Here is a 144179-nt window from a genome sequence, read left to right as displayed (position 1 = left end):
GCATATGCAATCACCTAAAGACTATCAGAAAGGGCAGAAAGCAACAACCAGCTTTCAGAAAAGTCCTAGGTTCAAAATTTGTTTTGCCATGGGAATGTCATATCTCTAGTGAGTCATATTTGTCATATATGTCATGTATGCAGCGAGTTAACTGCCATATTTCCAGGGACTGTGTTCTCTTACAGAAGACATGGGTCTTGTCCTGACTCCCCAGAAGCATGAGCAAACCCTTTCCAAGACTTCAGCCTTTAGATGAACTCAATGTTGAACCAGGTACGAGTGTGATTCTTTTCACTTGTGTAAATTTTAACTCATTGAGATGCAAAAGACAGTGGAGAAGACAAACAAATTCCTCCTTCTAGATGGAGGATTTTCTCTGTCTGACACAGATACACAAAGAATACCAATCCAAAATCTGTAAACTGCACAAAGACCTGTTTCCCTAATAGTGACACATATTCAACTTGGGGAAATTAAAAATTTGCTAATGAAAAATTATCCATAATACAGATATTCAGAAAAACAGAAAAAGTAAGAAGAAGTGGTAACTAAACAGAACTATCAGGAATGGTGAAAGACAAATTAGCTATGAAATTGAGAATAAAAATGTCTATAGAATCTGAAACTGAATATACAGTAGAGCAACACCTGAAGTAAAAAGAGTCTCAGACCCTTCCAGAAGGATTTTGTTACAGACATAATTCAGGAAAGAAGGAATTCATTTAAGGCACTTCTTTAATCATCAGATTCTGTCTTACAGGGAAAACGAGTCCTACAAAAATAATTAGGGGCATGGAGTGAATTCATTTACAAGGGGAAAGATAACTAGTTATCTTCTGTAGGTGATGATTAAGAGTGGGAAAGGGATGCATAATAAGAATTTACAAATATTAGAGGCATAAATAGCAAAACAAAAAGCAGATTATGAATATGCAGTGAAGTATTTTTAAATCCAAGGACCAATGTTTGGGCTGTAGGTGACTTATTTACCAAGGCAAAAAGTACATGATATAAAGCCTTTTTCTAGGTAGGTTACCTATTCAAATCTGTCCCTGGCATGACACGACTTTATAATCTAAAGACTACTTAAGATTCTAAATAAATTTACTCCTGTTTCAGCTGAAAGTGTCTTCATTACAAAGGCTGAAGCCTGGGCAGGCACTGCTGCTTGTTGCCTCCACAGAGAGAACAACAAACGGCGCGTGCATCCCCTTCCCTGAGCTGTGAAAGTGGGGTTTATCGGGTTAGGAGGTGGAGGGGACCTTGTGCCATCCCTATGTACTTGCACCTTTACTTTGTCCCATGGGAGTGTTGAGATCTTATTTGTGATACACCGGGCAGGTAATTCATGAAACTGGGATTTTATGGACCCTTTTCTGCAAAAAAATTGTACATTTATTAAAGCCAATGGGAAAGGGTTTGCAGGAACAGATTTTTATTTATTTCACTGACATACAGAGTTATGGATATGAAATTTCAGATGAAAAAATGTATTATGTTCTCTCTAATACAATTCTAAAGTCTAAGCATAACAGATATTCTGTGATCCCCACTGACACCCACACCAGCGCTAGGCTTTATCAAAAGTATCTCTGCTGAGCAAGTCTGATCCCTCTGCTGCAATGGCCAAAGCCAGCATGACAGAGAAGCACCGCAAGCCAGTACTGTCTCACTTGCCTTGATAGCCATGAGACAAAATCCTTCCAAGTCTCCAAAGCTCTAACCTGTTTTGTTGTGTAATCCCAACTGAATTGCATATATAGACACATACATACATACTGCATGACCTATGTGGACAACCAAAAGAAAGGCTAAGAAAATAATAAAACAGTAACAAACAGTGGTAGCAGGTAGACCGGATGCTTCTGGCAACATGTGTAAGTAAATTAGCGTGCTCTTTAAAGCAGGTTGGTAAACACTCCCTGTAGCAGAAGAAAACCCCCTGCTTTTTAAGCTACCTCAGATTTGACAAAGACAATCTGCTCTGTAGACCTATACTAATTCAGCTGACAGAAAATACCTTCTTAGAAATGCTTATTTAGAAGAGGAAAACAGATAAGTAATTTTTTATATCTCAGAGAGGTTTGTAACATTTCTTTCCATTGCACCAGAACACACATTGAATTAAGGCTCTTTCAAGTATGTATTGTTTCACTGTGAAAGGTTACTGAAACTTAGAGTTTCAGAGAAAATGGATTTAATAATAATTAAATACATTCCAAGTAGGAATAAGTTTATCTCCTCTAAGAAATATAGTAGCATATTTAATTTCCCAGTTCTCAGGTTCTTTTCCAGACCAGAACATGAGTACTCCTTTTAAGCAGAAGTCTCCACTGGTTTGGGTTTTACTATCAAGCAAATCCACCTCCTGTATCAATTAAGATTTGAAGAATTAGCACTTAGTGTCATAAAAGTATGTATTTTAATTTCATTTACAGTACATAAATTGAAGACATAAAGCAATCTGCTTCCCTCATCTTCTGCCCCTCTCCTTCTCCCTCCACCCTCCCATCTGAGTAATATGGCTCAGAGGAGGAAAGGTTAGGATTTCAATACCTGTGTGAATGAAGACTTTTTTAGTGTGATACAAGGTCTCCTTTTTTCATTATTTGAAAAATCAGAATAGATTTTTTTCAGGCCTCATCCTTTATTATAGTTTTACTTCTCAGTGTAAAATGCAATGTATCCATGTTTGAATTATCTTCATTATTGATAACAAAAGGTTTTTAAAGGGAACAGGGAAGAATACAGGGTTACTTGACTGCTGCTGGTGCTCTAAGCACAGATTCTATAGAGTTTCCCCTAAAATGTCAGAGGTGTTTTGTTTTCTTTTGTTTTAATATATTCACAAACAACAGAGTTCAGGGAATGGGGAGACATTATCCTCTGTCTTATCTGTAAGTGACTGCATCTGCTGGCCAAGTGTTTTGAAATGAAACTGCTCCATACTTGTTTTTCTGATAAGTCATTACAGTTTAGACACTCTCTTTGCTGCCACACGCACTCCTAATATCTATCTTACTAGCTGGTTTTTGTCTGCAAAGGTGGCAGTGAACATGCTTAGGTGATATAAAATGGCATACCCATCCTGACTTGAAAAGAAGTTGCTTTACACCAGCTGAAGATTTACTGAAGAACAGATTCTTTGCTGGTCTGGGGGAGGCTGGATGGCTGATAACAACCGGAAAAAGAAATGTCATTACTCATTTTGATCTCCATTTTATCAGCATAATAATGCTTGTACTGTTCAAGGCTTCTCTTCCAGTCCTTTGCCGTCAATACATTTCAAACCCAGCATCTAGCAGTACAAGCCAATTAAATCCCAAATTCACTTGTCAGAACATTCCCTCTATGTGACTGCCATGTTCTGGAGCCAAGTTCTTCGGTTTCTTGGGTTTAGTCCAAGAGGAAACATTAACAATAAATAACTATGAAGATCTGTATGCTGGGAATTAAAACAATACCTATTAAAGGCACTCCATGAAAACGATCTTGAAATGCATGATGTGAAAATTAAATAAAACCTGAGAGAATATTAAAGTTCCAAAAAAATAAATGGAATGACTGCTGAGAAAAACTGAAAATGAGGTGCCCAGTGTTTTAAAACTGTTCAGATTTTTGGCAACTTGCACAGTAAGTAAATGCTTTAAATCAGAAAAATTCCAAGCAACTTTCAATTGCCTTTAAGCATATTTTGGACTCAGTTCTCAGTGTGGACAAATGTCATGGAGGAGAAGAAATCTGGCTCAAAGCTATGGAGTATGAGTATTGAAAAAAAGCTTAAATATGCACAATATGTGACTTTCTATTATATTTTTAACAACATTTCAAGGTTGGATACATAATTCATGGCATTTTGGATATCTTGAGAGAAAGTACAGTGTTGTACAATGTCTGGATCGGCATCTCTTGGCTTGGGAATGGACTCATACCTCTGAAACTTTTTCAGTTCCCTTAAAACTGTTCTGAATGTAAAATATAAAATGCTATGATCGAAATCCCACGAAGAAAAATGTTAATTTTCCTTATTCCAAAATGTGCTCTGAATCTGCCTGCATTGTGCAAGGGAAGGGATTCATTCCTCATGCGGAATGGGCTATTTAGACATATAAGGCAACAAAGCAGCATGCATTTCAGTATTTTCTTCTTTCACAAAGAAGCGATCTTCAGACCACACTCTTTTGGAGGGTTTATTTGTTGTTGTTGTTGAGCTTTTCATCACAGCAGCAGTCCTAATGAAAGATGGGGTGGCAGACACCAGGATCAATGGGCAGCTTTGGTTTGGCATCACACTGAGCCCTGCTTTTAAGGTGAGGTTTAGACAACCATGTCCTAATGCCATGGGTGGCTCTCATGCTGCCTTTGCATGTTTCTCATGTGGAGTTCACAGTGCTTGTACTTCTATCTGAGACTCCCTCTTGAAGCATCTAAAAAGAAACAAACCTCAGTTCCAGTAAACTCCTGTTTTATTTTGTTTTGATTTGTTTTTTTCTCCCTTGGGTAGTTTGAACCTGTTCGTTTCTTGCTGTTGGGAATGAAAAGAGATTTGTACAATTGTATACAGCTCCCAGGTGCCGCAGTGCTGGTGTCAACCTGAGCTAAAACACGAGTCACTTCTCCAGGCTCACGCAGCCAACAATCACTCCAAAGCCAACCGAAAACAGAGCGCCATGAGAACACTTGAGCTGCAATCCCTTTCATCTGTGCTGAAAGGCTTTTGGCACAGTGTCAGCCAGTGTCTGCTGGTCCCACCAGTGCCAGGTGGGTCTGCCACCTTGCCAGGGACGGCTGCCTTGCAGGGGCTCTTCACTCTTCTCCCCCCCAGCCTCCGAAAGCATGGTGTCCCTGCAGCTGGGGCACCCACTGCCCGCCTCCCCACAGGGGCCATTGGGGTTGCTCTTCATCACGATCTGCTTGACAGTTGTCTCTCTACTGTAGATACTCAGGGAGGCCCTTCAGTGCAAGACCCGGCCGTGGAATGAAAGCCACACAGTAAATAATAGCTGTTATTCTCAATCCTCTATACACAGAGTTTAAGGCATAAAAAAGAAAAGAAGAAAGGGAGAGTGAATGCTGTACTGCATGCTTAAGACTTAAAAAAAATGCTGCTAGAAATGAAAATAAGGAGCAGGTTATGTCCTCACCCTTAGGAATGAAATATTCCTTTAATAACTGCTTTCCTCAGCTACTCTTACAGTAGTTTCAGACTCTGGTGGTCTTGCTGGTTATCATATATTGCTAGTGGACTAAGATGAAAATGGGACCAGTTGAGTCCAGACAAAGCCTATTCCTTTCTTCATGTAACTCCAAAATCACATCAGAATCTTGGAGACCTGGGCCATTAGGTCCCTCCCTTTGTGCTCCCTGTTCTCCCCAACAGACTGATATACAGCTGTGCAGCATTATAAACACCTGCCTCAGAGGTTCTTTCATCCAGATCTTGGGGGCAACTGAATCCTGGGTCTACAGTTCCTCACCTTATTTCTTTCTTGTATCATACAATAAGTAACTTCAACATTCACCAGGATTCAGTCCTGCAAGTTGTTCCCTTGCAAAGGAGGTCACCAAGAGACAAGCTTGTCCAGGGCACGAACAAGATCACCCGTACTGAGATGTCTTGCTTGACTGTCTTCTAAATAACCTTCTCCCATAAGTACTATTAGCACTAGGGAATGCCAAATTAAGAGCAATGTGAAATCTTTGCAAATGGCGACTAAATGATGGAGACAATAACAATGTAAATAACTTGGTAATTTAAATAGCTGGTTTATAAATAAACCAGAGTCAATATATATTCCTGCTAGTCTCTAAAGAAATTAGACCAGTAAATTCCTGTGAATCACAATAAGGAACATATTTTGTGCATTTAAAATAAATCTCAAAGCTGCATGATTAAGTACTTTTAATTATTGTAGAGTGGTACAGGCAGGAGCTTTATATATTATATCTCTCCAATCAATAACAGAAGTGCTTTGCAGGAACTGATGCCGTACTTTTGCAAGAAAATAAGTTGTACTTCAAAAGAAAAATTCGAATGCTAACCTTAATTTGTCCTTGCTAGTCATTTTATTTGACATGCATCTTAAAATTCAGTTGGTTACCTCATGAAGGATCACAGTGCTTAGAAGAATGTAGTGGACTTTAAAATGTGTAAAAGTTTGGTGGGTTTTGCATTTTAGCTGTAGCTGATAAGGGAAAAAAAAGCAGAAATACTTGTCTTTGACTTTACAGCAACGTGCATGAAAGCAGAGATAATTTCTCTAAACATTCTTTTTATTTAAAAAAAATATGAAAGGGTCTCTGCAAGGTGGGCACTTGAGAACGGTATTTTATTTTAAAAGGAATGAAAAAATGCTCACAGTAGGCAAAATCCCCAAATGGAGCCTGCAGCCCGTTGCATTCAGCGGGTAGCCTGGATTGTTAGCATAATAGTAAAACTCCAACAGTGACACTCGAAGCAAAACTTTATGCATTTTTAAAGACAGCTAAAAAAAGCCCTGAATTTGATTTTTGGGTTCTTGTTTTCAGACATGCCACTGGAAAAATAAGCCAATATATAGTCTTAGTAACTAATGTTAGCAGCTTGGACTTACCTCAGAGCTACTCTGGGCAGGATGAGCACTTGAGCTACACTGATCCTGTCTAAGGTCACTGCAGATCCATCTTTCAGATAACCCACTTTGCTTATGGGTGGCTTCATGTTTAAATAACTACATCTGCCCTTCTGTGGCCCCTTACAATCATTCTCCTGCTTTGCAGTCATTCCTAAAACAAGTTTCATACTCCGCCTTGCCTGAGCAAGTAGTGATTATGCTATTAGAAAGGAATAGCATCCTCTGAAAACAATTTAGTGGCCAAATTACAGGAGCACCTAGTTAATGCTACTGCTGACTATGCTCAGGGAACTGGTTGTACACCTGGGGCTGCTAGCAGGGCTTGATTCAGGCATGTGAGAGGGAGACCTGGAGCTATAGTGCTAAACCACATTAGCTTTCCTTTTCAGTGTTACAGGGCTTTTTCTCACGGAAGCCTACAGTTGCTTGTGGCCAGTAGCAAAGCCCAAAGGCAGGAGTGCTTGCTTAGCTCCTGATGTTATTGTGGGTTTTGTTCTGGAAATGGCCACTATTGTTCATCATGTCATTTCATACCTCAGGTGTCTCTCAAGCTCCAGCTGAACTGAGGGTTGCTCCAAACCCACTGGAAATGGGCTTCATCTCAAGATGGCTTCAAAGACATTTGTGCACCCACTTTCTCATTTTTGTCATGTTTAGCACATCTGGCACAGTCGACCTTTTAGCGGCTGATATTTCAATGGCATCTCTGCACCAAGGTACTCAGCAAACTCTGCAGACAGTGTCCAGCTGCCCCAGGGCAGCAGTTATCAGTCGTTCCTCAACAGCATGAGGCAGCATCCAGTCTGCACTGCAGGAAGGCTGGGGATGGGCAGAATGAAATATGCAATTTTAGATTGACCCCAGGGCTGACATTATCCTGAGAGGAAGTCCTTGATAATTGCAATGATGGTAACAATTCAGGAAAAAAACCTCTCTATTAGATCTCATTCCAGTATAGCATCTTCTCAATACTGTATTGAATAGCAAATGGGTGTGAGGAGGTGTCACCTGCCCAGCTCCTCTGTCCCAGCTCTGCCCCTGCTGCCCCTTTACTCCGACAGGGTACTGCGTGCACTGGCACAGTCCTCCCTGGGATGAGAAAGGGATTGTCCATGGAAAAAGGGTGTCCCAAATATTCATGCTTGCTCTGAATTTCAGTCTGTTGCCTGCATCTATATTACAATGCCCTGTCCTGGTAGCACAGGAGCAAGAGGGGGTGTGATTTCTTGTTGGATGGTCAGCAGCAAGGCAACACTTTCTCCAAGAACAGCTTGGGGTTTAGCTGTGAGAAGGAAGGACATTGCTTTCAGAAGACATATAGGGCATCCACAGGAGCACCTTCCCAGCCCAGTGCATCAATCCTCACTGTCTGATAGAGACAGATGCACTTCTTCCTAGCGAAAGGGAATTATTTCCTGAACAACAGCACTTACTGCAGCTCTCTTTCTTTGCCTACACAGTCTGTCAGCCAAGCTCCTCACAGAATGACTCTGTTTGGTTGACAAGGGCCACTGTGATCACAGTCCAAGCCAACACGTTTGCTGTTCACAGGAAGCCTTGGGTTAAAGCACAGTTGACCTTCAAAACCCACTAGCACAGGCAGTGCTTCACTGAAGTGAAATGCAAAGCTAATTTATGAATGGGGCCACTCATCATCCGCATTTTAATGAATAAACGATGTGCCCATTCATTATTTTTCCATTTTCAAGTGTTAATAAACAGCCTGGTGATAATTAACTAAAATTCTACCTTTATAGAAAAGTGGCACTTCATAAATATCAAATTGTGCTATTATCGTACATATCTGCTGGGTTCCCATGAATATATAAATTCAGCAATTACCTCTGGAACTATTTGCTAAGACATAAAAGCAGGTTAGTGAAGAAGAGGAAAGTCATACAGCAATTAATATTTGAGAAACAAACAGAACGTCCTCCTGATTCAAAAATTCAATGACAGTAAACAGGACAATGCAATCAGAAAGGAAAGCCCTGCCCTAATCAGCAAAGGTGCTTTTTCACATAGCTCGAGATGTGGCTGAGCGAGTGGTGGTGAAACCTGCCTGCAATCAGCAGAGTGATGCTTTAAGGCACTGAGCACTGGAAATTCCTCCCCAAGGAAGCAGAGTCTGGAGTCTCACAGCTGTATCAGAAGGTCAGTTCTCTCTTAGAGAACAAACAGAAGCCCTAATTTTTTTGTCTTCCTTGAAAATTAACCTGTAAAAAAGAAATGAACTGACCTTTACCAGGGCTGGGGCTTGCACATCGCTGGGAGAGGTGTGAGCTGCTTCTCTCATCTCAATGAGATGCTAATTCCTTTTGTCTCTTTCTGCAGGGAGACACTAGGTCCTACTGGAGCTGGAGGCTGTGGAAGCAGGGTGCAAGTGGGAAACAGGACCCTCCTTGGCATGTGGGGCATTCCTGAGTGACCTGGAAAAAGGAGGGGGCAATTTTTCCTCTGAATTTTGATGAGTTGTAGGGCAGAAGGGAAAGAGCTCAGGTCCCATCAGGTTGTGGTTGCCATCCTGGTCTGTAGTGTCTTGAAAGCTAAGCAAGAGTAGATGTTTGGAGCAAGATTTCAGAAGGAAATGGAGAACACGGAAAGTGGTGCTGGCACAAAGACAAGTACATCCACCTGTGCTGCTCAGCCTGTGTTGAACCTAATCTGTGTTTGGGCTGGAGCATGTTGGGAAGTCTGGAGCTCCCCTGCAGTAGACTCAGCTGCATTGGTGGAGACTGTAGCAGCACTGACATGGCTCAGCTGAACCCATCATAGCATGGTGCCAGGCTAACCAGTGGGGTGTGACACTGAGATGCTATGCCCAGGTCATTGGTTCAGCGTCTCCATCACTGAGTGGTGCGGGGGGACATCTGCAAAACTCGTGACTAGTGGCTAGTTACACCAGGGCAGAGGGGTGGCACAGACATCTTAACTAGAGGGTTAGCACTAATATTTAATGTGCTGCTCGTTCACGTTGCAAAGAGGTGCTGTGCCCTCCGTGGTGACAATGTTTGGTAAAGGAGCAAGGAAGGAGGAATAGAGGGAAACAAGGAATGAGAAGTAGCAGAGACAGGAAAAGGGGGAAGAGGGGTTTCTGGTTTTTCAGACATGCTGCATGGCTTACATTACTATTTCAGTTTCAAACCCAAATCCTGACTCTGGGTCACGGGGCAGTGAGCACAGGGACTCCCTCCTGCTTCTTATTTAGATGCACAAACTAGATGCTATGGTCAGACATCTACTACTGAGTAGTCACCCGTGTGCAGCAGTTTTCCACCAGCCTGGGTGATGAGGAGATTATCTCACCCACAGCAGGTGACAGTGTTGATTCATGGCTCAGCCAGCTCTGGTTGCTTAGCTATGCAGCTGCTATCCCCTAGCTTCCCACATCTCCATACAGTTCCTGAAGCCAAGACTACTCCAGCAAGGGAATGCACTGGGCCTAGAAAGGCAACTTCCTTTGATGAGGACCTTTCAAACCTCTTTGACCTGACCTCCCTGACAAAAGAGCCCTTCAAAGAAGATGAACTGTTTCATGTGGCAGCAATTTCTCATGTCAATCAAAAAGATTTTTTTCTTACAGCAACAACTCCCTATCCTTTCCCCACAAAATTATTCATTTTAATACAGCTATACTCCTCTCTACAGTGAACACCCTTGGGTAGCATCTTCCAGCCTCTCACAGACACCCTCTTCAATTCGAATTTTCATATTTTATTTTCTTTAAAAAGGGAAGAAGAGGAAATGAATTGAGCTTTCTTTGATTAAGAGTCTTCTTTTGCATTTTTAAAACACATATCTTCTGAAGAGCCAGTTTCTGCATGAGATCTGGTGGTCTTCTGAATATCTTTTAAGAAGGAGATGCTCAACTTCCTTTTTCTCTTTTTTAAATGATAGAATGTTTGACCTGTTGGCCTCCAATTTTTAACTCAGTTTCTGCCTTAAAATATTGCTGCTGCAGTATTTGAACTCCTATGACTTTGGGAGATACAAGTCAAACAAATATTTCTGATGTTGAAGTAACCATTAAACTTCAATGTGGATCCATAACCTTGAAGCATGTTTTAGCCAGGAAGGAAATAATATGGATGCACAACTAAGAAGAAGCCATAAAAGCGGCTTTAAATGGCCTACAATAGATTTTCAGCACATAAAATTGTCCTGTGTTGAAAGTTCATTCTCTCATATTCTTCCCAGGCTCAGAGGGAGCCTCAAGCTCCTCTGTGACTCTGGTAACGTCTACATCTTTGTGAAGGAGAGCTTTCCTTCCCAATGATATAAAGCATCTGTCCTGATCCTTGAGCAGGAAATACAGAAGAAATGCTCTAGTAGATTAGTTCAGAAAAAAAGCCTTTATCTGTTTAGAGGTTTGGAACATCTCAAGAGCTTCAGCAGAGATGGATGGATGGTCAGGGAGTCAATGAGGTGGTCAAATACATCCGCATGATTTAGTCATGTTGTCATTCCTTGCAGTTCCAAGCTCAACCATATGGCCATCATTACCCGAAACGTGCTATATGGTGAACATGTTCATAAACAGAACTATATGTAATGCCTGCAGTTAGGACTAACAGCCATTTACATCTTTTTACCTGCTTCTGATTTTGTTATTCTTCACATTCTCTTTTGTAACTGTCAGTGTGTTCTCAATTCTGTAATTATTTATTTATCCATTTATTTGTAAAATTAGTTGGTTTAGATATTTTTTTTTAATTTAAAAAAACCCATCACTTTTTAAAATAAGGCCAAACTTCTCCAGGCAAACAGAAACTGGTCATTTTTGAGAAAGAGGATGTGTAGGGGAGCAAAATGTGCTTCCTAACAGCTGGTGGAAATTAGCTGTGATTTGAAAAAATTATACTTTATTTCTCTAAATACCCTTTTTTTTGCATGCTCCCTGCATTTAATAATGTGCTGTGATCACAGCCTAGCAGTTCTGTGGGATTGCCTAGTGTAGGAGTATATAAATCACACCCTGCTTTTTTGCAGTGGTTATTGGAGCTGTATGGAAAGCTTTCCACTGAGCTGCCAGAGAGATGCTTGTCAGTGCCCGTGTCCAAGTTTTGTCCATACAACTCTGGATGTTTTTCCATATAACCCAGGGAAATTTACATTAAACGCACAAAATTTGATCTCAGGATCTACCGACTGAAGAGTCCCAGGTGCCCTGGTGTTAACAGATCTAGGTATGTGTCAGAATAGGTCTACTCTTGTAATTTTTAAGAAATAAAAAAAAAAAAATCCATAGGAATTCCCTTAGAAGATTATTAACATAGCAAAATGGAAGGTTCAAATGCAGGGAAAAAAAAGGTAAAAGTGGCAGCTGAACTTTAATCGTGGTCTCTGAATTAGGCTTTTAATTATGCCATCCAGCAGTCCTGTGTCCCAGGTCACTGCGAATGCTGAAACCTACTGATTATTTTTTGCACTTTATCTGCTAGACACCGTGGGATGAAAGAGTGGGATCCTTATGACCCCACAAGTCACAGTTAAATGAGGAGTACAACTACAAACCAAGGCTTGGCTTCAGCTGCACACACAGCTGCATTTTTCATAGAGGTGAGTGCTACTTTTACCAATGTGTGAGGGAAACTGAGGCTGAGTTTCATCTGTTGGTCTTTGTTTATGCGGTCTTTACATTATGACAGAACGTAGCTATATTTTTAGTATATTTTTAAAGGGAAGATGAGCTTTTCAAAGAGTCTGTAGCTGAGACGTTTGGTCTGAGCTCTTTTCTGCAACTCTTCTTTGGAAAAGTAGATACAGGAATTCTGATCTACTTGTCCAGTGTTGCAAGGGAAAAAGAAAAGACTTAAACCTGTACTGCCTGAGGTTTCACCTATCCCATCCCTCATCATTTCTTTAATCCACTGATGACTGAGGTAAACAAATTTTACTGACTGCAGCTCTTGGATACATGAGTTTATTAGAAACTGTGAAAAGCAGCATCTGCAAAGCGAACAGGGATGCAAGGAAATGCTGTGCTGAAGATTTCCTCAGGGAGGAGCTCAGTGGCAGGAGCCTGACCCAGCAGTTGTCTGCAGAGAGATTTGGTTGCCAGCTGGCCAAGCAGGAGATGCTCACTGGCCAGCCGGTCACACCCTCATCCCTTGGGACTGCCCAGGGCACACACTGACATTTGGGTGGCACAGGGAATGGCAGAGAAATGACAGTGCTGGGAGAGGTGGAGGATGAGAAGACAAGAGGAAGATGCTGTGGGAGGGTATCGAGGCCATAGGGAACACAGTGGGGCTTTGGGATGGTTGGTGGGAAGGAGGAGGGGAACAGGAATATAGGACACAGTTTCATAGTAAACTAGGCTTCGTTAATGATGCAGCTCTCAGAACTGCTTGTTTTCTAACTTGCAAAGCACTGTCAAATGCTGCCTTTTTTTCTCTCTTAGACTTTTCTCCTCATTACTGTGTTCTTTTCTTTACTGCCATCCCATGCTGTGACTTTGATACTCTGTTGTGAGTCACAACACATCCACTGACGCTTTATATTTTGAAATGCCTTTACATCAGCATTAATATAAGAATGCATTTTGGCACAATAATTGTATCCAGCTATTGACCATGTAATCAATAGTGCAAAGTTGGTAGAACCTTTGCTGCTATTTAAATCAAATCATTAACCAAAGCAATAAACCTGTAAATGTATAGATTTAACTGTCTTAACAGCTGCTTTTTATTAAAGGGAAGAAAGGGACTCAAGTTTGGGGTTTCTTTTCCTCTCAGTTATATAAAAAGCTGCCAAATAAGATGATTTAATCCTTTTGTTCATCTTTCAAGCAATCCCAGGATTAGGCACAGATTACCGCAGGTGTCAGGCTGGGCTCCTGGGAAGCTCTGGGCAGCAGTGGAGGGGACTGCAGATCATGTCACGCCTGGGTTGCATGCGTTACAGATCGCTGACATTTCCATGAGCTTTGCACTGGCTCTTGCAGCAAAAATCAAGTTGTCTTGATTTTTGTCTTGACACACAAAGGCTGTGCCTGTGCTGCTAAATAAAGCAGGGCTGGGGAGCAAGCTGGCTGTTCAGGCTACTTAGCTATTAGCTGTTAGCTCACACCTTGACGTGGCCTTGATACATGCTGGCTTCTCTGCCTCAGGGAGCTGCGGGATGCGGCTGGCCCTTGTGCTCAGCTGGCACTATCAGGAATGGCACACTAGGTTTGGCTCCCTCTGCCCTGAGGGAGCCCAGGATGCTCTCTCCAACACCTTTGCCCATGCAGTAGCAGCACAAAACCTGAGTTCCTGCTAGGAAATCATCACCACTGTGCGCTGCAGACCCTCATGATTCAGTGACAAACACACCAATGACAAAGTTGGAATGCCATGTTTATGTCTTAGGTTTGTAGGAGCACCCCCAAGGCCTGAGAGAGTGTCAGAGCTCAGTGTCACACAGCTGATAAGCCTGTGCTTTTCTGAGCCACAGAGCCAGAGAGCAGCTCCTGGACCTGTTTGATTTAGCAATACAGGTATGGCTGCTCTGGCTAGGGGTGTAAACGTTTCAGACGGAGAATACTTCTAGGGCACATGAACTGGTCCAAGGTGATGCACAGAGCCTTCTTATCATATTTGAAAAGGTTTATGAGCTTTGATTTTTTTTAACCTAGATTAGCCTTTCAGAGATCTGAAATGAACTTAATTTTCAAACACTGTTAATGATCAGCATTATGGAAACTAAGACCTTTTATAGAGTCTTACAGCAGGCATCTAGAAACTGAGGAGCCTCAACTCATAAGTTACTTTTGAAACTTCTGGCCTGAATTTCTGGCTCACTTGTTCTCTTCCCTTCCTATATGATACATCATTATGCCATGTAAGAATTTCTCACTGTTGCACTTTCTCCAAGACCCTGAATTCTTGCTCAGTTTAGAGGCGAATTACTCCCACTACTGGTATAGGGGGTTAATCAATGTAAATTTTCAGTACCAGTGCACATGAAATGAGAAGCAGAAAACCAGTTTCAGGGCTTTAGAAAAAAATCACACTGGCACTGGCACTCGCTTGTACTTGCTGTCAAACTGACAAACTGACAGTAAGACAGTGCAATATTGTTTTGCACTCTTTTTGGGGGGGTGTGTATCTGCTATGATGGACGTGAGCACATCCTTAGAACAGCGCTATGCTTCTGAGACTATCTGTTTCTGTGGAGTGCTTTAGGAAGGCTGTGCTTTTAAAAGGCTTTTTAGAGGTATTTGAGACAAGAGAAGACAACCCATTGCTTTGGTCCCTTTAAGTCCTTTATTTATATAACAGAAAAAAAAAAATGTTTCTATTTACCAGAATTGTTTCTATTTACCACAGACATCCCCGCACTGTGAGCATTGCTCCCACAGTTCAGGCTTTGTGGTCTTATCCCCTCAACTGAGACTTGTGCTGATTACAGGCTCTCCTGCCACCTCCCCTCCTTTTCTTACCTCTAGGGTCAGCTGAGCAAAAATCTTATCACAGCCCAGGAGAGAGGAAAAGAGAAGTCCTCAGAAGCCAGCTTCATCAAGGCAGTTCGTAGCTGCTTCCCAGGCATGGCAGCTCTCAAATCCCCCTCTCAGGTGTCTTCCCCCCCAGGGCTGCATGAGTTTTTACAATTCAGCTGGAGCTTTTATAGTCAAAAGATCAAATCTATAACCCAGATGTTAATTTAATGTACAATGTAAATGTAACCTGCAAGTATAATAGAGATGCTCGAAGTCTGGACTCTGATCTGAAACATTTTATATGAGTGCTTTTAGAGTCATAAGCAGACCATAAGCAGTCCTTCCCTACCACTTCACAGATCTTTTTAGAATCTGACTGCAGCATCTGCTGGCATCGTTGTCTACATATATGTAAGCTTTGTTTCTCATGCATATTCATGCAGTAGGTCATTTATACACAGCATAAACAATAACAGACCAAGGGCTAGATGGACCCCAACAGGACTAGGCTGAAAAAAAGATTTAGTGCTTTTACTAACAATATTTTGTTGGCATTTTGACAGCTTTGACCTAAGCCAAGTGACAACGTTAGGTGATACACAGTATGCTGACAACTTATTACATAAAGTATCATGGTTGGCTGTCAAAAGCTTTCTTGGAATCCAGAAATACAGCTCTGGCCAATTTTTATGGCAGTGAAAATGTGTTCAGTAATTTCTACCAAGGCAGTTGTTGAGTGGGGAGGCTGAAAGACAGGACTGATGGAGAGTTATTTGATAACAACAACAACAAGTTGTCCACCTGCAATCGGGCAGATTTATCCACATGGCTTTATAACCCTCTTGGCAGTGTCTCAGACATTATAGTACAGTCCAGATAGTTCCCTTTTCTTTCTGGGAGAAAACATAATCCTAGCAAAATTAACACCCTACCTATTCCCCTTTTAATATAAAAATGAATTGGGGAGGAGTAGCAGTGCACGGGAATAATGAAGCAATGTCAGTTGGACTGTGTGCCTCAGAAATGCAAGGCACCTCATTTCATACCTTGAAACTGTGAGGACTGAGGGCCAGTGGGTATTGCTCACCCTTGCATAGCCTTGGGAAGCTGAAGGGCATTAGCAGAGCCAATTATTGGGTCTGCATTCTTAGTAGTCATTTGGAAATACAAAATCACAGTTCTTCATATTATTTTTCTGAAGCTTTGCTTGCCATAATAAAGAGAAGAATCTTTGACTGTCATGCGGTTTTGTCATGCAGAGAAGAAGGATATATATGACAGCAACAGTCACTTTTGGGCAGCAAAAGACCTATGTGGCTTTCCTGAGCATCTCTCCCTCTGCTCCTGTTAAGTGAAGGGACCAGCATATGCTCCAGTAGCTGGAAGGACATGCAGTGCTTTGAAACAGGCAGATAGCTGCACTGTAGAGTGTAAGTCTGCAGGCACATGACTCACATACTCATCAGCTCAGATTTTCTTCCAGTTCTGTTCAGATCTGGGCTCCTTCTTGGTGTGGCTTTTGCTACAGCAGTTGCATTCTCTGAGGTACAGAAGTTCACATATACTTTTGAAAATAACATAACAGACACATGCTCATATATATAAATCTTAATCTTGTTTTGGTGCACACACAGCAATTGCTTTTGTAGAAAAAGAACATTACCCTAGGGAGTTAATTTAAATTAGTGAGATTTAGGCTAGGGAAAAAAATAGGAGGATCCACCATCCACAGATGCATCAACAGGCAGCTGGCACCAGGTTTTGGTCCCTTGGGTTTGATAACTCTGCTTCCACCTGGCTTGCAGGATGCAGTGGGGAAGCAAAGTGACACAAGCCTGAGCTGAATAGAAGGCACTGTGGTTATTGGCAACGGCCTTTCTTTTATGTTATGCGAACCCATCTCGGTACAGCCTTATAAAATGAACTGGTATAATGAGTGAAGCAATCACAGACAAACGTTTTTAACTGCCTGCACATGATCAGACACGCAGACCCCTTCTTCTGGCATGTCTAGCACAGTCTTAATTAAGAAAGTCAGGAGCTGGAGTTGACAATACAGTATCACATTTCCCATAATGTGCGAATTGATGGTTTCCTACAGTCAGCACTGACAAAAATCTTCCCTTCCTCCAAGTTCAAAGTAACTGTTGAATATACAGATGGGTTGTATCTACACCTTTCCCCTCACAGAAAGAAAAGTGCTTTTGGCGATTAAGAATTTAAACTGTATTGTGAGCGAGAACCTTGGCCGTTTTAAGGAATAAGGGTTTCCTTAGAAACTGGGAAAAGTAGTTTAGGAGCAGGCGTTTATGAGGGCGAATATGTACACCATCAATTAACACCTTGTTTCTTTCACAAGTTCAGTTATATTTACAACACTGCTAGGAAGCAGTGAAAGCAGACAGTTTTGTATGTGCATCAGGGCTGTGAAAGATAGACTCTGTGCTACCAGACAAACAGGGATTCACACCATATGGCTGGTTCAGGAGTTTTGACCGATTTAGAGCAAACGCATAGTAATTTCACACCAGGACCAGGTTACAATGAATATTAATACCGATCAGAAATGACAAACAGAGAAGTGGACAGAGATTGTGCCCAGATCACACACACCCCCACAGCCTTACAATAGGTTTTAAAGCTCTTTTCTCGGCAAAGTTCATGGTTTGCACCTGATTTCCATAGTTCTTTACTTACATTGGGTCTCCATAAAATCCCACCAAATGTTTCCAGCTCCAAGCGGCAGATCATTGGCTGCAATTTGATATCCAGAAGAGTTCATAGGTTGAACATGATTAAAAAGCAGCCAAACAAGCTGAGAGCTCAACAGCTCACTATGCTGAGGAGGCTGCAGACACTGAGCTTGGCACTGACAAACACTGCTGTCATTCCTACCTTTAGTGCTTGTTTTATCCAGAGATGGTTTTATATCAAATGTGGTGCTGGAATACCAGCACATTGCACATACATATCCTGAGAGGCTGCAATACTAATACATTACAAATAACATAGCAGTTCAGCTGACAGGCAGAAGAGTAAACTATTGTGGACCCAGCTGGCATAAAATTAACCCTGGTTTTATCTTGCTTCCACTGAAGGAGATTTATTCCCCTTCTTTGCAGGAAGATAATTTAGAAGATAGCTTATAATTGACTATGAGAGTCTCCCCAATTCAATTTCTGATCAGCTTGTGCAGTGGAATCATGAATAATTAGATTTGAGCCAAAACCTGAGTTCTATATTTGCTGCTAAAAATGTATTTTGAGTTGTAGTCCTCCACCTCTCTTGTTTCAGAGATGCAGCACTGCATTCAGCTCCATAGAAGGAGCCATTGAAAGCACTGTTCCTCAGCTGCTGGAAGAAAGCCTTTTTGGAGATGACAGCTGAATGGGGTTGTATCCCAACATCTGGGTGGATCTGATCTGAGTACTCACCGCCTGCAGAAACATAACAGTGTAAGTCCCTGCTGTGCTTAGGGGTACATTGGTCCTCTCTATGGAGAGATTCTGTTTCAGCTGAAAAGCTGTAACAATATGAGTGAAAATTTTTCATTCAATGGTTTATTTCAGGATCACTGAGCTGAAAGAATTAAATTAAAAATGACTCAGCTGATTCTGAGGGCAGGTTAGTAGAATTACTGTTTTCCTACGTTAAAAAACATAGTCCTATGTCCTATGGCAGTAGTAAGATAGTAGTGATAGGACAAGGGGGAATGGCTTGAAACTGAAAGAGGATAGATTTTGGTTATATGTAAGGAAGGTCTTCACTGTGAGGGTGGTGGGGCACTGACACAGGTTGCCGAGTGTAGTTGCAGCTGCCCCATCCCTGGCGGTGTTCAAGACCAGGTTGGACAGGGCTTTGAGCAACCTGGTCTAGTGAAAGGTGTCCCTGTCCATGGCAGAAGGTTTGGAACCAGGTGATCTGTAAGGTCCTTTTAAATCCAAAACATTCTATAATTTTATGAAAAAAAAAAAAAACAACAAAAATTTGAGACACTGTCTCATGCAAATGCTCTGGATTAGTACCTTCAAATTTGGCAGGATGAAAGACTTTTCTATACCAGATTTGTTTTTTGCAGTTATTCTAAATATTTTCATGCATAGGTCTTTTAAAAGCAATAATGAATATATACCATCTAATATAAGAATCTGTTGGATTTTTTTAAACTGAATTATTAAGCATGTTGACATGGGGATTTTCTTGTGACTTCTTATTATTCTTTTTGATTCAGTCTGTATTAGGATTTTGAGTACCACTGAACTAGAGTATCCATGTGGTATGTGGTATTTCACTTTCAAAGAGAATATATCAAGCAGCGTTAAGTTATGAATTCAAAACTTCGGCAATACCTCAAGCTTAACTTTCCCATGCCCACACAAATACATAACAAACTGGGGGAAGACAACCAACTGTCTCAGCAACTATATGCCGTTTAACTTCCTCTCCCTTGTTTGGCATGCTTTATTTCCTACATGTTGTTGTATTTCCTAAATGTTGTTCACATTCTGGTCCAAAGGCAGTTTTTCTGATCTTCTCATGGCTTGCAAGATGCTCCCCATATATATATGCTCTTCATATTCCAAACACAAACTTGATTTTTGCAACTCGATTGGCAGCAAAAAGGAATGAAAAGACTACCACAGCCTGGAAACTATCTCTTCATCTTGAGATCCACTGCTTCATCACTACCCACCACTTCCACAGCAGAAGTCAGCCAGAGACTTGCCTCTTTTTAAAATACAAGCTTATTTCAAAATCTATTGGTGTGATGGCAAAAAGCCTCAACGCAGCCATTTACTGCATTTGCTGCAGATAACCAGGAGGAGTTCAAGTTCAGGAGTTTGCAAGAAACCTCAGTTGTTGCATAACCTCTTTGTTAGATTTTGATTTTCCCATCTTTGAAATAGTCTCATTAAATGGCTGCGCAACAAATAGACTGCTTATCCATTAACAAAAGAAGAAAACATAACAGACTTAAAATATATGTCCTCAGAACAAATGTCTCCACCAACTATAGATGCCAAAATGACAGACTTACATTTACAATTACATACGGGAGAAAATAAAACAACACGACCAGGTTATGGTTTCTGTCGAGCTACTGCAAAATTATTCCTTGAGAATAAATGCATGTAAAGGGCCTCATCCTGAATGGGATGTCTGCAACTGCATTTTCTGACCCTGTGCAAACATGAGACCTCAGCTTGAGAAAAGTACAATAGGCTTAAAAATTGGAACAGCCTATCACAGCCCGGCTGAGACAGACTCTGTGAACCGCAGGACTTGCTTTTCATCAGTGAGGCCGTTGTTCACCTCCTGAACGTTTCAATCAGCCCGCTGGCAGATGTGCTCCCGTACAAGCCTGCGTGCTCAGCCCCCCCGTGGCTTCCAGCGTTGTTTGGCAGCACCACAGCAGAAGTGACATAAAGATAAATGGAAGAGCGAAAGCTATATTTATACAGCATTTCAACATACTGTATACTGGAGATTGAAGGGCTTGCTGATAGGTGACACTGCAGGTTTCAATAGGGAGCACATCTAGCAGAGTCCTTATGCCTCATTCAGGTCATAAGGCTCCCATGACTTTACTTCAGGGTGCTTGTTTTGCCTGAAAAACAGGGCTTTATTGTGAGTAAAATCCAGACAATAGTGAAGTTTGATCCCTGATCAAACAGCAAAGCAGGAACTCTGCTCTCCCAGAAATGTTCTTCAGCTATTCAAAGATCATCCAAATCTAAGCATAAAATAAATATGAAAAAGAGCATGCATAGGAAGCACAGCTCCAGCAAAAAAAGTTACTCTAAAGATATGTTGATTTTGCTTCATAAGCCAAAACCACGAAGCAAGAATAGAAGTATTACATTAATTTTTCATCATTTGCTATTCAAATAACATCTCCATTTGGCATACCTTTAGACTTTAGTCTTACACTTCATGGAGTGCTAATATTAAAGCTGGAAGAACATGAAACTGCAAGAAGTATCTGTAACAAAACAGATTTTCACAGTGATAGGCCTTTTTTCAAATTCACATTAGACTGACAAAACTGGAGTAAACTTACGATATTTTGAAGACTGTCAATTCATTTTTATCATAGGATGACTTCTGAATTTTATGTTGAAGACTGGCATAAAGGAGGTATCAAGAGATATTACATCTTTAATGAACAGTATTTTACTACATAGATATAAAGAAATCACCACACTTTACCACATCTCCTTTCAAGAAATCCTTTGATTCTGTTGAGTCACTGACAGTGAACACAGAGCATGAATGGCAATAAACACAGTGGTATAAAATAACAAATATTTTTTCATGGTAAAAGTTTATTTTAACCAGGTCTTCTTGGCTGGTGAAAAGAATATTTATGGCACCAAGGCAGTCAAAATCTTGATGTTGCTGCTCTATAAGGACAAGGAATAAAGAACTGTTAATGTTGCCAGCATCTCAGACACTAAACACAGAAAAGGATGTGGGTCATGCATGCTGTTTGCACAAATAACGCCTGAGCACTCTGAAGTGGTGCATGAGCTGTTCCATCACAGCAGCTGAGGTGGAATTCAGCTGCCTGACTGTTCCCTCCAGGCAGGTCTGTAGAGGTCTGGGGAACTCTGGCCATACTTGTGGGGTGTTATTATTTCTCGAAGCCAGTTCTGATCCTCAGAGGATGCAGTCCTGATGAGCTGCTCTGCTCAGCAGAGCAGCTATGCCTCTCCATAGTCATCCCCCCATCATCATATACTGGGGGTTACAGCACCTTCAGCTCCTGCTAATTCCTCCCTGCCTCTGAAACTGTGCCCGCCTTATTGTAATGCAAAGTAATTCAGCAGAAATTAAAGTAAAATACTTGTACCAGATGAAATTTAAATAGTATAAAATTGTGATTTGTGAAGCAAAACTGCTGAATGAGTAAAAGAAAAAAGAAGCATGAAAGATTTCATATCAGCTTTCCCATTTCAAAAGGCTTGCCTGTAGAATGACCCATCCAACATTCTTCAGGCTTTAATTAATTAAAAGCAAGGAGAAAGTTAGGATTTTGGCACAGGATAAATATTCCAGACTTGAACAGAAGATGTTGCTTTAATGACCTGGACACTATCCAGAAAGTACGTAAAGGCTAGCAGGCACTTCTGACAGCTAATATATCTGATAAAAAAGAGCATTCTGGCCAATTAAAGAACTGGGGTAGAAATAATGGTTTGTCACCAAGTGTGTAACTGAGGCCAATTGGTCCAGATTAACCAATGGGTTACCCTTTGTAAGTGAATTTAAAGGTCACAATGAGCTGTCTTGGTGGGTAAAAGATAAAAATGTTAAATTAATATGGTGGCAAAAGATTTTCAAATGTGAGACATGGAGATAAAAATTAGATTTGCAAATCATGCAAAATCACCTGGAGTGGACTAAGTAAATTGCTCCTATGGCAGAAGGTCATTAAGAAAAATGTGTGAATAAAAGTATGAATTTCTATCCACTGTAGAAAGAAGAAGCTTTATTTAAGTATTCATAAGCAAATGTAATCCTGAAGGACTTTATTATAAACTAACAGCTGTCTGCATATACCTCTGTATTCTTGAGGGAAGTGAGGTGGGGCTGTTTTAGGGCAATCTAGTTTCCACCTTCTGCAGTAAAACAACTGGTTATATTGTGATACTTGAACATAAAGAGATCATCTCTATTCTAATCCTGACCATGAAAGAGATCATCTCTAATCTAGCTGTAAATGTTATAATTTCCATGTTGCAGACTATTCTGGGGACAAATCCCACTGAAGAGATTTTTTTCCATCATGATTTTGACTACAGTCTTCCATTGCACAGATAGGCAAAGTCTGACACAAACTTTGGACAAGGAGATGGTCACAGACTTCAGGATTCCCACAAGACCTATAGGAAGCTCTAGGATGTCCATAATGATGAAGCTTTGGTGTCCCTGGTTTCGCTATGGCAGCCTGTGACAGAGCAGGGTCCCTAAGGTTACATTGCCTGAGTATCCCAAAATGCAGCCAGGTACCTCAGGAGAGGGAACTGAACCCAAAGGTTTGCACTCAGTGCTGGGATGTGGTATCTGCTCCTCCCAGCCTGGCTCTTGTTCTCCTTGCTCAGTCCTTCTCTCTCCCCACAGACTGATGTAAGTGGAGATGCGAGTGGCCACTATGGAATGAAAGGATGTATTACACTGTTAAGGACTGATTTGCCAAACGCAAGAGAGCCTATGCAGACATAGTGTGTCTCTCTCCAAACTTGAATCTCCCCATAGGAGCAAGGTAAGATGTCCTGCCCTCCTGCCTACCCCATGCATGAAGGATATGGAGGCAGCTTCTCAGCTCTGGCATTCACCTACTAGCACTTGGGGGACCCCATCAAAGCACCAGCGAGGTTGCTGTTGCTCACTGCAGGCGAGCCAGACACTCCTTGTGAGCAGCTCTGCCCCATCCCTCTCCAGAAAGTCCTGTTGTGCTATTAACATTAGAGAGAGCCTGTCCACCAAACACTTCTGATTTCATGTGCATCACAGACAGCAACTGTATTTAAATGGCTCTGTTTGCTGCTACTTGAGAGATAAGATTCCCAGAATAAGGCAATAAATATCCACAGTAGCTGTTGCTTATTTTTATAAGCACCTACAATATGGAGGCCCCACATCATGACTGCAGTGCATAAAAATGTAGATGTTTGTAACAGTCAAGTGTTGCCAGACCCATAGAGAGGCCTTTTGGTACTCACAGCCTCCCAGCTGTCCTTGCTGCTTCCTTACCACCTAGAGGGGATAATCCCCAGCCCTGCAATAAGGAGGGATGCCCCTTGCTGCCTCTTTGTTCTCTCTTTTAAGCAGATGAATAGCTTTGGAAGGAGCCTGCCTGCCACCCACTCTGCCAGTATCTGAGGTGCTGGGGATGGTGCTTTCCTTATCTTTCAGGGCTGCTGGTGAGGGGAAGAGGAGCAGTGACAGCCTGAGTGCAGAAGCAAAGAGCAGGATCATGGAGGCTGCTGCTGGCTGCCTCTTTCTTCCTGGCACAGTGCAAATATTTGGGTTTTAGCCCCCTACTTTCAGCACCAGGTCCGACTGTGTGTGCAAACATGGCAGGATTTGGGTGGCTTTGAAGACACAGGAAACAGCCCCAAGAGAGCCCAAGAGCTGTTAAAAACATAGAGCTCCATTCCTGCACACAGCATTGAGATGCTGGTGCCAGGCTGTGAGATTCTGGGACTTCAGAAATGGGTTATTACGAATATATAACCAGTGATCATAAATGGTATTTATTTTTCTTTATGTGAGAACCTAAAATACCCAAAGCACACATAAAGCTGCTATTTATTTCTCTGAGGAGCATTTTAAATGCTTGTTCTTCCATGGATTAGCCATGTGAGTGAATGAACTTAAACGAATAAACAGCTGATTCTGAGCCAAATTTTCAATCGATATTAAAAAAGACGTACACATACCTAGGAAAGTGTGCATTGCCACATGAGGTAAATGCATGCAAATGAAGATATCCAAGTACAATGGCCATAAAACGTTGATGAAAGGTATTTTATTGACACTGAAGTAACCTTGTTGAATTGCAAATTTTGGCTTCATTTCCTTTTCTCTAACCAGTGCAAAAGCAAAGAAAAGATGTGATTTCCTGGAAGCAGATTTGTCTTATCTGTTAATATATAGTCCCACCGTTTACACTAGATGAATATATTTGTGTGTCCTTGGGTTGCATAATTTGGGACAAAAAGGAGAAGATATCTTGATTTTTAAGAGAAAAGCAGCTATTTTGAGAATGAATTCTAGGGAAGTATCCTGACATCTCTCTCAAGAGAATGTAGCAGCTAATCATGTCTAGTCAGAGCACTAGTAAATTTACCTTCTAGTACAAGGAATTACACAGTACTGAAACTTTTAGTACATGGTTTCTTAGAGGTAGACTACCTTATGGGGTTTCATAGGAAGCAAGACAGCCAAGTAGAAGGTAGTGTGTACATGACATTCCTTAGGATGAGAACTTCAGAAATACTAAGCAGTGTATGAGATTAATTCCCATTTTTGAAAGTGACTGAGCTTAGAACCACAAGAGCATGTGGCAGCATGTGCTAGCGACAGTTGTGGAATCCTGATAGCTGCTCCAGCTCAGGCTGCAATGGCATCCATCCGGGTCTGCCTCTGTCAGGTGATGTCTGTACTGCTGTGCTCTTTTGATACCTGCTGGCCAGGCTGGTTTCAAGGTTGTGGTCTTGTGGCGCCATTTCACGGTTTGCTACACCATAGTTAGCTGCACTAAGGCCCCAGTGATTCTCAGTTCATTGCATGCTTCCCAATCCATTACTCACTTTTGTAGAATCATTTAGGAAGCTTCTGAAACTTTCACCTTAAGTCTTTGCTGATACCATAAGAAAGTGATGCAGTGGATGCAAGGACCCATGTAAAATAAAAATGCATGTATTTAATATTTGAAAATATGTTCTGTTTAAAGACAGCACTGTCCATTCAAGGGCTAGGATGAGAAGCATCTCATCTTAAACCCACAGACCTTGCAAAATCTCTTTCTGAAATCACAGTATTTCTGTCAGGAGGTACAAAATGTGGGCAAATAAAGCCTGGTTGAACTTCTCCTCTGCTCTTGGTAAGTAGCACATAAAGTAGAAAAAAAATCCCTACACAACCAACGAGCAAAGACTTCTTGACTCAGCTGACTTCACTAGCTGGTGCCTTGTTTTCTCCTTTTTCGTTAGCTGTCATCGCATCCTGCCCCTGTACGCAGCTCAGTCTCATTAAAAGCAATGTGCTGAAACTAGCCACATCATTATACTCACTTAGACAGAGTCTCATAGCCAGCACTTACAGTTCATAATAACTGCCACTTAGGATTTGTGAAGCCCCTATTGGCACCTTCCTAGTGGTTTGCTGGGTGTTTTTGTTGTTGTTGCTTTTAATTTTTTTTGTGTGTGTGTGTCTTACTTTGAAATCTACATGTCTTCAGAACAACTAAAATTCACAAGAACAAACTAATTAATGGATTCCAGTTTTGACAGTTACAAGAAGACAGATGAGAAAGTAACATGCTTCTGGCAGCGTGTTATCAATTGGGAGGCACCAGTGCATCGCCTGTATGTGGTACAGTGAGCTGGAACCGACACTGACAGATGACACAGCCCTTGACAGTGAAGCCTGTACAAGCTGACAGCTCCACTTGCACTCAGGCAGGTCCATGCTCAGTGCTGGAACTGAATCAGCTTGATGTGCAGAATATGCTTGCTTTTATCTTCCCCCGGCTGTACGGTGGGCAGGCTGAACAGCACCGTCAGGTGGATCCCAGGACCTACCTCAAAAGGTACAACTGGAACAAGTACTAAAATTTTACCAGTAAAAATAAACTAAACCAATTAACAAGTATCATTATCTTCCAGCCGGTGCTATGCTCTCTGTTTTGGAAGCAGGGTGGCTCCCTGGCAGGTGGGATTAAGGAAGCCTGGTTTCCTATGGACCAATGGGGGCTTCTGGTTGCATTCTCAAGTGTTTACTAAATGGATTGCTCCAAGTGAGCCTCTGCAATGGCTGGGCACCCCGGGCCTCCCTCTGCCACATAAATTACCTATTATTGAAGAAGAGGTGAACCCCCACACCCGCCTTTCTTTCTTCAGGTGGACCTCTCTTCTCTGAGCACCTATATGTTTTCACAGAACATGATATGCCTGGGGGCCTATTACCCCTCTGTCAGATTTGGTCAAACCTGACCAAAGGTTTAAGTTCAGATGATGCTGGGATGTGGAGTGTATGGATACACAAGCAAATTCAGAGACCTACTAGACAAACACATAGACTTAATTTCCTTTGAAAATGAGGCTAACGCAGCAAGGGTAAAATTTCTTTACACTTTACATTTGAGACATATATCTATAGACTTTAGATTAAGTCTGAGCGTAGAGGCCCTGGCAGCCTTATATAATTCTTCCCTAAGGGAACAGGGATGCTAGAGGTGCCTGTGTAACTGTTCCATGTTGTGGTGAATTACAACCCCACAACAAGTATCTCTTCACAGATTACTATGATAGATCTTTGTTCCAGCTGAAACCAGGACACTTCCTCTCCTAGTGCACATAGACGAGCTCAGGAAGAGACTATATGCTTTTAAAAGGAACAGAATACAGAAATCAATATTATCATGTGGATTTGAGTGAATATTATATTAATGAAGAAACACTGTTTAAATTAGTTTGAATCACACTATATCTTCAAGAAGCTTCCTTTCCTTCATCTCTAATGTAGTAATTTTTTTCAGGTCACATTACAGATGAACTGAGAGCCCTATTAAAGGGAAAATCCAAGTTTTATGGTTCCAGTGAGGGGATTTATTGCAGCCAACACATCTCTCTCCCTTGCTCCTTACAGCTCCATGTGGCCCTTCTGCCTGTTTCCCTCCTGTTCATTACAGTCTCCTTTGGCCCTCGAGAGCAGCTGCCAGTGCTCCCTTGGCCTGATGCCGGGGTGACACAAGCAATAATACCAGCAGAAGCCAGAATGGCATTGGGCATACTTGTCCGCATTCAGCAGCTGTCAACAGGAGCTATTTGAAAGATAGATGGGAGGTTATATGGCTTTGTTTGTGCACATATGCCTCAGAATACATCCCTTAACTAGAAGGAACATAATTCCACCAGCTTCACTGGGACTATTTGTATCCTTAATATTATGCTTATGTTTTAGTGACTTTGCTGAATTGGGATCTAAATTTGTGAAATTTGTGTTATGAGCACTGGATTTCTCTGTGCTGCAGCTACCCATGCATGCTGTCATTTCAGCTACTCAAGAGCTTGGTGGTACTACGTAGCAGGAGGTACATTTCACAGAGACTGTTTTCGACTGTGTTAAAGTGTAAAAAGAGAAAAGAGTTCATTAAAAATTGGTCAATAAAAAGACAACTGAGCAATTTTTTTGAAGTGTTTTTCTCTTTAAAGCTCTGTGAGGACAAAATTAAGTTTTTTTCCAGATATTGATACTTTTGCTTGCAGTTACACTTCTATGTGATGCATAAATAACAGATCTGTTGGAAGCCTTCAGAAAAATTTGTTTAATGAGTATCAAGATTGACAGAAGTCCACAAGAAGGTATTTATATTTCTTTTTCCAGGTAGCTTTTGTACATCACATTTCCTTTCCCTAGAAACCAAAAAAATCCACAGCCCAAGTGGCTGCAAGTGGCTCAAGCAGGTCATATTATTGAGAAAGAGAAAATATATGTAAGCAAGATCAGTATTTATCTTATGCTACTGCTTATATATTCTTATTCCAACTTCACAGTCAAGTAACAGTGAGGCAAAGTGAAGCAATTGCTTAAAGCAACATTATGATCCCATTTTGAGCCTTGAAGCCCCTATTTCCTCTGAAGCAAAGGATAGCCACGTTCTCATGTCCACTTGGTCCCTCTTTTTCCTGTTGAGGCAAACCACCTAGATAACAGTGACACAGCTCACAAGCACTACCTCAGTCATGGCAGTCTGTTGGAAGACAGCATTGCAGGCACTGCCTGTCCAAGTCAGGCTGGTCATTTAGGATGGAGAGGCTTTGTTTTAACATTGCAGCAGCATGCTATAACTATGTATGAGCAATTAACACTAAGTTCTTGCTTTCAAGATCTTATGCTGACCTGAAGAGTTACCTTTCAGAAAGAAATGTAAATATCTCTTCTTAGCCTAGACCAGTTCAGAATTAACAGACTACATAAAACCAGTGGTTTTCACCATAAAATTCTTTCCATAGGCAAACCCATTGCATTTCCTTATGCTTGAACATATATGTTACACAATATAATTTTTTAAAGAAAAAGCTTGTCAAAAAGATGAGATAAGGATATGTGGCCAGAGTTCTTTCTCTCTTATTTCATACCAGTGAAATTTTATATAAGCAAATACAAAAATGTCACTGGTGTGCTTAATTTTTAGGTATTAAAAAAATCCTCTCTGGGGATAAAAATACCTTATGGATACTGCTCCTGGTTTAAAAAAAGTCTTCCCAAGCACAGAACAAACATGCAGTGGGAGGTGCTCAATGGTTTTATAACTGAGTGGCCTGGATAGTCTTCTGCAAAGGTCAATAGAAATAGCTATTTAGAAACCCAACCCTCACTCCAATCCCTCTAAAATGAAATTGAGCCATGAATTGACTACCCTTCATAATGCACCTTGCAGCAGGAATCTAGGGTGTTTGACTATTCAGAATCAAAAGTATTGTCCTTCAGGTGTATTTTTTCTTTGATTTTTTTTGCTTTAATATTGTCTGCGAGAGTAGCATCTTTACACACTTACAAAACAAAGCAGGATCACTGAACAGCCAATTTGTGAACTCTGCCTATCTAGGTTAGGAGCAGAATCCAAATTCAAACTAGATTCAGATGAAATATTTATGAGTATGCATAGATAGATATTTACAGAGAGAGACATGGATATAGACAAATTCAGATTATCTGTTTTTCTCCCACATGATCAGACTGTTCCTGGATTGCTTGCTTAGATATATTTTAAATGGCTTGCATTTATATTCATGGTGTTGCATATATCTGAGTTCTTGCTGTTTTAGATAGATTTTGAAATACCATACTGAAATTTTATGGAGCCTGATAAAGCTGGATAGCAACTTTCTTAAACGGGATGAAATTGTACTATCTAACATCATACAAGGCTATCCAAGATATTCCTTCACTTCTTTGAATACAACATAGAGCATGCAGTTCTTTTTCTTTGACATTTTTTGAGCAAGTTCTTTTCAAAAACCTCCATCATTTACATCTGCAACCCAAAAATGCATACAATATTTCTTTACATAACTGTTTATCAAGAGAATCTCAAGCATAGGAAACTATGGTAAGCCAAATTTTCTGGCGATGGAAGTGGAGAAACTCACCAACCTCATGAAGGCTCTAGCAAATTATACTACTAGAGTATGACTTCTTTGGTGTATCAACATTACGGAGATTAGCAAAACATATTTAAAACTTCAGCTGAGTATATACTATGATTCTGTCAGCATGAAAAAAGTCTATTCTACACAAGCTAAAACAAGCTTAATTTGTTTCTTGACATCTTCATTCTATTGACTCCATCCTGCCTTTCAGACTGGTGAATTTCGTTTCTGTTTTGGAACTGTCCATAGAAAAGAAATCCACCAGGGACTGCTAAAAACAAAACACTCTCTCTGGCTCAGAAAGCCCCTGAGATGCAAATCTGTGGTTGCTAGGAGAGTATTTTGGGGGAATATCACTATGTGTTTTCTCTGTTCTCATACTTCTCTGTGGCCATCTGCCCTCAACACTGCTGAAAACACAGCCTTGGGCTAGATGGACGTTATTAGAGTCAAAGAGGCTAGGAGTAGGCATAGACCCACACCAGTTGTCCTATAAGTAGAAAGGTTTGCTGGTTCTCAGAGTGCATTAGATTTTGATAGCTACATTTTGCTCTTTTCTAGACAGCCCTGAGTCTTTTCCTCAGAAGTATGTGTTTGTTTCTTTCTCAGAATTTACAGTGAGTAATCAGACAAACCCTATTCAAAATATCCTACTCAGAATGTCCTCACAATGCCCCTTATATCTAGGAAGGACTAGTGCTTTGTTTTTTTGCCACAGAATCATGCCTAGCATATGAGAAATAGGGTTCCATCATTCTGTGAGTGGATTTTCTGCTGTAACTCTGAAAACAGAAACGGGGAGCTGAAAGAGGTGAAGGCAGCAGCAGAGTTTTACTCCTTTGAGAACATTAAACACTAACTAAGAAACTAGAACACTAGAACTGATTTTTTTTTCTTCACTTTTTTTAATGGTGTTTTTTCCCAATAGGTGAAGTTAAAGAAGAGATCATGCAGTAGCTGAGTGGCAGGGCTGATTCAGGGCATGCAGCTTCAGTTTCTGTCCTATCCCAACAACTTTCTTGCACAGCTATAGTACCCTATTCATACTACTAAATGAGTGAGGACCAAAAACGTTTTCTGGCTTTGGTTTGAATCACTGCAGACAACACATTCATAGGCAAGGTGCTAGTACCCTCCCTGCTGAATTCACTCCTGGGTCTGTTCCTGAAAGGCAACATAGAGGACTTGCATTAGGTCTGGCTCCTCTTGCCTGGCACAGTTCTCCAGAACTATCTCAACCACTTTGCACCATCACATCACCCTCCAGGACCTGTTACACTGCACCAGTGGGTTGCAGGGCAGGTTACATGTTATTCCAGCAGTTCAAATTGAAGAAATACGTGGAGGGAGTCATGATTATATCTCAAATCTGCAGAGGCACCACTTGCCTCAGAATAGAATCAGGTGTCATGTGGATGATCCAGAGAGAGCTGAAAGGAGTATCTCCTTCCTTTCTGCTTTCCTTCCTGTGAAACCTCAGTCAGCAGCTGTCTTTCTTTAACAATATTCCTTAAGTAGCTAGATTAACAGCTGGAAACTCTAAGCACTACTTTAAGCTTACTACATAATAAAAGCGAATCTAGCTTTTTGATAAAGCAGTTCTGGTAGGAAAGAACAAGATTTTCCATTACCCTTCCTCAGTGTGATGCCTTTAAAGGATGGCTCATCAGAAATGTATATAGCAATCCTGTTTCAAGACATTCTCAAGAATTTCCTTAATTAGCCATCCATGTTTTCTGTACTTGTCCCTTATAATATGTGCAGTGTTATATTTGCTATCTGTAATCTCTTTGTTGATATTGATTCGTCTGAAATGCATTTTTCCCTCCATTGAAAAATACCAAAAGGGCTTTCATTCAAGAAAATATGCTTGGCATCTGAAAGTTTGAGATATCTGGGAATCACATCCTTTTTGTACAGTTTCACTTGGTACAATGGGAGTTTAACTCCTTACTGTCTTCTGCAAAATGAAGTCAAACTTATACAGCTTGCAGTGCAGGTACTCACAGAGAGAGGAAGGTTTCAAGGGAAAGTTCAGCAGCTGCTGCTCATATTGACAGGGGCACATAGGAGGGCAGGAAGAGGAGCTCTACCTGTGCTCACAGCACTGTGTCCCAATAAGGCAGAGCATCAATCTCACCACTGCAAAATAGCTAGTGCAGTATTGGGTGCTGGACTGGACTGGAAAGAAACAATACTCTGATTTTGTCACCTTCTTAATCCTGGTCGATCTGTGGGCCACAGGGGCTCCTCCACTCCCTGCCTTCTGTAGCTGTTCTGCTTTGACAGCCTTGAGCAGTGGCTATGGTCTGCACCACCATGCACAATTTGCACATTAAATACATTTTCTCCCACCAATGAGCCACCATCTCCCTCTCTTGGCTACATTGTTCATCTGATCCTATATGGCACAGGCATAAGAGCAGTACAAATGCAGGAAATGTTGAGACTGCAGCACCAGAGAGTGCTTCCCAGCTCCTAAACTTGCCTAGAACCCAACCAGAGTCTGGACAACACAGAAGCAAGGGAGCTAGGATGTCCTCCAGCAAGACCTCTGAGGGCACATGCCCTGTGGTAAAGGCACAGCCATGGGGATGATTTACTCTTTTTGCACCTGGGGAATTGCCAGAGATCTTGACAGACTTTTTACTCTGCAGAAGGAGTATAAAAGGCAGGAACCAGTATCTGGCTCACTGACAAAAAATATTTCAGGCCAAATGACTCACCTCAGGAGGAGTCAGACAAAGCTTTTCAGAGGACATGACTTACAAGAGAATTCATTAGCTGGGATTTATTTATTTTTCAGGGTTTGTTGAGCTTTTTTTAGCTATTACACAGTAAATCTGCATACACAAAGAACAGACTTCAGATTCATGAGATTTAAGCACAGACTGCATAAATGGTCGCTTGTTGTGATTTCACCACAGAGGAAGAGAAAGCAGTTTTTTAGAATCTTATTGTGGCTCAGATCATAAGACCCTGACGCTTGTTTATGTGAAGATGGCAAGCTGAGCACTTGCTTCTCGTTATAAACACATCATTTGTGAAAGCATCAATCCCGAAAGAAGAGTTTTTTTCTTATGAGAACTGTCTTCTTTTTCCCTTGGTTCTGCAGTTGAAGCTTTGCCAATGAGGTCAAGTAGACAGCAGTCTCACAAAACTGAGAGTCACCTAATGTACTTGGTGTATTCATAACTCTTGACGGTTTCTAAATATACTGCTAGAGAAGGACCAGAGTGTTCAGGAAAAGACCATAGTGATAAAAATGTAAGATGTAATAAAATGGGCTACTTGGAGCGTAACTCCAAAAGTTGCATTACCTTGAAATTCTTCACATTCTCTACAGTACTTCATACCTTAAGTCCTTCAAACATTTACTGCAGCACAAACTATGTATGTCAGAATAAACTCATAACTTTCTCTGGATACCACTGAAAATTAACTGGTGTGTTTGCCCAGAATTTGGGATGTTATAATATGTGGCAATTCCAATGAAATGTCTCCTTTTGCCATAATAACTAGATGTGATTATATTATACAGTATTCAGGAAGAACCTCCCCAGTGAATTAAAAGGATAGGAAACTGCTTAACATGTATTGATATTTTTTCCCTTTAAGAAGTCATATAACAGATTTGTTGGGTAGTTTGTTCTGTAACATTTTGTATTTTCAAAACTACCTCTTTTACACTGGACAGAGAATGGTTTGATACCTGTTTGTAATAAAATTGCAGGCTTCATATCATTGCTGCTTCACTAAAATATGATTTGACATAGTTAGAATGAAACTCTAAAAACAACAGTTCCAGATTGACAACTTTTGGATACTTTGTAAGTCCATTCTAATTAACTGATTTTCCTATAGATAATATAACTGCAAACAAAACACATTTACAGAAAGCATTTGCATTTAGAATTTTAAATTTACCAGTAAAAACCTCACCAGAGCATCAGATTTAAAACAAGCAAAAAAAAAGTGGAATTCTTCTGTTCTTGAGTGTTAATTGGGATTTGCTTGTCATAATGAAGGGTAATACAGAAGGTGATCTAAATAAACTTCTTATAACCACTTGCAAATGGCACTTTCACTACTACTGCTAGCCTGATGTACACATTTCACTAGGTTTACATAGTATTTCTATGTTTATCTGTAGCAGAAGTGAAGAAAAGCCATAAATAATGTAGTAAGTCTCCTAGATATAAAGAAAAACGTACAGTAGAAAATAATAAATATATATATATTTACCAGTGGCCTACAGCTGCATTTTACAATTACAAGAAATTGTAATGGCTTGATGAGATAAATCATCTAGTTTGTCTAAGCACACCAAGGTGAGCTGGAAAAATACAATAGAACTTTTTTCTGTAAATAGTTCTTGTCCCGGGACCAGATCTTGTAGTCTCCTACAAGGTAAAAATGGCAGCAGCAGAGGAGGATCAGAGGGGAGATGTGAGGAAGCTGTTAGGTGCCCAAGACGCAGAGGTATACTGTGCACTATTTTCCTGCCAACAGCAATGTGTGGCTGTAGGATTTGAATGGTCTCAGCTGGGTGAAGAAGAAATGCCCATGGATGAAGCAGTAAAGTTCAAAAATGGTGTGCATTTATCTAAGTAACTTACTTGGATTCAGCTTACAAAGCTTGGTGCTTAAATAGGATATATAGTCCCAAATTTGGGTGTTGTAATGGGCAATTTTTCCTGGTTGGATAAAAATGAGGCAGAATTTGTGCCTCCTACTGCATATACCTAAGTATGAAAAGTTGGGTTCTAAATATTAACCTTGCTGGCTCAGAACAATTATCAGACATTATAGCTTGCAAATAACAACCACATGTTTTAATGTATTTAATTTTACTGGCCTGGCTTTCATATATTTTAAGAGCTTTCTACCTCTCTTTGGCAGCACAAGAAATTTATCTTGCCAGAGGGATATAAAGGGTCTGTAAATGAAAATCAGGGCTCTGTTATTCTATTTCTGAACATCAAGGTCTCAGGTATTAGGCTGTTTGAGATTATTGTTACCTATGCCACCTTAATGTGAAAGTGAAATCATGCAATGAAGAATGTGCTAGGATGAGTGAAATATTTCCCCTTTCTCTTGTTGTGTTTTGTTACCTCACAGTTAAGAGAAGCATAAAATGTGCAATTGAATCCTGTTTGGTTGATATTAAGATAATAATTTCATGCACGTACTCATTCAAACAATGCTGCAATGAAAACTGAATACATTCCTGTAGCCTATGAAAACCTGTAGTAAATAGACCTACTCTAAATTAACTCATAAAACCTTTCCAATTACGCATGGTACAAAGGGTAAAGGAGAGTGATAGCAGGAAATTCCTTTTGCCTCATGCTACGGGTTTGGAAATGTAGTGACATCATTCCTACTGCCAAACACTAGAGGAGATCATAATGGGGTATAATTGTTGCTTGCTCATTTGATTGAACTCCAAAACTGTATCAAATAACACTTAATTATATACATAGAATACCATTACAGAAGAGAACTCAGAACTGAGAGCTCAGTGTAAGCAGAAGCATTTAATAATTATACAGCTCCTGTAGATGCAAACAGATAACTTGCTGCTAATTAGTCTGGAATTTCACGCTCACAATATCCTAAGTAAATCTAGTAAAAATTAGTTGGGAGCCTGAACATACAGTTTTACTATAGCTCCATCTGGTACGTGCCCTCCAATTACCCAGCACGTTGGCTAGCTGTTTGAGAGACACATTTGATATCTAGCCAAGTTTAAAGGTCTGCTGGAGGTAAAACAATGCCCACCCTTTTACAAGGGGATCATTGTTGCTCAACAATAAGGCTCTCTGGCTTATTTGAATGTCAACAATTCAGAAAAGTTGATGTTTGGAGCCATCAAATAAAATGTTTTTGTGAAACAGTTTATTATTTCAGTGGTAATTATTTGAATCATTCATGGTAAAGGATGTTTGCTAATGAGAGCTTGGCTGCTGTAAATTCCAGGGAGACTGAATGCTCTTTGTGCTGACAAAAAGGCCCAAATCACTGGAGAGCAACTGACTGGACAAATCATTCATCTATGCAAATGCCAGCTGAAATGGTCAGATGCATTTATTACCCTCCTCATTATAGTAAACAAGGCAGAAATCGTGACTGGCAGTTATCAACTTGCCCTGAAGTGTGATTTGTTCTTCTACCACTATTTAAATGAGAGGAAGAAAGGCATGCCACGAGGGACTTTGTCGGTTTATAAAAGAGTAAATGTCACATAGCCCAGTGCTTAAAGACTTTTGATTGACAAATGTTTTATTTGACATATCAAACAATAATGGTTTTCATATCAAACAGTCCATATTTGTTAGCAAAAAATTTAACCCTTGGAAGAGTGAGAACTCATTTTTCAGGATGCTCTGAATGCAGATGGGAAGTTACAAGTAAAAAGAAACTAACTGGTTGGACTGGAAAAGACTCACAGTTCTGCAGAAAGATGTCTTTAACAGAGGCTTCAAATGAACTGCTGTCTTTGTTGCTTCAAGAGAGCATCTCACATTGGGATGGCTAGTAGCATGTAACAGAAGGAAATAAAAGACTGATTTATTACGATTTATTATTTTTTTCCTAAAGGAAATGCAATGGAAGTTTGGGAGATTAAACAGGACCTGCCTTATCCTAACTTGTGTTCCTAGAACACTGACATTTGTATTAGGAGAGGATATAGCCCAGTTTGTTAGGGGAATGTATGAATTTAATAACCAGAAATAGTACTGAGGGAAAAAAAAACCCCAAAACCAACAAACAAACCAAAACCGAACAACCAAAAAACCCCAAACAAAAAAGAAGAAAACAAGAACACAAATCAGAATCCTTATTTGTATTAGGAGTACATACTTACTGCTACTTTCCATTTTAGCAAGCACATGCTTTTGTGTTGGTGGTCTGTCATTACTGAATATGAACCAATTATGATATAAATGGCTCTAAGAATCTGCATAAATATTTAAAAAATCATGCACCCTCTGGTATTAAACAAGATAGAGGTTACATGTGATTACATGATGCTTCACATCATTAGCTGAGGAAGTCTTTTCACTTCCATTAGTTCATGCAAGGACCAGATGGAAAAAGCATGTATGCTCTATCCAAATGTGAATGTACATTTTGGTTGTTTGAGAATTATCTCCTTCAGCTTTATAAAAGCAGAAGGACAAACTCTGAGTCACATCCTTTCAACCTTTTCCTTCCAGAACAGTAAACTAGGTCTCAAGAATGAGATCATGAAGCTGAGGAAAAATCAGAGATCATTAGGTACTGCAAGAGAAAAACAAAGCTCTTCGATGATGACTTTTGAGGGGTGGGTACTTAAATGCTGGTGTATTTCAATGCTCCCATCAGTCCATGATCCTATCTGGCTACCTTCTAACCTACGCATAGTGTTTAAAAGAAATTCTACAATTCAGGTAGCATGTCAAAGAAGTACTAAGTATGAAAGAAGCAAGAAAAAGCATATCAGAAAGATGTTGTGGGTTATCTGGGATATATAATGTGATTTTAATAATTGTATGAATATGAATAATATTGCTGATTAGCTAGCAAGATAGAGGGAGGAATTAAAAACAAACAATGTCTGTATAATGCTTTATGGCTCTTGTGAATCAAACATTAACTGATTCATTTTCTAATTAGCTCTGTGAAGTAGCATCATTAATCCTCCTTCATGATGGGAGAACATCTGCATAAATAGATAAGTGATAGATATGTAAGGTCACTCAGCTGGCTGGAGCAGACATAGGTGTTACTACCTAGAGCATCTGATTTGCACTTGTGTGCATAGCTATTATTGCATGCTAGGAGTATGCACAGAGACATTTCCTATGTGCTCAAAATGGAACACCACAGCATTAACTTGTACTGCATACCTCTGCTATCAACATTTAAAGGCCCCTGCCTTTTAAAATCATGAAAAAGCACTTGTCACTGTGGCTATCACTACTGCATCAGAAAAACAGGATTTTCCATTCCAACCTAACATAATTATGCTTAATTCCAGTATCCAGTGTGTGAAGGCACTTCTACTGCTTCAGAGGAAAATCCTTGGCCCGTCAGGCTGTGCTGCCCTGCATGTGAAAGGAAAAATTCTCCACAAGGATTTCTGGTGAGATCTATCTTCAAGACACAACACTACATTCTTGCTGATCACAGAATAATCCAACAGTAGTATTTGATTTTGTCACATCATATAAAGATGATTATTGAAAGATAATTATTGCAAATACAGGGAAGAAAACATTTCCATCTTCTACTATTAGATCAATGTGCCTGCTTCCATTCTGTTCCTCCTGTAATCAGAATACACATATTAAAAACTAAAAAGTCATTTGTTACCAGCATCCACTTTATAGGCATTTTGATATTGCCTTCTGTATTAGGACCTGGCCTGGTCTTATTTAGGGGGGTCCCTGTTTATGCGGGTTCCTTCTATGCTCCCATATTCCCCTTTATCATCCTCATGCTCCTGATTTCTTCCTCAGTTTTTTAGATGCTGGTGTGTTTAAATGCTCCCATAGGTTCACCATTCTAGCTATCATCAATCTCCTACAGACGTACCACATCACTGCAGAACCGTTGCTTCTGCAGGTCTGGAGGGTGCTGTCACAAAAGGCTGATTTAACACAGTGGAAGAGGCAGACAAATAGTTAGCTGCAGAGACAAGACAGGCCAATGGAGCTCTGTAAAAGCTATAGACAGCATTCCTGATTTCAAGGATTTTGCAACTGAAAGAAGGCAAGGTGCTAATGAGGCAGGGAGGAGCACCTGCTCTTTGATGACACTGCTGGCCTCCACCTTCTTCACTGAAGAAAAAGTTAAAGGAGTTGATTAATATAGTTCAGGAAGGTTTCAGGATTAATTTTCAGGAATGTGAAGTAATCAACATTTTCTCAAGCAGTTAGTATATCCAGTCAATAACAATGCCACCTTCAGAACTAACTATGTGCTCAGAATACACGATCATCAGGAAGCCAGGGACAGGACAACACTCAGTTTAAAGGGTTAGAATAATACAAGAGGGGAAAATCTCACTAACAGTACAGAATATCTTTAATGCATACTGGAAGCTAACAGCGGGCAGCAAAACAAAAACCAACCCTGTTTCATTTTACTGGTTATTCCAAGTGAGTTGGTGTCCCATGAGTGAAGGTGAGTGGGCTGCATGCCCATAAGCAGTGTCCTGTGCATTCTAAGCCTCTTTAACCAAGGCAAGAGCTGCAGGTATTGCTGCAGCTTCAGGCTTGGACTGATGGTCTCTAGCCATGTCCTCCAAACAGCAAGGAAAGCTTTCAGTGTCAGGAAGCAGAGAAATCAATAGATTAAAAAAACAAAACAAAACAAAACAACAACCCCCCCACCAAAAAAAAAAAAAAAAAAAACAAACCCAAAACCAGTTAAAATCAAACAGTGCTCTTCTGGTGAAAATGCTACATCTGAAAGCTAAGAATGAAATTGCTCTGCCATGAAACACATTCCAGTGTTCTTAACAACTGCACACTGCTACCTTGCTTTTGGATGAACTAATTAAATACAGTAGCAGTAACTCACTGGCAAATCACCAGCATGATATGTTTGAGGAAAAAGCTCCAGGAAGAACTGACCTACCTACGCTTTTCCTTAAGTGACTTTAAAATGGTGTAAATCCAATCACTTCAAAGGAGTTACCTTCATTCAAAGTGTACAAATCAGCACAGAAGTAGGCCAAATATTTCAAATATATTCGTAGTCAAAAACTACTTAGCAGTCATAATTATGTGAAATCATTGGCAGATGTGCCAAACAGCCAGAAACTGGAGGGAGAATGGAACAAATAAAACAAACTGTGAGGACATTTCTACATTTAAAAAATTGTTCCTTACGCAGTTGGATGTGTATCCAGTATAAAGATATTAATACTAATCTTTTTATTATTCAGAATTCTTTTAGGAACAGCATCCAAATTAATATAACCATCTATTTACATGTAAGCAGGAATTCATGCTAATTGTATATTAATTCCCAGGACGAATAATTGAGGTATCAGATGCTCAAGAAACTAAATCTTGCTTAGTGCTAAAGTAACAAGTTAACACGCCTTACGTTCATCAAGAAAACTATACATAGGTCTGCATTAACATACCAGGAATCAATCCACAGCTGATAAAATCACAGACCATGCATGTTTAACAGTATGCCACTCTATCATACTTAACTCAGTCCGAACACATCAGTGTCTTTAAAGTTTAACAGTGCTGGTAATTTTATGCCAACATGACATCCATGAATACTTCTAAACTGACTTAGTTCACTTGTTTCTATTACTGTAGCAAATTCATTCCTGAACAGAGAATGCTTGGGTCAGATATCTGGCTATGTTATTTTCTATTTGCACTGTATCCATACTTAAGGGACTTTCACAAATTAAAGAGATTAAAAATGCTTCCTGCAGTGGGGTAGAGGGGATGTATGTTTGTGTGTATACAAATATGCATATTATAAGCATGCATACTCAGTGTAATTTTGAGCTGCTTGTATAGCAGGAAAAGGAAAGTGGCTACAAGCTTCTAGTTAGAAGCTGAAGCTCATTAAGTCTGTCCTGAAGCTGGTTGCTAAAAGCTTACATATTTAGGGAAGTGGCAGTCTGTTTTCTTACACATTATCTGCTGGAAACAAAAAGTTAATAAAACACAGCAAGCACTAAAGTGTCTTAATTTTTTTTATGGAACATTTTCTTACATTGTCTTTTAATATATCACTTTTTTTCCCCATACTTATATGATATCTTTAGCAGTGGAAAATGGTAATAAATCAACATATGGTTTTACTGATGGTATATTTACATGGCTGAAAGCACCTTTTCTTCATGCAGTGGATGCTTATGTTATTTCTACAAGAAAACTTCTGCACATTTGATCCATTGTGTTGGAAGCCTAAGACGCCAGTTGCAAAGCACCACCACCACCTTCTCCATTCATTGACACTGATAACAATGCTCACATTGATCTGATTGTAACAGCAATATGAACTTCATAATATTTTTCATAGTTTTCCAGGTTTCTAACCCTTGGGTGGAATCATCTTACTGTTTAGCATCTGTAACTTTGTCCCTGCTGAGCTCTGATTTGATGGTTCATGCCATTGTGAAATAGGGCAGCAGTGGATGAGCCACAGACAGTTTTGTACTCACAGAATACACCTGACCTATAAAAAATATCTCTGGTCATATGAACATATTCTAAAGGGTTTAAAATAGTTATGCAATGCTTGATGAGAGGCTAACAATGTCTTTCTGTGAGATTAAATGACATACAACTATGGAAATCGATATGGCTCAGATCTGCAAACACTAAAGTACTGCACTGCAGCTGTATCCATTCCCTTGAGTTTTGAGATAAAAAAGCACACAGTGTGGATGCTGCACATGTCTATCTCAAAGCTACCAGTCATCTGCTCCTTGCTGCCAGTCAGTTCATACAGCCATTTACACAAGAAAATGTGAAATGTCTGATATATTTCTAAAGAAAAATCCACTGGCATGATAGAGGAGACTAGGGCTGATTAACAATTACTACCAATCAATATCATAAGCCTGATAAAACACAGTCCTGCTAACTCTCAGAATTTCCCTTTCATCATGAAATTACAATAAAACCTTGCTCAAATGCACCTTGCAGCTCTCTAGTTGTTACGAAGAAGGAATCAATGGTCCCTGTTCCTTGAGCATACATGCCTGTGATAGTCTCCTGCACTCCTAGCAGGCTGCAAGGAAAACCTAGGGACTAGAAGCAGCCAACAGTGCACCAGGAGCACTTAGCTTTAGAAATCTGACATTCAGAAGGTTAAAGCAATGGGTCCAGTTTGAAGAAAGTAGGTAGTTTTCCTAAATTGCCTCTGGGAAAGTTTTTACAGCATAGACACCTAGAGCATTTACTTGTCTGCCAGAATAGAAAAATGGTGGTAGCCCAGGGGCTAAGGGAATTTCCTACTTACTCTTCCCATTGCTATTCAGGTTCCAATGTTACTGTATATCTTGCTAAAATGTTGCACAGGTTTTAGATTCCCATCCTTAAAATTTAATTGAATTCAGGAACAAGCTGTGCAGTGTCAACACAAAAGCTTAATAAGATTGTATCTATCTCTGTCTCTTTAGATCCCTATATGAAGCCTACTGCTGGTTAAAATCAGCATATTATCCTGACTGGATCCTAGTGCTGCTGACAAAGGATTTGGATTTAAAACTTGTCTGAGGATTCTTGCACAGCAGCCTTCTTGTATATGGTCAATTTTACTATCTCAGATTCCCTAACCCTCATTAAAAACCTTACGAAGACTTCGGTCAGCATATCCTTTCCAGGCTTTAGAATTATTGCTCATATTTCTGCAGAAACACAAAAAAGAAAAAGGAAAGATTTTTAACTATGATATGCACAGGTAATGCTGTATTTTGATAAATTAGGATTTCCTCATTCATTATGCTTTTTTCTCTTAAAGCTTAATTACATATTATGTGGAGTGCTTCCACAGTTAAGGGCGGATCTAAGCCACTGAAATCCTGGAATTGTTATTGTTACATGATTTGATACCTAGTACACTATGTACTTCACAGGAGACATAGCAAGATGTTGCCCTTGTCCCAGTGAGTCTACAGTCTCAATTTTGCGTCACCTACTAAGAACCGATGCCAAGCAGCAGAGACACAAATGAAGTACTGCAGTAGTTTAACTGTGCATGAAATTTAAGCAAATACTTGTACTGTGGCACGTTTTTCCTCTTTATCTTTTAATAAAAGTACAGAAAAATTAAGATAAAATGCCGCAAATATGATTAACTATGAAATACGGCGTTTTCATTGACCATGTCAGAGAGAGGATGCCATGGCAAAATATTGTTATGGAAAAAAAAATCATAGGGAATAAACATTTCATTCAGAAAACCCAGAGATCAATCTGACACAGAAACCAATGACTTGTTAGGCCTGGCTCATGGAAACACCTAAAACATGTTTAAATTTACTTGGTGAAGAGTCTCATTGACTTAGTATACTTTCTTTTCCACTTCAAAGAATATATGTAATTTCACATATCAAAAAGCAATAATGCTAGTCCAAGAGGCAGTGAGATGTTTCCTATGCTGGGTTAATATCCTGGATGCAGGGGAAGCCAGAGAGAAAAATTCACACAAATAGCAACTGCGTTATGCGTACCCACTCAGTGCTGCTGTGCAGTTAACACTTGGATACGTTTGTTGTATTAAGGATAACTCACTGATTGATTTTGTTATTTTTAGGGTTCAATTTAACACTTTAAATATAAAGCTTTGCAAAGTGATAAAAAGTTAGATTACTGGGAACAGGAACTGGAGACTTACAAGCCAGGCAGTTTTTTTTGCATGATTTCTTTATTTACAAAGGGTTTTCTCACCCCATACATGAGAAATAGTGACACAGGCCTTTCTGGTTTTCTGCAAACATAGCTGAAGTGTTATCCTGGTTTCATGAGGAGCTGTCTCCTAATTAATGCTGTCTCCTATCCCAAGGCTCAGATAAGATTGTTCTTCATTCTCAGTAAAAACCCCTTTGCAACAAGTGCTTTTTTAAGGACCACCTTGCTGGAAAAGTGGATCTGTATGTCTTCTGGGAGCACAAAATGCAAAAGAGCCTTGGAGCAACAACCACTAGACACAATAGCTGACATAGTGGGATCTTTACTTCCTCCTACAAAAAAATTCCTTCTGGACATTTTTATCAGTCATCACAATGCTGCCTTGTGGTGACAAGCAAGCTAAAATACCTGACTGTGGATCCAAGACCCACCTGTATGTTCTGGGAATCAAAAGTAATTGAAATGTCACTAGCCATATCATACCTGTACATGCCTTTGGTATACACACAGACATAACTTAAATCAACTTAAGCACGTCAGTGATATGGCTATTCAATTCTTTATGCATAATTTTGAAATAACAATACTCTACTGACTTCAGTAAGCTTTCCCCTAAAAAGTAAGCCATAGTACTGCTTACCAATAAGGAAGGGAAGCTGAAGGAGAAGCAGAATGCTGCTAACACACGAATTTGGTGATTACAAGGTTTGATTAATACATAAAACAGGGAAGCCTCACTGTTCATTTACAAGGTTTCCTGCATTGTTCTGGCAGTGTATTTCCTTTCAACACAGAGGACCATTTCTGGAACATATTTTGTGCCTAGTTTTACTGCTGATGTGTACATAGAAGTATGCATAAAGTGTTTATGTGTCATAGCTCACTGGAAATTATCTGTCAGCTCCAGATATGGGTAACTGTTGAACAAAAGCAGATCATCAATTGATTTTTACAAAGGCTGCGGAATGACAATTTGACAGTAATTTGGAGCACATATCGAATGCACATAGCTTGAACTTGAGACACCAGCCTAGACAAAAAGGACACTGTTACCCAATGTCCTCTGTTCCCTTCAACAAAAACTAGTCCCTCTGCTGTTTTCAAATGCTCTCTGCTGCTGGACAACCTCTGTGAATAACAGCAGAGTTAGCTCTGTAATTTGTCTCAATTAGTAGCAATGTGTTCACACACAGCACATCCTATTTGCTGTCTGAGCCTGGGTATGGTCTATGCCAAGCAGAAAGAGATGTACCTCCAAACAGTGGTATCTTGGGCACCTGTCATAGGAGTGAATGCAATAGGCTGGATCACCTGGAGGTATTCATGTCTCCCCATGAATTATAGAATGATCCTAGCAGACTAGATCAAACACATAACCTTTACAAAGCTAAACTTAAGATGAATCTGTGATGGCAATGAGCAGACTAAGAGAAAAACTTTTCATATCTGTCTATATTCTACACTGAAGCAGAACTCAGTGTCAATAGAGTCTTAAACACAGGGTAGGAATGATTCAGCCAAATATAGACCTCTGTACTGATATATCCACTAGTTGCCTGTTTTGTCTTTATAGGCAATAGGCAGAGATAGAAACTTCTCCATCTCTGTTCTTAGGTGACATATTTAATGCTAAAGCGGAAGTCTTCGATAGGTTAGGCAAATTGCCCCTTCCGAGTGTTCCATTTCCCTTCATTATATTTGGAAAGGGAGGATAGCAGGATATGTCCAAAACTTAAAACGAAAACAATAATGTAAAAAAAATAAACCTCAAAAAAAAAAACTTTCATGCCTAGCTTATTTTCTGACAAACTTATTCATAGTCTTATTCTGACATCTTTTTTTTTGTAGTAGGAATATAAATTTTGAGGTGGTCACTGCCTGGGAAGGTGATTATTAAAATCACCTTTATAAGCACCTTGGAGCTAGCACCTTACTGCAGGATAGAAGTGAGGTTAAAAGAGGCAGAAAGGCATAACCACCACTGGCACTTAAAAATGAAGAGCTTATCTTCCACAGAAATAGTGCCTTAAACTGCTGTTTAAAAACGGTACAGTGGCACCCTATGGACATAAAGATTGCCTGTATGTACATGTATTTCTGTATGTGCACACATGTACAGGCAGTTATATGAATCACCTGTACGAACTGGTAACCCTGGCATGTCTGCTTGAGGAGAGCAGTGGCCTGTCTGCCACTACACTTAGCAACAGAGGGCACTCTATCCGAAATATATGGATTTCTATATTTTGAATGCATTGAAAATATTTAGAATTTGTATTAAATCATTATACAAAAAGTATTCTAGATGTCAAGTATGTTTAATCTTTTCTGGATTGTTTAGAATTAAATTTTTACCAGTTAGCCAGTCAGCATCATCACTCTTTTCTACCATAACCAGACGGTCGCAGGCACCATCTAACATGGAGCATTTCTGGACACATGATGAGGCTAGGCAGATGGATAGCAATATCAGCAATTGTCACAAGAGCTGGGATCAGAAATGGGGGTTGAGAGAGGAAGCACAAATGCTCGGGTATGTGTGCCAAATTAAAGGACATGGAAGAAAATACATTTGCAATATGCCTGTTAGGGACCTAAGAGCCACTAAAGTTCGCTAGCTGGAGCAAGCACTCATTAAGATCAATTAAAATCAGAGCTGGCCTTTTGACACGTCGGGGACTCAAAGCACGACATTAAAAGCATGAGCTGGTTGGGCTGCTTCTAGGGCAGGACTTATGAACCACTTGATGAAAGCTCTGGGAGAACCCAGGCTGGGGCTTGCCATGGGCAGGTGGGCAGCACCCGCCTCACCCCGACACAAGGCACAGAGGGCTGGATCACAAACAATAACAATACAATAGGCCTGCACCGCCGCTCGCTTCATTTTGCAACTAAAACAAAGGGACGCCGGGCTTGGCCGAGCTCTCCGGCCGCCTCCCTCAGCGAAGAGCACACCACCCACCGCGGCCGTTAACAGTCGCTGCTCCCGCCCCCGCCGAGGCGCGTGCCCGCCGCCGCTCGCGCCCGAAGCCCCGCCCCTTCCCCCGGCGCCCCGCCCCCGCCGCCGTTGCGGGGCTTCCGGCGGCGCGTGTCGCGGCGGTGGCATGCGGCCCGAGGTGCTCCGCCCTCCGGACGGGGTAGGGTGGCGGCTCCGCTCCCGCGCGCTCGGGGGGGGGGTGGGAGGGGAAGGGGGCCGCGCTGCCCACCGGGGCCCCTCCCGTAGGGACGCGGCCCGGTGAGAGCGATGACGGGCCTTGGGCAGCCCCGTACGGTGCCGGTCCTGGTCCTGCGCGGCGGGTGCGTGCCCGCCTAGCGGCCGGGCCACGGGGACGGTTCCCCCGCTGTGGTTTGGTGGTTGTCGGTGTCGGGGAGGGAGCTCTCTGAGCGGCGGGAAGGGGACCGGGCGGCGGTGGCGGCGCCAGGCAGCCCCGCCCGCTCCGCGGTGGGGGAGCCCCACCGGTGCCCGTGGGTCTCGGCGAGACCTGACCCGGCGAAGGTCCGTGTCGGCAGGGAGCGCGGGTGCCCCGGGAGTGAGACATTAGGGGAGGAGATGGAGCACGCCGGAGGAGCCATTGTAGGAGCCGGCAGCGCCGGGGTTTCACCTCCTGTGCGGGTCCCCGTAGAGCCGGGCTCTCCACAAGGGTTCAGTGCTGCGCGGTACCTGTTGTGTCACACGAGCTACACCTCCCTGCCCCAGCTGGCCCGTCACAACACGACTGAAGGGCAGGGCGGGAGCTCAGCTGGCAGGACTTAAGTATTTCTTATTTTAGGTACTTGCTTCGGGGCGCTTCACTTGGTGTGACTTGTTATTTATCGTAGCGCAGGCTGGTGATTGAACTGTGGGAGAAAGCTCCGTGGCCTGATCCACTCTGGTCAGGGCCGTGAGGGGGCAGCTGGCATATAGAATATACCTGCATTGAGAGGTGGTACAACATGGTGAAGAGAAAATGAGAACACAGATGCACTTCAGTTGATTATTGAGAGTAGCATTGAATGGAGATATTTTTACTTTTTTTCTGCATGAGGAGGAGAGTTTCACCATAGGTGGAAGGGCAGCTGGCCTGATGCTGGTAACTTCAGGCTCTGTGTAGAATGACCCGTTTTTAGAAAGGGACTACCTGATGATTTACCCATAGTGAGAAACAATTCCGTATATGTGAACTGTGTGTGTCAGCAACAGTCACCCTTGCCGTGTTGCAGATGCCTGAGGAACTTTTGTCTGTTTTGTGCTGCGATGCTAACACTGCAGTGAGCTCTGCTCCTAACAGGAAGGAAGGGGCAGTCAGTGAAATAATCTGAAATTACTGGGTTTTGTATGTTTTAATGCTCATGATGGCACCACAAGCAAGATTTTAAATAGATATAATTGTCAAGATGTTCCATTATTTTTCAAACTGTAAATTTATAAGTCCTAAATGGCTGCTCATAGTGCCATAACACAAGAAACACAGTGAGTGGGGCTTGAGCTTAAAGTGCGCTCAAAGAGCTTATTAATTTTTAATTAATATTAGCTTCTGGTTTCAACAAGTTGAGAGTAGATGTTAGTATAATCTAGGTAATTAACAGTGAGAGATACTAACCCGTGGTAAAAATACTCTGGTTTAGCCTGTAATGTACAGATCCAGTATTCCCTCTGTTCATTAATGTACAAAGATAATTAAGAGATTTCCCATTTACCATCTTTTATCTAAGACGCATATATTAAATTGCAGTAATCTTTCTTCAGAGATAATACAATCTATTGCTTTTGTCATTTATATATTCTTTGTAATTTGTCAGTGTTGTTGTGTCTTTTATAGTCAAATGAAAGAAAACTGCACAGTAGTCCCAAGTGTGAGATTAGCAAAGCTGGTGTAAAAAGGAATTATTTCCTCTGTGCCTTTAAAAACCAAACCTGATGTGTATACATGACTTGTAGGTACATGTGCTTTTCAAATAGTACAAATTCTTGTCTAACACATGCTGTGCCAGGGATGGGTAAGGGCATTATTTCAGGAGGAAATATAAAATAGATTTGTGTACATACAATCCCTGTAAAAAAGGGCAAAATAGAAGACGACTGAAAAGATCTAGGGCTTTTGAATGCTTTAGTTTAATTAGTGCCTGTTCCCATGAAATCCATAAGACATCCCAGAATCCATAAGACATTTTCCTTTATATAGGTTTGTTGTGTTTGAAAGAAGTGAATTACAGTCTCAGAAGACTTTATGTATAACATGAAGGGAGGAAGAGTTAATCATAATAGAAAAAGGGTATTTCCTCATGTAATTGAAATAAGCTGTCAGTTAAATAGCGATCTGAATAGGAGAGACTGTAAGTAAAGTGATGGGCTGTAACGTATTTTGAAAGAAGGTGGCATGTCTCTCTCTTAGGAAAGTTTTATTCCATGCATAGTCTGCTCTGGTTCTCTGAAGTTCTGTCTGTTTTGTAAACTCAAAGGTAACATTTCCATGGCCCTTTGAGCTGGTCTGCCTTGAGGGTCTTGCAGTCTTACTGCCTCTTAGAGCCAGCAGTTGTTTTTGTTAACTAGTAGTGAGTTGTTTCAGGGAGATAGACTGAACACATACACTTGCTTGCAGGAGTGGTTGGTGTCTGGCTGGGTGAGCCCCAGTGTTCCTCAGAAGTGCCGGCTGGAGAGGTGGCTGAGGGGCAGATAGGGATTGAGTCTGGGGCATGAGATGGGAGGGCAGAGCTCAGGCAACCCAAGTGCAAAATGAGCATGGAGGCCTGGGACAGCAACTCACAGTGTTGCTGTGCATTCATAGTGCATTGCTTTCTGTTTCTGACTGAACAGTTAACACTCCCAGTGCTAGTCTGTGGTGGCCACTGCAGTTCCTGAGATTTAATAGTGCCATTTCAGTCTGTTTAGTGAATATGTTGATGGAAAAAAATGATTATATGAAAGAAGCCAAATAAAAGGAAAGAAGTAGAAGGCTGCTTCTTGGGAGGAGGATAATAAGACACAGTTAAAAGAAACCTTCATTAAGCCTCACTTTGGCATAATTATGCCTGTAGAAGTGGAAATCAGTAATATGCAATGGGCCAAAGATGCTGTCAGCGATTGGAAGGTATAGTTGCATAGGCCTAAATGGATGTCTTAGAAGTAATCAAGCAGTCTGGGGAAGGGCGAATTTTTCTACATAAACTTTGCATGTACATGAATTGTTCCACTCCAGCGCTGTTTATCTTAACGCTTTGTGTAGGCCTGAGTCTGCATTTTAATCTTTTCCTGCAAAGTTAAGTCCCTTCAGTTGGAAACCAACTTGACCTGTAGTAGTTCCTGAAGAAATCTCTCTATATCATCTGGCCCGACTGATCTGTATTTAATGTAATTCTTGCACTGGCTTGTTATCCTTTAACCTTCTGAGCAATTTTTCATTGGTCTTTCAACTGTACCCAATTCTTGACACATCTTTTAAAATGCCAAAGTAGAGTTCTTATTTGTATTGTAGACCTAATCCTCATTTTCCTTCTTTTTTAATAATTTTCTCTTTCTTCTTAGTGGAAACTAATCTACTAAATTCTATACTGCTTTTAACTCTTTGGAAGTAATTTACCTCCACTTGTATTGTTTAAACAATACATTTTTTATAAAAGCTCTATGCACCTCTCTGTCTCTTCCTACTTATTTACTTTTGAGCCTGTTGACCAATGTCAGCAAAAATTGACAAAGTGGTGTGTCAAATATACCAATTTTTTTCCAGGTTTTATGAAAATGATTTTCATTTCTGCTAATGGAAAATCTGCAGCATGATTTCAAGTTACCTACCCTGTTAGACCAGGCTTAAGCTGGCCAGCTAATTGCTGCCTAGGTCTGAACCAGTTGGCAGTTGAGCTGCTCTTTGACAAGCTGATAGGGAGCACAGCTGGGTTTTACAACAGTGCTGTAAGAGCTCCGGGCTGTGGCCAGAGGAAGCCTGGAGTTTGCAATGCAAACGTGAAGTGTAGTGTGTATGTGAGAAGTGTAGGATGTGTATGTGAGATAAGTGATTCGTACCTGATCTTGAAATATCTCATATTCTTAAAATTGAGCTCTGTAAAGCTATAATTTCCATGGAGCAGCCTTCAAAACATGTTAATTAGTGAAATTTTGAGTTAGAAGCTGGTGTATATTCTGGTTTACATGTGATTCCAGGGTTTGACAGCAGTAAGTTTGTTGAAGTTTAATGTCTGTTGGCATATTCTGTAAATGGATTTTTCTCTTTAAGAGGGAAAAATCCAGGGAGAGGACGTATTTGTAATCTTCATGTACATCTTACAGCAGCTCCATGCTGAAAAGATAAAATAAGTTTTCAGTTTGGAGTTCTTTTGTTTCTTGGGGTGGATTTCTTTTTGTGTTTTGCTTTTTGGTTTGTTGTTGGTTTTGGTTTTGTTTTGTTGTTTGTTTTTTTTTTTTGTGAGGAGGAGAGATAGGGCATTGTGGTGCTTTTATTCCTGGTGCCTTTTCTAAAAGGTGGTTCAACAGGATGTTTGGGAGAAATTTGACATTATTGGGCTTTGGCATTCCAGGAGAGCTTGAAGTGGATCCAGCGTACTGTCTTACACATTCCCTTCTGCACTGAATGTCAGGAGTAATTCATGTTGTTGACAGCTATGTCAACATGTGGAACTGAGTGAAGGACAGGAGCTAAACAAAAAGCTAATAATAGAAGAGTCATGAAAGTGAACACTTTGTTAGTAAACTTTCTCACTGTCACAAGTAAGAGGGTCAAATAGTGCAGCCTGTCCTTATCTGTTACCACAAGCTCCTTCTTGTTGGCAACGTTCAAGCCAAAGAGAGCTGTTACGTGCATTTTGTCAGTATGGGAAGCAAGCAATTTACCCAAGAAAAAAACCACTGGGTTTATATAGGGGTGTACAGAAGTAACTTTGATTCATCTCAGTTTGTTCAGTTATTTACCCTGCTTCTGCTTTCAAAAGCTCTATGAAGAATGATACCCATTGCAAATATCAGTTTGTCTGCCAGGCAGTAAGAGGCAACATGGTAGTCATTGTTTGGTGCGTCTTCTGCTGTAGAAGAGTCAGCTCTGTTGGTTCAGTGATTACCACACTATGTATTCTGTGGTAAACTAACCGGCCACTCCAGTACAGGCTGTTGAAACGTTTATTCTATTTTGAGACATGCTTAGTCATCCCTGTTTTGGCCTCTTAACAGGTTACAGGCATTACTTGTTTTTCTTTCCTAGTAAAGCTGATGAACAAGTAAATCAGAAGGCCAGTTTGTGAGAAAGTTTGTGGTGCTGGAGGATGTGAATTCTGGAGTGCAGTGTTATTGCCCAGGTGTGTTGTGTTCTCCTAGCAGTAATCAGAGAAAATGTTCTGCATTTATTGTGTGTTAGTAAATCTAAAAGTTTACATCATGCAGGTATGGAGTGGCTGCTAAATATGGGACAAGCATATGTAAGAGGATCTTTGTTAGTAGGGAATATGATACAGCCCAAGGACAACATTCAGCTATAAATATTTCTTCACACCTGTTCTAAATAGAAAACTTTACTAAAGAGACTTGCTTTCAATTTGGCTTTCTCTAATTGCTAAACCCGCTTGTATGTTTGTCTTGTGATTTGGTGTAGGCTGTGTAAACTACATCTGTACCTTAATTATTAGTATGTTTTGTGGGGATTTTTTAAGTGGCCTAGCAGCATGCAGGTCTAGTACATTTTGTGTTTAACTGAGTTGTTACATAAATTAAAATATTTTCTCTTATCAGAAGTAAAATGCTTTCTATGGGGACTTCAGCTTCTGATACCAGGACACATTTGAAGACTTACTTTGTTGCTTGGCTTAAAGGAAGATGATGTTGTTAATGAATTCTGAGCATCCTTCAGGAGGTGAATGCTGTCATGGACAACTTTCAAAGGGTAAAGGCAGTGGTTTTTTGAGTGTTTCAGGCTAGTGCTCTAATACAGGAAGCAGTGGGTTAAATTTTTTGTTTATATTAACTACCTAAAGCTTGCTTTTGTCATTCTTAAAAATGTTCACAAATCATGGGAACAAATTAGGGATAACAGTTTGCTGGAGCGGCTGTCCAGCTTTCTACATGAGCTATCTTTGAAGAGTGTATTTTTTCCTCAGATTCTAGCATAATATAGATACACTTGAGCTAGCTTTAAATGAACTAATTTGGGTCTGGCAAGTCTTACTGCAAAATGTTAAGCAGTGAAGTAACTTAGGTTTTGTTGAGCTGTGTACTGCTACAGCCTTACTTGAGTACTTTGTTTAGAAGTCAGTTTTATTTTAAGTATTTCAAAGCTGTACTATGGATAATTTTAGCTGTACCTTCAGATACTCTTCTACAGTTGTTTACTGCAAAGGCCAGATTTCATTTCATACTTGATTTCATTTCCATAAGTTGATGCAAGATTTTTTTTTCCTCTTAAGAAATCTCTGAAAATAATGCTTTATTTAATCATTAGTCTTTTTGTTGCTTGAGGACTAGTTTTGGCTAATGTTTCTTCAAAGTCTTTTTTTAAACACTGTAAATGGGAAGCTGCACTTAATAGCCTCTAACTAAATAATTGTCTTAAAAGAAAATGTTGTAGTTTATTACTGGTTTAGTAACAGTATTTTGTTTAAGACAATATTTAAAGGAGTACACTTTGCTTTCTAAGAATGCTTTATCTGCCTACTATGTTTATTCATTCTGTTTTATCAGCTCTTTTCCAAAACACCACAAGCAGTTAATGCACCTTATAAAGGACTCCTGACCTTTTGCATCTTCCCAAGTGAGATCTAGATGTCACCCGTGTTTCCCATGTTAACAGTTCTGAGCATGTTTTACTATATGTGCCTTCGGCGCCGAGCTAGGACAGCGACAAGAGGAGAAATGAACAGCCGAAGGGCTATTGAATCAAACACCCGAGCCTTACCTATCAATGTTGAAATAGTTCAGTATGCCAAAGAAGTGTTGGATTTCAGCTCTCACTATGGTAGTGAAAACAGCATGTCGTATACCATGTGGAATTTAGCAGGTATTCCTAATGTGTACCCTAGTTCTGGTGACTTTACTCAGACTGCCGTCTTTCGAACTTATGGAACCTGGTGGGATCGTTGCCCTAGTGCTCGGCTGCCATTCAAGAGGACACCACCAACCTTCTGTAGCCAGGATTATGTGGAACTCGCTTTTGAGGAGCCAGTTTATCCCACTGCAGTGCACATTCTGGAAACGTATCATCCTGGAGCTGTAGTCAGGATTTTGGCATGCTCTGCAAACCCTTACTCACAAAATCTGCCAGCTGAAGTAAGGTAATTTTTTTTTTCTCCTTAATGCTTTCCTGTAAGATGTTGAATGCTACAAATAATGCTGTGTAGCAAACTTTACTTCCTAGTATTTCTGTTTTATATTTGATCCACTGATGTTTCCTCTGTTTCTGCATGTTTTTAAAACTCTGGTGACATGTTTTGATAGCAACTTAAGATGTGGGGTTTTTTTTTGTAGGAATTAATGCAGATCCTAATTACATTTGTGTAATGATAGTTTTTTTGTTGGAATTTTAATGAGTAATAATTATTATGTATATACAAAAATCACTTTTGAAGTGACAATTCCGAGTTCTTCTCTTTCTCCAATGAGAAAAGCAAACTGTGTAGGAGAGGCTGAGGATTCATGGTTGCTGTATCATCCTTCTTCAAGTAGCCAAAAACTTTTTTCTGGTTGCATACGTTAGGTTGTATGCATAGTACAATCAGGCACTATAACTGTTCATATGGAAATGAGGCCAAACCCAGGAGCACAGAACAGTTGAACAAGAGGTGATGCCATTTATCTGATCTTTATTTTTGATATGATCAAAGGGTGTTGGCCAAACATAATTTCTACACTTGTTTCATAGACTAAAAGAAGACAATTTGATCCTGTTGGTTTTCCTCATAGCAGGAAGTCATGATGTAATTTCATTTGGGGGGCAGGAAGATGGGGACCTGGAAATTGGTAAGACAATAAAGAAAAACACTGTACAAGGTGGGGAAGAATACGGGGAAAAGCTATCAGCATATGCAGTCAAAGTATTCTGTATACATCAAAAAGATACTAAATAACCCACAAAAGAAAACTGATAGAAGAAAAACTATCATATAGAAAATAATATGCCAAACAAATACTGTATTCCTTTAAAGTGCACGCTGTGGCGGTATAAGCAGTGTTAGTTTTGATGCTGGGTGGGGTTTTTTTTCCTGACTTGCCTGTTACAGATACAGCTAAAAAGTGTACTTCAAGGTCTAATTTAGTATCCCATGCTTCCTAATACTAGGCCATTGATGTTTATTCAAAATCCCTAGAAAATCAGGTGTCATGTCATATATTCAAAATTCCCAATTAGTATATCTGTGTGGTTCTGTCGCTTACTGTTTTTTGGTGCAGTTGTTTTACAGCACTCTGATAAGTATATACTGTATAGCTCTAAAGTAAACATCTGAATTCAAGGAATGGTGATAAATCAAACTAATAATAATAGGCCACCTAGCTTCAGAAGTAGGAAAAGTGTCTTTGGCACTGTAATACAGAACTTATTTATGGAATGGTATGTGGTGAAGGCAGCTTTTAAGACTTTTGAACTTAGAACCTAATGTGAAATGATTTTTGGTCAATTACTCTGTGAACTTTCATTTTACTACTTTATTTTATAATGTAGCACAGATTTATGAAGATATTTCTGTAACTTGAGAATACTGCTTTAGATTAATAGTAAGATCGTGTGCTGCAGGCCTGTATGAAGGTACAATTCTGAGTAATAAGATAATGCTATTTTATAAAAATGCCTGTTTATGTTTTAGCTCTTAAAATAATACTTCTTGTAGTTTTGTATAAAGACCAATAAGTGTTGTAGGAAAGCTTAACAAGTGTTAACTGAAAGAGCTATTTAGTAAGGAGCACTAAGAATAAAAAATATTTCAGAGTGCTAAAAGAAGGTCAAAGTAAAAATACTTTAAAAAAAACTAATATGAAACTTCTTGGATATGCTTTATGACTGCGCTTGGGGTATGGACAGAGTCAGAGCTCAGACTTTCTGTTCTTTGTAAATAAGGATGAACTTTCTGTAGGAGCCTACTTTTGAATTTGTAGGCAAGGGTATCTTCTGTTCTGCCTACCTACGTTAACAATATCTTGGTTAGAAAGTTGTCTTGGGAAGCCTCAGAAGTCTGTGCTGCGTCTTCAGAATTTCTCAGTTTTGATGCTAAGGAAGTGTTAGAGGGACTTTTTTTGTTTGTTTCCTTTTGGCTTATCTTTCCTCAGCAGGACTAGTCTGTTGAGAGCTGCACATTTGGTTTGGCTCTTTCTTTCTTCTGAAAGAGACAAGCATGTCTTAACATCTTGAAGGGAAGATAAAGGAACTCTTTCTCCACGAGGTATGCAATATTTTTCCTCTGTTCATTCACTTCCCCTTATAAGGGGAATATGAAGAGTTGCAAGAGTGTGGTCTCTTTTCAGCTTCAGTTCTTGGCCCCTTGTTTTCATTTCCAGAAATTTTCTGAGGTGTCAACTAAGAATTTTTTTTTTTTTGAAGCTGAAATGCTGCTGATAATCTCAGTTATTCTGTGTTGAATTGATGTTTTGGACTTGAAGAACTGTTGTACTATTTCCTTCTGTTAAAAAGGCCCTGTCTGAATTACTGGAAGGACACTTAGAATTTGTCTTCCTCCTCTTTCTATTTTGATGCAAAATTTTGAATCACCTTATTCCCTAAAAACCTTAAAGTACTGTTTTGTTTTATCTTCTGACTCTGGATCTCTTCCTTTCTGAACACCAATGTAGGAAAGGCAGGTCACTAGAAAGGTTCCCTTTCATCAGTTTTTTCTTTGATACAAAGAAAGGACCATATTAATGGTGAATTTAAAACTGTTGAGAGGAAAAAGTCTCTTGTTTAAATGTTATGTTTAGTGGATTATGCTAGTTGACCTGAGTAATCTTTTTTGGTTTTTTCTTTGTTTAATATTTAAAACATCAGCTCATCCAAGACTGTTTTGTGGAAAAACTTCTAACCTACAAGAGGCTCTGTAAGGACTTGGGCTGCCACAGCCCTCACTCAAGGGGACTTTATATATTCTTGCAGAAAAGTGGCTATAGCTCACATTGGCCAGTGTGTTGCTGTTGCTCACTTTATGCTTCAGTTGTCTGAAAGAAGGACTTACACAGGTGTTCAGAAAAAGGTCTTTAGTCATGTTCCTCAGTTGCTGGTGTACTGAATACTACTATCAGTTACAGCTTTGTAAGGTGCTGTCTCAAATCAGCTTTATTCAAAGCCAATTTTTAAAGGTGGGATCAGCTCTTCAGGACTTAATGTGAAATTATTTTCAACTAACGTCCAGCATTTTGAAATTTCTCTGTCTTCTCATAGCTTTTGCAACTTTAAACACAGAAGACATTCCATCACTCTCCTCTACATAAAACAATTTTTAAAAGTCATAAATGTAATAGAAACTGCTATCTTTACACATGAAGACCTGTGCTTTTCATCAGTGCCACTTACACATTGACTGTTGAGAAGTGTTTGGTTGTTTCTTAAACTATGCTAACATTATGTTAGTATCCATGTATAGATTTGTTACATGAATTATCTGAGTGCATAAAATCCAAGCAAAAATTAATAATCGGAAATTAAGAGAATATTGTAGCATAGAGTCTCAGTTGTTACATGGTGAAGGAATTCACTCCTTTCTTATGTTGCATTCTACTATGATTATGCTAGTGCAGCCTTGAGATTTTTGTATTGTGGTGCACATTCTCTGTAGTTAGAGTTTGGTGAACAGCAATGTGGCCCTCTTTGGGCAGTGAAAGAGCTGGCTTAGAACTGCAGGGATTCTTATCTCATGTAACTTATAGTGACACCATATACTCATGTGCTTTTATAAAAAGCTTAAAACCAGAGATTCCTAACTAGTATGAGATGTGTGGCTGTGCTTGGGATAATGTCTCATAGCATATAGGTGCTGGAGAGTGTCCAAAGAAGTGGAACAAAGCTGGTAAAGGTCTCAAGCACAAATTTTGTGAGGAGCATTTGAGAGATCTGGGTTTGTTTGTCCTGGAGAAGAGAAGGCTTGGGGGGGGGACCTTATTGCTCTCTGCAGCTACCTGAAAGGAGGTTGTAGGTAGGTGGCGGTCGGGCTCTTCTCCCAAATAATAAGCAACAAGCTTTGAGTTGCACCAGAGGAGGTTTAGATTGTAAAAATAGGAAAAATTTCATCACCAAAAGGGTTGTCAAGCACTGAACAGGCTGCCCAGGGAAATGGTGGAGTCACCACCCCTGGAGGTTATTTAAAAGACATGTAGATGTGGCACTTAAGGACATGGTTTAGTGGTGGACTGCTAGGTTAACAGTTGGATGTGATCTTAAAGGTTTCTAAACCTTTAGACTAACCTAAAAGAATTCTATGATTCTGTATGTCCTTATGCTATGCAATGATTGCTTCCTTAGTAGGTTGAAGATTATTTTGTGATTTATTTTATTTTGTTTTTAGTTCTTCCACAGATAAACTGTAACACTGATTACGTGATTTCTCATAGGTGCAATACTATGATCATTTGACTGGCTGGGAGCAGTTCCATTATGGCTTGTGTGTTCCTGCCATTTATTTCTATTTAATTTAATTTAATTTATTTCATCTTAGAATTTTTCTAGAGGCTCTTTTGAGCGAAACTCTGAGTTTGATTTGTAGATGGATGGCTTGGCTCAGTATTTCCTAGCTTAGCTGTGTTTGCTGCTTGCGGGATTCCTTTCGCTTTCTAAAGGTCCTGAAGGCATCTAAGATGCTGCTGATACCATCAACACGTTAGAGTGTGATAAGGCACCTTTAGGGCTGTATCTCACCTATGTGTAACATACAACTTAAGTTCTAGCCATTTGAATCCTTACTTATAACTTGTTTTGACATCTTCAGGAAAACAGCTTTCTCTTGTCTGGATGCCTGTCATAGAAGAATGAAATCTGGGTTCATGGGGCACAGTCATTTTTGAGAACACCATAAAAAGCTTATGTGGAGAGGGCAGTTATTTGAAATACCTCTTGCTATTTTAAATGCCCTGAGCATTCTTGGAGCCCTGTCTGCATTCTCTGGTATTTCAGAATTGAATTCTCTAAGTAGAAAGGAAAATCTGCTGCATATTCCTTCATAGTAATTAGACTGCTGTGAACTCTGCTTATCACCTTGATCTGAATGTTCTAACATTGTTCTTATGTCTTAAGTTCATATGTTTTGCCTGCATTTTGTATTTATTAACACACAGCTGTGGGCAGGTGTGGACTTCCCAGGTTATGTGGAACCTAGTGTGCTGAAGCATCCCTGCCATGTCAGTAGGCAGGAGTCGTTTTCTTCTTAGTAGCCTACAGATTATTTACAGAGCAATTGCTTGGCTCAGAGCAGGTGGCATGTATTATAATGAAACAAAGAAATACAAAATGAAGTATAATCTTTTGTAAATAACTAAAATCAGTTCTGCTTTGTGGTTAAGTAATGTTGAGCTTGGTAGCTTTGCAACAACAGCAATGGGTAAGAGCTTTGTAGTAAATGACAGCGAAGAAGTATTCTAGGTAAATGTTTTACATTAACCAGCTAGAACCGAACTAGTGTTTGCTGGCATAACAACAGGACTTTCTAAACCTAAAATTCGTCCAAAGGGCGAAGTGAGGAAGAAGATGAGGAAGAAATGACCACCAGGGGTCCCAAAGACCATTACCACATTATTGTACACGTGAAAAGAATTTTCTAGAAATGTGATGTCATTGATTACAGACCTAATGAATATATATAACATGTACTGATTATGTATGTTAGTCAACAATATAAACGTGGTTTGTTTGATGCTTGGAGGGGACACAATAGGAGGTGCTATTCCCCATGTCTTCCAGTGCTGCAATAAAGAATGCCTGCTTGTCAACTTTGGCGAATCTTTGGAGTTTTTCTATGAATCAATAATCACTTCATGATTATAAATGTAGCAGAAGTTGCAATTTCAGCAAAGGTGTGATCATATTATTCTCTGAGTTTCCTTACTTTTATTCTCCCAAGTTTCTTTTGGTTCTCCTTGTTGGTCTATTTGAAACTTTCTTTTCTTTTGTTTTTTAACAGAGCTTTAAGTTTCTTGGGACAGGGTGTTTATTTTTTGTGCTTGGATCGCACATAGTGCTTTATTCACTTTCTACACCAATCTCAATTTTATAATGGAAGAAATCTCAGCAGAATGAAGGCAGAGTTTAATCTTGTCTGACTGAAGAGAAATCTGGTCACATTTCCTAGGAGCCACTTTTCCAAAGAATCTGTCTTATTATATATTTTCTTCAGAAGTAGCCAAGTCTACTCAGGCATCATCTTAGGCATTAAAAAGCTTTCCAACACCATTAGGTCAAGAAAAAATATTAAATAAGCATTAAGTATGTGCACTCATTTGACACAAACCTTGCAAGTATGTTTCTCAGCCTGAAAATCGCTAGACTGTGTTTTACTTCACAGTAGAAAATACAGGGGTTTTTAAATGACAGGTTTAAAAGATGCAGGGTTTTATTTTTTTTTTAACCACATAAGTGTGTGTATGGAGCCTTTAGTATCAGAAATCTGAACAGAGTGAGTTTCTGATTATTTTCTTGAGGTGGAGAGAAATCCAATGGGAAAACTGAGTCTATTAAAGCTGAATGGAAAATACTCAAAGTCCTCATTTTCTTCAGTTCCTAGAAAAAATAATTCTGCCTCTCATTCAGGCTTTGAATGTCACTGTGAAGACTGAGGCTTTCTAGCACATTGCTGATGAAACTTTCTTATTGAAGCACTCTTAGTGCAACATCTTCAGTTGTTACTGTGTATCTTCAATACTTGAGGACAAGCAATGTCCTACCTTCAGTCATTTGATTCAGCTTGATTTTTTTGAGAGCTGCCTAGTTAACGCAAGGGGGAGAGGAAAATTTTACTGACTTTTTTACAGGTATGTGTTGGGATTCAGATTCTGTTTGTGTTGGGTTAAATAGTTTATGAGCACCTTAAGCTTGAAACAAATGCAGGCAAACTTACTAGGGAAGCTGATTTTGATACACCTTGAAACCAGGACTGACTGTTAAAATGTCTGTTCTGAAAGGTTTTGGAATGGGTGACAAAAACAGCAAAAAGCTCCAGAACAGAAGCAGTGCAGTTCTTACTGAAGCCTCTTGGAAATTCATACTTTATCCAACTGTGGAGTCTTTGCTCCCATTCAGATTGCATGTAGCCCATTCAGATGTCAGATGTGCTGATCCTAGATGAGGAGACAACTTCCAGTTGCAGTAATGAGTGTATTAAGAGTACATCTACACGCAGGAAGAATTTGCCAGCCCTGACTCAGAGCAATTGCTGTGGCCTGTTCTTGCGTATGGTGTCACCAAGGCAGAGAAGAACCATCAGATCAACCTCATAGACTTGAAGTTTTCCATTTTAAGCAACAGTTAATTTCTTTAAAGTTAGATTAGTGGACTGTTGATGAAAACAGTATGAGAAGGACAGTGGAAAATTGTCACTGGTCTTGTTCATCAGTACTGGGTATGTAATGTGGAGTTTCACAATACTGTAAGTTCATGCCATGTGTCTTTCCTTTTCTCTAATTTATTACAAAGACTGGAAACTTGGGATGCTGCTTGCTGAAAGGAGGTTATTTCTTTGCAGCCTAGACCTTCAGATGCCATATTTTTTTCCAGAGCTCTGCTACTGCTAGATAATACTCTCTCCAGGGCACTAAAGGAGAAGTCGATAACTGAGATATATTGAAAGTTGATGGTGCAGGGTGTGCTAAATTAGTGAAAATATAGCCTTGAGTTTCCCTACGGATAGTTTGAGTGGGTATATGAAAGCATCTAAGCAAAATGTCAAATGGTGATCTGGATGTGTTCAAGAAAGGTCATGTGCATTGCCAACATAAAGTATTTGCATAGGGAATCGACCTGTGTGAGTGGGCATGACAGTGTGACTGTATCTGCTACATTCTGCCATGGGTTGACTTTAATTTCCTAAATAGATGAAATCTTTTAGTAATAAGTCTGGCTTATAAGACCCGTTAACCTTAGGGTGGACTTGTCCACTCTCCTACATTGGTACTTTCTGATGTGCCATATGTTCACCAATCCTGCATGTTTAGTTTCACTCCATTACTTTTTTCTTTTTTTCCTTTGACATAAGACTTGTGCAGGCCTCCTGTTCTTCTGTAAGGTATTTGTGGAGAGCGGCATGATGTAAGATAGGAAAATTTATCTGTACATATCTGAAAATGTCCATTGTGAAATGGAAGTTTCAGCTGATACAGATTAATTTTCCTATCCTTGAAATAGTAGCAACTATCAAGCTTCTAAGCCTTATTAGTATGTGTGCAGTGTTTTAATGAAAGTCCTTACATGCGCTTCCTATTTTTCACTTTCTGTCATGATGGACAAAGTATTTGCTGCTGGAAAAAAAAAAGCATGTGTTTGTGGTTTGGTTGTTTGGGTTTTATTTCCAATTTTTTTTTCTCCCCTTGTGTGTTCTGCTATGTATGTCAGTGTTGAGCAATACTTGCAAATTCAGAGTAGTGTGTTAGGGAAAGCCAAGATGCTGAGGTGCTAAGGAGCAGATACGGCATTTCTGAGACCCTGTGTGAAAGGACATGTAGCCTGAGGGAAATCCTTGAAGCTGAAACTAGAGTGATCAGAAAGAGAGGAAGTAAATATGGAACTTGTCTGGCTTATGCATATGGGATGCAGAATAAAGGGATTAGTGGCAGTGGTTGCTGGAGTCTTCCTTTAGGAATTAACTGGAGTTGAGGGAGGAAAAGATGAGCATCAGTGACTGAAGGACCTCTAAAATCCATTCACTGGATGAGGACCCAAGCAGATATAAACAGCATGTGTCTGTTTTCAGGACTATGGGCAAGTTTGGGAGCACTGAAGACCTAATGAATATAAGACTTGGTTCTCCAGATTACTCAGTTGGCAGCAGGTTTCACTGCTGTTTACTGGAGAAGATTTGAGGTCTGTGTGTGCAATTAAGGACATAAGTGTGGTTGTTCTGTGTGTGCCCTGAACCTCCTTCTGCCACTGGACCAAAGAGAAGAAAAGCTTTTCAGTTTAGCAGTTTGGAAGTTCTACCTTTATTTGCAAAGGACCCTTTCAAAAATTACTGGAAGAATCTGTCTTTTTTGTAATTTGACGGTGAATTACTTTTAAAAGGAATAGTTTGCCTGCCTAGACAGATAAAGTTTATGTTATTTTTTATATATTAAATTATAAAAGATATATAGAAGATACATATTAAAAATATGCAGAGTTGCAATTTGAACAGGTTTGCTGTTCTGTGAACAGTGGGGGTTTATTATTATTATTATTATTATTATTATTAAAACCTTGTGTGGGAAATAAGAGGTGTCAGCTGACTGGATATTTGTGCTACATGGCAAGACTGCTGCCTTCATACTTAACACTAACACACTACAATTGCAAAGTCATCTCTAATCCGTTTGTTATGATTACCTGTGAGATGTTCGAACAGCTTGTGCATAAATAACAGTACTCTATGACTGTGTACTCATGACTATGAGTATGCAGCTTGGTTTGTTAGCTAGCGTTGCAGAGAAAATATTCTAAGATGATGAATCAGTTTGCCCTGTTAAATTCCTCTTTAGCTTACTTACAAAATCTAGGGAAATAATAATTTTCATTGTTTTTTCAACAATGTTTCTTACTAGTTAAAGACTTGTAACAGAGAAGCCCTCTTACTGTATTTGGGAATTGCTTTAGTAACTTTGATTCTAATCCCTATGCTGTCTGTATGTGTGATTTTTCCTTTCTAGATGGGAGATCCTTTGGTCCGAGGCACCTACAAAGGTGAATGGTCCTCAAGCACGGCAGTTCACACCTTGTATCAAACAGATAAACTTTCCCACAAACTTAATCCGACTGGAAGTGAACAGCTCTCTTCTGGACTATTACACTGAATTGGATGCAGTAGTACTACATGGTGTGAAAGAGAGACCTGTGCTTTCACTTAAGACTTCAATGATTGATATGAATGATATAGATGATGAGGAGGATGAAGAAAAGTATGGCTGTGGAATGGACACCCTGAATAAACAGTTCAGCATTGTTACCCTCAGGGAATGGCCGACTAACGGATATTTTGATAAACTGCCTTATGAGGTAAGAAGGGCATGTTTACACTGAATATACTTGTCTTGTTTGTTAAAGGTGTGTTACAGGGTACCAGTCAAGATTGTTTTTTCCAGTTCCCTGCATTCATTTATGAGTCCCCTGCAGTTATTGTATAGTTATGCCTGAATTATGTAAGTGGATTTGCTTCCATCCTGAAATAAGCTGGGTTTGTACATAATGGAAAGAAACCTTCACCTGCTGGTCAGACCTCTTGACTTGGGCATAGGCGTGATTAATCCTGCTCTTCAGGGTACTGCAGTCTGGCAGAAGTGTTTGTTTACTGCAGTAACTCATCAACTGCTCAGAGTGCTTGTGGCTCAAATCGGACTCGCTTTTGAAAGTGAAGGGAGGGTAGTGAGAGATGCTATCGCTGATTGTAGGGCACTTTCAGAAATGTGTAATCAAATAGAATTTTGGTTTTGTCACATCTTTCATCTCAAAGTACCCCAGTTTTGTACGTGAAGGCCATGGTTAGGTTCCCAGGTAACTTGCAGAAGTTTGCTGTGCTTGTAAAAAGGAAAGAGAGAATATAATAACTCTCTCTGTGTTTCTCCTGTGTGCGTCTTCTAAGTCTTCAGTTCTTGAGTTTGATTTTTTTTTTATTTGTTGCTGCAGTGGAATAATAAATGAGGATACTGGCTTCATCCTGAGTTAGCTCTAGTGGTAGTTTCTTTCCCCTCAAAGTCCATACAGCATGCAACATATTTTACTGTTGGTGCTTGTATATCAGTACTGAAGAAAGTACTTTGCCTATGCAAAGGTGCAGCTGATTCCAAAACATCTTAAAACATACAGCTGTGTGAAAGTTTGAAAATACATTTGTTTTAGTCATTCAAAGAAATTAATTTTAAAGAAAAACTTGATTTAAATCTAGGAAATCTTGTTTGAAAAGGCTGGATAAATTGGTTTATAACGTACTAGACTATGATAGAGACTGATTAATCTCTTTTCTGGCCACATGATTGCACATATTAAGATTACAATTTAGGAAGTATTTGTGTGGTCCTGTTACTCCTATAAATTTCTGTCTCCATGTACTTTACTGTGCTTTTCTGCTTTCCTGTTTGTGTACTAGCTTCCTTTTTTATCCATTTTTTAACATGTTTGGTTTCATGAATGTATTTATAGTCTGTCAATACCAAGCACGTTAGTTTTTGTTGTTTTTTTTTCTTCAGCTTTGATTTAAAGAAACTGAAAATACAGATAGAAAATATGTCAGAAAACTATAAAATACTATTTCTAGACTGATTTTGTGACAGCAGAAATCCCAGTCTCCTATTTTCTTGGTCCAGCTGGAAGGTTTGGATTGTACTTTGTAGTATGATAATTTTTTTTTATCATATCAGATATGGAAACAGTACTTTGCATGCTGGCTTCAAAACTGACAAGTGTCAGATTTTGCTGGGAAGTGTTCAGACCTTGTAATAAAGAAGTAAGGCAACAACTGCTGACTCTTTCCAGTTTTGATTGGTACATTACATGAAAAATTGTATCTTTTTGGATTTTCATGTTGATTGTGAACATGCAACTGCCCTAAGTCTTCACACACTGATTTGAGCTGTTCCTGATCTGAGCTGTTTCAGGCTTTTTCGTATTGCTGTCCATGATTCCCCAAATACACAGGCTGAATGATCTTCCATGCTAATCTTAAAGTAGGTAACAGTTCCTCCAGCCTTTGTTTTGTCTTCATTGTCCTTCTGAAACTTCCACAGGCTATCTTTTCATAGAATTTTTTTTTCTCAAAATGGCATTAGGAATGGCTTGCAGCAGTGTGAGCTCTACGTTGCTCGTGCTCCAAAAGAGAAAAATGCTCAGCTCCTGGGGCACAGACTTCCTTAGAAGTGTAAAATCTTGTGGCCTTCTATGATGGGGCTATGGAACTGATGGACGGGGTAGAGCAGTTGGTGTTGTCTGCCTGCAGTTGTGCAAAGCGTTCAACACTGTCCCACTTGACATCCTTGTCTCTAAATTGGAAAGACATCAGTTTGATAGGTGGACCACTTGGTGGATAAAGAACTGGCTGGATGGCTGCACGCAAAGAGTCATGGTCAATGGCTCAGTGTCCGGCTGGAGACCAGTAACGAGTGGTGTCCCACAGGGATCGGTGTTGGGACCAGTCTTGTTTAATATTTTTGTTGCTGACATGGACAATGGAATTGAGTGTGCCCTCAGCAAGTTTGCCGATGACACCAAGCTGTGTGGTCTGGTTGATACGCTAGAGGGAAGGAATGCCATCCAGAGGTACCTTGGTAATTCAAAATGTATGCATATATGTAAGACGCTGCAATCAGGGACTATGGTGATAATAAGGCACAGATCAGATATGAAACAGAATCTTTTTTGTGCTCAAACAGCAGGCAATCAATTTGCATACTGCTGTTTGTTGAATTGTAGAGAATTATGATTTGGAAACCTTTCAGGTTTTGGAGGTTTTTGAGGTAGCGGGTCTTGGTCTCACCACATTTCTAAAGCTGGCATGCTCTATATTTGCCCTGGAAACAGGAAAAAAAGTTCTTTTGGTCCATCACAGCCTCAAAAAGTGGTGTATAAATTCTGTTTTGTTTTCTTCTGCACACTCCTTTGTATTTTTTTCCAATAACCTTTGTTTTTACTGATTTATAAGAAAGTGTAAAACAGTAATGCTTGCCATAATTTTTCATAAATGCAAAGTGAAAACAGTTGTTTGTGAGAAACTGTGTTACAAAAGTAGTTTTTGAAGCAGATACTCAATTCTGTAGCATCTTTGTATCACCATGAACATGGTGTAGCATACTGCACATCATGTCGCATACTCATTAAGGTATCAAATTGTACTTTGTGCTAGGATACACATTTATAAAAAATGAATTTCTGACAGACACCAGACTCCAGACTGAGTGATTAATGGCTATTAGCCTGTAGGTTTGGTACCTGTTATCTTTGTTTAATCAAAAGCCAGAAAAAAGTACTTTACATCATAATGTCATAGTACTGTAATTTAATTGTATTTTTTCGTTATAGATACTATGAAGTAGCATAATTTTAGTAAAAAACGATTATTTCTTTTCTGATCAAGCCATTCATGTGGAAGGGATTTCGTCTCAGGTGTGGAAAGATTGCAACATTCTCTATGTTATGAAATCTTGAAGTCATCAGTGTAAAGGGACATTGGTGATGCATTCAGAATTTCATTCACCATTATCTTTACTGCTCTGAAGTTACAAAATAACTTTTTTTTGCCACTGAACAAAGTTTGTGTTACTTTGTTTCTGTCAGGGATTATTATACCACATTAGTTCTAGGCATGAATTCAGCTAATTCAGCAGCCTTTGCTGAGCTCTCTGCTCTAGAAAACTTACTATATAAGCACGTGAAAAGTCTGAGGGAAAAGACTATTCATAAATATTTAGGTGTTTTGTAGAATATGGAATAGCTGAAAGATTGCAAGAATTTAAAGCTTTCAGAATATTGCAGATAATTTAAATTTAATTGATGGTCTTAGAAAAATAGGTATATGATTATCTACTGTTAGGATGACAGACAAAACTGTGTTTAGCAACCTTTAAGGTTAAGTATGGGTCTTAGCCAACCAAAAATCAAGATACTAATTTGGGATTGTATCTATGTTAGCTCCATGTTATTTTGCACTTTCTCAGATACCAAAATGCCGACAACCTAAATGTCAATTGGGAGCAAACTTTTTTGATTAATACATCAACTTCATTTATTATATATGGGTATATATTATATATATATATATGTATGCATATATTGCTGTCACATTGAAATGTCTATGCAGATCCTTTGCATCAAGTTAAGGTGAGAGTTTCAGGCACCTGCAGAGACAAAAAGACGGTTTTTAGGGGACGGAGCAAGGAGAAGGGAAGACTTGAAAGTAGGCTGGAGAGAAATTGGAGTATATGCAAACACTGTATTTTGGCGTTGGAGTTGAAGTTAAATTTTTTGAGGGTTGTAGATAGTGTTTGAAATCTAAATACTAAATCTGGAGCTGAGTAGGAAGTAACATTTTTCATTCTGCAGGAAGTTGGATTGTTTTCTTATTTCTTCTATTCCAAAAATGAAGGGGGGAGGAGGGGAGGCGGAAGCTAACTGCATAATAAACTGGTTCATTGGAAGTACAGTCTGTTTGAATCTCACTAAAAGATTCATTTTCCTTTTGTATCAAGCATTTTATTCTGGCTTTGGGTGGTTTGCCTTATGAATGCTTGTAATGACATCAAAATGAAACATTATGGTATTTTGAAAGGGACACAGGATTCCAGTTTATGCTGATTTGAGGGTTTGTTTGTGTTGATGGGCGCTGGTGTGTGGTAGAGGGTTTTTTGGCTGTATTTTTTTTTTCATTTATGGGGTTTTTATTTTTGTTTTTTTTGTGGGGTTTTTTTGTTTTTTTTTTTTTTTGCTATTTACACTGATTCATGTCAGTGAGTAATCATTTCCCACTCTGCTTGAAAACACTTGCCAATTTTAGTTACATAACTTTGGTGCAGGTACTTATAGCTGTTGAAGAAAGCTCTGGTAAAGTAAACATTAATTTTTAGATTTAATTTTTCAAGCACCTGTTCTCTCAGTTCCTAATCTAAAGGAGACTTTTTGCTGAATGTTTTTGTTATTCCCTAATGTGAGTATTTATGTGTCTGTGTTTATTGATCTTCCCTTGGAAAGAAAGGAAAACGGGACATGATAAGAGACGGGATATTTCTTGATTTCTAAGTTGGAGATAAGTCATTACGAAAACATGTATAGTGGTGCTAGTCAGAAGGGCTGGTGGTTATTCTGAAACTGATTCAATCTGATAAAGGTAAAAAAGAGCTCTGCCTTTCAGATTTGACTTTTGCATAGAACAAAAAATGCTCTCCAACTATTACAGCAAGGAAGAGATTACTTTGTAAAAGATCTGAAAATGTTGACATTTTTTACCTAGTTGCGTAGTTCAGCATGGACGGGAGAGAATATAAGGTAGAAGACAAAATACTGATTTTATTTTTTTTTTAAGCAAGCAGCAGAGCAATAAATCTGAAATCAGTTCAAGGTGTGGGGGAACTGGGACATGGTATTGTTTTTCCATGTACTCTGCAAATGTGCTGCCATTTAAAAAACCAAATCCGCAGAAGAAAATGCCAATTCAGTGTTCTGATCAATGGCAGTGCAGACATTGTGAAGGGAAATATGTAAACATAGTGTTTACATATATATCACTGTTTAAATTAGCATGGGTAAAGAAACTTCTAATTTCAAAGCTTCCTGTCGCTTTCATATGTTGATCTGCTTTTCCTTTCTTGTTTAGTGTCATCAAATTGAGAAGGCAGTGCAGTCCTATTTAATAGTTAATCAATGATTTATTCATGTTACTTTTAAGTAAAAGGATTTGCTTTTCTTTGAAGCCAGAACATCTTTTGTTAATCCTTTTTTCTCTTAACATTTCAAGTGCTGTATGACCATCTGTGACTTTTTTTTGTTTTTAATATAGCTCATCCAGTTGATTTTGAGTCACCTTACAGTACCAGACCTGTGTAGACTAGCACAAACTTGTAAGCTACTATATCAACATTGCTGTGATCCTCTGCAGTACATTCATCTCAGTTTACAACCTTACTGGGCAAGGATTAATGACGCATCTCTGGAATATCTACAGTCTCGCTGCACTCTCATCCAGTGGCTGAATTTATCTTGGACTGGGAACAGGGGAACCATCTCTGTTTCTGGATTCAGCAGGTCAGTGCTAAATGTATAGAAGTATTTTGATAAGCTTTGCAGAGCTCCTGCACAGTAGTTTTGCTAAGTATTTGAAACATTATTAAAAGTCAAGAAATGTTTGATTTGCTATAAAAGGTGTGATTGTTAATGATACAGAAAAAAACAAGAGCTAAACCAGTAAGAGATTCTGGGTACAGCAGCTGAAGTGCATTTCCATATGCAGAGTCTGCATGTGCCAAACCACCTGTGACTGAAAGGCTTTTTCCAAGGGGGAGCAGTGTTTTGCTTTCTTCTGGGCTTCTAAAAAACTCCACTAGAACCAAGCTGTCCAAAAGTTTACCTCAGAAAATATGGTTGTTTTTTGTACAGATGAGTCATCAGTAGATCTGGATTAGAATGGTGCAGTAATAAACTGCATGTTTACAAGGTATGGGCCCTAAGTAATTACTGGAGTGCAATGTAAATGCAAATATTTTCATAAAAATGATTTAAAACATTAGTCCTGTTAGGAAATGGGGGTTTGCATGTGCATCTTCCACTGAGCTGACTGTGCTGTAGGTCATTAAAATAGCAAATTCACAGGGAATCTTCTCTGTATAACAGCCGTGTTCTCTGCTTTCTTAAGATATCATTTCTTGCTTCTTTGCTCGTTTGCATTAGTTAAACAGTATCTATCAAAGCATTTAATTTAAGCAAAAATTGCTGCTTCAACTAAGAGGTAATCAGCAGTGGCAGATGAAAGCCGAATTTGACTGATAAGAAACAGAAATGTTAAATATATATATATATATAAAATTGTCTTAGCTCTCATTTGTTTTCTGAATAAAAATGTTAAATTAAGTTTTCCAACTTTTTCCTTCCTTTGCGGGGTGCCTTCCCTGAGGAAGTAAAATGATTTGAAGAAATACTTTGTTGGAATGAGGATGTTGCTTTCCTGACCTTCCAGCTCATGATCCAGAAGCCCTAAGCTCTTTTGTACTTGTTGGTAGAAAAAGGAGGCAGCCACCAGCTAGTTGTTAAACGGTATAAAATAGATAGGCACCAGCTAGCTGTTAAATAGGGTACAAACATTTCTCCTAAATTTGGATTTCATATTAGATACATTATGCAGATGATAAATATGCAAGCTTTAATTGAGAATTCATCTTTGAAATCATGAGGTACTTGCTTTCTGATGCTTAGCTATTAAATCTGTGTTTTGAAAATTTAAAGTATGTGCATCTTCATGGCATGTTTTTAAATTTTTGGGTTATTTTTGTTTTGAGCAGTCAGGTTTTCAAATAAATGAATTTCCAAATTCAGAGAAGCTTTGCAGTTCTGGCATTTCTGACTTCCAGTTAGTTGAAAACGGCTTCATTGCTAAAGGACTACTTTAGTTTTCATACTTCAGTGCTGAACTCATAGCCCTTATGTGTAGTCAGCATTTTTTAAAATGATAGGTAGTCGTTTGACTATTAATAACCCGTGAATAAGCATAGTCAATTTATATTCATTATAATGGTGATATTTATTTGTAACAAAGTGTTCTTGGACGTTGATACAATTGTGATGTTATCTGTATTTCTAGGAAAAATTATTTCTTGGAAGAGCTGTGCAGTCTGGGAATGGGAAATGCAGTTCAATCATAAATTTTTGAAACAAAGTTGTAAGCAAAATAGTTTTCAGGTGTGACTTCTCAGAATTTTCACTTCTGAATCAAAAATTCTCCACTATAACTAGGCTTGGTTATGAAAGCTTTCTTTTTCCTTATGCAGAAATAATTTTGCAACTCTTTCTTCTGTAGATATGTCTTTTCTAGTAAAATTTCCAAATACAAATTTTCCTTTGGACATATGTTTGTTGAATTTGCTGACTTCCAGGAACGGAAAATTTTCTGGTCATTGCTGTTCAATATCTGTTAATACAGCAGACCTCTTAGAACAGCACTTGCTTTTCAAAAGCATTGATGTGACTTTCATCAGAGAAGTAGCTTCCTGGTAAGAGATGGTGTTCCTCAAAGGAGAAATCTGGCAAGTGATGTTTAGTTCTCTTGCCCTGGCTTTCATCAAGATGCCATCACCATGTGGATATTGCATCATCCAGAACATGTAGTCATGAACTCCCATAATTTTTCTTTTTGAACTTCTGCCTCACCCAGCCTCACTTTTGGGAGATATTACACAAAACAGTTTCCAAAGAATGGAGGTACTTTGACTTTCTTAGGTATTCTGTTTCACAGATTTTTTTTTCATTTTATTCTTCAAGTATGAGTATTGCAGATGATGTTCTCAGCTGTCTGGGGAGAGTGCATTGCTGCTTTTACCAGTTACCTGCTGATGTTAACTGGTACTAAAAACTTAATCTGTAATTGTTCTTTGCAGAAATTAAATACTTATGTATTTCTGTCTCTATACGTACCAGTAGAAGACAAGTACCCCTACATTTATTAGTGTAAAATATTCTCTTGCTGCCTACTGAATGATTGTTTCTGAATAAGCTTGTTGGTTTCACTCTACCCTGCTCTCCTTGGCTTCCTCTTTGGTCTTAGTATTTTCTGTTTCTTTCTGCAAAGGAAATTTCTAAATAAAGCTGATAGCATACCAAGCTGCATCTTTTATTCTGGATTTAATTGGTGAAAAAGCCCTCTCATAACTTGAGGTTGAATTGAAACAAGCCTAAATTGCTTGTTCCAATACTTCAGGTTTATAAAATTTGTGTTAAATTGCTGCATAAGCAACCAGAAGTGGCTGCCAAGCGGATTCTGCCTGGAAGTTCTAGCAGTTTGAAGGACTCTATTATGCTGTTTTTAAAAACCCCACCTGTATTTGTCCGTTCAAGGAGAAAATACATTGTTTGCTAAGTGAAATTTGTAAATAACTTCACAAACACTACAAATTATAGCAGTATAGAAATTGCAAGATGCTAAAACCAAAATACCTTATCCTCATAGATAACAGCATTTCACTTTTACAGGACCTGGGTTTTTTTGTTTAATTTTGCACTTGTTTCAGCAGTCGGTGTTACAGTTGGCACCGTTGATTCAAAACTGGTAAAGTTAGTTTCATCTTGCAACTGTACAATTTAGGTTAGTATTTCTCCAAGTCAACTCATGTTTAAATGCTAGTATTACTTGAATTTTATTTTGGCAAATATATTTTCGAACTGTTTTTATCTGTGCTTTCAAAAGAAGTAGCTTGTGTAAATTTGTATGTTCCTTTTAAAGGTATATATAGACATGATTGTAAAAAAACCAATTGAAAATATATTTTCTTGCAGAAAGATATTAAAGTATATTTTTTCAAAAAAAGTAATTTTAAGACTGAAGCTAATACTGTATAATCATGAGAAGATAGAATGCTTCAGGCATATGAACATCCTGAGGCAAAGCTGAAGGTATTTTAGGTTATTGATAGCATCTACTCCTCAGGGCTAAAAATGACTCCTGTAAATTTTTCATTTCAGCATATAATATAAATTAACTGAATTTTATCATTTGGATTGAACTAAAAGTGTATGGAAAAGTGAAAGACAAATGAAGTTAAGTATCTGAGCAGTCTCAAGTGCCTGGAATGCAATGTGAGAGGGAATAGCAAAGATTTCACAGCAAGTGTTACATAAGCAGCACTGCATTTCTCTTGGCATTAGAGGTACCGTGATTTTCTTCCTGCCAGGAAAGTATCAGTGTGGGAGGGTAAGACCTATATAGGAAAAGTGTGGCAAGTTAACTGAAGGTATACTAAGCATCAAGATTATGAATAAATGTTCTGAGGTTTAAACAGCTCAAGGACCATGGCAGATTAAAAAATGGAGTTCTGCATGCAGATTTCTTTCTGTCACTGGTAATGTCATAAGCTTGTTTAAACTCTTTTGCTTAAATATCTGAGGTATTAAGATTTTTATAATTTCTAACATTTTATACTGTGAAAACAAATTAATAGTGGTTTATTTTCAAGTTAGTCATACAGTGTTTGCATGTCAAACACATCCAGGAATACTTCCTAAACAATTTTGCTGTTAACATTTGAAAGCTTTAGTTGCTGTTTAATAGAGGTGTATTTTGACAATGTTTAACTTTGTGAGGCTTGCTGTGAATCAGACTAGCAGGAACGTCAGAGAAATTACTGAAACATGCATCAAATAGTCACAGAAAATAGGAATAATGTCTGATTCTCAATTTAAGAATCATGTCTGTCTCTTGCTTGAATTTCCACAGGTTTTTAGTAAAACCTAGGGTTGCTGTAACTGAGATTAAGTGATGATGTTTGTTTTGCATGATTTATTGAACTGTTTCATCTGTGTTGAGAAAAGCACAAGATTGTGTAGTTAATATTCTCCCCATTTACATGTAATGTTTTGAGAGTGGCTGACAAAAAAAGTGTAATACATGCTAGAGTGGGAAATAACATTGTAACAATTAGAATAGCTTACAGGAAGGGAAGGTGACTTCACTTTAAAAACAAACTTACTTTACTCATTCTCACTCTCAAGCATGCATACTCGCATGCACCAAGACATCTGAGATGTGTATCCAAGGGAGTTATGCCTAGCGTGTAGTCTCACCATCCAATGTCACTTCTGTCCTTTGTCTCCTGATCTGCATGTCCTGAGAAACTGCACATATATACGTTCAAGGATCTTGATGACCTCCTAATTTGGCTTCCACCAATACACACTGCTCTATCAGCCCTTTTATTGTCATTGAGGGGGGACTTCTTACAAGGGCAAGTAGTGACAGGAAAAGGGGGAATGACTTTAAGTTCACAGAGGAGAATGGCTTTTAGCTGACTGAGGGTAGGTCTAGATTAGACATTGGGAAGAAGTTCTTCCCTCTCAGGGTAGTGAGGCACTGAAACAGGTTGCCCAGAGGAGCTCTGGCTGCCCCATCCCTGGAGGTGTTCAGAACTGTTGGATGGTGGCAGGGGGGATTGGAACTAGGTGGTCTTTAACATCCTTTCCAACCAAACCATTCTATGATTCTGTAAGGTAAAAAACACTACAAAGGAAAATGCTAAAGAGAAAAAATCTGTCCAGCCCTGTATTGCTGATAAATGAAAATTGCTTCCTGTCTCTGCCACATCAAATTCAGTGGTTTATATGTCAATGACTACAAAATGAGTATATAACATTTTAATTGAAAATAGATTTAGTAAAATTGGAATGATTGAAAACTGGTGGGATAATTGTATTAAAGGAGTACAATTATACAAAGTAGCTATTTCTGTTTTGGAAGATAAGTAGGTGAGAGAGAACTGGACTGATCCCTGCTTGTTGAAGAGTTTTTAGTAACCTTGAGCCATGGCATATTGACTAAGTGAAGATCAGTAAGCTAACAGTGAAGTATGGGTTTTGGATCCATGCAGTTCCATTAGAAATCACTGGAGCAAATGTGGTATGTTTAGCATCCTCACAAGCATATGTCTAAAGGTATTTTGAGAATTCTGTTTGAGAGGTCTTATGCTGCCAGTTCTGACATGAAGTGTGCTATCTCTTACCTTGGTATTTTAATTTTGGATCATGTTTGGCTCATGTAGTTTGCTTAGACATGAATTACAAGATTGGAAGTTGTTAATAGACTAACCCTATGATCAAGATGGTTTAACATCACCGTTGGTCAAGCAGTGTCTTAACTTCTAATAGATATATTTGATGTTTCAGAAAAATTTCAATAGGACTAACTTACTTCCCTGAAACTGAAGTTGGGGGAAGGGGGGAGGAAGAATGAGCAGCAGTTCTTAAAAGCAGGTAGAAGGTGATGGAAAGTGAGATTAATTTTTAATTTTTTAATTGAAAACAACCCCCCAACACAAATAAAAACAACTATCACAGTTCCTCAAAAACAACCCCCCAAACACATCAAGCACACAAGTCTCTTGAAATACTGCAGTCTGGAATGAGGACAGACTTTGAGGGAAAGGCCCAATTGAGTGTCTAGCAAAATAGATGTGCATGTTCCCATTAGTTTAGGTTGATTAGTTGTATTTCATAACAAACATGAAGGGAAATAACTTCAGAAATTGTGTGTATAAAATATTGATTAAAAAAAAGGCAGAACTAAAGGGATGGATGACTGTGCAGAAAGGAGTAGAGACTAAAAACAGGAACCAGTCAATCCTCAGTGATTAAAGGAGAAGTATGTGAAGAAATGTTGATTTGGGTAGAAGGTACTTTTTTGGGTGTTGGTTGTTTACAAATGAGCTAAGTCGGAGAGGCACCCAGTGTCTGGTAAGTCTCAGAAGTGTGAAAACCATGCCGCATTTGTTCTGAAAGCACGAGAAACAATGTCCTACCTTGCCATGTGGTTTTGGAGATCCATGTAGAAAGACATTAGCAAAAACTTCTGTCCTGAGCAGCCTGTTTAGTGCAAACAAAGATCATTCAGAAAACTCTGAAGTTCCACCTGATGTTCTCTGCTCTGTGCTAACTGGTGACTTCCTCAAATTCCTCTTTCTGTTTCTGTTCGTCTCTTTATTCATGCCTGTCAGCTCATTCTTATACCCTTTTCCTTGTCCCTTACACCCTTGCCTCGGTGTTAAACGTCTCATAAATAACCTTACCCAAAAAGACAGCAAAGTCATGAAGTGCAACACTCATTGCTGTTGCTGTGTATGCTCTGCCTGTGTGTTTCAAGTGTACTGAATTAAAATAAAATGTTGTAAGGATAGTAATATCTCCAGCTGGTGAGCCTAGAGTTGTTCTCCGAGTCTTGGGGGTTAACTGGGTGTACTGACCTGATAATGTTAACTTTTAATAGTCCTAGAAGGAGAAAAACGTTGATCTGTACCAACATTTGTAACAGCAAAGCTCTGTTAAATTGCATGGCAGTTAACCTAACATACATTATTGTAATGGAGTAATTCATAAAATATTTATCTGTTAGCAAATTAAAAGCTAGAGGTATAATAAGTGATGACTGACAGGGTTTTATGGAAAATATCACCATACAAACAAACTTGATAATTTATTAATGAAAGAAGCTGTGTTAATATATTGTTAAAGTACCCATTAAGTAGAAGAATTGGCTAATTGTTAATCAGCAATGAATCCATATGTCTCTATGTCTCTATCTTGATTTCCGTGGGATTTCGATCTTGTGTTTCTCCATGGTAGTGTTGAACTCTACACTGCTATTTTAGACTAGCAATAATGTTTAAATACCTGATGTTAATGTTGTGAATTGTCGTGTTATTTCAGCTCTGATACTCCCATAAGAAGGCTTACCAGTTTAGCTAAAATCCACTGTATTCAGGATTGATTTGCAATTTGATTGTTTTACAGGTTGTGATTGATTTACAGTTTGAAGTTTATCTTCAAAATTAAAAGGGACAAGCTTATGTGTGTGTAATTAAAGCTTGGATTAGATAGAGTTTGTATTTGTGACACGATCTCTTACAGAAAGTGTAATTCATGCACAGACCATCAGTTTCCAAAATTTTTGATATTGTCTTTCAATATCTCAGTTTTTTATAATTCCAATGAAAGTCATGTGGAATAACCTTCAGGAATCTCTGTGTCTCAGAACAGCTACAAAGTGTTGATTTTGACTTATTTGTTAATGAAAGGAGCAGGATATTTGTCTAACAATCTTAAAGCACTTCTCTTGAATATTTTTATTTAAAAGTGTTTGTTTAACCTCATTTTTACATTTGCAGATTTTTCTGAGATAAAATAAGTATGAAATTATTGTTGGAAACTTGTAGGCCATTGGCTTTGAGAAACTGTTTAAAAGCATTTCAAACATTATCTATGTTGTGCTTTGCTCCATTGTCTCAGAATAAACATCAAGAATGAAGCATTTTCTGACTTTCTAAACTGAAACAGGGTTTTCAAGACTAACATTAGTTTCATAAAAGTATACTGTCTATACTGTTTTCACCCCCGATGATTCTTCTGCAGTTTATTTTCAAGATAGAATTGTTTCTTTTAAGACTGCTCTAGTGGTGTTAGCCTCCTTATGCCATGTACAGCATTATATAGCCTTCTGTGTTTCTTAAATGTAGTAAGATATTCTTTTGTACAAAATGTTGTATAATATCTAGATTATGTACAGTATCAAGTTAATGTTGGTGAAACAGTCTGGACTGACTTTGAGTTTTTAACATTACTCTCTAACTCAGCACCTAATTGTTTTGGCCTTTTCTGGATTTGTAGAGATTTGATTCAAAAGTAACTTCTTCAGAGAGCTTATGATTAGTTAACTTTGATCTAATCATGTTTTCTGTTAATTAACTGAGGTGACATAAGAGCTGTAGTCAGTAAGCCTTTCATTGTTGAAAGGAACTGTTTCCTGGTTTACATGCTTAGAGTCTGAATACTGTTAAACCTTCACCTGAAAGTGTTTGGTTTTCACTTAAAATATGGGGTTTTTTACAGGTTCTTGAAAGTTTGTGGCTCTGAACTAATACGTCTTGAGCTGTCTTGTGGCCATTTCCTCAATGAAACATGCTTGGAGGTCATTACTGAAATGTGCCCCAATCTTCAGGAATTAAATCTCTCATCATGTGATAAAATACCACCTCAGGCTTTCAACCATATAGCCAAAGTGGGCAGCCTAAAGCGTCTCATTCTCTACCGAACAAAGGTGGAGGTAGGAACAAGTATTTTAACCTTTGCAATAAATACTTTCAATCCTGATAAAATTGTATTTTTTTTTCTTTGTTAATTTAAGAAATTATTTAGAATTTTGCATTCCAAGGTAAATTCAGAAAACTCAAAGGTAGTTTCAAGAAACACAGGACTTTTTTTATTTTCAAAATAGTTTCCGGGTTTAAAAAGAAAAACCCAAACAAACCAAAACCAAAAACCCACAAAAAGAATGTCTGCATGTTTTAACTTGTTTAAGTTACGTGAGAGCAGTGACTTTTCACCAGCTGTTTTAACCAATACAGTAAAATCACAAATGTGAAAGCTTTTCTCTTTCATATATTTTTTTTGAAGCATACCTCAGACAGACTGTATTTGGCAATATAACTGGGAAATGATCATGTTTAGGAACTTCTGTCAGCATTCTGTCCTTTAGAATGACTTGTTACTTGACACTGGGTGCCTAGTGTCTTCATATATTAACAGCATTTGAGACATGAAACACATTTTTTTAAATACTTTTCATTTACAGAGTAAAAAATTACTTTTTTGTACAATTATTCCGCTGCTTGAATTGACTGTTATTTGCTGCAATACATTTCCTAGCTGAGATGGAATGGTTTTACATACTACAGTTGAGAAGACTGTTTTACTTTACTTCATTTTACAAGTGTTGTATTCTAGTAAATTCAGTAGATTGAATCAGGAGCAGTTCCATTCCTTCTCACTAGCTACATTGCTCATTTATTACAACCTTCCTGCTCTGGTTTACGTGGAAACTCTCATATTTGTGCTTCTCTTGTTGCAAAAGCTGTTGCTTAGTAGAGCTTCAAAATGGAGGGAAAAAAGCCCCATGTTTCTGCAGGCTAGCTTTTAGCTCTAGGTTAAACATTTTAAGAGGAGTTCACTTGTGTGTGTTATTTCTGCTTACAATTTTGGTAGACAGTAGTGAAGTTATGACACTGGATTGTGTCAGTTGTTATCCTGTAGAATAACAGAACTGAAGCTGAAACAGTAGGTGCTGTCTACTAGATGTCCAAAGCATCTGAGTTATGGTAACCTTATTTTAATTTACTGTCTGTGATGGTAATTTGGTAATGCAAGGTAGTTAGACTACCTGGAATGACTGGCATTTGCTGTAGGGTCTGCAAGCAGTCACCGTGAAGCCAGTACCCCTCAATAACTTGTACTTTGTGGTAGTTGCTCTGTATATTGAAGCAATTATCTTTTCTTTAAACTCAAAAAGAAATTGGTGAGTCCTGCTTTTAGTTGCCTTTTTGATAGAGCTGAATCAGTGCTTTGAGTGTATCTGTTCTGTTTCTAGATCATTAGTTTTTCTGTAAATCTTTGACTAATCCACTTGCCTCATTTTGACTGTGTGCTCTAATTCAAAAAGCTTTTTGAGATCCAAGAAAGATCATTGTATCAGATTGTATAATTTTAAATTATTTTTCCCTACTGTAAATTGATCATAATCTTCTTGATTCTGCTCAGGTAACTTCTAAAGTTTGAGACTTAATGCTTGTAATAGTGCAGCAGCTGAGATGTACTCCAGAAATGATTGGTAGCCGTTATTTCTCAGCTACAACTTTGCTGAGCAGAGCTTGAAATTAGACTGAATGTAGGTCTGACTTTAAGCCCTTAAATTGTGAAGATTCATTTCTGTCTTTTGTGTTATGGACATGCATCTGCTTGTAGCTGACAAAAACATTCATTCATAATCAAGCTTACCTAAGATTGTCCTTCTACTTTATACACAAGTATAAATAAAAGGCACTGTTTCTGACAAGCCATGGAAGAGAACTTTCTAGAAATTTAAATAGGTAAAGCTTAACAATGTACATTGTGAATCGCAGGTAGAAGAGTAAACAGGAAAGATGTAGCATAGGATTTGAATTAGAGGATTAGAGTTACAGAAGTCACAGATTTGTAGAAATAACATTGCCTTTCCCAACATTAGCTTCTCTTGATGCAAGCCTTTGGTTTTCTATACAAAATAGGCTGTCGTTTGTTCTGTACTCTTCAGGTGGTGCAGAGGTGCTAGGTAGTAAGTGGTGGCTAGATGCAAAAAAGACAAGTTAGATTGATCGAGCATGCTCTGAAGTGATTTGGATTTCTTTAACTTGTCAAAGAGCTGTAACACAGCTGTGTTCTTGATTTTTGTGACATTTCTGCTACTGCTGCATCTTCATTATTGGTGCTTCTGAGAAGCAAACAGTGGAACAATGCTAATGCTTAATCTAGAGCTTGGCATTGTACTGTTGCCAACTGAACCTGCTCAGAGAAAAGAATATGAGGCCATGAATCTGCTAAGGAAAACTAACTACTAACAAGTATGTGACTATTAAGCAAAAGTAAGTCAGAAGATGGGAAAACCAGAGCAGATGTGTATTATGGACCTCTGTTAAAGTTCTTTCTCTGCTATATGACAGTTTCTTGTTATATTAGCTGGGGAGCGGGGGGTGTTAATAGGTTTTGTATTTAAAAATATTCCCATTGCCTCTGTAATCAAAGCTCCAATTTATAAATGTATATTTTTAGTGAAATGAGCAATCATGATATTCTACTACTTAGTGCACTGCATCGCTATTTTGAAAGATAGCCGTACCATCTGGAGGAGTTTATGGTCTTTGGTCCTAATCTTGCTGGTTCTTAAGGCCATATATAATGTTATTTCCTTGACTTATTAAGTGCAGGTTTCTGTGTACAAAATCGGTTTCAAATCTCTTAATTGAAGCTTCCAATACCCTTGAATTATTCCAACCTCTGTGTTACGAGAAGTCCAGTGACTTTCAGTAACTTGTTCCAGGATGAACAGGGAAAAAAAAAAAAGTTGTCCTGCATTGCTATCCTCCTCCCCACAAAGTGCAGCTCATTTTTCCAATACTTTAGTTCATTGCTAAAGGTGTCATTCTTAGGGTTGTTTGATTATGTGTATGCTTGAAATAATTTGTAACTTGCTTTGAGAAACTGATCTCGACATTTTATAAATGTAACTTCTACTAGCTCAGCACCAATATAGATGTGGGATATTTGTGCTGGTGGTTTTGGTATTTACTGATACATGACTCCTTAATATTTATTCACTGAGAGTATATTCACGGCGTAATTTAAGTATTTATTGGCATTGATACATTTGAAGAAAACAATGAACAATGGAAGTATTATTGTGTACAGTAATTGACTGTGCACATCTTTATGGTTTGTGTATGAATATTATCTTGATTCAATGCTTATCATGAAGTATTCCATTCATACAAATAATGCATCTAAAACTGTATTTTAAAGAAACCAAAGCCACGATTATAGTAGGAGAGCTTGACAGTTTCCTTATTGCTGGATGTAAATTTTAATGTGAAATTATATATTTCATCTTGCATGATATTCTGGATTCTTGGTAATGTGTGAAGAAAAGGTTTTTGAAGTTTGTATTACGATTATAATTGAAATACAGAATGAACTAAATTTAAATCAAATTACAGTGGATAAGGGACTTTGCACACACATTTTAAAGCAAGTGTTGTATTATGAATTATCTCTGATAACTTTCACTAAGAGCAAATTTGGAACTCGGGTAGCTATAAGAGAGGACACTGGAAATCTAAGATACCAAGAAGAGGCATAAGAATCTTAACAGTAAATATAACAACAGTTCTTATTTTCTTATGCGGTTAGCAATGAAAGAGTTAACATTGCCATAAAATTTTTCTGCCGTTTTCAGAAATAACCTGTTGTGGGTCATGCTATACTTCTGAGAGCTATTGTCTGAGGTTTTTCAGCTCGGACAGAATTTCATTGGCTTGGGTACAAATCCTTAGGATTAAAAGTTGCCAGCAACTAGTGGAAGAAAAAAAAAAAGTGAAAGCCTGTAGCTATAAAGTGAATTCTTGGAAGGAGGTTGAGCCAATGATGAGTAATTTTGCAATACTGGGTCCTGATGGTGCCTTCTGATCCTGTGTCAGGCTCATAGGGCTGAATTTGGTCATTTGAGCCTGTAGTGCTAAGAGTGAGGGGAAAGAATGAGGATGTAAAACAGATTTGCAGGCATAAACAGGGCATGATTTGACCAAATGAAGCAAAACCAAAATACAGTAATTGAATTAACTGCAGAGACTATCACTTTCATTGAATTAATTCAGTAATTGCTGTGTTGCTGTGTCTCGGTCCCTGCTGTATCCCTACCACTGCCAAGTAGCTTCAGAGTACAAAAAGGTGTCCCTGTGTATCCTGACTCCCAGCTTGCAAATGGCACTGCACCTATTTGTGAGAAGGCAAGTGTTTCGGCTTTTTTTAGAAGCTACATCTGCACTTATTACTAATAAAATTCATTTCACCTTATTTCCATGTATTCATGTTTTTTCTCTTAACTGATGCTTTCTTTTTATGTTTTATTTTATATTACATCTGTTTTTAGGCATGTGTTATAAAGTTTTGGAGGCAAAGTTGCATCACTGTCCAGTTCTTAATCTCAAAAGCGGTCCAGTAATCTGAGCACATTGAGGGGGGAGCTGATTTTTAACAAATGTATTCCAATTCCAATGTTTCTTTTCATGTTCTGTCTTCCAGCATGATAGCTGATGGATGCTTGAGGGAGAATAGAATTCCTGTTCTGTTGCCAGCTTAGAGGATAGGGATTTTGCTGCCATATTTACTTTGAATCTGTAAATGAAAATTGCTGCATTAATGTCTCTGTCCAGAAGGCATTACTTAAATACGTTTGTGATTGTGGTAGCAAAGGGTAGGGTGAAGGGTTATCCTCTTCTGCAAACATCAGTTGAAAAATGGGAAAAGGACTGTTTTCTACATCTGCTGGCAGCTTTTTTTCAACCTGATTGGAGGGGCCAACTGTGCTGGAGCCAAGTGGGCTGGCCTAAGCAGTCTCCAGAAGTCCCTTCCCAATGCTCAGCTCTTCTGTGGTTCTGTGCCTTGGTGCTGATGGCACTAATGGAGGACTTAACCCATGAGCTTTGTTCTCCTGATCCGTGGCCAGGACAGTGGCCAGTTGTGAGATACACTGCTTTTGTGTGCCACACTTTTCTTGTCAGTGAAATTTGCGTAACAGCAACTTTCTCAGCTTGTAGCTGTGGTATGAGGATAGTTACAGAAGACTCAGATTCTCTGATATGTATGGTACTCTGCATAGGGGTGTGTATAAGGTCTTAATATAACGTACCTTGGTAACATGCTTTCCTAAGTTGCAGGAAGTTCAGTTAGTTACAAAGCTTAGCCTTTTTCCTCTGGAAACAAATTAGAAAATGATTGCTAAAGAAATCTTGCTTAAGAGATATAAACATTTCTGCAAAGTAAATGATTGGAGGGTTTCAGTTATCTCTGTCTGGGACTACATGGGTATCTGTTGTTCCTAAAAACTTCCACAAAAACTACCTTGTAAAGGGTGAGGTGACCTTTTCTGTTTGCTTCCTCATGAAATGACGCCACATAGTACAGGGAAACTGGAGGACTTAAGCATAAAACAGTTTTGGCTATCATTTACTTGTAACTTGATATGTGATTCCCTGCCATTTTCTCTAACTGCCATTTTCAGTAACATTTTATTTAACTGAAAACTACGTTAAAGAGAAGTGAAAATAGATGAGATGGAAGGTGAACAACTGGAATAGCTTTATAGAGGTCTAGATCCAATCTTAGTTTCCAGAAATGGTGTATTATGTATTTTGTGTGTTACTGAATGTTCATGTACTACCCCAAGAAGTGTTCTTTCTGTCAGAAATAAGATACTGAGGATAAGTATTTATCCTTAGAACTCAAAGTCTTAGAAATAATCTGAAAATTAGTGCTTTCTGGGAAGATAACATGTATGAAAACTTTTTATGAAAACTAAAGTTTTCAGGATACTGCGTAAGTATCTAAAATTCATTTTGTGTTCTTTTTTAACTGGTTAAACCCAGTGACTCTCATGTGCTTATAAATGCACATATTGACTCATCTCTCTAATCCTCTCAAGTTCCCTCATATCTTTAATATAGTTGTTTCAAAGTATCATAGTATCAACAAGTATGTAACTGAAATTATCTTGATGCCTTAAAATACTGGGAAGGTGGGAAAGACCAGAAGCATATTCGACAGTTTCTTTGGTTGAGTGAATTTATGTAAGGATTGATTGTATTTCACCTTTACTATACTTTTATTTCTGCATGAATAATGTACCACATTCTTATTTCTGTGGGAAGAATTGCTTTGGGGATTATTGTAGATAGGTTTTTAGATGCCAAGGTACAATACCTTGAAATCCACAAAGTACATTTTTTTTGTTTGTTTGTTTGTTTTTACTTTTTAATGGGCAATATTGATTTACCTTTCAAAATTAATGTTTCAATAGAAATTTACAAAATTCTCGCTTTGCATCGGAAGTGTTTTTTAATTTCTGTGTTAGAATAGCAGATGCCAAGTAATTTCTGACGTAGTACTTTCACAGACTGTGCCAAAAAAAAAACCCAGATCCAGAGAGTTGATTTTTTGTTTCCTTCTTGTGCTTTACAGTGCCAAAGGTGTGTGTGGGGAAGAATTCTGTATTTATAGGGATTTTTAATTACTTCTGACAATCTTAACAAGATTACCTTTTACATTTTCATGAGGTGCTTGTAATTACAAGTATTTATAGCAGTAGTGGCCCTCATTGAAATAAAATTGTTTGCTTTCATCTGAGGCTTTTCTTGTTTGTTAGGTTTTTTTACCATGGATAGTCCTACTCTGGCAAAACTTTTTTTTTTGGTGCGGTACTGTATGAAATAGAACTTCTCTGGCTTAGGAAAAGACTGTGATAAATTATAACTGTAAATTTTCAAATAGTAGATGTAAACACCAGTAAAAATGTTTCTGTAGCATTTTTGCTACTAAAAGCCAAAATCGAAGGGAAGAACTTCCTGAGCTGTGTTACTGGGGGGAGGGGAGGGAAAGGATTGATTGTTACTGGTTTTGTTTTCCAAGGAGTCTTACTGCCTTTTATCCAGTTTTACATGCAGAAATAAATTGTCATTTCAAAGATGTAATAGCTGTAGTCTTAAAAATAATCTAGTGATGTACTGACATCAGGATTCCTTGTCTCTGCTTTACACAGGAACACATAGCAGTTGCTATTCACTAAGGTATTTCTGGAAGTTCTAAAGCAGAATTAACATTTAGTTATGTCTCAATTATTTTCCCTGAAATTGGAAGTAATCTGGCTCATTTTTCTGAAATGTTTTGGCAAAAGTTGTATACATCAATTTGTAGTAAAAAGAGGAGAAGCTTGCCATATGGTAGAAGACAGTTCGGGATGTTTCCTTTGGCTGGTATTTTGAGGAGGGGATCTCTCTCCAAAGGGTCAGCAGGAGACCACAGCAGCCTTTTTCTGTCTGAAGGTAATGATCACATTGTATGTGACCTGTCTGTATTAAGCCTGCATGTGTCACATCTATTAGGTAAATTCTTACGGGGAAAACTACTTCGCTGCCCAAGGAATCACTAACCGTTTCACTCTTCAGAAACACATCCTTGGTGAAAAGCAAGCTGTTAAGTAGGACAGGTCTTACCAAAGGAGATTTGAACTGTCGGTGAAGGGAATAAGCTTGTAGTCATTAGTCTGCCCTTCCAAGAAGTTTGGTCTCAATTCTGGTAGTCAGGGCATTCTAAAAATTTCCACATACCCTTTTGATTCAGATTACTTGATCCCAATAAATAACCCACCTGAGACAATTATCTCAATGTCAAGTAGTAGATACCACACATGTAGTTCTGTTCCTGATTTGTCAAGAGCTTGTTTGTAGTTTTCCTTGAGTGAGTGATGGCTTCCTTCCTCTCTGCTTTCCCATCTCTTCCCATGCTTTTATCTCCTTATTACTGGATTTAACTGTCCTCATTCAGGCAAGGTTGAATTTTCTGTCTTGGATTTTCATTCAGATAATTAGTAGTTACTAAATGCAACAATATTGTCGGGTGTTCTGTTGCATAGACTCCGAAAATATAGCTGCATAGTATCAAATCTATATTGACTGTTTGATGTCATATATTAATTGCCTAATTACTGTATCAAGTTTTAGGTAAATGTTTTGAGAACTGTACAAATTGTGTACAATTTATTTGTACAGAAACAGCATGTGACAGCTGGTGGTTGGGTACTGGAGATTCAGGATTCCACAATTCTTTGGTAGCCAGCTGATCAAATCTCTAGATGCTTTCCCTATTTGTCTTATGAAAAGGTTATTGTGGAATAAGCTTGTCTGAATATGTTATCCAGTACAATTGGATAATGTAGTCCTGAAGACCCTGATTCTAACCTCAAAGCAAGTATTTTTTACAATATTTTAACATAGATCTGTAAAGTAAGATGAAAATGCAACCAAGAAACCTCAGTAAATACTGTGGTAGAACCTGTTATTAAATATAACAACCTCATAAATTTATATGCAAAAGCAACTCACTGCAAAGACTCTTCAAGATGCATTTTTGATGAAGAGAGAAATAACTGAAGTACAAAAATTAAATTGTGTCTTTAGGAACATTATTAATTCTTTGGTGTTGTGGAAAAAATGCAATATTCTTATTGTGGTGATCTTGCAAATGTAGGCATGTTATCTGATATCTGCCTGCAACTAATGTTATACAGTTTGCGAACGTAAGTGAAGACAGCAGAGTCTGCGGGGCGGATGAATCAGGAAGGGCTTGAGATTAGGTTATCACTTGGAAATTATATGAAAAAACAATACAACTTTGTCCTCTCATGTAATGTAATTGGGGGGAATGGGTATTAAAGGTTTTATTTTTCTTTTATATATATATATATACATATATATACCTAACTTTAATTTTTAATGTTAAAGAAAACCCCAAATTTAAGTCCTACATAATTTGGGAGTTTTCTTGGACAAAGAGGTTAACTAGAGAATAGTAACTCTGACTAAAAACATAGCAAGGAAGGGAAACCATATTTAAAGAAGGGAGGAAGCAGCCTTTAATGAGACTTTAAGATTACTCTCAGCATTCACTTCACTGAAAATCTCAAAGAAGAAATTGCAGGAGAGTAAAAGTTTTGTAAAATTTAGACTCTCAAGTTGTTTCATTGTGCAGCTGGAAGAGTTCCCAACTTATGTCAGACACAGCTCTTCAGAGAAGGGGATAAGACAGCCCTTTGTTCCCAGCATAAAAAAAACAAACAAAAAATCACCCCAATTTTAAAAGCTGGTTTTAAGATCTCTCTATAAAAAGAAGGCTTATTAAAAGGTGCAGACTGTTTCTTCCCTACCCCAACCCTAAAAGTTAAACATTTGGGGGTTTTTAGCTCTTCCTTTAATCTTATTTTCATGCCTTTTGTTATAGTGCAGCCATTACATGCTAGCCATATTATAGTGCATTTGTATTTCTTTTACACCTTTTGCATGTTGTTTTTTAGTCTTTGAGTATTTGACAGTGAAACTGCAATGACTAAATAATATTTGAAGTGCATCTTTCACAGGTGAGCCATATCTGCTACAGACAGAAGGTTTTTCTCTTTGAACGGATATTGAGCTCAGGCTATCTGTTGGATGCTTTCCCTATCATACTAACATCAGAAGTGATTTGTACTTCCTGCTGGATCATGAATGCAAAAAGTCCTGAAAAAAAGGTCAAGCAAGATTCAGTCTTGCCAAGTGTATTACTCGGACACCAGTATTTGGTTTCTCTGCTGATGGGTTGTCTGTGCAAACCAGCAACACTCTTGAAATATCTAAGTCAAAACTTGCATGTGATGTCTAAGGTCTTTAAAAAGACAGGTAGAATACAAGTTATTCCAGTATCAGCTGTTGAAGCATACACAACACATAAATGTCTTCCACACTGCCCTATATTACAGACTTTCATATTTGGGCAGACCTCTCATCTGGAGTGAGTTAGGATCTCAAGCAATAATCTAATCTCTTGTCGAAGACAGGATCAGTACTGTTGATGTGCTTTCTGGCAGATGTTTGACCTGTTCAGAGACTTCAGAGACTCTTCAGGCAGTCTGCTATCATTTTCTGAGGTGTAGGACTTACTGCCATGGCCTAAAATATATCTGGAATCTGCTCTGTAAGCTTGTGTTTAGCAGCAGTATCATATCCTTCTGATCAGTTTCATATCAAGAGTCTTCTCTCTTAAAGCAACTCCTGTGCTGTATGTTTTCCACATCTGAAAACACCTTTCCTGGAATGAAGCCTTTTATTTGGTCCCTTTGGACTCTTCCTGTAGTCTGTGCTATCTCATAAAACTTGATTACGTTAGTAGCTTTTGTTTTGGCTTGGATGGCAGAAGAAATTGAGACCACACTAAAGCCATACATACATTACTCCACAAAAAATGGTAGCTTTTGTTTCTTTTCAGAGGAGATTTTTTTTTGGTGGGTTTTTGTTTATTGAACCAAACCTTACCTTTGGTTCAGGGAGAAGTTAGAAAATCTCCAAACTATGCATGTCTTGGCTATTAGACTCAAGAATGGTATTGCATGGATAGTCTTTGGTTTGACTATCTTTGGCTGAGAAAGTGCAATTAGACTCCAGGTTAAAGCTCACTGATCCAGAATTTAGGTGGCCTGTTAGCTGTTCTTGTAAAGCACTCTAACATCAAAACTTGGCCTGTGTTACAGCTTCAGGGTTGGGTGATTGCCTCGCTCTTCTCCTTTGCTTAAATAGGAGTGTTATCACTCATCTTGTATTGCAAGACAGAGAGATGAATTGTAGAGACAGATGGCTTCAAACAGACAGGTTATTACAATGATAGTCCTTCTATATGTACTACATATGGATTCTGTGAGCTGCCATTCTCTTCTGCTATTTTCATGTCTTTTGCCACCTGGATTCTCAATTGACTGAGGCACAAGTAGGCACGCACAAAGGGTTTTTTTCTTCTTTCTTGACATATGCAAACCCCACCTCAGTTACAGAAGAACAGACACTGCTTCTGAAAGAAATTTGATTTGTTGTGTGTAGGCATGTGTGTGGCCCAGAAGAGGAATTAATATAGACAGTATAATTAATGTTGAGTAAATAGTTGTTTACACGTGGGCTTGACTTGGCATGATTTATGATGGTACAACATGGTATTCTACCAGTCTTCCTTCTATTACCCACATTCTTAATGCTTTTTCTTGAATTGTTTGGGTTTTTTTAAATAATTGTTTATAATAATACTTCAAAGTTTGAGTTGTGCAAAGACCTTTGAAAATGTGGACTCAGTGCACCTCAGTACAGAAGGGAATGTCTCACATTAGAGAGGAATTAAAGAAGGTATTCTGAGATGAATCAAGTTCCTGTTCAAGTTAACAAAAATAGCTCAGTTATCTAATCAAGATAACTATGAATATTAGTTATTTTACTTCACTCCTCTCTGAAGACACAATATATGGAATTGATCTTACATCCCTACAAGCTGTTCACAGTGACAGTTTGCTTTCATATTGTGTATGTTAATTAAAGAAAGATACTGCTGTTTCTGATCCTTTCAGGACAGTGTTTAAATTCTGGTCTGGAAACCATTAATAAAAACTATGGTGGAATGCAGCAAGGTATTCAGCTTTCCTCCAGAATCACCTAAATACCTGCAGAAACCCTCTTTAGAAATGTTTGCAGTCAGAGACTGGTTTATTTAGCTCACTATTTAAGGTTTGTAGAGAGGGGGTTGGGATTTTGCTTTTAATTTGTACACCTGAGTAGGTTTTAAAGCTCATAGCTTGCACCGAGTTAAATAGTAAATACTACGTCTTATTCTCTTGGAGTTACTTGTTTATTCAGGTTTTAATGATCACAGTGGAGCATTTGCTCAATAAGTACATTACTGGATATTCACGCATTTACTAGCTTTAAAGTGTTCTTAAGTGTTACCTCTTTAATAGTGACTTTTTAATGCTTGTGTTTAATTTCCTAGCTACTTTTTTCTGTAAAAACGTGAATGAAACTAAAGTAGACAAGCGGACAGTGGCTTTATGAGACCTCTGCAAAGATACATGTGAGGGAAGCTTACTCATAGTGTCTACATTTAGGCTGCCTTTGGTAAATCATATCTTGGAAGGCCAAGTTGGAAGCTGAAGTTCCGTAGATGTTAAATGTTGGGTGTTTCCAGTTGCTCCCTGGAGACATGTAAGTTAGATGTCTGGAATGGTCTCCATGAATACCCGGTACTATGTCCCTGTCTTGGGTCTGCCAGCCTTTCAGTGCAAGGAATCAAATATGTCTTCGCAGTGGTATGACAAAGGATCGTGTTCCTGCCAAGTTTCATTGGAATATAACTGAAGAAACTAAATAAGGCATTAAACTGTAAACTTTCTGGAAACAGATAAATTTGTATTTAAAAACAAAAAACAAAAGCAACCTGCATAAATTATGCTACCCATGCATACAAATACTGTTAGACAGTGTTCTTGTAGGAATTCCTCTTATTAACTAAAGGTTATTTTGTCCCTTGTATATTGCTTGGGATTTGGTTTTTTTTCTGCTAGAAACTGTTGTGCATCCTGTAGAAATCCACACTTGTGTTGTTAATATTTTGTGAAACTTACTCCTGATTTCACACTCATACAGATTACAAAGTCTTAACAAAGTGATGAATGTGTTAAGTATGATGCATAGCTATTTACGATTTGAATCCCAGATCATGTTCTTTTTTGTGCTGTATTTCAAACTACAAAGCAAAATATGGCTACAGACAATGCAGAAGAGTCTTTTCTGTGTCTTAGAAACACAAAAACTCATGAAGTTTCCTTTGTTGTGGAACAGAACAGCATTGTACTTTTGGAATATGCATCTGATGTTCCAGCCCAATTTCAGGAAGAGCAGTGTGCAGTGCTTTCTGAAAAGAATAGCCATGTTAAATGGCAGGAACATGACCGTAAAATGTACGTTATATCTGTTTCAGTTTGCGTGCTAGTAGTGACAGGTGCTCAATGGTTGTCGGCATCCTTGTCAGCATGGAGACTCCTTTGACATTAAAGTCACCAGCTCAGTCCTGATGCTGTGCACCTCTATTGACAGTTCCATCAGGCCATAGCTGATCAGTGAATGTCAGAGCCTCTGCTATTCTTCTGGTATGTCGTCAGCCCTCTGTATTTTTGGGCTGGCCTTGCCTGTTATTTGAACTTGCCACTCTTCTTCAGCAGCTTTCCTGTGGGAAATGAGCAGATAGGTCATGAGTGTATAGGTATCTTCAGGGCAATGCAAAACCACATCCAAAGTGACTTGCATAAAGGTTTGTAACGATTACCATTGCTTTAAGCCAGTCAATGGGTAAAGTACCCAGGGACTCATTAAGTGACATTTGTGGTGTCTGTAACAGAGTTTTGAGCTGTATTTCAGGAAATGCAGTGACAGCCTTTAATGTCTAATTGACCTCTTCTCTTTGTTTCACTTTCCATATTTCCTTCTGATGTGTTCCCCCGTGGCAGCAAACAGCCCTGCTCAGTATTCTGAACTTCTGCTCAGAACTGCAGCACCTCAGCCTGGGCAGCTGCGTCATGGTGAGTACTTACACCACTCGGGGGTGTGGGGTTGTATGTGTGTGTGTGCAAACACTTGCTTTGGAACCCAGGTGGGGATTATGTTTCACAAAGACATGTTAAATGCTAGACTGATATTATACTCTCTTAAAAGGTCCAAGATGAATGCAGTTTAGCCATATACTTAAGGCTTATATACCAATTTAGAAGGTCTAAACCAGTTTGTAGGCTTTCTCACAGTTGTTCAACTTCTTCCTAAATTTTTGGGCATTCTTTATACACGAAATCACTTTTTCTTTCCAAAACTAGTAAGCAAGAGTTACTTATTTTTATTCAGACCAAATCATAATTTTCAGCAGATTAACGCTTGTGTCTGACCCTACAGTACCACAAGATAAATATTTTCAGTAAAAGCCACTTGTCATAGACTTGCTGGAACACTGATGATTTAAAAAAAGAGAATACATGAATAGCAGCAATTCCTGCAGGGCACTCAGCTGTATTGCCTGTACCTGCTAGAGGCAGAGGAGACTCAGCTGATCTTCCTCGTAGTTCAAGAATCATAGAATAGTTTGGGTTGGAAGGGATGTTAAAGATCATTTAGTGCCAACCCCCTGCCATGGGCAGGTGTCCTGGGTTCAGCTGTAGCAATCACTTTTCTCCTTCTCAGGGATTAAACCACAACAGCAGGGACACTTTCCACTAGACCAAGTTGCTCAAAGCCCCATCCAACCTGTCCTTGAACACTGCCAGAGATGGGGCAGTCACAGCTTCTCTGGGCAACCTTTGTCGGCGACTCACCACCCTCATAGGAAAGAATTTCTTCCTAATGTCCAATCTAAATCTCCTCTCTTTCAGTTTAAAGCCATCCCCCTGTTGTTCTATCCCTACATGCCCTTGTAAAAAGTCCCTCTCCAGATTTCTTGTAGGCCCCCTTTAGGTACTGGAGGGCTGCTATAAGGTCACCCCTGAGCCTTCTCCAATCTGGACAAGCCTATCTCTCTCAGCCTCTCTGTCTTCATAGGAGAAGTGCACCAGCCCTCTGATCATCTTCATGGCCTCCTCTGGACTCGCTCTAACAGATCTTATGTTGAGGGCTCCAGAGCTGAATGTGGTGCTGAAGGGAGGGGTCTCACAAGAGCAGAGTAGAGGAGCAGAATCACCTTCCTTAACCTGTTGGACATGAAGCTCATTTGATACAGCCCAGGATACGGTTGGCTTTCGCTGCTGTAAGTGCACACTGCCAGCTTGTGTTGAGCATCATGTCAACCAACACCTCTACATCTTTCTCCTCAAGGCTGCTCTCAATTCATTGTTTGTCCAGCCTGTATTAGTGCTTGGGATTGTCCAGAGAAACAAGTGATGAAGGAGAATTGGCTCAGCCTTCCATGCTTTGACTCTTGGACAGAAGAGGAAGGCAGTATTGAATGTTTTTTCAACAGTACTTATCTTCCTGTGGTTTTTTGCTAGTGGATTTTGTTTTTTCTACCTGTATATTCGGCCTTCGTTTCAGTCCCTATGGCTTGCCCAGAATAACTAGTAAGACTTCCATGAGAAGATGCAGCAACTGGTCAGCCTAGAATGGAACCAGACATATTTTTTAATCTGCATGTGCTTATGGTTGCAGTGCCCATAGTCATAAAAATCAGTTTTAATCGTCTTTTAAAAGAAAAACAACTGTGGAAAAAAGGGGGGGGGGGGCAGGGTTCAGAGAAAAAAAAAACAAACAACTTTTATCTGCCTTTTTACTGATCCTTAGTGTTAAGTGAATTAAAGGCACCTATATCTGGGGTTTGATAGGAAATTTATTTTATTTTTGTTGTTTTGAAAAGGAAACCTCTACTGTACAATAGTTCTCAGAGCTCTTTAGAAATGACAAATGCTTAAAACAGATCTGTAGGTGTGTTAGCAAGCAAATCTTGAAACACCTATGTATGTCTGGAAAGATGGTATAGATGACAAATTGTTTGTTTTCCTTGCAGATTGAAGACTATGATCTTATAGCAAGCATGATGGGAGCAAAATGCAAAAAGCTTCGCAGTCTGGATTTGTGGAGATGTAAAAACATAACTGAAAGTGGAATAGCAGAATTGGCGTCAGGCTGCCAGCTTTTGGAAGAACTTGATCTTGGCTGGTGCCCTACGTTACAGAGCAGTACAGGCTGTTTCACAAACCTTGCACGTAAACTCCCAAACCTGCAAAAGCTCTTTCTTACGGCCAACAGGTCTGTGTGTGACACAGACATTGAGGAACTTGCTGCTAACTGTACACATTTACGGCAGCTGGATATACTGGGTAAGAAAATGTGGGAATACTGTTTTTTATCTTACTGTGTCTCAGAATTTGTGCAGTTAAGGAGTCCTTAAGAGTAAACTGTCTTCTAGACATATTTCCAAATAAATATTTCTTAAAATTATGGTTTAACATTTTAAAAAAGAAGTTTTGCTCACTGCAGTGAATTTTTTTACTTGGAATCCAGTGTATTTGTACCAACCATGTAATTTGACTACTTAGTATGGATTTCTTAAACTGAGATTTAAGTGCAAGTTTTTTTCAGTAGCTTTTAGTTTCATGACCATTATTTTTTACACTGAAGTCTATTTCTTCTATCAAAAGATGCAATTTCTTAACCTTCTTTCTGCTTTTGTTGTTTTATTCCTTTGAATCATGACAAAGTATATTTATAGTGTGAGTCTATGATCAATAAACAGATTCCTGCTTTTACGCAATATGGATATATCAAGCAATATTGAATTTCTTTGTCACTTTTACCATGAAGTGAGTTTGACTCATTAAAGAGGAAAAGGTAATTAACAGCAAAACTTAAAATGCACTTTCTAGTAAGGTGGGAAGAAAGTGATGAGGGGCAAAAGGTATAGCAAACCTTGAATTTCTAATCCTCTACAGCTTCTATAGTTAAAAATATTTTTAGAAATATAAATACACTTTGGGCTCTTGAGTAAGGACTTAGAATACAGTTTTGCATGATACTAAATTTATTCTTTTTATGGTGGAATGTGAGGTTTTCTTTTTAAAATAATGTAGGACAGCAGGGATATTTGTGACATCAGCGTGGGAGAAATGTCTTCATGCTTTTACTGACTTATTTTCATAGGACTAATTGAAAAGGGAAGATTTAAATGAAAGGAAGTTAAGTTAACTGCACTGTGTATTTTGAAATTTTTAATACTTTAAATGAAAATGTTACATTTGAGAGCAGTGCTGTAAAGAACTGAGAGGCCTCAGATTGAATAATGTTCCAAGCAGGTTTAAGGCTATCAGCATTTCTCATTACAAAAAAATTACCATATGGCTTCAGATTGTCATTCCAGTATAGTTAGTACGCTCTTCTACCATGAAATATGTTTCTACTCATCTCTGAGAAAGTTGCCTTCTGACCAGCATGGGATGAAAAGATGAACAGCTAAAAACTTAACTCTACCTAATACAAATTGCAGAGATTTGATGTGTGTGTCCACAGGAGGTAATGAGTTTTGTGTATCCTTAAGGAATCTTACTTTGTAGCTAGATTATCAACATCACATTTCCCTCTTCAGACATGAAAAATTTCCAAACACCATGGTAAATGAAATCTTTCATAAACACGTACGTTCCCCATACCACCCGCTTCCATGCATTTCTGTTACAGTGGCATTGTGTCTGCCCACAAAGTGGTCTGACCTTTTCATTACACCAGAGGCTGCCCAATGAATGAATAGTTTGGCTGCATTAAACCCTGTGGATAGTCTTGCTACTTCCGTTGCCTCTTGCTGGCAGTGAAGTTTCGTTGCCAAACTTCAGCATTTGAATTCATGCTTGAATTTAGTTTGACGTCTTGCTGACGTTTTTGTGGAAAAATAACACATGAAGGTGGAGAAGGAATTTGTCCTATGATCTGTGTGCTTGCCCATATTCCTGAGTCAAGTGGACTTGTAAACCTTTCTGGTGAGACAGCATGTTGTGTTTGGATAAATGCTTTCCAGGGGATATCCAATTAAACTATCCAAAAGAAGGGGTAATGGGTTAAAACTTAAATGGGGAAGTTTAGACTGGATATAAGGAAGAAGTTTTTTACTGTAAGGGTGGTGAGGCACTGGAATGGGTTGCCCAGGGAAGTTGTGAATGCTCCATCCCTGGCAGTGTTCAGGGCCAGGTTGGACAGAGCCTTGGGTGACATGGTTTAGTGTGAGGTGTCCCTGCCCATAGTAGGGGGGTTGGAACTTGATGATCTTAAGGTCCTTTCCAACCCCAACTATTCTATGATTCTGTGTTACCAAAAAACCTTAATACCTGTCTTCCAGACCTCACTTTTTTCCTTCAGGGGATTACTTGGTAGAGTGGAAAGAATGTTGTCTTCTGCTGTAAAAATGAGTCAGTACAATATGATACAATATGTGTGAAAGAGTTACTTAGCTTTTTTGTCGACAGCAAAGAAACTGTGTTCATTTCTTTGTCTGAATAAGGGAACCGTTACAGCCTGTGGTTAAAAGGAGGAGTTGTCAAGTAGAACCACACCAGGTCATCTGGAGGCAGAGTTTTCAGGTGTTCCCGTGTAAGTGCAGAAATCTTTGTTGTCTGAACTAAAGAGCTAGTCTCTCACAGTGCAGGAGTACCAAGAAAGTCATAAATCTCTGTATGTGCTCTAACTTTTCGCAGCTGATGTAGGGCCATCCTGTTACTATAAGCTACAGAAATGCTTAATATGTTTTTGTCCTTTTGAATGAGTGTGACAACAGGTCTGAAGCTGTTAGAGGCCTGAGGTCAGTGCTTAGCTTTGCAAGAGTAACCTTGAACAGTGGGTCTTCTCTGTGATGTGAAAGAATGAGAGGTGCTCTCATTATATCCTTTGTCATCTCCGAAGTACAGAAATATCTGGCTTGTATATGCCTTGTAAAGGGTGTAGGAGTGTTGCTGATAGGTTAGCAGTGCACATCATAAGGGAATTTCTTTTTCTTCAGCAAGCTGTTTAAAAGCTTGAGGTTTTTTATGCTTAACTAAGTAGGGATCAGAATGTCATACCTTGCACTGTAGTCACCAGAGCTGACAATGCTAGCCTGGTTTCTCTGCAGTTGTTAGAACTTAAAAACTTGTCAGGGCAAACTTCTTGTTTTGGTTATAGATTATTTATCATCACAATAGCTTCAGGACTGGAAGAATCTAAGCCTCTGATAGAAATCTTGAACTCTGTGTCTTTAAGTATTACAAAATGAATGTTATATATACACTGGATGCTGTTCTCAGGTACTATGGCTTGCTACCCATCTGTCCTTCACCATTACCATTTGGCAATTCCCTTGTTACATAATCAGAGCACTCCATACAAGATTAAAATTGCCAGTTTTCAACGTCTTCATAAACTTATTGGCTCATATAAAGTATTATTTGATGGTAGCTGTGTTTGTGGTGTGTAATACATTTCAGAAAGTAAACTTCTGTTTAAAAAAAAGAAATCATGGGTTGGATCCATATCTGCTATATTACAATACAGTTTGGAAGAGGAAGCATGATGCATGTCACTGAGTATATGAGGGTGTGCTTCTTGAAGTTTTAGTTCTGGGGTTTCTTTCACTCATTACATACAGAGCTGCCTGCTTACAAGTATCATTTCCTTCTCTGCCCACATCTTTTCCACTGACTGACATGGCAGGTTTCTACCCTGCCGTAGAATGATCCAGCTGTGATCATCTGACAAGTTTTGTGGTGATGGAGTGCATCATCTAGGGCTATCAAAAGTTGTGGACACCTCTAGACCTGTAGTTAAAAACTAGTCTTCAAACTGTGATCAGCATTGAGCAATGTGACAAGTCAGATGACAACCTGAACTGGCAGTGCCAAAAGCTTTTCTTGTACATTATATCAGCTGCTTTGTTGTATTGCTGTGGGGCTACCAGCTGCTGTCAAGGGTGAAGAATAAGTCATCTTAACCTCACTCCCCAAAATTCGTGACTGCCTGTGTCCTGCACAAAAAGGGTAATGAAAAGTAGATGCCCTTGTTAACACAAAATTCATGTATTCCTATCTACATACCAACACCTCCCACACCTTCCTGAGCAACAGAAAACCCAACCTGCCCCCTTGCCAGCTGTCAAAATTTTCAGCTTTGTCTTGAGAGCATCAACACGTAGTTAGTCAATTCAAACATGAAAATGTGTAGAATGCTAAAATTTTGAAATTGAATTGTGTGCAATAGATTGAATAAAATGTAAGGTATAAAAGGCTGGTCTGGCTGCTCTAAGGAAAGGAAAAGTAAGAACATTTGAGGGGATAGTGCTTGATATTTTTCAGTCTCTCTACTCTGAAATATCATTTAATGCATAGTGATACCCCTTGCCCTAGAGATCAGGGCTGTAACATGTTTTATAGCCGTCATACGCAGGTCTTCTGAACAGCTCTACAATTTGAAGACTTTGATATATGCTATAAATTAAATAATTTACAGGCAATAAACATAATCATTCTAGTAAACAAATCATTACTCAGAAGTGCCTTTATGCCAAACAACAAAATTAAATAACAGATTTTAATATACTGGTTATGTATTTATTCTGAGAAATGGCCGATTAGTCCATGTAGGAAAAGTTGTAAGTAACAAAGGTCCAAAAGCCTCAGAACTCTACCAAAATGCACTATATGGGTAACAAGCAGGATATGTTGTCAGTCTTTCAAAAGCAAAGGAAAACATGTATAACACTTCAGAAGTGCTTTTGCATGTGCTTTTAAGAGATCACATCACTAATTGTACATTGTATAAATAAAAGTAAGACTGCAGATGATGCTTGCTTATCCTGTGGTGTGACTAACCAAACCCCAGCCAGGTTGCTGGGTTTTTTAGCTTTTTGAAAAAACATATTCCCTAACATAAAATTGGAAGTATGAAGAGGAAAAAAGAAACAGGTGCAGTAAAACATGCAATTTAGGATGGCCTACTTTGACTGAGTTCATTAATGGATTTGTAACTTAGATGAAATGGTAGAACTGTCGAAGTTCAGGTAGGAAGGGATGAAGAACATCCTACACAAAAATATCTGTGGCTAGGCATCTAGAGCTAGCATTTTTTGTAGAAACACACATTCGGATCTTGAAGCGTAAAAGCTGTTATGCGTAAATAAGAGTGTTTTTAAATGAAGGTGCTGATTCAGTAGCAATTTTAAGGCTTGGTAAAAAAAACCCAAGATGAGCATATGTTGTTCTTAGAGTTTCAGTTGGAATGGTAGAGCAGATCCTGATGGTAGGACAGTGGTAAAATTTATGGTCTAGCAAAGTGAATAACGGAAAGTGTATTACAGAATTTCTGTATATGGCCATATAGTGATCATGTAACGATAAGGGAGATAAAGGTCACAATAATAATGACAACCTTCGATTACCTCCCTGTAGGTGAAGTAAAATTTGGGGGCATGATAGGAAAGATTTTTTTTTTGGTGATATTAAATGATGTCTCAAAGCAACTAATTTAAGAGCCTATTGTAGAAGTGAAGACTACACTTAGATACCCCCTTGCTTACACAGAAGAGTACAGGAGACTACTAAAAACAGGCATCTTTCTGGAAATAAATCCTGTTCAGAGAAGGAAAATAGGAAGATGAACTTTAAAAAGTAAAACAAAATCACAGTAAGGCAGTATGAGATATTAAGGAGCTATTGGCTAAAGGTAAATGCTAAAACTGTATTTTCAGATATGTTAAAAGAGGTTTACAGGAGAGTTACTGAGGTTGGTAGATACTCCAGATGAAAAGGATTGCTCAGATCAAGAAGGCCATTGCAGCAGAACTGTTGTCTGTCATTAGGGTTCATGGGAAGGAGGATCAAGTAGGCTACTGCATCAGTCATTCTTTCCAGGAGATTAGCCTGGAAAGCTGCTTTAAATTGGAATGCCAATACAGAAAGCTTTTGAACAAATCAATACATTGAGCAATAATAAATTGTTAGGACTAAATAGTATTTATGCAGCGGTTCTAAATGAGCTTAAATACAGAGCTGTGGAAATCTTATTTCTGGTGTGTGGTCTGTCACTTAAATCAGCCTTAGCACTAGAGAAATGAAGGGTTATGAACATGGGACAAGCTTCTCTAAAAGGTGCAGGTTAGAAGCTGCAAAACAGTAAGACCACCTTTTGCTCTATGAAAACCAATTGCAACCATGAAGTCAGTCAGTTGGTGGACATGAAGGCCATTGTGATATTTTGAGGGAGAGCTGCATCCCTGTGAGGATAGAGTAGTTATGCTCTCCAGTCTTTTAAGATTCCTTGGAGTTCCTCATGATCATGATCCAGTCCATAAAGGTTTGGATTTTCAAAAGCTTCAGCCAAGGTCTTCTTCTGGATTATGAGTGTTTCAAAGACAACACAGGACAAGAACAATGAAATTATGTCATTACTGTAGTCACTGAGGTTCTGTACTGACCTGCGTATAAATAATCCAGGCAAAGGGGTGCATAATGCATTACCAGAGGGTAATGCGCAGCCATTCAGGGTAGAAAATCTTAAGCTGAAGAATTTAACACTGAAAAAATACAGAATGATTTTATCCTGTGCTGTCATCTGATACTTAGTAAAAAGATGATAAAGCAGGAAGAAAACATTCCATCAAATGCAAAGTTATTGCTTGAGGCAAAATAACATTCACTAAGAATACTGGGGGAGGGGACTTTATGTTAGTTACTGTTCAGTAGGAAAGAGATCCTGTGGACAGTTTTTGGAAAACATTAGCTCATTGCTCAGCATCATTCTGACAGGCAAAGATAATTTTAAGATATTTTAGGAAAGAAACGGAGAAAACACTGTAAAACCTCATTTAGAGTTACTGGATCTCTGCTTAGTGCGCTGTATAGCTCTAGTTGTCCAATTTTAAAAGTAATAAATTAGTGCAGAAACAAGACAACGGGGTCATCTGAGATGCAAAGGAGTCTGAAAAACAGGCAGCCTTGAGGGAACAGAAAGATGTCCACAGGATTATAAATTATGTGGAAATAGTTAAATGGGAGTGATCTCTCACTGCTTATTTGTGATTCATTGCCCCTCAATTATTGCAATTAATAGTGTGTTTAAGGTTTATGTAGGGGGCAGTTGTTGGTTTTGGGGTTGGGTTTTGGTTCGGGGGATTTGGGGTTTTTTTGGTTGTTGAGTTGTTTGTTGTTTTGGGTTTTTTTTTGGGGGGGGGGGAGGAGGGTTGGGGGTTTTTTTGTTTATTTGGTTTTTGGTTTTTTTTCCTGTAAATAATACTGGCCTTGACCATAGACAGGATCCTGGGCTAGGTGGCTTTTTGGGGTGCAGTTCAGCTCAAGGTGAAGCTGTGTTAGTTGAAGTGTCTACTGACAGGTGTGTGCAGTCATGTTTTATAGATTATAGAGCCAGGAGAGCTTTTTTTTATCCCACTATAGTCATCCAGGCTTGGTTCACTTGCTCAGAGTAGCCTGCCTGGCTTCCAGATGTTCCAGTAAGGCACGGATCTCCTCCTCTGGGTTCGCAGGTCTTAATAAAAATTGTGTTCCATTAGCATTTTTTCATAACACAGTATCAAGTAGCTTTAAGAAAAAAAAGTATTATTCTCACTAACTTTACAATTTGCTTTGTTTCTTTTTTTTGTTTTTGAACAGGGACACGGATGGTAAGCCCTGCATCTTTAAGAAAATTGCTGGAGTCTTGTAAAGATCTTTCTTTACTCGATGTGTCCTTCTGTTCGCAGATTGACAATAGAGTTGTCCTAGAACTGAATGCCAACTTTCCTAATGTGTTCATAAAAAAAAGTTTCACTCAGTGACTCACTACTTAAGCTGCTGTGAAATTCATTTGACAGAGTTGTTTCCTGTGAATTTGTGCTGACTTTTTTAAGAAGACTATAAATCTGCTATGAAATAGTGGAAAGGATTAATTATCTAAAAAAAAAAAAATTGGTAAAATACATATAAGTAAATCATGCGTTTCTTAAAGAGTTGATATTGCACCTAAGAATTGTTTTACTCTGTATTATTTGGTGGCACTGCATGTTTTTAAATACCAGCCATCTATGTGGCTTTAATGAGAAGGAAATTAATAACATTGTCTTAAATGTCCCTTTATAGAGTGTTACATACAATAAATTCTGTTTATATCCAGATGAAAGCAGAATTTCAATATTTAGCAGTAAGAAAATGATGGGTGCTTCCTTTTTATGTATAAGTGTTTGTATGTATATATATATGAATGTATACAGATGTATTTGTATATACTTAGATACTTTAGCATTTTCGCTTGGTCTGCAGCATAAGATGATATGATCTGGACTATAATTAGTTGTTTGAAAACCTATTTATGATTTTAAGAATGGATTGAAAAGACACTTTGTCATCTTCGGATTTTTGGCAATGAATTGCGTCTGATACATTTTTCTCCCTTCCTTCACCTGAAATAGATGTTGTGATGCTTTACAGTCCAGCCTAAGTGACACAACCAATAAATGAAAGAACCTTCCACCTGAGCTTAGAGCAGAAGCAAAAGAGAAAATGGCCAGATTCTTCTTGGTATTGGATATAAAGTTGGAGCCAGGTACTTAGTGTCATAACTGGTAATGTGTAGAAAACTCCAGAGCAATTTTTGTTTCAAATTTCTGTCATGGTTAAGACTTGATTTGTGATGCATCTGGTTATCATGCAGAGTATCATGAAAAATAGACTTAGGGTAATGCATTACATTGGCATCAAATCTGTTGTCAAGTGTAAAACCAAACATATTTGTTCAGTAGAACAGCAGTGAAAATATAGTATAGTGGGCTTAAAACAAGGGTAATGTGATTTGGTGATTTAATAATCACCAAACATTAGCATTGGATTTGGTTTGGTTTTGGATTTTTTTGTTTTGTTTTGGTTTTCCAAGAGGTGATCACTCAAAGTACTATTGCACTCTCTTTAGCACTGTTTAGCCTCTGAAGATGGAAAACTATCAATGGACAAATTCTGGAGTTTTCTTCCTTTTGCACTTTTCTTGGATGAAGATTTTCTCCTTTTTTCCTTTTTTTTCCTTTTTTTCCTTTTTTTTTTCTTCCTTGAGTACCACTGCTACAGTATGTTTCTATGTACAGCTTGAATTTAGAATTTTATCTTTATAGCCACTGTTGATGAATATGGACCATGATATGTAGCCTGTCATTTGATATTAATTCCACTGTTCTTCTATTGATGGCACTTATTACCTACTGGAATAAGAAGAAAATTATTTTGTCTGGCAAAAGAACATTATTGCACTGAAGATCACTGGCAAAGACTACTTCAGTTTATTCAGTAAATAGCTGACTGCTACTAGAGGACTGCTGCGAATCACTGAAGATTTGACAATCTCCGTGACTCCTGAATGAACGCTTTGAACTCTTTGTGCTGGTGCCAATACTTTATAAACCATGTCATGAAACAGCTACAGAACATTTATCTAATCTTATAGAATGACCTTTTTCATCAGATTTTTCAATTTTACAGAAACTTTTGGGAATTCCAGATCCAAAGAAGGGCATGCACAGTTGGCTTTTTGATTTTTCTTCCACACAGATGGCACTATGGGATTTCCAACTAGATTATGCCATTCCATTATTTATTTTCCCCAGAAAACTGGACATTATCAAGAGATCTTTAGCTTTATTTACATTTTTTTCCACACTGACAGTTGTCAGCTTTGGTGTGCTTCTATATGAGACCTCATTTCTTTCAATCAGGTTTGGGTTGATTTATTTTTCTGGGAACTTAAGCTTTTAACTTTTTTTTTTCCTACAAGTAATATTTTTCCTTGTAATTGAGTATTAAACGTTATTGTTCTAGAGAATGCAGGTTCAGATAATGGGAGTTTACAAAGAACAGTGTTTCAAAACAAATGCTTTTGTTGTGAAATTTCACTTCTCAGGGTGCATCTGTATTTATCTCCTTTTTTTCTTTAACGACCCTTGTTTTTCTCTGTAAATAGAATGGGATGTGGATGAAGTGATAGCCATTGTGCCTTCGAACTGGTAAACTTGGTAAATAATACAGTTTCACATCTACAGCATCAGTGAATCAAATAAGAGTTTTTGTAATCATGTATGTGTAAAGGATTTCATTCTCTATTGCTTTTTAGGTAGTACAGAGGAGGTTTAAATTGATGTTTTGTTCATAGTAAAGGATCTTTTTTTTCTTACATTGTGCCTTCAGTTTGAAATTGGTTTTGTCAGGAATCCTCTTGTCATTTGAAAGATAAATTGAAGTCTGCTTTTTATTTGGACTATTTAAAACTCAGCTATTGCTAACACAGTTAATTCAAATAGCTGAGAAATAATTGGGAAATACTTCCATCTGTAGTTGTAGACTTTAAACTTCAAACAGTGGGTAAGAAGCTCTTTTAGCTGTGGCTTTATATGTCTTCCAGCAAAAAGAGCATAGACCAGACTTGACATTTCTAGTATTTCCAGGGCAAAGACAGTAACATGCTTTTAGACCTTCCTTATACATCACAAAGAAGCAAAAATAGATCACTGTCTTCTTAGTTGTAATATTTTATACTTGTGTGCGTATATGTATACATGTGTATGTATAAATTATATATACACACACGTATGTGTTTTGAAATTTTTTTGTATGTGTGTACATACTTATAAGTCTCAAAGTTTTTCATGTAGGATTAATTTTTATGATGTGAATGTAATAGGAAAAGGTGTTTCATGGCAGTTCTGTTTTCAACTGTTGTTTTGCTGTACCTAGAGACTGAGTTCCTCTCCACCCATGCAGCAAGAAAAGCCTGTGCAGGAGGTGTGCTGCATTTCCTGTGATGCTTTGCCTAAGTGCCTTTTGGATTGTTTACACGTGAAAGGTATTACAGGGTATTGTAGAGTGTGAGTACAAAGTCCGATAACTACTGTGGGCTGTCCCCTTGTGAGGTAGTCATATAGAGCGAAATTTAGTCTAGTTTTATTTAATCGAAACTGAATGATGGCGATTCCTTAGTTGGAGGAATTTAATTATTTTGGAATTAGGTCATCATCTCTAACACTAGACCATCCCTCAGTCATGTTACCTAAATTGTGCTTTTGAGGATATTACATTTCCTTTTATCTTGTCCTTTGATCTTGTCTGTCTTTGTGAAGCATTGTAAAAGATGCGCTTTGGCAGCAAATGTTAAGAAATCCATTGCAAACATGTCCAAAAAAAAGAGGCTTGTTCTGAAGTGCTCCTGTTCTTAAACTAAAGAACTAAAGGGGAGCTTTCCATCCTGTCTGTATGAAGTTGGTGTGGGATGGCCTGTAGGCAGAGATGTCACTCTTTTGGTAATTTTAAAATTAATATGATAATTTTATCATTTAAAGCAACTTCCCAATTTTTAAAGGCTTCAATTCAGTAGTGTCCTTCCTTGTATTCAGAATTCTGAGCTGTCTGACTAGACAGCTGTATGGAAATAGATGGGGTTTCTGTTATTTAAATTATGCACATGATTAAGTACATTAGTGAGCAGGACTTGCATAGAAAACCAGTTTTGCATAGGAGTTTGTACCTCTACAATCCCTGTGTCCTCAAAAGTCCAAATAACATACCGAAAGAGGAGAAAAACAAAAAAAGGAAGACCCTTGTTTCTACTGCCTGATTCTTCATTGGAGCTCTCATGCCAACTTTTCCAGATACGAGATGTAATTATGGTACACAGCAGAATTAATCTCATTGAATACTAGCTCTGTGAAAGTTAGACATCTAGTTTAAGGAAGGAATCTGAGCACCTCTAGAGAGCTATTAATCTCCTCCTTAGATAGATATTTAAGGAAAGTAGAATGAATCATGTTCTGGAGAGTATCTCTGGAGACTGTGGAAGCTGTGATTTACCTTAGGTTAGATACACAACTTTAGAATACTAAGATTAATTCCATCCAGTGCTGTCCTACCTGTCCTGCAGTGGTAAAAAACAAGATTGGAACAACGCTCATTCCCAAACCTAAAATCTATCCAAAATCTGTCCAGAAAGAAGCAATTTAAAGAGATGCTGATGACTTGAAAAGTCCTTATTTTAAATGCCAGGATCTACTTCTGCACCTGAGTCCCTTGCCAATGCCTGTGGTGTGTCTTTGGAGGCTTGGGTCTTGTTGTTTTTTGGTTGGGTTTTTTTTGGTGGAACTGCATCCCCTTTCCCAGTTGTGAAATCTCATGTACCTAACTGGCTACATGTATAGTTCTGTGAATGCATGAAATTAACAGGCAAATGAAATTCATGTATTGCAGCTATTTTTATAATCTTTCATATTGCTGTAATTAAGATTATGACTAGTTTAACTTGTCTCCTGTCATCCCAAATGTTACCAACTGTGCATTTGCAAAAATTGTACGTTTAGTCCTGGTTCTGATTCTGTGTATTTATTTCATCTTATGGGATATGTTTGCCACGTCACATCTGCAGGACTACTAAATTTACAAAAACTAATCAAAATGTAGCATTTTATTATATATATTATGGGGCTGACATGTTCATTATTACTCTTTTGCAATGATTCTCTAAGTTGTAGCTTTTGAAATTACTAGGCTAGAAAATTCTGGTTTCGTGCATCTGTATATGCTGTGTTAGACACAATGTTTTTCCCAAATGGAGGTATTTGTCCTTCAATGAGATTATGATTTCTGTGATTTTAGATTTCTGACTTGATAATAAAATCCAAGAAGGGCTCTTTATTAAGTACTAAATATTAGGGACAGGTTGTGGTAACTGACATTAGGAAGGGCTAAGGCATGAATCCTCTGTGAGGATGGGCCTCAGCAAGAGCTAGCTCTTTTTAAGAAGATTCAGCCTCAGTAGTAGCAGGCAATGTTAAGATTTTCCTTTTGTAACTGATGGACTAAATACTGTTATTTTAGTTTGAGTTATGTAGCTCTAGTTTCTCCCTGTTTTGTTTTCATTTAAGAATGATATAAAGCACAGTCAGGGCACACACATCATAAATTGGAGGGCATCCTTTATAATGATAAAATTATAGAGAGGAATGTTTTATTCCTCATTTTCTAAAAACAAAAAATCCCTCAGCTGTTTGAAAGCTCTTTCCCCTTGGATACTGAAGAAATGCAAATATCAAGAAAGTTGAGAAAAGAAACAAAGGGACTTACCCAGATTTAAGTGGAAACTCATGAAAGGGTGGCCAGAGCTATTTACAGACAAGAGGAAAGTAAGTGCATTGTTCTAGATCAGCTGTTACCTTTTCCAGAAATATAATAGCCCATATAATTTTGTATGCTCATATTTCTAAGTCATGTTTTAGCATTTAGATGTTCTGAATACTCATATGTGTGCTTATGCGGCAATTCCTGGTATCTCTTTCATTTTTATGAACTACATGAAGATTTTATTTTCACTTATCACTGCCCAGCTGCATTTTTTGTTAAACTCTGAAATGATTTTGTGCATGCACACACAGATGCATGTCAGACTTAATTGCTTACGATTTTTGCAATAGTTTTTGAGAACAAATAAACTATAGGTTTTAGGTAAAAATGGTAAAGATTTGATCTGTTTGCTTCAGTGTACTGATTGCTGCTGGTGGTAGGGAGAGGGGAAAAAGAAACTTGTGATGTTCAGAACAGTCACGAGAATCTTATTTGATTTTTTTCTTTAGGAAAAGTAACATTTTTCTTGGATTAGACTAGTAGGAAATTTAACATTAAAATAAAATTTTGGTAATGTTTTTGACATACATTTCTATAGTGTACAAAACAGTGTGATTAGTTTACAGCAGTCTGAACGTTTAGTTTCCATATTCTTAGTATTTGTTTACATAGGTCTTGTAACAAATTGGGAATGCCATGCCTTAAGTGCCAGTGGTTTCTGCTTACTCTGTTGGAAACTGTTCATAGTATCAAAACATGAAAATTTGAATTTGGATTAAACAGAGGACAAAGTTTATGAAACACTGAACTGTGAGCAGTTTAGGGAGACACTGTGTATAATTGTGGTGAATTCCCATTCTTGCTGTTACACCATTGTAAAGACCTATTGGGTCATGCAGTCCTCTGCTCACTCTCAAGAGATGAGTTCTCTCTATCATACCTTGGTCTCTTCAGATTTTCTTCAGGGTATTGCCATAGAATTCTGCACATACACACTCTTCTGAAACTAATAGAGGAAAATTAAAAAGAGCTGGTTTGGTTGTGATTTGAAAATTAGTCTATGCTTGGAGTTATTTTGGAATAGTTACTGAAAGGGAAATAAAATATCCAGGAATTGGTGTGTTCACAGGGGAACCTCACATTTTCTGATTTACTTTTGACAGACAAGTCCTAATTGCCAGCAGTCCCTTAAGGCATCTTAGTGAAATCGATGTAATGGTCTTGCTCTAGATCTTCCTAGTGAGCATAAAGCCATTACAGCTCTTTAGCATCCTGTGGCATTTTGAATTCATCTCCTTACCAGGCACAATGTGGAGTTAAGGTGTATGGAGATTGGCCTGATCTCTGAAAGTGAGGTGTTTGAATTGCCTGGGGAAATTTCCTGCTCACATTTATTCCTGGGTGTGGATGAAAATGAAGGGCATCTCCAGGTCTTGAAATACAAATACCTGAACCCACCACCTTTATTCATTTTAAAATAATAGGTCTCTCCCTGCCCCCCCTCAAATAATGAGCAACAAAATACTTGCACTGTATTTATGATTTAGGTGATATGGTTTAGCATTGGTCTTGACAGTCCTGAGGTAACAGTTGGACTCGATGAAATTAAAGTTCTTTTCCAACCTAGCTGATTATATGATGTAATAGTATGCTCAGTTTTCTGCCCCAGCAATAGGAGTTTGTGTAATGTCACAACGAACTCCTACTGTGTTACCTTCTAAAGGGACTGATTTCTATTAAAGGTGGAAGAGCAACAACAGAGCGAACAGTTCCGACGCTATCTGTAAATGGGTTTGTTATGCATGCTATGCCAGTAAGCCCCCGGAGCAAGTTATGCCTTTTTTTAATAACCAGTTGAGAAGGACAAAAGGGATAATTGCCTCTAAGCACATTTTCTATGGCTGGAGGACATTTAATTTTAAATCATCTAATTTTAAATAACTAGGGTAGGTGCTAAAGTTAGGAAACTAGTCTCCTAGGATGCCTTCACTCTGGGTGGATGGTTCTTCCACAGGGTAATTCAGACTGGGAGATTAATCTTAAACTGAGGTCTTGAATTGACCTCTGGAGAAGCTGAGGTCCATGTAGACTACATAAAACTTCTGTTGGAAACTTTCTGAGCTATGTGTGCTATCCTAACAAGTGGATTCTGGGTAACAGGCTTTGTACCCCTCAGTGCTGCCTGTTAGTCCCCTAGCTTCTCTTGCTTCCACTGAAGGAAGGCCACTGCTTTCTGTGCTCTGTTGTTGAAGTAAATCTGATTGCTTCCTACAAAATACCATGGCTAAAGCTGGAAAACCTTTTGTTTCCCAAACAAACAAGTGGAGTGTTTAAAGTTGTGGGTTTATTTTTACCTTCCCAAGTCATAAAGAGTCAGAGAAGGCTTCACGGAGACCTCATAGCAGCCTTCCAATATCTGAAGGGGGCCTATAGGGATGCTGGGGAGGGACTCATCATTAGGGACTATAGTGATAGGACAAGGGGTAATGAGTTTAAACTTAAACAGGGGGAAGTTCAGGTTAGATATAAGGAAGAAGTTCTTTACTGTGAGGGTGGTGAGGCACGAGAATGAGTTGCCCAGGGAAGTTGTGAATGCTCCATCCCTAACTGTTCAAGGCCAGGTTGGATGAAGCCTTGGGTGATATGGTTTAGTGTGAGGTGTCCCTGCCTATGGCAGGGGGGTTGGAAGTAAATGATCTTAAGGTCCTTTCCAACTCTAACTATTCTGTGTCACAAAGATGTGCAAACTGAGGTTGTTTATTTTCACCTCATAGTGGTGCTTCAAGCCCTCAAGTATGAAATGCTACTGTGAGCATATGAGAACATGCAAGTCCAAACTGGCTCTAATAAATTTCCCAAGGTCCTTTGAGAAATACACTTTGGAAAATTGGAATTAGGCTAGTAAGTACATATTTAAAGCGTGGTGAAGGCAGTGGTTAGCAAGACCAAAAGTGGGAGATGGGGGCAGCAATTCATTGATGTGTTTTTCAGGGCTGTTTCCTGACGTTAAGCTACATGGGCCCACGAAGCTAACATCCACTGCTTTGCACCGATACAGTCTTGAATATAGCAAATATTTCAAGAGCTCTGTCTGTATGTGCAGTCTGCAATACCAGATCTGTTCTCTGTGCTGTCATTCAGTGTCGTACACATTCAGCATTAACCCCATTTTTCATTTTGTGCTCCTCTTAGTACACTAGCAGGGTTTAGCTGAGCATCATGTGTGTATTTGTTTTTAATATTCCCCTCTGAGGCTTGCGCATTTCTTTTATACTTATGTAAGAACTCGATTACATTTCAAAATTACATTATTTTTTTCCCCTCTCGGTATTCTGCTCGACCAATAGTAAACAGAAGGGATGTTACTGGTGTATTACTTCTGTTCAGACTTGACTGCTGCATCTTCTCTCTCTGTGTAAACCCAAAGGTGTCTGTGCATATACAGACACAGCTCAGGCATAGACACCTAGCTTTCCTTATTTGAACACCTTTGAGTTGTACTGCATAATATGTGTTGGTGGCATAAGGCAGGGGTTTACTTGAACACACACAAAACAGAGATGTTAGCCCTGTATTTATGAACAATTGAATTTATTATGGAGAAATCATCGAATGCCTTATATTGCTAACTCAAAGATAATTTCTTTTTATCTAAAAAAGCTAACTACATATTTACACCCCAATTATTTCTGTTTAGTAAATTAAACCTATTTTTTTCTGACATGTTGGATCATTTAAAATGTCATAATACTATGTTGTATAGTTTTATTCCATTACTGCCAGTACAAAGAAATTAATATCCTCACTGAGTTGTCAGTGTCTGCTAATTCAGAGATGACAGAAATGTGTTAAAATATATTCAACCTATAATATTTATCTTGCTTTGCACTTAATTTGTTTCCCTTCTACTGTGTTGAAAAATACCAAGTGTACATAAAATAATGAATAAATAAAGCAAAAAAATAGTATTTGTCTACATTCATTGACCTTTTGTGCAGTCATTTTAAAAACCAGTGAAATAAACCACAAAATATGATGCATTCAGAGGAATAGGTTGGTCATATTTTTATCACTGTTCAGTTTGAAATAACCTGCCCCAGATGTTTTTGGACACAAATTTGTGAACTAGCTTCTTTTTTTCTTATAGACGAATATTATTTAATATTTAGCTTACTATAGCTCTGTGAAAGCACATGGAACTTAGATGCTTTTCATACAATAGATGCTTAGCTGCCTGAAACAGTTTTTAATCTAGGTACACAGCAAGAGACAACAGATGTAAACAGACGGAACATAAAGCAGATGTACCAGGAGACACTGCCAAGGGAAAAAAAAAGTTGAAGTTCTTAAAAGAACAATTTCCTACTCTAGCTCAAATTATGTTAACATATTTCTTAATCCCTTTAATTATATAGATAATGATGTAGTTGTGTTTAAATGTTGTAGAATTTAAGTAATATGATAAACTCTAAACTTACCAAAGATACTACAGCATTCCGGGGCTTTGAAAATGGGTACCAGAAGGGGGCAGGCAGTGGTTGGACTTAGTTTGCCCAGAAGAACGCAAATACTGATCTTTAAAGGTCTCTTACAACCCAAGCCATGCTACAGTTCTGCGAAATGAGTAACTGCTTTGCTATTCTTTGTCCTCCTATTCTTGTGAATTGTCTAGAAGGTTTATTGGTTCATAAACTGGTGTTGGTCTCATCAGTGCCCATTTTGTTATAGGCAAAGTTTAGTAAGTGATACCTTTGCCTGATACTGCTCATTACTCAAGACAGCGCTCCTACTAAAACAAATGCAGAGCTTTGAGTTGCTTTCTTGCATCTCTAAGGAAACTTTTATTAAGACTTTTTATCTCCAGCACCTACTCAAGTGTTCAGCTTTTGTACCACGACTTTGCCTCAGGCCAGTATAATTTCAAAAGTGCTAAAACTGCCTTCTAGCACCAGCTTACAGCTGTTGGCGCTTCTCGTTGTTGAGAAGTGTAAGAACAAGACTGGGCCCAGCTCCTGTGTGTGTCTTGGGCAAAACGCAGCTGACATTACAGAACTGCCCTGGTTCTGATAGATACCTGTTTCTTAGTGCTGCTTTCTAAGTACTGAAAGTTCACACATACACCTGAAGATTACCAGGTGTCTCTCTTCGTCTGTATGGCACTTCTGATCATGCAGATGCTAAGAAAACCACACAGATACAGCCGGATGACAAAATATTTCAGGATTTCCAGGCTTAATGCCTGAGAGCCTTTAATACACTTTATTACATTATTACTTGGCAGGAGTGTTATTATTTGGGAAAGTGAAAGCAGTTGTGTGTTCTCTATACCCATGTAGTTTTCATGTCCAGAGGGAGGGAGAAAAGTTCAGTGTTCTATGAAAATGTTCAAAACCACAAACTTGTCTCTGTTGCTTAAAGACACAACTGGCAATCCTCACTGAATTTAAACAGAACACTCCAGATCTGATACTGTGCATGCTGCAATTGCTTATTCACTGGTAAAATCAAATATCATATACAATGCAGACATTTATTATTGCAAGCAGATTTTAACATAATGCTTTTCCTTACAGTTTTGAAGAGCTAGAAATAAAAATGCCCTGATGCAGTAACCAGGCAGTTTTGAATTGCCAGATAGCTGTAGGAGTTAAAATAAGTGCAGCAGCATTTTTGTAAAGAGGTCGTATCCATTTATGGGTACAAATCAGAATTGCAGGATGGTTTGGGTTGAAAGGGACCTTATAGCTTACCCAGTTCCAACCCCCTAGGGCTGGGGTATGGACACCACCCACTAGACCAGGTTGCTCCAAGCCCTGTCCAACCTGGCCTTGAACTCTGCAAGGGATGGGACAGCCACAGCTTCTCTGGACAACAAATGCACAGTCAATTTTGGTTCAAACTTGAAGCCAGTATGTCTCTGAGTGCTGTAGGAGCCCAGTGGTACAGTCTGCATAGTTCTTTTGTACGAAGGATAAATCAGAACTAGCCTTGTTAATGGGCTAGAAGCTCAAGGCTCAAAGTGAAAAATAAAAGGATAATACACTGAATGTGACAAGGATGCAATTGGCAAACTACACAGGTAATTTTTTTATAGTATTTTCATCCAATAGTAAACATAACAATTTGGGCAGCAGCAGTAAGTGCAACACAGGAGGCCTCCCTCTCATAGAAGGATCAAGAGCACCTTGTCAAAATTGGTTATTAAATTACCAAAAGTGGCCCGGACCTCATGGAAGGTGGAATGGGAAACACAAAGTTGCATTACCTCTAAGAAAGTGTGATTGATGCAGATAATTCTCAGTCCTTCTTCAAGATGTTGCTGGAGATGGTTGGGTCTGGTGTCTGCTATCACTTCCCAACACCTGTTCCTGGGATGCTGCTGCTGGGAGCAGCTGTTCCCTTGCAGTTACTACAGCAAAATGTCAGAGTGCTAAACTGCTTAATTGGGCATTTTGCAGCTGCGTAAAACAAGCATTTGGGATGAACTTTAGAGGACTTCCTGTGCGGTACCTCTGCTTGGAGAAATCTTCGCTGCATTATAGCAGTCACTTCTGTTTAGTAAATGCGAAAGGTTTGTGTGCAAAATTATCTGACTATCCTATGGAGGGAGACTTCACTGAAGACAATGATGTGATGTCTTCAGCATTTGTGGAGTTATTTTTCCCACTGATAGATCAGCACACTGATATAATGCTTTGCAGTCCCATTCATTTGGCAGATATCTTTTCTTTAAGGTCTGCAACCACAGTTGAACATAAGAATCTGATCTATTTTAAGTGACTGGGGAAGGGGAAAGAATTGTTGGGTAGGCACAGAGCCTGTAGGTGGGCAGCCTGGACAGTGTCGCTATCAGTGCTGTGCCTTCTGAGTGACCTCAGAAGCTACTGAACTTGTAATTTACTTTCCATTTGCATGTGATCAGGTGATATTTACTGTATCTTATACTAATGTGATTCGTGAAGAACATAATGATTTACTCTTGCATAATATTTATCTTTCTGTAAGGTAAAGGATTTGTAAGAGTAAAATATATGGGGTGCTCATCAAACCTAGAGATCTGCAAGTCCAGTCTGATTTTTTTATATATATACTTCTAAATAATTCAGTCTTTTCAGAGAATTACAGCAGCTTTTATGTTAAGTATTGATCCAGGGATGTTCTGCTGCTCTCCAAAAGGAGCAGAGGCTTTCACATTTGTGCCTCCCTGGCTCAAAGTGGCACATCTTCAGAACGGAGGCAGGGACTGAGATTAACGATCTCCACCTAATGAGTGGGTACTATCTGCCACCTGACAGCAAGCAGTCAGTGGCCAGGGGTGGGGTGACAGCGCACCCTTTTGTGTTTTCCTACACACACAGTCCTTAAGCAGCTTTTGTGCCTTCCATTTGGCAGGAGCTGAACCTGAGTTCTGGCAGCTCAAGCTGCTGTGTTCAGCTGTGGCTCTGGACTGGAAGAGTTTAGTGCCGCGCGGCAGTAGATGGATCACCTTTGTGCAGCACATGCAGTTGCTCTGTGGTGTGTATCATACTGTACTTGCAATGATCCAAGCATGTGTCATGTAGAATTGTTGAATGCATTTTTTATTAATAGACTCTTTTTTCCTTAAATGCTGCAAGAGATGAAGTGAAAATGTACACTCTCTTCTTTGCAATAAAGAAAGTGTGCTGCCTTGCTCCCTAGCATATCTTTTCCCCCAGAACAACACTGTCTCCCTGAAAAAATCCCAACACTTTTTCCCCAGAAAACTCCTACAGATCATGAGTTTAAACATGGAAGAGTGGGGGAACTCCAGCTCTTTCTTACTTCTTTCTATCTGCTGGATGGCTGGTACCTGTCATGGCCGCACCTGCACAGAACAGCAGGACCTGTCCAGGGAAGACAGAAAGCCTGTTCCTGTAGTTGAGGGACAGCAATGCTATATTTTGTCTCAAAACTAACAGCAAGGGGAAAATGGGTCATATTCACTTGGAATGCTCCTCCATGTTGGGTAACAGGTTGGGATTGAGGCATGTTGATGAGGATGTTACTCATGTTTTACAGCTGCTGCCTCTAAGTACTCCTGCAAACCCCACAGCATGTCCTTCTTACCCAGAGTCTCTGGGCAGCAGACTTAAATAGAGCACCTTAGGGGCATTGAAGCAACAGGGCTCCCCACTGCTGTGTGTTTAGGCTGTGTGTTTTGGACTAGTAGGTGTTGAATACCTCCTGAGCTAACCTTTTTGACCTGGTAAGTGTCAGGTCCGGATCTGGTGGAAGAGCACCCCTAGGATGTGGGAAACCTCGGGCTGAGGCCGAAGAAAATACCAAGTGAAGCAGAGGTTTAGCGGCTGGGGTGAGCCCCCTGCTGCCCTTCCACTGGAGGTGTGGTGGTAGGAGGGGAAGAGTCACAGTGCAGGGCAGGGCAGAGGGACAGGGACTTCAGCCTTTCAGCCTTGGGAGTAGAGACTGTGGAAAGCGAAGTGAAATCTGACCTACCCCTAGAGACATGGGACATCAGTGTCATGGGCACAAGTTACTCCTTGGGAGATTCCTGCTGGGCACAACAGGAGAATTTTTCACAATAAGAGCATCAGCCACTGGAATATTCTCCCCAGGGAAGTGGTGGATTCCTCTGTATTAGACGTTTAATATTCATCTGGACAGTGTTCTGGGACACCTAGTCTAGTCATGCTTTGTCTAGAAAGGTTGGACCAGATGATCCTTGAGGTCCCTTCCAATGTGGGGCTCTATTTCATTCTCAGTTGCCTGTCCTGTGCTGTGGGTGGGCCTGTATTCCTCAATGGCCAGGTGGAGAGGTGGCAGCACTGAACCTGAATGAACTGTCTGCCCCTCCCTTAGTTGGCTACACAAGGCATGTGTGCAGCTGGATCCATGCATCTATCCTCCTCCTTGCCCAACTGAAAGGGTCAAGCATGCAAAATTGTAATAGGCAACTGCTCAAGGTAAAGGCCTAGATTCCACCCACAATTACAGCTGTCTGATTTGGGATATGATTTATACGCCGAGGGTGCTCAAGCAAAATTAGTATGCAAAAGGTCAATGTTCTCCAGCTCCCCAGACCTATTAGCAAATAAATCAATCCTCACTTCTCTGCTGGTTCAGGAAGGGTCCCTGAAACAAAGCCAGCTTTTCCCTTTGGAGGCTGCACCTTTGTCATGGCTTTCTGCCTGCTGCAAACAGAGCTGTATCCACAGATAGGACTGGCACAGGCTTCGTCTGTAGTGAAGGTGTAGCCACTGCTTACCTTTCCAGTCCCAGCTGTGTGCATAGCATCTTATTTCTGTTATCTGAACAGGCCCAAAATTGATGTTCAGCTGGAAAACAGGTTATTTTCTCCCATGTCTGCTCAGTGCCATCGTACTGGCTGTCTGCAGTGTGATTAGCTCTGTGCAGAGTTCTCACTGCTTTCCAAAACTGAATCTTTCCTGGGTTTTTGTTTTGTTTTGTTTTGTTTCATCTCAATTTGCTTGTTGAGTTAGCAAGAGACTCTGAGCTCGTGATATGTCACTTGTCTGTTTTCAGTGCATTGAAGTCTGCTGTAGCAGAATGTCTGAATGGCTCAGGTTCTTGATATTCACAATATTTTAACATTTTCAGCACCTACATACGCAGTGTGGCAAGTGGTACCTACAGAACCAGTAGTGCTGAAGTCAACACAAGATGTAAACCTGAACGGTCTTATCTGTGCCCCGTGAAGACCCTCACTGCCTGTCAGGCAGCTTGGTGAGGGTGCTGGGTGGAAAGAGAGCACTCAGCCAGCAACAAGTAGCCCTGTGGAAGACCAGGGCTCTCTCTGGGTCTCTGTTCCTGGAAAACAGGGGTTTCACTCAAGGGGGGAGGGTTTGGAGGGAGTATTTTGGGGAGGCCTTTGGTGATGGGCTGGCATCTGGTGCGATGTGACTTCAGCAAGAACAGAAGCCGTTTGGTGACACGGTGGGATTTGAAACCAGGCCCAGAAGAAGGGACCTGGGTGGGGAAGGTGCTGGCAGAGGTGTGCACCCCTCAGGGGATCCAGAGAGATGCTGCAGCCAGTGGGGTGGGGACTGCCTTCTCACAGATGAACCAAAGGTTGGGCTTGATGGTCTTAAAGGTCTTTTCCAACCTCGTTGATATTGTGAACCAGGGAGTTGTTGTTTGGTTTGGGGTGTTTTTGTTGTTTTCCTTTTTTGTTGCTTTTTCTTAAATCCAAGCAGGAGAAGCACCACATCTAACACAGGATTTTGATGCTGCTCTGGGTATATTTGGGAAAATAAACAAAACCAAAAGAAAACCCGAGGGGAACCAGCACGCATACTCACTTCTTCCCCTCACAGAGGCACTGCGGGCTCCACCGACCTCTCCGCCGGTTGTCCCGGAGCCCATCCTGATCGTCCTTGCGTCCCAGGAAGAAGAAAGGGAGGGCTCGCAGGGAAGAGGGGAGGATGCTCCCCGGCCATTCCCGGCGGAGACCCCGCCGCAGTGGCAGCGGTGGCCGCTTGGGGGCGCCCACACTCCACGCCCGGCTCCGGTGGCGGCTCCGGCCCGGCCTTGTGCCGGGGCAGGGGCCGGAGCTGCAACCGGAGCCGAGGCCGGTGTCATCCTTCCTGGTCTGAAGCGCTGCCGGCTCCGAGACCGGTCCATAGGGCAAGACGAAGCTCTGCGAGAGGAAGAAACAGGCCCTCACCACCCTAAAGCACCACCCAAACCCAGCCGGGGTCCCCCTCTCCCTCCCTGCTCCCATCGACCTGACCCCCGTCGGAAACTTGGTCCCCAGCCGCTGCAGTTCTGATCACAGGCGATGCGAAGCCGTCTCGCCCCTTTGTGAGTGTTGCGGAGTTTCCTTGCTCAGGCAATTGGCAAAGGTTAGGAAAGCGTCTTTAGATCCCCTGTAATCCCAGTTTAAATATTAAAAGCATAAGCAGCCTAGGCCCAGTATTTACCTATGTAACTCCATAGATTTCCCTCCAGACCTGGACTTCTAAGAATTTAAGGGACTCTTTGCGTTTCTTTTTTTCCTTTCCTTTTTGTACACCCCTTCGTATTTATTTAACAAACTAGCGGGAACAGGAGGGGGGAGACACCAACAATAAAAGCAGTGTTTTTATGACCGAGAAGTAGCCGGTTTCCCTGTGCCTGTAACGTGAGAGGAAGGCAAGATTCCAGCCCCACCACCTGCTTTGTCCCCGCCTGAGTTTAAGTGGCCGGCACAGCAACACAAAAGGCAAAAATCACACACACAGACATCCCCAAAACTCCACACAAACCCTCTATTGGCTCAATATGTGAAGATGGGTATTTTGATAACGAAATAACCTCCCTGCCCTGGTGGAGTCTGGACTCCGCTTCGTCCCTCCGCCGTCCTGAAAACAGCAAAAGCCACGGAAAATGGGGGGAAAAAAATTCCCAAGGAAGAGTTTAAGGGAAAAAAATTAAGTCTCAAACGGGATTAAGGGTTTAATTACCATTTCCCATCGAAGTAAATGTTTGATGAACTGATCCTGTCAATTAATAGTAAACTTCATCCAAAACTTATGAAATAGACTCGCATAAAATATACCTCTGACACTCTATATTTTTTTTGTTGTTTACTGGGAATAAAAACACCCCAGCCCCAGAGGTAAATGCATTAAATACCAAAACACCAGCAGGAGAAATTGTAAAGCAGAAACGTTCTGCTTTGGATAGAAATAAATATTTGTGAACACTTGGGAAAGGACGGGGGTGAAAGTGTCGGTCTGAACGGGGGGCATCTGTAAAAAATGGAAGCTCTTTTATAAAGGGGAAATAAATGACTCTTTTTACCCGCCGACGGTATCATTTCATCATATTTTTGGCTCGCGCTATATTAAAGAGAAAAACAAGGTAATTGGAACATGCATCAACAGTTTTCCATGAAATAAGAGTTAAAAGAAGTAATAGAACTAATCACTGTCTCCTCAAATCAAGTAGAAAACATTTCAATGCACTAATTAGAGTAATTAGAATAATAAGACTGCCTATATGTGGTAAGACAATGTGTACAAACAACTTTATTTAATGTATACTGGTAATCAGCGATGCGTGCGTGCTTGAATGCTTAGTGCAATAAAATTCACCCCCGTCCGCCCAAACAATCAAATACAAATTAGTTTAATAATTGTGCCTGCTTGAACGTCTTAGAAATCCACAGGCAGAGGGAAATAAATAGCACCATCCTTGTTTGTATGTCTCCCCTACTGACCAAGGAGCTGATGCCTCCATGGACTTGGCAATGAATGACTGTAGACATGAATGAATCAAGGAGGGAAAGGGAATTAATGAATGAGTCAGGCTGGCTAAAAACAAGTCCTAACTTTTAGACGAGCGCCTCTTACAACTCCCGGGATGGGACGGGGAAGAGGAGGGGAAGACCGGTCTCGCCTTCACTTTTACGAGCTGCCTCTGCTCGGGGTTTTTAACCTCCCTGAGAGGAGGAGGGGAGGAAACAACGGCCGTCACCGTCCCACCGGCCTACCCTCTTTTAAACCTTAAACCCGGCATCTGCCGGGCATGCCCGCGGACACACGGAGCGGTGCCGTCCAGCCCCGCCGGGATAGAGGTTGCGGGGTCAGAGCTGCAGCTCCGTTACGGGGCCTCCTCCCGCCCGGCGGCTCCCGGGACAGCCCGCACAGCCCCGGCCCCGCCGTGGGGTCACCGGGGTCCCCCAGCCAGGCCTCTCTCCCACAGGGCCCGCACGCCTCCGGGGGGGCAGCAGAGGCTCTGCCCCGCGGGGACTGTCCCTGTGCACGAACGGGGCCAGTCAGACACTGAACGAACTCGCCCCATCGCCGTGGCGAAGGGATGCGGCGGTCCCGTTCCCAGCCTCCCGCCCCCCCGGGCAAGGCTTAGGCAGCACCGGCAACGAATTCCCGCACTTCCCCCGCCGCTGCCCTCTCCACATCCCACTCCCTTGCCCGTCGGGGACGAAGGCAGGATCCGACCCCGCTGGGAGGCCGGGGAGGAAGGGGGATGAGAGGGGAAGGGGCCCCGAGCCTGCATAGGCTGCCCCCCCCCGGGCTCGGGGAGGTGTGAGACCACGGCAAAGCCGTGGTGCTTGGCAGGGTGTCGGAGGTCCTCACATGGACTGTGCGGGAGTGATCTGCTGGTCGAGGAAAGACACTCGCAGCAGGGGTCAGGCCACGGGCTGAGACCGGGTGTGGCTGGGAAATCCACTCAGGGGGCTCGGATTCACCGGCCGAAAAGCCACTTGTTTGTTTGTGATCTGACGAGAAGTCGGGTTTGAGAAAGAGTTTGTGCTTTTCATCTTAGCATTGCAGCTAAAGCACGCCCTGGGGTTGCTCTATTTACCCCTGGAGAAACACCCGCTTCTGCAAAGAACCGCCCGGTATCCCGGCCGAGCCAGTGTGAAACCTGTCTTCTTGGGAGCATCTTCCTACCTCCCCGACGGCAACTGGGCCATGCCCGAGCACAGAGTACCAACGGGGCGCTAGCAACCACGAAAAATTGTTGGTTCTTTTAATCTTTCCCACCTCGAGGTTACGGCCCTGGCCCCTTTCCTTCTGAAACACAACATAAATAGGTGACCCCGGTAGGATGCCATGCTTTCCAAGACAGACTGCAACGCTCAGCCTCCATTTTCGAGACAGGAGGAGGCCGCCGCTGCCCTCTCCGCCCTCTGGAAAGCGGTGGACAGCTTCCTGCTGGCTCCGGTTGGGGGACTCCCATGTACGCGACCCCCCCCCCCCCCCCCCCGCCCCGCCGTGGCTCCATCTAAATCCTGAGGTTTAAGCCGGATTAAGCCCAGCGCACAGGCCCGCCTGTGGCCGCTCTCTCAACGCCGCCGGGCCCCATGGCCCACAGGGGGCCATCGCCTCCTCTCGACGGCGAGTCACCCGTCCTTCTCCTCCCGCACCGGAGAATCTCCGCACCGACGGCACCGGAACAAAGAGCCAGCAAATCCCCAGCAGCGCGGCCTGGGACAACCCCGGGGCCTGGGGCCGATCCGGCTGGCAGAGACAGGCAGCAGAAGGGAGGAAGAAGGGTCTCAGGCTTGGGGCAAGAGGGTGGGAAAGCGCAGGCAGACAGACCCTACCTGCCGCACCCCTGTGTCCCTGCGCGGGCCAGAAGCGCGCACTGTGGACTGGGCACTGGAGGGAGGGAACCAGGAGCTCTCGACAACAAAACCCCGAAGGGGAGAGAGAGACAAAGGGGCAGAGCTGGGGGCAAGAGGGTCCTCGGCCCCTTCGGGGCTCTGCCAAGTCGCCCACCCCAAGAGCATCACCTGGCGAGGTACCACCGCGGCCTGCCCCCCACCTGAGGTATTTGCCCGACTATTTCCTCTTCTAACGCTTTTCTCTTTCAAAGCCCCGGTCCCCGTTCTGATCATTCCCTTGCCCTCTGCCAGGAGAGCTGTCGGGGCTGGGCGGCTACGGGAGATCCTGCCCGGGGAGAGCAGAATCAGCAGCGGCCTGTCACCCTCTGAAGCCGGAGACACGGAAGGAGGCAATCACTCAAGGGTTACGGGTTATACAGTCTCCTCACGCCTTCCAGTTTCGGCCTTCATCAGAGGGAGAGAGCCGAGGAAACGGGTCTTTTGTTGTTGACATCTGAACTACGACAGAGAGCCCCTGCTGGGAATGAGGGTGGGGGAGCCGGGGAACCGTCGCACACCCTGATATCCACCTGCAGAAGGTGCATCTTACGAGCGCGCCGTTTCCCCTGTTCTTTCTCTCAAAAGAGAGTGAAAAGGAAAAAGAGGAAACAACCCCCGAACCTGCCAGACTGTCAGCAACCCGCCGGGAAGGACGAGAGGACTGATTCCCATCTGGCCAGCTCCTCGCTGGACAGAGACCCCAGGAGGGGCAGCCCGGGGGCCTCCGCAGCGGCAGGCCCGGCCCCAGCGCCGGCTCCCGGAGGCCATCCCCGCGGTGCCGGGCCTGCCCGGCCGAGCACGGCGCCATCCAGCCAAGCTACCACCTCCTGTTCCCCCGAAGAGGGGAGAGGTACCCGACAGCAGGGCCCTGTCGTCAAAGGCGAGCTATTCCCCCGGCGCCCACCCAAGTGTCCTGCAGAGGGCAGAGGCTGCTCGCTTTCCGCAGCCCGTTCCGCGGGCTATTGACCAAGGACTTTGAAATCCATACCCAGCTTCAACATTTTACCCGTCAGCACGTCTGCGGTCACAAAACACTTCTTCTTTCTGTCACTTCTCTTCGAAACTATTGATAAGATCATTTAGCTGAATCTGTTCGGGATGAGTGTAATATTGACTAGGAGTTAGAAAAGATGATTCAATCTAATAAGCCCAGAAACTATCCCGAAGGAGGGGAGGAGGAAGAAGAACAGGACATTGCACCTCGAAAACCAAGCCAGCCAAAAAGGACTTGAACACACCGCCTCATGTGCGAACGAACACTCCTCAGCTGGATACCGCTCCCAGCGCTCCAGCCCCGCTGGTCCCCAGCCGGGACCCCCCGGGCTAAAACCTACCCGGGTCGTTACACACACGGAGCCGCAGACCTCTAAGGAGAAAGCCTGGGCCCTGCCGGTGCCGTTGGCCCGGCGGCCCGGCCCGGGGAGCGCCCGCCCGCTCCAGGGGTGCGCAGTCCCGCTGGGCAGCCGCATCCTTCCTCCCTCCTGTGTACACACACAGCGCTCCCCACAATGAAGCCCCGCCTTTTTGTTTTTGTTTTTCCTTTTCTTATATGGACTCAGACCTTAAATTATCCAAAGGGACAGAGAAGAGTCGAGTGTCCCCCACACACCTTCCGCCAGAGCATGCAACTACCCTGAGGAGCAGAGCTCCCCGCCAGCACCAAAGGCAGGACCCCACTGCCCGCACAGAAACCAAGGCTACAAAACACACGGCTGCGGGTCATCTGTGGAGAGACGAGTATAGCTCCTCCTGAGCCTCTCCTTCAAAACACCCTGGAAGTTATGAGCGTGGAACCTCTCGTTATAGGCATCAAATTTATTCCAAAAATTCCATGAAATATAAAGGAATGGCGGTGCTTTTACACAGAACGCAACTCAGCATAAGTACTGGGGTATTCTCCCTCCAAATCTTAAGAACTATGCAAATCTGTGCTATCTTTAAAAATAAAATAAAGATATTTCAATAATTAGAACAAACTATGAAGGTATTGTGCATTTCTGTTTTATGTAGATAATAAAATATTACTTTAACATAAATATATAAGGATCTCTGCGTTTTTATTTTTCCCCACAAGCACATCCAAATGTACCAAAACAAAGTATTTTTTTCAAGAGACTGAATAAAAAAAAAAAAATTACATCCCATATAGATTTTGTTCACCTACTCATTTAAAGCTACAGAAAAACAGTTTCCAGAACCTGTTTGCTTTAAAAGAAATAAATATACATTGAGGCAGGCCACTTAAAAATGATATGAAAATATTTCCCTGGGTAGCATTTAAAAAAAAATAAAATAAAAAGAAAGAAAAATAGACAAAGAAAACATTGAAACTATTTCTGCATTTCAAAGGACAAATATTAAACATATATACATAGTGGTAAGGTTTGCGTGGTAACTTTTGTGTTTTGTTTTTTAAGTAAACCTATTTGGAGTTTGAGGCTTCTCTCAAACATCCTCTCGACTCCGTTTTCTGACCTTACGCACGTATTAATAAGTGTCTGAAAGTTCATTTCCTCCCTTTACCACTGGATCTGCCCTGATCTGCTTCACTTCACTAGGCGCTAGTCCTCAACGCTTTAAATAACAAGCAGCTCAATACATCCAAAAAAAGTAAAAAAAAAAAAAAAGGGGGGGGGGAAGAAAAGAGAAAAGCTTGGTGCCCGTATCTTTATAACAATTGTTGGAAACCTAGGAAAAAGGCTAATCATGTGCCTCTTAGAAATCATCATCTGTCTTACCAAGAAGAAAGAAAGAGAGAGAGAAAGAAAGAAGGGGCGAGGGAAAGAAAGAAGGAAAGAAAACCCAATGTCACAGGCGCTTTGAAAGACAATGAGAAACATACTCTAAAGCCTTAGCTACTGAATGCAATATTTATAGGAGAGTTCTGCGAGAGAACGTTTCACTGTTTCTCTTTCTCCACAATTGTCCAACACTCAACTAAGTAAACTTTTCGATTATAAAAATGCTCTGTCTCTGTTGCACCGGTTTGTGCTGCCTAAGTGATCCCTTTATGAATTCAGAACTATCAGAAAGTTCCTCTCCTGTGGGTGCATAGCTGTGTGTGTGCAGAAGCGCACAGACGCGCACTCAGGCACACGCACATCCATGCGCTGCTCCGAGGTCCCGCTCCTCCGCTTCCCTTTAGAGCTTTGGGGGTTGCTTTTTATTTCCCATTTTTTCTTTCTTCCCTCCTTTTGTCCCGCTGTTTTTTTTTTTTATTTGGTTTGTTTGGTTTCTTTTTTCTTCTTTTTCTTTTTTAATGTTTTTTGAAAGTTAACCGTTTCCCATCAAGATAATGTCACGAAATGCACTTTAAAACTATTAGCGAAGGGGGGGAGGGGGAAAAGACGGCTTGAAAAATGGCATATTGTTTTCCCCCCACTTCATTTCATTCTCCAGTGAAAGACACAAGGCTGCCCGAGTTAAAACTGGTCCTTTCCTTCAAGCAATGATACCGCAATCTGACCGCAGGACGGGTGGGGGTGGGGATGGGTAGGAAAGGGGCTAGATACAAACAGAAAAATAAAACAAATATGGGAAGTAAAAGCGGAAAAGAAGCGCGCACGGTCTCTGCGGGGAGGAGGAGGCAGCGTGTGTTTACACGCAGGTGTAAGCACACACACCTTCCCCCGGGCCCAGCAGCTCCTCATGCTCTCCCTGGCTCTGCCTTGATGCGAAACTCCTCAAGGAAAGAAAGTTTGGAGGCGGACATCGGCCCGGGCGGGGGACCGGGATGCCCAAGGCACGCTCGGGGAGCCGGGGGGAGGAGGTGAAAGGAGCTGGAGGAGGTGGAGGGGGGTGAAGCTAAACAATCCCCTTTCCCTCTCAAGGAAGTGCCACTTTCTCCGGGAAAACTCTGGAAACGTGTTGTTTCGCCTCTGCCTTTCCCACTCTGGGCCTTGCTCGCCCGCACTGCCACAGTTTGGGAAGCTGCATGCGATTTTGTTTTCCTCCCCCTCCGGCTGCACTTCGGCCCCCGGCCACACTGCCTGAAAATGAAGTTTACTTTGTCCATTCGCATTATTCTCCCTTCTCCAAGCTCGACTCTTGCCGTTGAAGGCGTATATTAAACAATTACGAGAGTCACCTCTCTGGAGAATGGAAGCTTGTGGTGCATATATATATGTGTATATAGCGAGATTAAATATATGTGTATGTATGTACGTCTATGCACGCATGCATATGTGTACATACATACAGATATACGTATTCTTTCTGTTACGGTAAAAGGAGAAAATAAGCGTTACACATATTTAAGAAGACTTGTTTATAACAAAAGTTCACATATACACATAAAGCAAAGGCTAGAACACAGTAACATATTGTAGACCGGTCACTGGTTGACTAACGCTCACCGTGGAAAATGCAAGTCATTTGCAAAATCAAGGTCGGAAAGGAAGGGGGGAAAAATATAAAGAAAAAAAAAGAATTTGTTTATGTAAACTTCGATTTTCTTGCAGTGCAAATTGTACGGTTAAATACTGTCTACATCAAAAGGGAGAGCTTTTCCGTTCTCTTTTTTTTCTATTTTTTCCCTTTTTTTCATATATTCCTACAGGGGATCCACAGAAAATAAACACAGCAGCATGTGCCAACACCGAGCGACATTCCACAATGCAATCTGCCTTTGTGTGGCGGGAGGGGGCTGCGGAGGGGACCCGAGGTTGCTGCCCCCCCCAACTCCCCCAACCTTTCCCATCTCCCCTCCCGCCCCCTCCCCGGCCTGGCAGCGCCGGATTTTGTCTCCAGAGGGCAAAGGAGTTTAGTGCGAAGAGCTTCGCCCCGCCGATGCCCAGCCGGTGCCTGCCGCTGCCCTACCAGTACCTGCCTGCCTGCCTGTGCGCGGTACTCACTCCACTCCGGTGCACGGGCACTCGCCTGGAAAGGTCAAAATCCAGCATCGCACCCGCTACCGTCTAAGGGATAGTCCGGTGCAGGTGCTTTGTCTGTCTGTCTGCTGTGATTCGCGCTCGCCCTCTCGCTCGCTTTTTGTTTTGTTTTTCCTTTTTTTTTTCTTTTTTTTTTCCCGCGTTTTTGTTAGGTTTTTTGTTTTGTTTTTGTTTTTTTGTTTTTTGTCTTTTTTGTTAAAGATAGGAGAAAATGAAAACAACAACAACAACAAAAAAGAAAAACAAAAAAAGAAAAAAGGAGGACAATCAAAAGTTGGGGGAAGGAGGAGGAGAGGAGGAGGAGGAAAAGGAGGAGAAGGAGGAGGAGGGGCCGGGCGCCCCCGCCGCGAGTTCACTGCACGGGGGTCTGCACCCCGTGGTGCGGCGGCGTGTCCCTGCTGGCCCCGTACACGTCCTCGGCTCCCGGCAGCGTCCCTCCCGGGGGAGTCATGCGCTTCTCTTTCTGTCTCCTGTTACAAAACCACACTCTCACCACCTCCTTCTCCAGCTGTAGGCTGTCCGCGAGCGAGGTGATCTCCTGGGCGGAGGGCTTGGGGCACTTGAGGAAGTGGCTCTCCAGCGCGCCCTTGACGCTCACCTCGATGGAGGTGCGCTTTTTCCGCTTGCGGCCCTGAGCCGCGATCTTGTCTATGCTGGTGGGGCTGCCCGAGGAGGAGTCCGCCTCCTCCAACCACTTGTTCAACAAAGGCTTCAGCTTGCACATGTTCTTGAAGCTGAGCTGCAGGGCCTCGAAGCGGCAGATGGTGGTCTGCGAGAAGACGTTGCCGTAGAGGGTGCCCAGCGCCAGCCCCACGTCCGCTTGGGTAAATCCCAGTTTGATGCGCCGCTGCTTGAACTGCTTGGCGAACTGCTCCAGGTCGTCCGAGGTCGGCGTGTCCTCGTCCGAGTGCGGGTCGTGGTGCGGCGGTGGCCCGGGCTGCGCGGCGGAGGCGGCAGCGGAGGCGGACGCGGGGCCGGCCGCCCCGGGGTGGGGGCCGTGGGGCGGCGGCGGGTGCTCGGGGCCGTGGTGCGGCGGCCCGGGCGGCCCCGGCGGCGGCTCCTCGTGGGCATCGCGCAGGCCGTGGTGGTGCAGCGCCGGCTGCGCGGCGCCCAGCATGCCGTTCACGGTGAAGCCGGGCGGCTGCGAGTACAGCAGCCCCGCCTGCGCGCCGTTGGCCGCGGCCATGCCGGGCGGCAGGTGCGCCGCGCCGCCCGCCCGCCACGCCGCCGCTGCCGCTGCCGCCGCCGCCGCGTGGTGCCCGCCGCCGCCTCCGTGGTGCACCAGGTGCGGCGCCCGCCCCGGCGGCGGGTGCTGCGGCGGCGGCAGCTCGTCGCCGCGCCCGCCCGCCTGCACCACCGCCGGCTTGATGTCGGGCTGGCCCAGCGCGCCCGCCGACCAGGGCGCCTCGCCGCCGCCGCCGCCTCCCCCGCCGCCGCCGCCACCGCCGCCGCCGCCGCCGCCGGGGCCGCCGTGGGACAGCGCCGCGATCCACTGGTGAGCGTGGCTCAGCGGGTGCCCGTTGCTCTGCAGCGCGTAGTCCGCCTGCACCAGGGCGCCGGCGTCGCGGTAGCCGCCGCCGGGCTGCATGCCGCCGGGCGGCTCGGCGTGCACCATGGGGGAGCCGGAGGCGAGCAGGCTGTAGTGGTTGGAGGCTGCGGTCGCCATGACTCGCCGAGCCGCACTGATCGCGCCGGTTAAAGGCGCCGCGCATTTGACAGCTACTTTTTCGCCTCGGGCGCCGCGCGGCGCCCGCGCCCCCCCGGCCCGCGCGGCGGGGCCCACTGCGAAGGCACGCGCGGCCGCCCCGCCCCGCCGCCGCACGCCATTGGCTCAGCGCGCCCTGACGGACGCGGCCGCTCTCGGCGACCGCCGCCGCCGCCCGCAGCCATTGGCGAGACCCGGCGGCGAAGCCCCGCCCACGGCCCCGCCCCTTCCCCGCCCTCTGGAACACAACTCCGAGGGGGAACCGGGCGCGGGGCGGTTACCGGGAGGGAGGCTCGGAGGGGGTTGGGGAGCCTCTGCCGCCGGCCCCGCCTCGGCCCGCCCCGCCGGGCCAGCGCCGCTCCTCTCCGCTGGCGTGAGGCTGCTACCGCCGGTCCGACCGCCGGCTCCTGTTGCGCGCTCCCGGCCGCGGGTCCCTCCGCGGACCTCGGCCCGACAGCCCCAACTTTCTCTTCCCGGCCGAGCGCACGCAGCCAGCCCCGCCGGCCGGGCCGCGGAGCGCCGCGTCCCCGGGGCGAGGAGAGGGAGGCCCCCTCCCTGCCCGCCGGGTCCGGGGAGAGCCGTGCTCCCCAGAGCGCACCGCTTTGCCGGGGGTGTCGGGGCTTCACACCTCCGCACCACCGGAGCGACATTGTTCCGCTTGTCCCGTGCCAGCGGTATCGGGTGCCTGCCGGGGGTCCGGGCAGGCGGATCTGCATCGGTACGGAAGAATTTGGAGGAGGGATGTGGGAGAGAAGAAAGGGGGAGAATGGAGAGAGAAAGAAAAAGAAAATAGGGAAAAAAAGAGGGATAGGGGGGAAAAAATATTAAAAAGAGAAGTTGCGGCCCGGACAGGAAGGAAGGAGACCCTGGAACTGGATCCGGATTTCCTAGGAGTGAGCAGCACCCGGCTGGCCTCCCTGGAAAGAGTTGGGTGCCCATTTCTGATCTGGAAGCCATAGCTTTGTCTCGTAATAACCCGCTCACGGGGGTAGGTGCGCGCCGCAGGCCCCCGCTATCCTCATCGAGATAATACAATAGGGCGGACCGGGGAATTTATTACTGCTAACAAGAAACAGCTTTCTTCTGCGAGTTGTTTATAAATCATCGTATTTAGCGTGAGCGCTGGAAAGGCTCCTTGCCTGGAAATATTCCTCTGCGTGGGGGTATGGAGGAGCGGGGGGATGGGCTTCCGCACATAAACATATACACAGCAGCAGCGGCATAAACAGGATATCCAGTGCCCTGAGACAAGGGGCGCAGCAGGAGTTACCTCGTTTCGTTAGTTTAGCGACGTATCAAGAGCTCCTTCTGCCGGGGGGTGGGGAAGGAGAAGGAGGAGGAGGAGGAGGGGGGATACTGACACAAACTTTGTCCATGAAAGAGTGGAGATTCTTCTTAAGGGCTTTTTTCTCCCTTTCTTGAGGTGCAAGCGAAGGGAAGAACAATACTGCCTGTTCTGCCAGTGTGGAGAGGAGGGAAGTCAGTGCCTCTGAAGTGAAGCTCTGTCTTTTGTTTCCCGTGTGGAAACAACTGGGCACCCAGGAATTTTATAATTTGATGCTCATTTTCCCGTCTCCTTCCTCCCAATTAGGTGTAGACCAGTGAGCTGAAACAAAACAACCGCGCAAGTCCGCAGCAGGCTTCCTCCAAAGCATCGTGGGGACCGTCTTGGGAGAGCCGCCCCGCTCCAGGGCCAGCCCTCCCGCCCTGCTCCCGGGGCGGCTTTCCTTCCAGCCCGCCTCCACCGCCGCTTCCAAAAGTTGGTGCGTGGACGCGACACGCGGGGCCACGCCACAGGTCATTTCCAGGGCTAGTTTTTCACGCGGGTGCCTCCAGGGTGCGGCCATCAGCCGCGGTGACTGCCCAAGGAAACTGCCTTGTGGCCCGGCCCCACGGCATGTGTGCGCCCCACGGGGAGCCGGTGCCCGAGGGGTGCCTGCAGCACCTCTCTCCCCGGCGAGGAAACGGGACGCGGGGGTCAGCGAGGTCCAGCCATCACTTTGCTTTTGGGGGAGAACCCCTCCAGCCCTGCTCCGGTCGTGTAACCCCCCCGGCCCTCCGTCCGGGCCGGGCGCCTGGCAGGTGATGCCTGCGATCACCGTCCTGCGTGCCCCTTTTTGCCCAGCGGCGGAGCTCAGAGGCTAACGGTAACCAGACAGTTACCGAAGTAGCAGCACGGCATTAGGAGGCGGACAAAACCTGAGCCCGGCAGCAAAGCCCCTCGCCATCCCTCCTGCTCCCTCCTCGGCGGAACGCACGCCCATGGAGTCGCAGCTGGGAGCAGCGAGGAGCGCGGCCGGTGCATTCAGAGACGCCGCAGACTCCACCTCCTCGTCCTCCCTGTCATTGTTAGCCCTGTCATTAATACCGCTCCTTAAGCATCCTTCGCGCCCGTCTCCCCCCGGGGAGGGGAGAGCCGGGGAGCTAGCGCCCGACCGCTGATGCCCGCCGCGGGCTCCGGCGGCCTGTCGGGTCCGGGGCGCTGGAGATGTGAAAGAGACAGTCATGCGGCCCCTTTCTGGCGGAGCTGACCCCGCGGGATTAGAGGTCTCACCAGCCTTTCTTTCCTTTTCTCTGCTCGCATAAAAGCAGGTTGAAGGTGATGCGGTGTCTTGGGCAGACACTGCAGTGTTTTGATTCAGCTCAGCCCTTTTCACTGTTCAAAGCAGCTGTTCAAATACTAGGGCTGCTTACTTTGACGTGAAGAAGATTTTCAAACAACCCCAAAAGCTTTGAACTGACAGGCCTCCTTGATATCTCCTTCATTGCAGTGCAGCTACTCGAGAATATTCGCTATAAAATACATAGAGCGCCACTTCACTGGAGCTCTCTCCTGGCTGGGAGGCGAGGTGCTGCATACACATCAGGTGCATGCAGAGGGACACTGGCGGGCCCCGGGACACCCCGGCACCCCACGCCCGGCCACCCGCCTCATCTCCCGGGGGTCCCTAGCCCGCCACCCTCCTCGGGCTCCTGCAGCGGGCTCCGGCGTGCGAGGTGCGGGGCTCCCTGGTGCTTCCACTCCCTGCGTGCCGGAGAGAGAGCTGCATTTCCAGTAGCAAGACAGGAGCACGGCTCTTTCCCAGCTAGCCTCAGCTCCCGGGCACCGCTCAGCAGCATCCCGGCTCCGGGGGCTGGGACAGCGCTCCGGGTGCTGCGTTCCTAGTGTGGACAGCATACACAGCATACATTGCATCTGCCTGCTCTGTTAGAGGTGAAAAGCTTATTTGAAACTCTGGTCTCCAAGCCTTGAGATATATTCAGGCAGCTGAAAGGAAAGGGGAGGGGGGGGGGGGGAGGGGATCCCCGCGCCTCCTTTCTGCGTCTCTATTATCTTCCCATTAGATGTTGTTTTAGGAGGAAATGCGCCAGGAGTGCAAAGACACGGCGAGTCGCTCGGAGAATTGCTGGGTGCAATAAACGTGAGGCTCCCGGTGCTCCCTTTAAAGGCCAGCTTGGAAGATTTGTGCTTATTGCTGGGGCGCATTTAATGCACCTTTTGTGAGATGGGATTGTTTTGATCTCTGCTTCCCTTTTAACCTTTCTCTACGAGGTATTCAAGCCTGAGCTTTCGTGTGGCTCTTTCCAGTGTTGCTCCAAGGAGTCTGATTCGGTGGAGAGACCCAAGGCATGAATGAAACTTCAACTTTAAGGGCCTGCGGAGAGACAAAACTGAGGCCGGGGCTTCACAAGTGATTGCTTAAAAAAAATCCAATCTACACAAAGAGGCAGCTGGCTGCTTTAATGAAAACTGCTTAAAGCTGCAAGAACCGCAGCCTCAGGGATGTATTTATAAGATGACTCAAAAGCTACACTTTCAAGTTGCTTCTCCTCGGGGTAGATATAACAAACACATTTAACTAAGAAATCTAAACAAAAAGGACAGAAATTGATAACTTTGATTGCACAAGCTCACATTACCCATTGAAATTAAAATCTGCCATATAAATAGATTTCTCCACCTATCTCTAGAGGAAAGAAATTCTCTCCCCCTGCACATATAGATATACATATGCACACGTGTAATACCATATACATTTTTGCCCTGCTAGAATACTGATTATCCCAGAAGATAGAAAGAGGTAAAATTAAAAAATGAGCGAAAAAAGTTCTGGTAAAGTTTGCATTAATGTTCATTTCCAACATTCCCCACAACTCTATTCTTCCGGCCACTTCATTCATCTGAGGCTCTGCTATTTTATCTGCTTCACTGTTTAAACTAGTCGGATATAATGTTCTAAGTTCAGTATTTGAAATTAAATTATTTGAATTCACGGATATTAATCTTTTCCCTTCATCCTCCAGTTCTGAATCTTGTCATTAAAAATGATCCACCCTTTGTAGTCCGCAAGTGAATATTTTATAGACAGATACCGCTATGAAGACTTCTAACACAACGTCAACCAGTCAGACTTAGCTGTTGCAGGGATTACTTTGAGTAATTTATCAAAGGCAGGCTGCTAAATTTTGAGTAGTGAATATGAGGCCTTGGGGGGGGAGGGAGGGGGGGGTGGGTGGGAAAGAAGCAGAAGAAGCAGGAGGGAGAAAAAGGGAAAAAAAGGGACAAATTCCATCAGTCTACGAGATAAATTCTGGTTGGAGTTAATGCAGCTTGTTTATTGAATTCTCGCAGACAGACCCAGATGCGATTGGTGCTGCGGAGTTTGGAATTTAGTGCTGGGAAGCCGGGCTGGGAATGACCGCCCCGCCACGGAGCGGGAGGGCGTTTCTGCTGGCGGGGAAAGCAGGTGAAGCTGTCGGAGAGGGGAGAGGGGAGGCGATCCGGCCTCTCTGGCGCGTGAAAGAGGTTTCAGTCGGGACTTCCCAAAGCCTGCACTGTCCAGAGGAATACGGGACGGAATATAACAACAGAAGGAGTAAAAAAAAAAAAAAACAAAACAAAAAAAAATAAAGCGAAATAAATTGAAAAAAAAAAGAGGGAGAGAAAAGTGCCCACAGCTTTCTCTGACAAATCTAACAGTTCCCTTTTTGTCTCTTTCGTTCAGTGATCACGCCTGACGGAGACAAGCAGGCACCCTGGGAAGAGCTCGGATAAATCCTGTCCCTGCTTCACCGGGGGACATGAGTCTCCCTCCCCGCTTCCAGCTTTTGGGGAACTTCTGGGCGCAGCTCCCCCTGCCCTTCCAAAGCGCCTTCCCTTTCGGCCGCCACTGCCCTGCTCTGCCGCCCCCGGTGAAAGGCAGAGGTCGTGCCAGGCCTGAGGTGCTGGTTCTCGCCGTCGAAGAGGCGAGCTTGGGCGTCGGGACCCTGCGGGGTGCTGAGCAGCGCCGGGGCTGCGGGGGGGGCCCGGTCGGCCCCTAACACGGACAGGGGGCAGCCCCCGGCATCACCCCTCCGCATCACCTCCTCCAAACCCTCGCACACACACCCTCCACCCCCCCAGGCAGGGCAGGAATCTCCGGCCCCGCTGGCAGAAGCGGGGTCCCCGGTTGGGGGTGACCTGTGTATCTCCTTCTTCCCCCACGGCAGGGGGACCACGGCCCGGTCCCGGGGGGCCTGAGCGTGGCCCGGCCGCTCCGAACAAGGATTTACGCAAGAGCCTGCCCCGGAGTGGGAGAGGGGAGAAGGGAGGGAGCTGGAAACTTTCTTTTGCTGGTCGAGGAAGAAGAGGAGCGAGGCGAGCAGGAAGGCTGGGCCATTGTCCACACAGAGGGTGCATTTTTGTCAGGCTGGCGTTGGTTGCTATAGTGAGGAGGGAAGGGGAGAGAGAGAGGAGGGAAAGGAAAAGAAAAAAACACCCAACCCTAAACCAAACAGAGGACCACAGTTCGCCTCCCTCCGCTCTCCCGGCTCCAGCCGGCAGCGCTGCCAGCTCCCAACCAAAATAAGAGCGCGGCCCGGGCCGGCCAGGGCTCCCGGCGGGGCGAGGGGCCTCAGCAGGCTCGGCGGCCCAGGCTACAGCCCCCCGGCCCCGCGGAGAGGAGAGGAGCTGCTATGCGCATCGTCTTGCACAGCCCCGCACATCCTCCGCCGGCCGCCTGCGGGGAGCAGCGGGGTCGGCCCGGAGGGATCCGAGCGCTTCTGGCTGCAGACAGCAAAGCCTTAGCGCTGCGGGACGCCCCGAGTCACACAGCCCAGCACCACACCTGATCCAGCTCCTACTTCCGCGGCCACAGTGGCTTCGCACCCTGCAGAGCATCGGTGGCACTGATCCTGACACCAGCTGCGTGGGGCTTTGTGGGGAGGGGTTTGGGTTGGTGGTATTTTTTTGTGCCTAAATAACTTAAAGGGGGGGAGGAATAACTTCTTCTGACGCTAATGAACAGCTCTTTAATTTTAAGAGACTCTTATTTTGCAGCAGTGTTTTTTGTTGCCTTGCTATTGAACTTTGAAAATAGTGTGGCGGGGGGAAGGCAGTAATGAAGGATCTTGAAGGCTTAAGATTTAGTTAAGTGAGTGACTCAAGATGGCACAAAGAAAGTTACTTAGTTACTTAGTTAATTGAGAATTATTCACCTTCTGGGATCGGCGCAGCAGTTTGTTGCGATGACAGTGCGAACCTGGGGCGGGTGGAGGCAGGAGGCAGCAGGGGAGGAGGCAGATTTCACTCGTTGTTGTTTTTTTTTTTTTTTCTCCAGGACAAGTTAAATTGCAGCTGAAGGAAAGAGGTCAGTATCTTTTCAAATCAATCTCTCTGTCTGTCTGCCTCAGTCCCCATCTATTCCCTGTAAAGGGAAAAGCTCCAACTTTGTTTCTCCATCTGTTCTGTATCATCTGAAATCGACAGTTCTTTAGATTGCATGCACTTTTGCTCCCGATGAAGTGAAACTTTAAAGGTGTACAGTCACTTATCTGAAATAGGGAGAAAGGGCGAGCCGTCTCTTCCAATCTTAGAGGAGAATTGTTCTCTTCCCATGCAACTGTTAATTCTCCCTCCCTCCCTCTCTCTCTCTCTTTTGGGTCTCATTTTCGAATTGTAGTTGACAAGTTTTATTTAAAAAAACACTTTACAAGCCACCACTTAATGCATTATTCACATTTTTTAAAAAATGCTTGAGAGAAATCACGTTAATGAAGAGAACATTTGTAGTAATTTGGTGATAATTATCAGAATCACCAAATATTCGCAAAGGCTTTAACGTTACGTGTTGGAAGAAAAGCAAAACACATTACTTTAATAGTCTGATATGCAAACTATGGACCATTCAATTACATGGCTTAATAATGCATACATGATGTGATCTTGTTATTGGGATAGGAAGGGCTGCAGTAATTCACTCCAAAGACCAAGTGTGCTCTTACATTCAGTAAAATCCATTGCCATGGATCAGGGGGCCCTGCCAAACTACATTTAAGAGAATAAAAATTAATGACTGAGAATTTGAGCGTTAAATTAACATTAATTATATGACCTGCCTGCTGGAAAGATTAAATTTCTTACGCCCTAATTAGATAACGTCTCCTCATACATCAAACAATTTCCATTTCCAGATTTCAGGATTAAAATGCAGACTGGAGAGACCGGGCTCGTTCGGTCACCGGCCGCACCGAGCGCTCCAGGTCCGGTTCCGCTCCTCGGGGCTCGCCGGGGGCTGGCAGCGAGGCCGGGAAACGGCTCCGGGGCAACCTCTTCTTTAACTCGGATGCCTCTCACTCACCTCCCCGGCCGGGGCGGGAGAGCGCGGAGGGTGCGCGGGTGCGGGGTGCGGGAGCGCCTCTCCCGGGGGTTGCAACCACGCTGGGCCTGGGTCCCCACGCTGACCCATGGGCTGCCCCTGCCGCAGGGTAGGGACACAGAAGCAGCGCTCTGCTCCCGCTGCACGAGAGAAACTAATTCGCGTTTAATTGCTTCTCTCAAGAAGGAAACCTCAGCGGTTCCCCCACGCAGACACGCGCGTTCCTGCCCGTGAGGAAATTGGTGAGAATCACCCCCCTCCCCTTCCTCCTCCACTCCTCCAGATCCGCGGTCAGCCACGCGTATGGGCACCCCACGCAGCACCAGCTGCTTGCGCTCTTCCGACACCCCCTTCTCCCCCCTTATCCCTCCCTCATCCTGACGGCGCCCGGGCCATGGAGCGGACACGGGTGTGTGTGGCGGGGCCGTGCCATCGGCGGGGCCAGGCAGCTCGGTTTCAGGGCTTCGGGTTTCAGGGTTCTAACCTCGACTTTCTGCAGGGGAAAATAAATTAAAAAAAAGGGGAAAAAAAAAAGAGAGGTGGGAGCATGTGCAGGGAGCCTGTGGGAGAGGGGTGCGTGGATGTGCACCCGTGGGATGGAGGATGTTGGGGGCTGCCAGACACTGGGGCAGGCAGCATCCTGAGCTTGGTAGTGGGATGCTGGAGGCGTCTTGGTGGTCTTTCTTCGGGTCCTTGTTCGTGCTGAGCCTCCAGGGAAGCTCCCGAAGAAAAGTCCAAGGAAGCCAGGATTACACCCAGCACTACTATTCAGAGGCTGTTTTGAGAAGAGGAGGACTGCAGTGGAGATGGGGTGGCCTTTGGTGGCTTCAACAGTTAAACACAAAGGTCATGGCAACCCCCTCCCCACTGCTAGAAAGCTGAGAAGAACAGGAATCATAACATCATAAGATGTTACCTTGTTCTCACTTCATCCCATAGTACCAGATAATTGCTTTTTCAACTGAAACTGAGTTTCTGTTATTGCGATGTTGCTGCTCCTCCCTGAGCTTCAGCATTTGTCTAAAACAAAAATTAGATAATCATGTCTTGTCTATTAGAGTCTCTTGCTCACTTTCTGGACTGGAGTGATAACCATTCACGTTTAATGCTATGTTAAGTAACAGCTTCCAGAAACTGAGTAGGTGAGGAGGCTGTGGGGGAGATAAGAGGAAATTGTCTTGTTCTTGGGCTACATCCCTGAGTTTCGGAAGCACCTCTCCTTCAGGTACGAAGCCTAGGCCATGTGGCCAGACCAATGCTAAAACCAAGGCACCCCAGGGAACTAGGATTTCTGATAACACCCAGATATCTGTTACTTTAAAAAACAGACACCTTTTATTTTACATTTGATGGCAAATAAAGTTAGATTGACAGGGGGTAGGGTTGCTGAGGGCAGTGGAAGTTAGTAGCATGCAGGCAGCCTGTGAACTTGAATAACATCTCCAGCAATGTATCCACACTCCAGCAGCAACAACCTCCAGCCAGAAACAGTTGAAAAACACATGTAAAGAAAGCAGACCCAGAAACAACACAAAAGAATATTGTGGCAAGCGGCAAACAAACATGGCAGCTTGCAGAACTCCTGCTGCTTGTCACTCCTTCCAGCTTTACAGCAACTGTTTCTGTAGGAGGTTACTTTTTCCCCTGGTCAAACTCTATGTCTGTCCTTCCATCTCCTCCCATCAGCTGAAAAATGTGTTGAAGAGGGCAGAAGCGAGTGGGTGATGTTGTGAAGTTGTGGTCTTCAACTAAAATACACCTGAACTTGGCTAGTTACCTAGTTATTGCACTGGGACTGTAACAGCCTGTTCATTGCAATAACCTAATAAATGGTCTAGAAGTTATGTATTGAAAGGGGGCTGCAGCTGACATGACTGTTTCTTCCCTGAAAATGCAAACGTGGATGTGGTGGGATGTCCCTTTCCCTGTGCTGTGGTGAGTGATAGCTCAAGGTTTAATTTTAAATATAAGCAGTCCGGCACATTTTCTCATATTCATGCAAATTGGTGCTTTAAAACAAGCTCAATCACTCTTGTTTCAAGAGCAGGGTGGGCAGGAACCTCAGCTTGAGCACTGCTACAGTGAAATGATGGTGCACTTCTGCAGTGATGCTTGACTGTCTGGGGGTGCTGACACTGGTTAGAGCAGCAGGGATTTCTCTGCTGCTCCCACACACAGCCCGTGAAAGGCAATCAGTCTTTGCAGGGAACAGCTCAAATAATTCATGTCCCATAATAATTGTATATTCCTACTAAAGTGATGCCGAACAGTCGATTCTTCAAGAAAAAAGATTTGCCCATCACCCTAGACAATTGCTAATGTGTTACGGATCTAAAAAGAAATCCCTAAAACCCCATCATGGCATGTAAGTATGGACAAATTAGTGATGATTCCCAAACATGGCTGAAATGGGAGGTTCTCCGCACGTGAGCTGGGCGGTAGAAAGGAGCCTGTAACCCTCCCCTGTGCCTGCTAGACCCTTCATATTGTGATGACTGGTTTGTGCAACTCCCCTTTCTTCACTTTTGTCTGCTGTGCAAACATATGGTTGGTGTTTCCTTAGTAGGGAGCCCCCAGCTGAGATTGCACCTGTGGTATAGTCAACAGTAAACACAACTAAAGAGAGTTAACCTACTTATGTGCACTTGAGAGAGGTGAGTTTACCCACTTTTATTTACTGCTATGCCACCGGACTGCGCTTCAGCATAAATTGGCTCAAGGAGCCTTGTTTTAGCAGTCATACAAAGAACCGGCTTCTTAGTGATGCTGTAACTCAAAGGTGTGCAAAATCACTGCCTAACTGGGAATAAAATTATCATAAGCACAATTATGCTTGTGCTGAAAGGACAAGGTCAGAAGAGAGAATCCAAAATGTCAACAAGAGTAGTTCATGATGGATTGTCCCAGACAAAGCTGTCCGATGTTATACATCACAAAAAGTTAAAAGATGATGTAATTTATATGTTAGACTCATTGTCAATTCACACCAGAACTCGAGGAACAGCAAAATCAGTTGTAGTACTTTCAGCCATATGGCACGTTTTGGGATGTGTGGTGAGGGTGGTTGGCAATACGTGATTTTTATCTTCAGCATGTCAGGAAAGCATTTTCTGAGCTGACAGTAGCTTTTGCATTTGGCACCGATAATCCTGGGGGACCCCGTGTCAGTCTGCTTTCCCGTCCTTGGCTTCACAACAACTTGCTCTACTCTTAGGTCTTTATGCAGCCAGAAGGGTCTTTGAGTAAGCCCTTCTGCTCCAGAGTTTTGGCGTTGATTGTTCAAACCTCTTGGGGTGGTGCATCATGGTTAGACTGAACTACTCAAGAACAATTTGGTGGCATTAGTGGCTTCTACCAGATCTCAGATGTTTCTTGCAGAGCTTCTTGTGCTCCTCCCCTGATATTTCCTTTCTTCCTTTTTGTTATAGCCACCTTTTACACTAAACCAACATACTTCTTTAGTAAACATCCACAAAAGTCTGGTCAACATCCAATGTTCACATATTGTTTTGGAAGAGGTCCGTGTTCATGACTACTGAAAAAGAGAAGTAGGAGATTAAAACATCACTCTTTTGTTTGCTTCCAGTCTAGATGCATCCTGGTCTTCAGAGGCGGGAATGGAAGAGCTGCCTCTTGTTGCAGCTGCCTGATATTTCTATGAAAAAAAATATTGATTATAAAGTTTATAGATTGTATGAACAAGGGCAAAATCTTCTGTTGTTACCCAGATCTTTAGGAGTGTGAACAAAGATCTTGGCATTCAACTTCCAGGATGCAAAGAAAAGCAGTTATGCCAGTCAAGTCAAGTTGAAAAGGGTCTGGAAAAAGCCCAGGTTATATGTATGCAGCAAAGCAGCAACAGACGTATTTGAAGGTTCTCCCCTCCCTGAAAAGCCTTAATTTGTTCCCTTTTCTGAATGCACTCAGGCACCCTCAGAGTGCTGCTGGAGATGAGCACAGGCTGCACCTTCCCCTCCTGCCTTGTCTGTGCTGCTTCCTGGGAGACTTGCTATTGGCAGGCACATGGGCCAGACAGAACTCCCTGGCACAGAGGTGGAGGGGAAGGGATAGCGTGAAAAAAGAGAACATGGAGGCACAGATTTTGGTTCCCCTCTGGAAGCTGGAAGGGGGAGAGAAACTATGACTTGGCCTTCAGATTAGGAGTGAGAGCTGAAAATGAGAAAAGTGGAGTAGGAATGGTTTAGCAAAGAAATTAGAGCTGGGTGAAGAAGGCACCTGGGTCTGAGGACTGGGAGGACGATCCTGCTGTCTGAAAGAAAAGGAAAGCTTAATGAAGGCACTCCAAGTAAGTGAGAAGCTGTGTGGAGAGCTGGAGTACCTAGGACTGGCTGGGTAAAGGAGTCTCAGACTTCTTGATCCATAAAGGAAGGACTGGGACATGGTGGGAAAGCAGGCACAGGCACGATTTTCATCTGCAGTGGAGCAAAGAGCGAAGTCCAAAGAGCGGGGAACAGATTGAGAGGGACTGGCTTCAGGTGGAGTAAGTAAGAGAACTGTAAGTCTCTTGGACTTTGCATTGGACCATATTTATTGTCTTAGGTTAACCTGAAGAAGACAAGATCATAGACAGTGATTTTTGTTTTAATGCAATTTGCTATTATGTTACTAAAAAAAAAAAAGGCACATGCTACATATATATATAAAAATATACATATATACATTTATTTATTCAGAGACATACAAAGATGGTATCTGCATGCTGGGTGTTAGATGTGATGTGGTAAAAATGATAATTAAATTGCTTAGGATCGCCATAAGCCCTTTACCTCCCATGTGTTTGCTGAGGGTACAGAAAAGAGACCAGAACAACGCTTTAGGTAAGATACCTAGAAGGAGGCTGAAGCTCAGTGTTGCAATGCCTAATTTTCAGATACCTGGATTTCCAAGGGAATCCTCAGTCTGTAACAGCACTCCAAGTTATTGCAATTACAATCGTGTTAAGTGGGCACGTCTGGAGGGGCATGCTGGCTGGCCTCAACCTGCTGATAGAGAATGGTAAACAATGGCAGTTGCTCTTCTCTTATCAAGAATTGTTCTTTTCTCTTACCCCGGTGGTTTTGGAGAGCAGGATGCAGGCAGCAAGTGTGAGGATCGTGTCACCTAACTTGAGATGTCTGCAATGCAGGGACCATTTGCAGTCATCAGGAGGCACAGCTCATCTGCTGTGTCTGCTCTGGGATGAAACACAGTGCCTAGGGTAAGTAACTCAGATATAGCTGACTACACCGAGGATGCTAAAGTTAAGCAAAATTAATGTGACGCCTTAGTTAAAAAGCTAGGTGTTTCCAGTGATAAATAACAAGCTTTGAGGATGTAAGTTTTGAATGTGATGGTCTCCAGGGATAATTCAGTGCCCAGCCGTGTGTATCTAGAAAGTTGAGGCAGTGTAGTTTTCCTTCATATCTAGTTCTGTTGACGTAAAAGATCAGAGCTCCTGTTGGTGTTTTCATTGTGCTTCTGCTTTTGCATCGGGTTTGGTAAGCAAGCCAAGGCTGCTCTTTTAAAAACCTTGAAGTAGAGAGTGAGTCCGGTTACTTTTGAATAATAGTTTTGGATTCAAGCACCAGAATGAAGTGATGGTTTCATATGGGTTCACCTTTGGCGAGACAGGAGGAAACTGCTTCTCCTGCTATTAACTCATTTGAATGGGATCTTGTGAAATGTCTGCTGAAAGGCAGTGTTCACATGATTGGGATAGTTAAAGGGGATTTTGATGAGAGGTAAATGAAGGAATATGTATGCACATACATAGGAATATGTATCTCCCACACCTGAGATACTTTCCTCTATTAGTTATGGGTGAGATGTCTTTTCTGCTTGACTTTGCCGTCACTTCAGAACATTTTTGGGCAATGGGTCTGTGAGGCATACGGATTAAAAAAAAAGCCTTCTACAGCTATATTAAGTGTTGGCATCTCTCACAGGACTTTATCACCATTTTTTCCCCCTTAAATCTCCTACTCCTGGATTTATGTAATTAAATGACAATCTCGGCTCTTGTGAAAAATAAAAAATATCATTTCTATATATCATGATTCTAGAGGAATGCTTTAAAAAGTGATTTTAAACCACCCTGAATGTGCAGCAACCAACAGAGAAATGAAATGAAAACCACATTTATTATTAGGAAAATCCTGAAACTTTTAACTGTACTTGTCATTTTTAAAGTTGACTTATGATTTAGATTAGACATTAAGAACAGATTTCTAACTTTCAGTTGCAAAGCACAAGAATAGATTGCCTAGAATGGCAGTGGGAGGATTTTGAAAATAGATTGGACAAATGTCTGCTGGGAATGGTTCAGCTACAGTTGATCCAGCCCGATGCAGAAGGATGCGCAAGTGACCTCTAATTCTCAGCTGCAGCACATTGTGCTCTCTGAAGGCTGGCAGTGGTCCCCTCTGCCAGTGCTGCGGCAGGAGCCTGGCTGGGTTATGCTGAGGTGCAGTGGCCGGCAGGCGCAGGTGGATGAGCCGCTGTCCTTCCCGGGATGTATACTGTGACAGGGAGCACCAGCTCTGACAGGAGGGCTGTCACGGTTGGGAACAGCCCCCTGCCCACCCTGACCTTTCCGCTTGGCTTCTCCGAGCATATTTTTGGTTATAAGCAGCTCCTCTGGGCAGCCAGGAACGAGGCAGGGAGTCACCTTCTCTGCAAATGTTATACATGAATAAACACCTTCCCAGGCTTACTTAACCCCAGTCCGCTGTGTGTCTGTTTCCCTGCTGACACACCATTAGCTTCTGAAGCATCTACATTTCCCGAATCACAGCTGAGATAACTTATCATTCCAGCTGCTTATCTCAGACCTGCCCTGTGGATCTGGTGGGAAGATTTCCCCTTTAGCATGTAACAACAGGCACCTGATACTCGCTTTGAAATGTTCCCCTTCTTTAAAAAAAGATTTGGGATTCTTGCCCTGTACATTTTGCATCTTTCTTTCCATTTCTATGCCCATATAGCTTGGTTTATTATTATTGGACCACTGCCCCATATCTTGCTGCATGTGATATCAATTCCATCTAATATATGCCCCGGGAAGTTTTGGGTGCTTTAGGAATATCCTTGCCTTGCAGTTGCCAAAGTTAGTATGCCTTTTAGGAAGTGGGTGGGGAAGGGATTAGGTACATATTCAGGAAAATCTTCTGGAAGCTGCAGGAATATAGGAGTGCAGGAACAAGTGTCTGTTTAATTGTCTTTTTCATGTCCCCTCTTAACAAATCCTCTAGATATCAAGTCACCACATACTATGTTATGCATAGGTTCACTTTCTAGGGAAAGAGTCAGCAGATGTAAAAGCACCTATAGCAGCTAGTGTGATACCCTGTAGAGGAGGAAGGATGGGACTGGAGAAGAGTGTTCTCAAGAGACATCCCTTTGTGGTCTCTCTTCCATGGAATTTCACCCTGCTCCCCAGGGCAGCCCGGTGTGGCATCGATGGAAGCTGCTTCTGTGGTAAGCTCCTCAGCATCCTTTCTTGCAAACACGGCAGACAGGGGTATGCTTCTTGTCCCCACTGCAGCTGGAGCTGCCAGCGAGCCACTGGCATGCTTGGAGTTGCACATAGGTATGCTTGCTGCTGCATGCATCTCTGCAGAGCCTGACCCCCAAAAGGTGTGACCCATTTCAGGTACTGCTTATGCAAGCTGCTGGCTCAGCTTTGATCCCTGTGTTTATGCCCACCCCTAGAGACTTCACTGTGACTTTTTAGAAATGTTATAACGTTTTCTTTTTGTAACTTTAGGTAAGAAAATAGACATGCTACAGGATAGGAAGAAGATCAGAGCAAGAAGTTGAACTTATTCTTGCTATACTGAGTACTGCTACCCCTAAATCACTTACCACTTATGTAATCTTATCCAAAGTGGTGGAAAAGAACACACAACTAACCACAGAGTCAGGATTAATTGGCTGGAATTTTATTATAAGAGAAATGAGGAGTATGATGAACACACTGGTGCTATCATCTATAGATATGCTCCCTGATGCTTTTCACCATAAGATTCTGCTTCCTCTTGCTTATGTAGTTTTGCCATCTGTCTTGATTTGAGTGTTTCAGTGCTTGATGTTTTCATCCAGATCAAGATCCAGGAGACAAGTGAAAATATAAGCAGCCTATCCTTCATTTCAAACAAAAAAAGCATCCTGTTTTTGAAGTTGCAAAGTTTGAAAGGGAAGCCTTGCGAATGCAATGAGAAAGCTAAACCACCTCAACTGCAGGTGCCTGCTTCTACTACTATTTGAAAAACAGTTTTACAGCTAATCTATGGGGCTTTTTGTGCATGGCCTGATTTGTAGTTTCTTAATGCTCGGGACTGGCAGTATTGTTTATAGCTTTGCCAAAATTACAACAGTGAAAGAGCTTTCTTTTTCAGCAAGTCCCTGACTCCCGGCAAACTACTCTGGAAACAGTTTTGTGGTTCAGTCATTTCAGTGAATGAAATTAGGGGAAAATGATATATTTGAACGTCCTCAAAAAATACCACAATTACTTCATTGGGAAGATCTGGCACAATATGCTTTGGTACAGAAACTCAGCATTCTGTAGGACAAGGAAGTGCCTTTAACCAAGCTCTGATATTTCTGAAAATGTCACTTTACGGCTGCTTGTTGAGGCTGGGCCAGATACAGTCCTTGCAGGCTCTGTATACATTTAACATGCTTCACCCTCTCTCCTCACCCTGTCATGTAGATGGAGAAAGAGATCCCAAGTGAGTGGGTTGGGGAGGTTTGCCCTGCAACCTCTCTTTATGATGACTTTATGTTTCTGTGTTTCTGGGTGGGGGAATTGCCAGTAGTGGTCACTCTCTTGTGATCTTAACATGTTTCGTCTTCTGGGATGCCTCTGGAGTATGGAGAGCAGGGAACTCCCAGAATTACAGAAAGATGGAGGAACGATGCTGGTTCAGACAAGAAAAGAGAAAAGGAAAAGCAGAGCAGGACTGGGAAGAGATTAAGAAAATGAGGAAAACATCAGGGCCTGAAATAAGACAGAATATGATGCTGAAAGGGGGGATCCAAGGGGCGGGATCCAAGAGTGTTGTCTCTCAGCTCTTGTGTTCTGACTTTCAAGTAGCAGTGGACGTGCTAACCTTGGACATGCTGTCACACACTTCTGGTGAGTGTCACTTAGAAGATAACAGCCTGTTATTGCCATTATTTCAAGCAAGAAATGGTTCCACAGAGCTAATTGTGAGTGGAAGACTTAATTCTTCTACCCAGTGATACATTTATTTTAAAACAAGTAATAAAGTTCTCCTCCTCCTGAATTCCATCTGTCTGAGGGGTATGAAGGTTGAATAATTGAGCCTTCAAAAGTTACAGCATGCCAGAATTAAGTTTCTCTATATAAATTAAAATGTGCTTGTGTGATCATGTATCTGGCCCCAGTTGACTAGGAGTGGACATCCAAAGTTCAGTGATCCCTTGTGAAGAGTTTGATCAAAAGACCAAATGCTTTTTAAAAGGTTTTAGTTGCACATGGCAATGACAGATAATAACCACACATTGTGCGTGCATTATTTTCATCCCAAAGCCTCCCTCATAATGTGGGTGGAACACTTCATTTGTCATTGAAAATTAGCCCTCACCAGGAAAGGAAATCTGACCTGTTATTTGCTGG

General features: G+C 41.4%; 2 protein-coding genes across 2 annotated transcripts; one reads left to right on the top strand and one right to left on the bottom strand.

Annotated features, from left to right (window-relative positions):
• Positions 1 to 46396: 46396 nt before the first annotated feature.
• FBXL4 (F-box and leucine rich repeat protein 4) lies at positions 46397 to 108693 on the top strand. The gene is made up of 9 exons (XM_034060852.1): positions 46397 to 46443; positions 52017 to 52167; positions 52962 to 53551; positions 63078 to 63423; positions 68906 to 69150; positions 77482 to 77695; positions 91079 to 91150; positions 93112 to 93424; positions 100724 to 108693. Exons 3-9 carry the CDS (start codon positions 53043 to 53045, stop codon positions 100885 to 100887), a joined length of 1863 nt encoding a protein of 620 aa, XP_033916743.1. The 5' UTR covers positions 46397 to 46443; positions 52017 to 52167; positions 52962 to 53042; the 3' UTR covers positions 100888 to 108693.
• A 16820-nt stretch (positions 108694 to 125513) lies between these two features.
• Positions 125514 to 126860, bottom strand: POU3F2 (POU class 3 homeobox 2). The gene has a single exon (XM_034060987.1). The coding sequence runs from the start codon at positions 126858 to 126860 to the stop codon at positions 125547 to 125549; it is 1314 nt and encodes a 437-aa protein (XP_033916878.1). The 3' UTR covers positions 125514 to 125546.
• Between the last annotated feature and the right edge of the window lie 17319 nt (positions 126861 to 144179).

The sequence above is a fragment of the Melopsittacus undulatus genome, chromosome 3, assembly GCF_012275295.1.
Source record: "Melopsittacus undulatus isolate bMelUnd1 chromosome 3, bMelUnd1.mat.Z, whole genome shotgun sequence".
NCBI classification, from domain to species: Eukaryota; Metazoa; Chordata; class Aves; order Psittaciformes; family Psittaculidae; genus Melopsittacus; species Melopsittacus undulatus.
Note: the sequence above shows the minus strand (reverse complement) of the source record. Positions and strands in the feature narration are given on the sequence as shown.

Bases quoted from the DNA above. Each gene is read 5' to 3' on its own strand.
- FBXL4 (XM_034060852.1), top strand. From the start codon at position 53,043: ATGTCACCCGTGTTTCCCATGTTAACAGTTCTGAGCATGTTTTACTAT. The intron at 69,151-77,481 runs GTCAGTGCTAAA...GGTTTTTTACAG, and splicing joins TCTGTTTCTGGATTCAGCAG to GTTCTTGAAAGTTTGTGGCT. The intron at 91,151-93,111 runs GTGAGTACTTAC...TTTTCCTTGCAG, and splicing joins GCCTGGGCAGCTGCGTCATG to ATTGAAGACTATGATCTTAT.
- POU3F2 (XM_034060987.1), bottom strand. From the start codon at position 126,860: ATGGCGACCGCAGCCTCCAACCACTACAGCCTGCTCGCCTCCGGCTCC.